A 138,288-nucleotide genomic window follows, 5' to 3' on the forward strand; every position below is an offset into this window, starting at 1 on the left:
GATGACAGGACAGCAAGTCCTGCCCTGTGTTCTCAAGGGCTCCTGCCACAATGACAGGAGACTCCTCGTGAACGATGGAGTTCACCAACTCCCACGGCCTGGCCACAGGGGCACCGGCCGCAGGGATGGGAGATGCCTCGGAAAGACTCCGAGTCAACGAGTCCTTAGGTCTGGCCGTGAGGCCAGCCGCAGGAGTAGCGCGTCGGGAAAGCTCCGGGTGGGCAATGAACGAGCTGGCTGTGCGGGGGATCCACACAGCACCACTCTGTCACGTCCTGTCCCGTCGCGTGCACCGAGCACTCTGGTGTGGCCGTGACGCTGCCAGCACCTATGTCAGCGCGTGTCACAAAGGGCTGCTGCCACACCCTGTTCCACTGCGCCGCACGGTGACCCTGCTGCACCGTGTCACAAGGGGCCCTTGGTGACGCTGCCACGTGCCCCGGGCCACCCCCTCCCCAGGCAAGGCGCCCCTGCTTGGAAGGAATCCATTACCCCGAGTGTCTAACACAGCCCTGGACACACCAAGGCCGGCCAAGTGCTCAGGGAAGGCCTCTCCACGTCTGTGCCAGGCCCGCACAGCCCAACTCGGTGTGGCCCTGGAGCAGAGCGGCTTCCAGCAAGCAAGAAGCAAACGCATCTTGCCAAGAGCTAAAACACACCAGATAGGGAAGATGGCATTAATAAAGGCCTTGGAATTCACAGCTCTCTGAGAGACATTTGGGGTTCTTGCTGGGCAGAGGTGATCCGCCTCTGTCCTGTGCTCAAAGCGGGGGAAGACACCCTACCACAGGTGCTTGGCTTGGTCTCCGCAGGCCCAGGCAGGTGCCAAAGCTGCTCTTGACAGCCTTCTCCCTTCCCACGCCCCACTGCCAAGTGCCAGGGGCCTCAGGGACAGAAAGGAGAGCAGGGAGGCAGAGGCAGACAGCTGCACCTACATCACTGGGGGCTCCTGGGGAAGCACTTTGCTTGAGAAGCAAGCCCCTCTCTTCCAAAGGCATTTCCACAAATGCGCACATTTCCCGGGGAGCACCAACACACACTTCAGAAACTCTGGCAAGGCTGAATTCCTTCTGCTCCTTGCAGCCATGGCACTCCAGCTCGAGCTCCTCTTTCTTCCCCCGAGTCTGTTTCCACGGGTCCTTTCTGGCACGCAGCCCCGGGCCCCCTATAAACAGGAGCTGCCCGCTGCCTCTTCACATGCCTGAACTCCTGCCTGCGCTCAGGGCAGCAAAAGCAGGCTGTTGCCAGCCAGGGAGCGGAGCCCTGTTCCCGCAGGAGGCTCTGGTGAGCCCCTTCCCACTGTGCACGCAGCACTTCTCCTGCCCGCCCAGAACGCTCCTGGCAGAGCAGAGCACAAGCTGGCCGGCTCTGGGCTCAGCACAGCCCAAACACAGGCGCAGGGAGACGCAGCAGCTGTTTTGCATCCATGCCCCAGAGAGATGGGAAGGATCCCCTGCCCCTGGGCTCACTTGCTTGCCTTTCTGACTGGCTCTGAGGCAGGGGCAGCGCTTCCTGGCTTGTGGGGAGAGCAGAGGCGCCGGAAACGCACGCAGCGTGCAGGCACTGCCTGACAGCGCTGCGGCCACTGGGACGCCTCTGAGCCTCTGCCACTCCGCTGCTGCAGGACAGGGAGCTTTGCAGCCTGAGCTGGCCTTGTTCCTCTCTGTCGGTGCAGAGAATGCAGCGCAGAAGAGAAGGGCAGCAGGGTTCCGCGTGTCCCCGGGCTCAGGGTTTGCGCCGCTTCAGCTCCACGGAGACGCGGGTAACGTGCAAAAGCTAAACTGTTTATTAAAGGAAAGCGAAGGGAAGGGGTGAGCTGGTAGGTAAAAAAGGGGATGAGCAGGGCCTGAGGGCTGCAGGGAGGGAGATGCCAGCAGGGAGAGGGATGGCAGGAGCTCCTGGAGCTTCCCACAGGCTCAGCTGTGAGCAGCTAGAGCTGTGCCTGGAGCTCCAGCTGGTCTCTTCTGTTCTGCAGGTGCTCCCATCTCCAGTGGGAGCTGGAAATTGCCAGACTCCGGTCCATCTGATTCAGCTGACAAACGAAGTCGCAGAGATCTGGTTTTGAATGCCAGCTGCATCAGTGTGCTCCTGCAGGATGGGCTCTGATCTTCCCCGAAGGCTTGAAGAGCTGGAAGAGAGAGGAACAGAGCCACGGCCAGAGGCTGGATTGAAGGAATGCAAGGAAAGCCTCCTGCCAGGGCCATCCCAGCCGGCTGTTGCCATGGCCAGGAGGGAGAGGCAGCCACGGGCTTGGGCCGGAGGGTGCTGGCCACGGATCCCCCACGTGCCCCTGAAAGCTCTCCGGGCTCTGCCCCCGCCGCCCCTGGTCCGCACAGGGAGCAGAGCCCTCGGCAGCCCGGGCACGGACTGTAGCTGCGGGGCCGGCATGTGCAGCTGCCCCCGGCGGTCCCCGCTGGCCCGCGGCTGCCCTCACTCACCCTCAGTGAGGACCTGGAGCTCCTCCTTCTGCCCCGTCATGAGCGCTGCGGCCACCCCTGGCAAGACAGAGGCACAGGTGGCGGCCCCAGGCGGCAAAGCTGCCCGACACGGGCGCTGCCAGCCCCGGGGCCGCACGCCCTCCTCCCCGGGCAGGGCTCGGGCCGGGCCCCTGCCGCACGCTGCCGCCCCGGGGAGGGCTCGGCTCCGGCTGCCGGGGCAGCAGCCGGGCCGGGAGGCGGGGAGGGACGCCGGGCTTGTGGCTCACCGATGATGCTGACGGCCGTCTCTCGCAGGGGGCTCTGCGGGCTCTGCAGGCGCGGCAGGGCGCAGCGCAGGTGCTCGGCCGCTGGGCTCAGGTCCTGCAACAGCTGCGGGGAGCGCTGGCAGGGAAGTCCCGGCGCGGGCTCTGCCCCTCGGCCGGGCGCTGCCCGAGCCCGGTACCGGCCGAGCCGGCCCGCACGTCCCAGGGCAGGGAGTGGCGTGCGGGGCGCAGGCTGGCGGCCCCGGGTGCGGCGCTGGGCAGGGGCACAGCTGCCAGCCCCCCACACTGAGCACTGGGGCCAGGGGGCTTCTCCAGCCTGCGGCTGGGGCTGCCGGGCTGTCCTTACCAGGCTCTGGGCGAACTTCATCCGCAGCTCCTCCAGGTCCGTCCTCCTCGGGCAGCGTGCCGCACAAAGCAGGGCTTCGCGAGAGTCCTGGAGAGCAGCAGAGAGCCGCAGGTGGCACTGGAGCCCAGGGCACAGGACCCGTGTCCCTGTGCCAAGGCCAGGGGGAGGCTGGAGCCCGCCAGGCGCCAGGGCAGGAGGGGGCCGAGCCCCCTGCCATGGATGGGGCAGCATCCCACAGAACCTCACCTTGGCCACGTGCCAAGCACAGGAATAGAGGCAGCAGGCACTGGCTCAGGATTCTCGTGAGAGGCTCTTCCCCCTCTTCCACTCCCAGCTCCATCACCTGGCTGAAGAGCTGAATGGAGAGCAGCTGCAGCTGGCTCTTGTCCTGGAAGGAAAGGAAAAGTCCTAAGCACCAAATGCTCCAGGCCCACTGGGGCAACGGCCGAAAACTGCAGAGAGCACAGAGTTTCCAGGCAGGGGCCAGTGCCCTGGGCAGGGGGCACAGAGCCTTACGTTGTCAAAGTGTGGCAGCAGGAGCTCAGCTAGCTTCAGGGCGGTGATGCTGGGTATCTTGAGGTGTTTGTCCTGCAGCACGTGCGTGAGCACGGAGAGGCTGGTCCAGAGCATCTCCGCATTGGGATCACGCAGCTGCTCCAGCAGGTGTTGATAGAGGCCGCGTATTCCTCTGCCCTGTGTGCAAGACGGGGCTGTGCTGTGAAGCCGTGAACGGCTGCAGCACCAGCAGCTGCTGGTGGCACTGGGGCAGCTGAAGCGGGAGGCAGGAGAGCTGGGAGCAGCTGCCTCTGCTGGCAGAGGCCAGCCAAGGCCAAAGGTGTGTGTTCCCCCGCCCCACGCTGCCAGCGCGGCTTCAGCCACTGCCCCCTTCTCACCAGCGAGGGCTCCTTGCTGAGCAGCATGAGGCCTCTGAGCTGCAGGCGCAGCCTGTCCCTGCACTGGCTGGGCAGGTGCCTGGATAGGAGCCAGAGGGCACTGGGACCGTATCGGCTCAAGTCCAGACAGTCCAGGAGCTGAAAGGCACAGGGCAGTGACGGGGGAGCCGGCCGGCAGGAGCCCGGAGCCGCACAGGGCCGGGCCCCTGCAGCAGCGGCAGCGGGCGCGGGCAGCGTCCCAGGCGGCTGCGGCTAGCAGAGGCCCCAGAGCTGGGAGGCAGCTCAGGCAGGCAGCGCTGGCCGTCAGGCTCACCTCCACAAAGAACGCCAGAGCAGGCAGATCCCGGCGTGGCTGCTTGCGGATGAGCAGGCTGAGCAGGTGCGAGGCCATGTGGGGACACAGGGGGCTCAAGCCACGGCGCATCTCCCTGGCAGGGGAAAAAGGCACCAAGGCCCTGAGCCGGCAGGCAAACCTCTCCCAGGAGTGACTGACAGAGGTCTGATCATTCCCCAGCACTCTGCAAGGGGACACGGGCCCCTTGGGAAGCGGCTGCTCCTGGGCATCCTCCTGTGCCAGGCTTGTGCAGTCTGCTCGGCCGTGCCTCGGTGGCAAGGCCCTCTGGCTTACGGCCGCGGGGACTGTGTGGGGCACTCCGCGCACGGGGCACAAATGCTGGCAGTGGCGGAGGGGAGAAGGGGGTCTCACCTGGCCAGCAGGCCCGCTGCCTCGTGCTGGGTGTTGGCACAGAGCAGGGCGTCCCAGACCTGTGTGTGCTCCAGAGCCACCAGCTTCTTGTCGAAGCCCAGTCGGGAGAGCAGAGCCTTCATGGTGTGCGCTGCAAACCTGTGTGCCGAGCAAAGGCCGGGTCACGCTGGGAGCACTGGCCCTGGCCACAGGGGGCATGGGAAGGACAGGGCGACTGGCACCTGTTGGGGTCGCTGGGAAGGCCGTGTTCCTCCCGGCACACTCTCCAGAAGCTCCTGGTCTCAACGTCCTCTGGCATCTGCTCTGTGGTGGAAAACATTTGCAAGAGCAGATCCACGAGCAGCTGGGGAGAATAAATGTGCATCCCGTAGTGCCACTCAGACGTGGGGACAATCCTCCGCAGCACCAGAGTTGCCTGCAAGAGACAAAGCACCCCGAGGCAGAGCTCAGTGCCGAGGTGCCCATGAGGCAGGGCCCGAGGGGAGAGGCAGGGCGGGCACCCGGCCTGCTGTCCCTGAGCCTGCCCTGAGCCCAGCTTTCAGCCCAGGCCGGGAGCTGCAGCGTGGGGAGAGCATGGAGAGCTGCTGGAGAGGGTGACCTGGAGGGCGAGCAAAGGCCAGCTCCAGAAACTCACAGCCAGGGCAAAGGCGGCCTCATTCCCGCTGCAGAAGATCCTGCCGTGCGGTGGCTGCTGCTCTAGCACGGAGAGCAGCGCCGGAAGGACCTCCTCCATGGCGACTTCTGAGGTGGCCATGGCCCTCCACATCAGTGTGGCAGCTCTGTGGGACCAGAGCTGTGTGTCAGCACCCTGCCCCGTGCAGCTGCGTGGGGCCGGGTGACAGAGCCCCGGTGCCCTGAGGGGCCGGGAGGGAGCATGGCAGCAGGCTTGGGAAACAGAGGTGCCCGAGGGGCCCTACGGGCCGGTGAGCACCGAGCTCTTGAGGCAGTGGTGCCCCGTACCTGTCACATAATGGGGCGCAGTGCAGGAGGCTCATGACCACGTGAGCGGGATGTTCTTCGGTCAGGCTCACGATGGCCATTTGCAGCCCGGCGTCCACGGTGTCGCAGGACGCCAGTCTCTCCAGGATGGCCCTGACCGTGGCTAGCACCTGGAGGGAACGGCATGAGGGAGACTTGGTGTGCTATCCAAGGCAGCAACTTGCCCAGCTTCGCCCAGGAAGTGCTTGCCTTCCCACCCCACTGTGATGGCCCCAAAGGCTGAGCTGGACCAGCAGACATGGCTTGAGGGGCCACGTGATCCTGGGAGGCCTTCAGCCCCGGCCCCAGGCTGATTGCCTGCTGTGGTGAAGAAACACCCTTCTGGCAAAACCCCAGACTGGGTGCAGGACTCACAGTCAGGGCAGTCACAGCGTCCGCCTCCGGGATGGCCTGATTGCGGGTGTTTGAGGTGGCCATCCCCTCCGTCAGGGCCATGTCAGCCTCCGCCCGGCCCTCGGCCGCTGCCCGCTCACAGCTTGCAGCGAGCTCAGCGGGCACAGTGCTGGCAGCAGGCTCTGCCCGCAGCTGGCTGGGCACGGAGTCGGGCTGGGCCGTGCCTCTGGTCACGGTGGCCCTGTTCTTTCTGCGCCGAAGGCGCAGGAACCTCCGCAGTGCCTGCAGCAGAAGGAAGGGCGGGAAGAGAGGGACGTTCCATGGTCTGCTGCAAGGACGGGGCTGGGCCGAGCAGGGCCAGCAGGCCCGGCCCAGGTGGGGATGGCCGCAGGTACCTGCGCCGCTCTACGGAAGCAGCCGCGGGTGGTCTCCTGCTCTTGAGTGGCGTCCTTGGCTGCATCTGGCAAAGAGGGAGAGCAGCCAGAGCTGAGGGGCTGTGGGAGAGGCCGGAGAACACAGGCCAGCCCTGCGCTCCCCAGGCAGGGACAGCCCCCTGCGTGCCCGAGGGACGGAGCACGACTGCCATCGGGGGGGCAGTCCCTGCCCCTGTCCCATCCTGTCCGTGGGCATGTCCATAGGGATGGGATGGGATGGGATGGGATGGGATGGGATGGGATGGGATGGGATGGGATGGGATGGGATGGGATGGGATGGGATGGGATGGGGCGGGATGGGGCCTAGGCTGGCTGCAGGCACCAGGCCTGTGGCCCAGCTGCACCACTCACCGTCCTGCAGCGGCTGCAACTGCTCCGGCTCTGCAGGCTGCTGCACTGGGGCAGCTGCAGGGCCGTTCTTTTTCTTCCCCCGAAGGCTCCTGAACAGGCTGAGCACTTTGCTCGCCATCCCGCTGCCCGACCTCGAGGGACAGATGCCTCGGCAGAGGTCCGAGTCAGCGGTGCCGCAGTCGTGCCTTGCAGGCACCTGCGACAGGGAGGCCTCAGGAGGATGACAGGACAGCAAGTCCTGCCCTGTGTTCTCGAGGGCTCCTGCCACAATGACAGGAGACTCCTCGTGAACAATGGAGGTCACCAACTCCCACGGCCTGGCCACAGGGGCACCGGCCACAGGGATGGGAGATGCCTCGGAAAGACTCCGAGTCAACGTGTCCTGAGGTCTGGCCGTGAGGCCAGCCGCAGGAGTAGCGCTTCGGAAAAGCTTCGGGTGGGCAATGAACGAGCTGGCTGTGCGGGGGATCCACACAGCACCACTCTGTCACGTCCTGTCCCGTCGCGTGCACCGAGCACTCTGGCGTGGCCATGACGCTGCCAGCACCTATGTCAGCGCGTGTCACAAAGGGCTGCTGCCACCCCCTGTTCCACTGCGCCGCACGGTGACCCTGCTGCACCGTGTCACAAGGGGCCCTTGGTGACGCTGCCACGTGCCCCGGGCCACCCCCTCCCCAGGTATGGCGCCCCTGCTTGGAAGGAATCCGTTGCCCCGAGTGTCTAACACAGCCCTGGACACACCAAGGCCGGCCAAGTGCTCAGGGAAGGCCACTCCACGTCTGTGCCCGGCCCGCACAGCCCAACTCGGTGTGGCCCTGGAGCAGAGCGGCTTCCAGCAAGCAAGAAGCAAACGCATCTTGCCAAGAGCTAAAACACACCAGCTAGGGAAGATGGCATTAATAAAGGCCTTGGAATTCACAGCTCTCTGAGAGACATTTGGGGTTCTTGCTGGGCAGAGGTGATCCGCCTCTGTCCTGTGCTCAAAGCGGGGAACACACCCTACCACAGGTGCTTGGCTTGCTCTCCGCAGGCCCAGGCAGGTGCCAAAGCTGCTCTTGACAGCCTTCTCCCTTCCCATGCCCCACTGCCAAGTGCAAGGGGCCTCAGGGACAGAAAGGAGAGCATAGAGGCAGAGGCAGACAGCTGCACCTACATCATTGGGGGGGCTCCTGGGGAATCACTTTGCTTGAGAAGCAAGCCCCTCTCTTCCAAAGGCATTTCCACAAATGTGCACATTTCCCGGGGAGCACCAACACACACTTCAGAAACTCTGGCAAGGCTGAATTCCTTCTGCTCCTTGCAGCCATGGCACTCCAGCTCCAGCTCCTCTTTCTTCTCCCGAGTATGTTTCCATGGGTCCTTTCTGGCACGCAGCCCCGGGCCCCCTATAAACAGGAGCTGCCCGCTGCCTCCTCATGTGCCTGAACTCCTGCCTGCGCTCAGGGCAGCAAAAGCAGGCTGTTGCCAGCCAGGGAGCGGAGCCCTGTTCCCGCAGGAGGCTCTGGTGAGCCCCTTCCCACTGTGCACGCAGCACTTCTCCTGCCTGCCCAGAACGCTCCTGGCAGAGCAGAGCACAAGCTGGCCGGCTCTGGGCTCAGCACAGCCCAAACACAGGCGCACCCCAAACACAAAGCAGCAGCTGTTTTGCAGCCATGCCCCAGAGAGATGGCAAGGATCCCCTGCCCCTGGGCTCACTTGCTTGCCTTTCTGACTGGCTCTGAGGCAGGGGCAGCGCTTCCTGGCTTGTGGGGAGAGCAGAGGCGCCGCAACCACACGCAGCCTGCAGGCACTGCCTGACAGCGCTGCGGCCACTGGGACGCCTCTGAGCCTCTGCCACTCCGCTGCTGCTGCCGCTGCTGGTGCAGCTTCATTTGCTTTTTGGCACAGCCAGAGCTCACTGCTAGGCCACGCTGGTCTCTGGTTCTGCCCTCTTCCTGTCCCTGTGTAGGGCTGGAGCATTGCTGTGCTTTCAGGAAGCTTTCTGTGAAGACTTCCAGCATTGCAAGCTCCTTTGCCCTCGCTGGATGCCTGCCATGGAATCCCTGACGGCTGGCTTCAGAGCACACCCCAAGCCAGCTCTTCTAAAACCCAGGGTCACTGTCCCCCTCAGCGTGCTCAGCACCACCTTGAACTCCACGGCGCTGTGCAACTGGAGCAGCAGGATAGGGAGCTTTGCAGCCTGAGCTGCCCTTCTTCCTCTCTGTCCGTGCACAGAAGGCAGCAGGGAAGAGAAGGGCAGCAGGGTTCTGCGTGTCCCCGGGCTCAGGTTTTGGGCTGCTTCAGCTCCATGGAGACGCGGGTAACGTGGAAAAGCCAAAGTCTTTATTAAGCAAAACCGAAGGGAAGGGGTGAGCTGGGAGGTAAAAAACGGGGATGGGCAGGGCCTGAGGGCTGCAGGGAGGGAGATGGCACCAGGGAGAGGGATGGCAGGAGCTACTGGAGCTTTCCCCAGGCTCAGCTGTGAGCAGCTAGAGCTGTGCCTGGAGCTCCAGCTGGTTCCTTCTGCCGTGCAGCTGGTTCCATCTCCAAGGGGAACTGAAAATGGCTGAAGGAAGCCGCTCCATCCGATCCAGCTGACAAAGGAAGTGGCGAAGATCTGCTCTGGAATGTCAGCTGGATCCCTATGCTGGTGCAGGATGGGCTCTCCCCTGAGGGCGTGAAGAGCTGAAAGAGAGAGGAGCAGAGTCACGGCCAGAGGCCAGATTGAGGGAATGCAAGGAAAGCCTCCTGCCAGGGCCATCCCAGCCGGCTGTTGCCATGGCCAGGAGGGAGAGGCAGCCACGGGCTTGGGCCAGAGGGTGCTGGCCACGGATCCCCCACGTGTCCCTGAAAGCTCTCCGGGCTCTGCCCCCGCCGCCCCTGGTCCGCACAGGGAGCAGAGCCCTCGGCAGCCCGGGCACGGACTGTAGCTGCAGGGCCGGCATGTGCAGCTGCCCCCGGCGGTCCCCGCTGGCCCGCGGCTGCCCTCACTCACCCTCAGCGAGGACCTGGAGCTCCTCCTTCTGCCCCGTCATCAGCGCTGCGGCCACCCCTGGCAAGACAGAGGCACAGGTGGCGGCCCCGGGCGGCACAGCTGCCCGACACGGGCGCTGCCAGCCCCGGGGCCGCACGCCCTCCTCCCCGGGCAGGGCTCGGGCCGGGCCCCTGCCGCACGCTGCCGCCCCGGGGAGGGCTCGGCTCCGGCTGCCGGGGCAGCAGCCGGGCCGGGAGGCGGGGAGGGACGCCGGGCTTGTGGCTCACCGATGATGCTGATGGCCGTCTCTCGCAGGGGGCTCTGCGGGCTCTGCAGGCGCGGCAGGGCGCAGCGCAGGTGCTCGGCCGCTGGGCTCAGGTCCTGCAACAGCTGCGGGGAGCGCTGGCAGGGAAGGCCCGGCGCGGGCTCTGCCCCTCGGCCGGGCGCTGCCCGAGCCCGGTACCGGCCGAGCCGGCCCGCACGTCCCAGGGCAGGGAGTGGTGTGCGGGGCGCAGGCTGGCAGCCCCGGGTGCGGCTCGGCAGGGGCACAGCTGCCAGCCCCCCACGCTGAGCACTGGGGCCAGGGGGCTTCTCCAGCCTGCGGCTGGGGCTGCCGGGCTGTCCTTACCAGGCTCTGGGCGAACTTCATCCGCAGCTCCTCCAGGTCTGTCGTCCTCGGGCAGTGTGCCGCACAAAGCAGGGCTTCGCGAGAGTCCTGGAGAGCAGCAGAGAGCCGCAGGTGGCACTGGAGCCCAGGGCACAGGACCCGTGTCCCTGTGCCAAGGCCAGGGGGAGGCTGGAGCCCGCCAGGCGCCAGGGCAGGAGGGGGCCGAGCCCCCTGCCATGGATGGGGCAGCATCCCACAGAACCTCACCTTGGCCACGTGCCAAGCACAGGAATAGAGGCAGCAGGCACTGGCTCAGGATTCTCGTGAGAGGCTCTTCCCCCTCTTCCACTCCCAGCTCCATCACCTGGCTGAAGAGCTGAATGGAGAGCAGCTGCAGCTGGCTGTTGTCCTGGAAGGAAAGGAAAAGTCCTAAGCACCAAATGCTCCAGGCCCACTGGGGCAACGGCCGAAAACTGCAGAGAGCACAGAGTTTCCAGGCAGGGGCCAGTGCCCTGGGCAGGGGGCACAGAGCCTTACGTTGTCAAAGTGTGGCAGCAGGGGCTCAGCTAGCTTCAGGGCGGTGATGCTGGGTATCTTGAGGTGTTTGTCCTGCAGCCCGTGCGTGAGCACGGAGAGGCTCGTCCAGAGCATCTCCGCATTGGGATCACGCAGCTGCTCCAGCAGGTGTTGATAGAGGCCGCGTATTCCTCTGCCCTGTGTGCAAGACGGGGCTGTGCTGTGAAGCCGTGAACGGCTGCAGCACCAGCAGCTGCTCGGGGCACTGGGGCAGCTGAAGCGGGAGGCAGGAGAGCTGGGAGCAGCTGCCTCTGCTGGCAGAGGCCAGCCAAGGCCAAAGGTGTGTGTTCCCCCGCCCCACGCTGCCAGCGCGGCTTCAGCCACTGCCCCCTTCTCACCAGCGAGGGCTCCTTGCTGAGCAGCACCAGGCCTCTGAGCTGCAGGCGCAGCCTGTCCCTGCACTGGCTGGGCAGGTGCCTGGATAGGAGCCAGAGGGCACTGGGACCGTGTCGGCTCAAGTCCAGACAGTCCAGGAGCTGAAAGGCACAGGGCAGTGACGGGGGAGCCGGCCGGCAGGAGCCCGGAGCCGCACAGGGCCGGGCCCCTGCAGCAGCGGCAGCGGGCGCGGGCAGCGTCCCAGGCGGCTGCGGCTAGCAGAGGCCCCAGAGCTGGGAGGCAGCTCAGGCAGGCAGCGCTGGCCGTCAGGCTCACCTCCACAAAGAACGCCAGAGCAGGCAGATCCCGGCGTGGCTGCTTGCGGATGAGCAGGCTGAGCAGGTGCGAGGCCATGTGGGGACACAGGGGGCTCAAGCCACGGCGCATCTCCCTGGCAGGGGAAAAAGGCACCAAGGCCCTGAGCCGGCAGGCAAACCTCTCCCAGGAGTGACTGACAGAGGTCTGATCATTCCCCAGCACTCTGCAAGGGGACACGGGCCCCTTGGGAAGCGGCTGCTCCTGGGCATCCTCCTGTGCCAGGCTTGTGCAGTCTGCTCGGCCGTGCCTCGCTGGCAAGGCCCTCTGGCTTACGGCCGCGGGGACTGTGTGGGGCACTCCGGGCACGGGGCACAAATGCTGGCAGTGGCGGAGGGGAGAAGGGGGTCTCACCTGGCCAGCAGGCCCGCTGCCTCGTGCTGGGTGTTGGCACAGAGCAGGGCGTCCCAGACCTGTGTGTGCTCCAGAGCCACCAGCTTCTTGTCGAAGCCCAGTCGGGAGAGCAGAGCCTTCATGGTGTGCGCTGCAAACCTGTGTGCCGAGCAAAGGCCGGGTCACGCTGGGAGCACTGGCCCTGGCCACAGGGGGCATGGGAAGGACAGGGCGACTGGCACCTGTTGGGGTCGCTGGGAAGGCCGTGTTCCTCCCGGCACACTCTCCAGAAGCTCCTGGTCTCAACGTCCTCTGGCATCTGCTCTGTGGTGGAAAACATTTGCAAGAGCAGATCCACGAGCAGCTGGGGAGAATAAATGTGCATCCCGTAGTGCCACTCAGACGTGGGGACAATCCTCCGCAGCACCAGAGTTGCCTGCAAGAGACAAAGCACCCCGAGGCAGAGCTCAGTGCCGAGGTGCCCATGAGGCAGGGCCCGAGGGGAGAGGCAGGGCGGGCACCCGGCCTGCTGTCCCTGAGCCTGCCCTGAGCCCAGCTTTCAGCCCAGGCCGGGAGCTGCAGCGTGGGGAGAGCATGGAGAGCTGCTGGAGAGGGTGACCTGGAGGGCGAGCAAAGGCCAGCTCCAGAAACTCACAGCCAGGGCAAAGGCGGCCTCATTCCCGCTGCAGAAGATCCTGCCGTGCGGTGGCTGCTGCTCTAGCACGGAGAGCAGCGCCGGAAGGACCTCCTCCATGGCGACTTCTGAGGTGGCCATGGCCCTCCACATCAGTGTGGCAGCTCTGTGGGACCAGAGCTGTGTGTCAGCACCCTGCCCCGTGCAGCTGCGTGGGGCCGGGTGACAGAGCCCCGGTGCCCTGAGGGGCCGGGAGGGAGCATGGCAGCAGGCTTGGGAAACAGAGGTGCCCGAGGGGCCCTACGGGCCGGTGAGCACCGAGCTCTTGAGGCAGTGGTGCCCCGTACCTGTCACATAGTGGGGCGCAGTGCAGGAGGCTCATGACCACGTGAGCGGGATGTTCTTCGGTCAGGCTCACGATGGCCATTTGCAGCCCGGCGTCCACGGTGTCGCAGGACGCCAGTCTCTCCAGGATGGCCCTGACCGTGGCTAGCACCTGGAGGGAACGGCATGAGGGAGACTTGGTGTGCTATCCAAGGCAGCAACTTGCCCAGCTTCGCCCAGGAAGTGCTTGCCTTCCCACCCCACTGTGATGGCCCCAAAGGCTGAGCTGGACCAGCAGACATGGCTTGAGGGGCCACGTGATCCTGGGAGGCCTTCAGCCCCGGCCCCAGGCTGCTTGCCTGCTGCGGTGAAGAAACACCCTTCTGGCAAAACCCCAGACTGGGTGCAGGACTCACAGTCAGGGCAGTCACAGCGTCCGCCTCCGGGATGGCCTGATTGAGGGTGTTTGAGGTGGCCATCCCCTCCGTCAGGGCCATGTCAGCCTCCGCCCTGCCCTCGGCCGCTGCCCGCTCACAGCTTGCAGCGAGCTCAGCGGGCACAGTGCTGGCAGCAGGCTCTGCCCGCAGCTGGCTGGGCACGGAGTCGGGCTGGGCCGTGCCTCTGGTCACGGTGGCCCTGTTCTTTCTGCGCCGAAGGCGCAGGAACCTCCGCAGTGCCTGCAGCAGAAGGAAGGGCGGGAAGAGAGGGACGTTCCATGGTCTGCTGCAAGGACGGGGCTGGGCCGAGCAGGGCCAGCAGGCCCGGCCCAGGTGGGGATGGCTGCAGGTACCTGCGCCGCTCTACGGAAGCAGCCGCGGGTGGTCTCCTGCTCTTGAGTGGCGTCCTTGGCTGCATCTGGCAAAGAGGGAGAGCAGCCAGAGCTGAGGGGCTGTGGGAGAGGCCGGAGAACACAGGCCAGCCCTGCGCTCCCCAGGCAGGGACAGCCCCCTGCGTGCCCGAGGGACGGAGCACGACTGCCATCGGGGGGGCAGTCCCTGCCCCTGTCCCATCCTGTCCGTGGGCATGTCCATAGGGATGGGATGGGATGGGATGGGATGGGATGGGATGGGATGGGATGGGATGGGATGGGATGGGATGGGATGGGATGGGATGGGATGGGATGGGATGGGATGGGGCGGGATGGGGCCTAGGCTGGCTGCAGGCACCAGGCCTGTGGCCCAGCTGCACCACTCACCGTCCTGCAGCGGCTGCAACTGCTCCGGCTCTGCAGGCTGCTGCACTGGGGCAGCTGCAGGGCCGTTCTTTTTCTTCCCCCGAAGGCTCCTGAACAGGCTGAGCACTTTGCTCGCCATCCCGCTGCCCGACCTCGAGGGACAGATGCCTCGGCAGAGGTCCGAGTCAGCGGTGCCGCAGTCGTGCCTTGCAGGCACCTGCGACAGGGAGGCCTCAGGAGGATGACAGGACAGCAAGTCCTGCCCTGTGTTCTCGAGGGCTCCTGCCACAATGACAGGAGACTCCTCGTGAACAATGGAGGTCACCAACTCCCACGGCCTGGCCACAGGGGCACCGGCCACAGGGATGGGAGATGCCTCGGAAAGACTCCGAGTCAACGTGTCCTGAGGTCTGGCCGTGAGGCCAGCCGCAGGAGTAGCGCTTCGGAAAAGCTTCGGGTGAGCAATGAACGAGCTGGCTGTGCGGCGGATCCACACAGCACCACTCTGTCACGTCCTGTCCCGTCGCGTGCACCGAGCACTCTGGCGTGGCCATGACGCTGCCAGCACCTATGTCAGCGCGTGTCACAAAGGGCTGCTGCCACACCCTGTTCCACTGCGCCGCACGGTGACCCTGCTGCACCGTGTCACAAGGGGCCCTTGGTGACGCTGCCACGTGCCCCGGGCCACCCCCTCCCCAGGTATGGCGCCCCTGCTTGGAAGGAATCCGTTGCCCCGAGTGTCTAACACAGCCCTGGACACACCAAGGCCGGCCAAGTGCTCAGGGAAGGCCACTCCACGTCTGTGCCCGGCCCGCACAGCCCAACTCGGTGTGGCCCTGGAGCAGAGCGGCTTCCAGCAAGCAAGAAGCAAACGCATCTTGCCAAGAGCTAAAACACACCAGCTAGGGAAGATGGCATTAATAAAGGCCTTGGAATTCACAGCTCTCTGAGAGACATTTGGGGTTCTTGCTGGGCAGAGGTGATCCGCCTCTGTCCTGTGCTCAAAGCGGGGAACACACCCTACCACAGGTGCTTGGCTTGCTCTCCGCAGGCCCAGGCAGGTGCCAAAGCTGCTCTTGACAGCCTTCTCCCTTCCCATGCCCCACTGCCAAGTGCAAGGGGCCTCAGGGACAGAAAGGAGAGCATAGAGGCAGAGGCAGACAGCTGCACCTACATCATTGGGGGGGCTCCTGGGGAATCACTTTGCTTGAGAAGCAAGCCCCTCTCTTCCAAAGGCATTTCCACAAATGTGCACATTTCCCGGGGAGCACCAACACACACTTCAGAAACTCTGGCAAGGCTGAATTCCTTCTGCTCCTTGCAGCCATGGCACTCCAGCTCCAGCTCCTCTTTCTTCTCCCGAGTATGTTTCCATGGGTCCTTTCTGGCACGCAGCCCCGGGCCCCCTATAAACAGGAGCTGCCCGCTGCCTCCTCATGTGCCTGAACTCCTGCCTGCGCTCAGGGCAGCAAAAGCAGGCTGTTGCCAGCCAGGGAGCGGAGCCCTGTTCCCGCAGGAGGCTCTGGTCAGCCCCTTCCCACTGTGCACGCAGCACTTCTCCTGCCTGCCCAGAACGCTCCTGGCAGAGCAGAGCACAAGCTGGCCGGCTCTGGGCTCAGCACAGCCCAAACACAGGCGCACCCCAAACACAAAGCAGCAGCTGTTTTGCAGCCATGCCCCAGAGAGATGGCAAGGATCCCCTGCCCCTGGGCTCACTTGCTTGCCTTTCTGACTGGCTCTGAGGCAGGGGCAGCGCTTCCTGGCTTGTGGGGAGAGCAGAGGCGCCGGAACCACACGCAGCGTGCAGGCACTGCCTGACAGCGCTGCGGCCACTGGGACGCCTCTGAGCCTCTGCCACTCCGCTGCTGCTGCCGCTGCTGGTGCAGCTTCATTTGCTTTTTGGCACAGCCAGAGCTCACTGCTAGGCCACGGTGGTCTCTGGTTCTGCCCTCTTCCTGTCCCTGTGTAGGGCTGGAGCATTGCTGTGCTTTCAGGAAGCTTTCTGTGAAGACTTCCAGCATTGCAAGCTCCTTTGCCCTCGCTGGATGCCTGCCATGGAATCCCTGACGGCTGGCTTCAGAGCACACCCCAAGCCAGCTCTTCTAAAACCCAGGGTCACTGTCCCCCTCAGCGTGCTCAGCACCACCTTGAACTCCACGGCGCTGTGCAACTGGAGCAGCAGGATAGGGAGCTTTGCAGCCTGAGCTGCCCTTCTTCCTCTCTGTCCGTGCACAGAAGGCAGCAGGGAAGAGAAGGGCAGCAGGGTTCTGCGTGTCCCCGGGCTCAGGTTTTGGGCTGCTTCAGCTCCATGGAGACGCGGGTAACGTGGAAAAGCCAAAGTCTTTATTAAGCAAAACCGAAGGGAAGGGGTGAGCTGGGAGGTAAAAAACGGGGATGGGCAGGGCCTGAGGGCTGCAGGGAGGGAGATGGCACCAGGGAGAGGGATGGCAGGAGCTACTGGAGCTTTCCCCAGGCTCAGCTGTGAGCAGCTAGAGCTGTGCCTGGAGCTCCAGCTGGTTCCTTCTGCCGTGCAGCTGGTTCCATCTCCAAGGGGAACTGAAAATGGCTGAAGGAAGCCGCTCCATCCGATCCAGCTGACAAAGGAAGTGGCGAAGATCTGCTCTGGAATGTCAGCTGGATCCCTATGCTGGTGCAGGATGGGCTCTCCCCTGAGGGCGTGAAGAGCTGAAAGAGAGAGGAGCAGAGTCACGGCCAGAGGCCAGATTGAGGGAATGCAAGGAAAGCCTCCTGCCAGGGCCATCCCAGCCGGCTGTTGCCATGGCCAGGAGGGAGAGGCAGCCACGGGCTTGGGCCAGAGGGTGCTGGCCACGGATCCCCCACGTGTCCCTGAAAGCTCTCCGGGCTCTGCCCCCGCCGCCCCTGGTCCGCACAGGGAGCAGAGCCCTCGGCAGCCCGGGCACGGACTGTAGCTGCAGGGCCGGCATGTGCAGCTGCCCCCGGCGGTCCCCGCTGGCCCGCGGCTGCCCTCACTCACCCTCAGCGAGGACCTGGAGCTCCTCCTTCTGCCCCGTCATCAGCGCTGCGGCCACCCCTGGCAAGACAGAGGCACAGGTGGCGGCCCCGGGCGGCACAGCTGCCCGACACGGGCGCTGCCAGCCCCGGGGCCGCACGCCCTCCTCCCCGGGCAGGGCTCGGGCCGGGCCCCTGCCGCACGCTGCCGCCCCGGGGAGGGCTCGGCTCCGGCTGCCGGGGCAGCAGCCGGGCCGGGAGGCGGGGAGGGACGCCGGGCTTGTGGCTCACCGATGATGCTGATGGCCGTCTCTCGCAGGGGGCTCTGCGGGCTCTGCAGGCGCGGCAGGGCGCAGCGCAGGTGCTCGGCCGCTGGGCTCAGGTCCTGCAACAGCTGCGGGGAGCGCTGGCAGGGAAGGCCCGGCGCGGGCTCTGCCCCTCGGCCGGGCGCTGCCCGAGCCCGGTACCGGCCGAGCCGGCCCGCACGTCCCAGGGCAGGGAGTGGTGTGCGGGGCGCAGGCTGGCAGCCCCGGGTGCGGCTCGGCAGGGGCACAGCTGCCAGCCCCCCACGCTGAGCACTGGGGCCAGGGGGCTTCTCCAGCCTGCGGCTGGGGCTGCCGGGCTGTCCTTACCAGGCTCTGGGCGAACTTCATCCGCAGCTCCTCCAGGTCTGTCGTCCTCGGGCAGTGTGCCGCACAAAGCAGGGCTTCGCGAGAGTCCTGGAGAGCAGCAGAGAGCCGCAGGTGGCACTGGAGCCCAGGGCACAGGACCCGTGTCCCTGTGCCAAGGCCAGGGGGAGGCTGGAGCCCGCCAGGCGCCAGGGCAGGAGGGGGCCGATCCCCCTGCCATGGATGGGGCAGCATCCCACAGAACCTCACCTTGGCCACGTGCCAAGCACAGGAATAGAGGCAGCAGGCACTGGCTCAGGATTCTCGTGAGAGGCTCTTCCCCCTCTTCCACTCCCAGCTCCATCACCTGGCTGAAGAGCTGAATGGAGAGCAGCTGCAGCTGGCTGTTGTCCTGGAAGGAAAGGAAAAGTCCTAAGCACCAAATGCTCCAGGCCCACTGGGGCAACGGCCGAAAACTGCAGAGAGCACAGAGTTTGCAGGCAGGGGCCAGTGCCCTGGGCAGGGGGCACAGAGCCTTACGTTGTCAAAGTGTGGCAGCAGGGGCTCAGCTAGCTTCAGGGCGGTGATGCTGGGTATCTTGAGGTGTTTGTCCTGCAGCACGTGCGTGAGCACGGAGAGGCTGGTCCAGAGCATCTCCGCATTGGGATCACGCAGCTGCTCCAGCAGGTGTTGATAGAGGCCGCGTATTCCTCTGCCCTGTGTGCAAGACGGGGCTGTGCTGTGAAGCCGTGAACGGCTGCAGCAGCAGCAGCTGCTGGTGGCACTGGGGCAGCTGAAGCGGGAGGCAGGAGAGCTGGGAGCAGCTGCCTCTGCTGGCAGAGCCCAGCCAAGGCCAAAGGTGTGTGTTCCCCCGCCCCACGCTGCCAGCGCGGCTTCAGCCACTGCCCCCTTCTCACCAGCGAGGGCTCCTTGCTGAGCAGCATGAGGCCTCTGAGCTGCAGGCGCAGCCTGTCCCTGCACTGGCTCGGCAGGTGCCTGGATAGGAGCCAGAGGGCACTGGGACCGTATCGGCTCAAGTCCAGACAGTCCAGGAGCTGAAAGGCACAGGGCAGTGACGGGGGAGCCGGCCGGCAGGAGCCCGGAGCCGCACAGTGCCGGGCCCCTGCAGCAGCGGCAGCGGGCGCGGGCAGCGTCCCAGGCGGCTGCGGCTAGCAGAGGCCCCAGAGCTGGGAGGCAGCTCAGGCAGGCAGCGCTGGCCGTCAGGCTCACCTCCACAAAGAAGGCCAGAGCAGGCAGATCCCGGCGTGGCTGCTTGCGGATGAGCAGGCTGAGCAGGTGCGAGGCCATGTGGGGACACAGGGGGCTCAAGCCACGGCGCATCTCCCTGGCAGGGGAAAAAGGCACCAAGGCCCTGAGCCGGCGGGCAAACCTCTCCCAGGAGTGACTGACAGAGGTCTGATCATTCCCCAGCACTCTGCAAGGGGACACGGGCCCCTTGGGAAGCGGCTGCTCCTGGGCATCCTCCTCTGCCAGGCTTGTGCAGTCTGCTCGGCCGTGCCTCGCTGGCAAGGCCCTCTGGCTTACGGCCGCGGGGACTGTGTGGGGCACTCCGGGCACGGGGCACAAATGCTGGCAGTGGCGGAGGGGAGAAGGGGGTCTCACCTGGCCAGCAGGCCCGCTGCCTCGTGCTGGGTGTTGGCACAGAGCAGGGCGTCCCAGACCTGTGTGTGCTCCAGAGCCACCAGCTTCTTGTCGAAGCCCAGTCGGGAGAGCAGAGCCTTCATGGTGTGCGCTGCAAACCTGTGTGCCGAGCAAAGGCCGGGTCACGCTGGGAGCACTGGCCCTGGCCACAGGGGGCATGGGAAGGACAGGGCGACTGGCACCTGTTGGGGTCGCTGGGAAGGCCGTGTTCCTCCCGGCACACTCTCCAGAAGCTCCGGGTCTCAACGTCCTCTGGCATCTGCTCTGTGGTGGAAAACATTTGCAAGAGCAGATCCACGAGCAGCTGGGGAGAATAAATGAGCATCCCGTAGTGCCACTCAGACGTGGGGACAATCCTCCGCAGCACCAGAGTTGCCTGCAAGAGACAAAGCACCCCGAGGCAGAGCTCAGTGCCGAGGTGCCCATGAGGCAGGGCCCGAGGGGAGAGGCAGGGCGGGCACCCGGCCTGCTGTCCCTGAGCCTGCCCTGAGCCCAGCTTTCAGCCCAGGCCGGGAGCTGCAGCGTGGGGAGAGCATGGAGAGCTGCTGGAGAGGGTGACCTGGAGGGCGAGCAAAGGCCAGCTCCAGAAACTCACAGCCAGGGCAAAGGCGGCCTCATTCCCGCTGCAGAAGATCGGGCCGTGCGGTGGCTGCTGCTCTAGCACGGAGAGCAGCGCCGGAAGGACCTCCTCCATGGCGACTTCTGAGGTGGCCATGGCCCTCCACATCAGTGTGGCAGCTCTGTGGGACCAGAGCTGTGTGTCAGCTGCGTGGGGCCGGGTGACAGAGCCCCGGTGCCCTGAGGGGCCGGGAGGGAGCATGGCAGCAGGCTTGGGAAACAGAGGTGCCCGAGGGGCCCTACGGGCCGGTGAGCACCGAGCTCTTGAGGCAGTGGTGCCCCGTACCTGTCACATAGTGGGGCGCAGTGCAGGAGGCTCATGACCACGTGAGTGGGATGTTCTTCGGTCAGGCTGACGATGGCCATTTGCAGCCCGGCGTCCACGGTGTCGCAGGACGCCAGTCTCTCCAGGATGGCCCTGACCGTGGCTAGCACCTGGAGGGAACGGCATGAGGGAGACTTGGTGTGCTATCCAAGGCAGCAACTTGCCCAGCTTCCCCCAGGAAGTGCTTGCCTTCCCAGCCCACTGTGATGGCCCCAAAGGCTGAGCTGGACCAGCAGACATGGCTTGAGGGGCCACGTGATCCTGGGAGGCCTTCAGCCCCGGCCCCAGGCTGATTGCCTGCTGCGGTGAAGAAACACCCTTCTGGCAAAACCCCAGACTGGGTGCAGGACTCACAGTCAGGGCAGTCACAGCGTCCGCCTCCGGGATGGCCTGACTGCGGGTGTTTGAGGTGGCCATCCCCTCAGTCAGGGCCATGTCAGCCTCCGCCCGGCCCTCGGCCGCTGCCCGCTCACAGCTTGCAGCGAGCTCAGCGGGCGCAGTGCTGGCAGCAGGCTCTGCCCGCAGCTGGCTGGGCACGGAGTCGGGCTGGGCCGTGCCTCCGGTCACGGTGGCCCTGTTCTTTCTGCGCCGAAGGCGCAGGAACCTCCGCAGTGCCTGCAGCAGAAGGAAGGGCGGGAAGAGAGGGACGTTCCATGGTCTGCTGCAAGGACGGGGCTGGGCCGAGCAGGGCCAGCAGGCCCGGCCCAGGTGGGGATGGCCGCAGGTACCTGCGCCGCTCTACGGAAGCAGCAGCGGGTGGTCTCCTGCTCTTGAGTGGCGTCCTTGGCTGCATCTGGCAAAGAGGGAGAGCAGCCAGAGCTGAGGGGCTGTGGGAGAGGCCGGAGAACACAGGCCAGCCCTGCGCTCCCCAGGCAGGGACAGCCCCCTGCGTGCCCGAGGGACGGAGCACGACTGCCATCGGGGGGGCAGTCCCTGCCCCTGTTCCATCCTGTCCGTGGGCATGTCCATAGGGATGGGATGGGATGGGATGGGATGGGATGGGATGGGGCGGGATGGGGCGGGATGGGGCGGGATGGGGCGGGATGGGGCGGGATGGGGCCTAGGCTGGCTGCAGGCACCAGGCCTGTGGCCCAGCTGCACCACTCACCGTCCTGCAGCGGCTGCAACTGCTCTGGCTCTGCAGGCTGCTGCACTGGGGCAGCTGCAGGGCCGTTCTTTTTCTTCCCCCGAAGGCTCCTGAACAGGCTGAGCACTTTGCTCGCCATCCCGCTGCCCGACCTGGAGGGACAGATGCCTCGGCAGATGTCCGAGTCAGCGGTGCCGCAGTCGTGCCTTGCAGGCACCTGCGACAGGGAGGCCTCAGGAGGATGACAGGACAGCAAGTCCTGCCCTGTGTTCTCGAGGGCTCCTGCCACAATGACAGGAGACTCCTCGTGAAGGATGGAGGTCACCAACTCCCACGGCCTGGCCACAGGGGCACCGGCCGCAGGGATGGGAGATGCCTCGGAAAGACTCCGAGTCAACGTGTCCCGAGGTCTGGCCGTGAGGCCAGCCGCAGGAGTAGAGCTTCGGAAAAGCTTCGGGTGGGCAATGAAGGAGCTGGCTGTGCGGGGGATCCACACAGCACCGCTCTGTCACGTCCTGTCCCGTCGCGTGCACCGAGCACTCTGGCGTGGCCGCGACGCTGCCAGCACCTATGTCAGCGCGTGTCACAAAGGGCTGCTGCCACACCCTGTTCCACTGCGCCGCACGGTGACCCTGCTGCACCGTGTCACAAGGGGCCCTTGGTGACACTGCCACGTGCCCCAGGGCCACCCCCTCCCCAGGCAAGGCGCCCCTGGTTGGAAGGAATCCGTTGCCCCGAGTGTCTAACACAGCCCTGGACACACCAAGGCCGGCCAAGTGCTCTCCAGGTCTGTGCCCGGCCCGCACAGCCCAGCTCGGTGCTGGCCCTGCAGCAGAGCGGCTTCCAGCAAGCAAGAAGCAAACGCATCTTGCCAAGAGCTAAAACACACCAGCTAGGGAAGATGGCATTAATAAAGGCCTTGGAATTCACAGCTCTCTGAGAGACATTTGGGGTTCTCAGCTGGACAGAGATGATCCGGCTCTGTCCTGTACTCAAAGCGGGGAACACACCCTACCACAGGTGCTTGGTTTGGTCTCCGCAGGCCCAGGCAGGTGCCAAAGCTGCTCTTGACAGCCTTCTCCCTTCCCACGCCCCACTGCCAAGTGCAAGGGGCCTCAGGGACAGAAAGGAGCGCAGGGAAGCAAAGGGAGACAGCTGCACCTACCTCACTGGGGGCTCCTGGGGAAGCACTTTGCTTGAGAAGCAAGCCCCTCTCTTCCAAAGGCATTTCCCCAAATGCGCACATTTCCCAGGGAGCACCAACACACACTTAAGAAACTCTGGCAAGGCTGAATTCCTTCTGCTCCTTGCAGCCATGGCACTCCAGCTGGAGCTCCTCTTCCTTCCCCCGAGTCTGTTTCCATGGGTCCTTTCTGGCACGCAGCCCCGGGCCCCCTATAAACAGGAGCTGCCCGCTGCCTCTTCACATGCCTGAACTCCTGCCTGCGCTCAGGGCAGCAAAAGCAGGCTGTTGCCAGCCAGGGAGCGGAGCCCTGTTCCCGCAGGAGGCTCTGGTCAGCCCCTTCCCACTGTGCACGCAGCACTTCTCCTGCCCGCCCAGAACGCTCCTGGCAGAGCAGAGCACAAGCTGGCCGGCTCTGGGCTCAGCACACCCCAAACACAGGTGCAGGGAGACGCAGCAGCTGTTTTGCATCCATGCCCCAGAGAGATGGGAAGGATCCCCTGGCCCTGGTCTCACTTGGTTGGGTTTCTGACTGGCTCTGAGGCAGGGGCAGCGCTTCCTCGCTTGTGGGGAGAGCAGAGGCGCCGGAACCGCACGCAGCGTGCAGGCACTGCCTGACAGCGCTGCGGCCACTGGGACGCCTCTGAGCCTCTGCCACTCCGCTGCTGCAGGACAGGGAGCTTTGCAGCCTGAGCTGGCCTTGTTCCTCTCTGTCCGTGCAGAGAATGCAGCGCAGAAGAGAAGGGCAGCAGGGTTCCGCGTGTCCCCGGGCTCAGGGTTTGCGCCGCTTCAGCTCCACGGAGACGCGGGTAACGTGCAAAAGCTAAACTGTTTATTAAAGGAAAGCGAAGGGAAGGGGTGAGCTGGTAGGTAAAAAAGGGGATGAGCAGGGCCTGAGGGCTGCAGGGAGGGAGATGCCAGCAGGGAGAGGGATGGCAGGAGCTCCTGGAGCTTCCCACAGGCTCAGCTGTGAGCAGCTAGAGCTGTGCCTGGAGCTCCAGCTGGTCTCTTCTGTTCTGCAGGTGCTCCCATCTCCAGTGGGAGCTGGAAATTGCCAGACTCCGGTCCATCTGATTCAGCTGACAAACGAAGTCGCAGAGATCTGGTTTTGAATGCCAGCTGCATCAGTGTGCTCCTGCAGGATGGGCTCTGATCTTCCCCGATGGCTTGAAGAGCTGGAAGAGAGAGGAACAGAGCCACGGCCAGAGGCCGGATTGAGGGAATGCAAGGAAAGCCTCCTGCCAGGGCCATCCCAGCCGGCTGTTGCCATGGCCAGGAGGGAGAGGCAGCCACGGGCTTGGGCCGGAGGGTGCTGGCCACGGATCCCCCACGTGTCCCTGAAAGCTCTCCGGGCTCTGCCCCCGCCGCCCCTGGTCCGCACAGGGAGCAGAGCCCTGGGCAGCCCGGGCACGGAATGTAGCTGCGGGGCCGGCATGTGCAGCTGCCCCCGGCGGTCCCCGCTGGCCCGCGGCTGCCCTCACTCACCCTCAGCGAGGACCTGGAGCTCCTCCTTCTGCCCCGTCATGAGCGCTGCGGCCACCCCTGGCAAGACAGAGGCACAGGTGGCGGCCCCGGGCGGCACAGCTGCCCGACACGGGCGCTGCCAGCCCCGGGGCCGCACGCCCTCCTCCCCGGGCAGGGCTCGGGCCGGGCCCCTGCCGCACGCTGCCGCCCCGGGGAGGGCTGGGCTCCGGCTGCCGGGGCAGCAGCCGGGCCGGGAGGCGGGGAGGGACGCCGGGCTTGTGGCTCACCGATGATGCTGACGGCCGTCTCTCGCAGGGGGCCTCTGCGGGCTCTGCAGGCGCGGCAGGGCGCAGCGCAGGTGCTCGGCCGCTGGGCTCAGGTCCTGCAACAGCTGTGGGGAGCGCTGGCAGGGAAGTCCCGGCGCGGGCTCTGCCCCTCGGCCGGGCGCTGCCCGAGCCCGGTACCGGCCGAGCCGGCCCGCACGTCCCAGGGCAGGGAGTGGCGTGCGGGGCGCAGGCTGGCGGCCCCGGGTGCGGCGCTGGGCAGGGGCACAGCTGCCAGCCCCCCACGCTGAGCACTGGGGCCAGGGGGCTTCTCCAGCCTGCGGCTGGGGCTGCCGGGCTGTCCTTACCAGGCTCTGGGCGAACTTCATCCGCCGCTCCTCCAGGTCCGTCCTCCTCGGGCAGCGTGCCGCACAAAGCAGGGCTTCGCCAGAGTCCTGGAGAGCAGCAGAGAGCCGCAGGTGGCACCGGAGCCCAGGGCACAGGACCCGTGTCCCTGTGCCAAGGCCAGGGGGAGGCTGGAGCCTGCCAGGCGCCAGGGCAGGAGGGGGCCGAGCCCCCTGCCATGGATGGGGCAGCATCCCACAGAACCTCACCTTGGCCACGTGCCAAGCACAGGAATAGAGGCAGCAGGCACTGGCTCAGGATTCTCGTGAGAGGCTCTTCCCCCTCTTCCACTCCCAGCTCCATCACCTGGCTGAAGAGCTGAATGGAGAGCAGCTGCAGCTGGCTCTTGTCCTGGAAGGAAAGGAAAAGTCCTAAGCACCAAATGCTCCAGGCCCACTGGGGCAACGGCCGAAAACTGCAGAGAGCACAGAGTTTCCAGGAAGGGGCCAGTGCCCTGGGCAGGGGGCACAGAGCCTTACGTTGTCAAAGTGTGGCAGCAGGGGCTCAGCTAGCTTCAGGGCGGTGATGCTGGGTATCTTGAGGTGTTTGTCCTGCAGCACGTGCGTGAGCACGGAGAGGCTCGTCCAGAGCATCTCCGCATTGGGATCACGCAGCTGCTCCAGCAGGTGTTGATAGAGGCCGCGTATTCCTCTGCCCTGTGTGCAAGACGGGGCTGTGCTGTGAAGCCGTGAACGGCTGCAGCAGCAGCAGCTGCTCGGGGCACTGGGGCAGCTGAAGCGGGAGGCAGGAGAGCTGGGAGCAGCTGCCTCTGCTGGCAGAGGCCAGCCAAGGCCAAAGGTGTGTGTTCCCCCGCCCCACGCTGCCAGCGCGGCTTCAGCCACTGTCCCCTTCTCACCAGCGAGGGCTCCTTGCTGAGCAGCACCAGGCCTCTGAGCTGCAGGCGCAGCCTGTCCCTGCACTGGCTGGGCAGGTGCCTGGATAGGAGCCAGAGGGCACTGGGACCGTGTCGGCTCAAGTCCAGACAGTCCAGGAGCTGAAAGGCACAGGGCAGTGACGGGGGAGCCGGCCGGCAGGAGCCCGGAGCCGCACAGGGCCGGGCCCCTGCAGCAGCGGCAGCGGGCGCGGGCAGCGTCCCAGGCGGCTGCGGCTAGCAGAGGCCCCAGAGCTGGGAGGCAGCTCAGGCAGGCAGTGCTGGCCGTCAGGCTCACCTCCACAAAGAACGCCAGAGCAGGCAGATCCCGGCGTGGCTGCTTGCGGATGAGCAGGCTGAGCAGGTGCGAGGCCATGTGGGGACACAGGGGGCTCAAGCCACGGCGCATCTCCCTGGCAGGGGAAAAAGGCACCAAGGCCCTGAGCCGGCAGGCAAACCTCTCCCAGGAGTGACTGACAGAGGTCTGATCATTCCCCAGCACTCTGCAAGGGGACACGGGCCCCTTGGGAAGCGGCTGCTCCTGGGCATCCTCCTCTGCCAGGCTTCTGCAGTCTGCTCGGCCGTGCCTCGGTGGCAAGGCCCTCTGGCTTACGGCCGCGGGGACTGTGTGGGGCACTCCGGGCACGGGGCACAAATGCTGGCAGTGGCGGAGAGGAGAAGGGGGTCTCACCTGGCCAGCAGGCCCGCTGCCTCGTGCTGGGTGTTGGCACAGAGCAGGGCGTCCCAGACCTGTGTGTGCTCCAGAGCCACCAGCTTCTTGTCGAAGCCCAGTCGGGAGAGCAGAGCCTTCATGGTGTGCGCTGCAAACCTGTGTGCCGAGCAAAGGCCGGGTCACGCTGGGAGCACTGGCCCTGGCCACAGGGGGCATGGGAAGGACAGGGCGACTGGCACCTGTTGGGGTCGCTGGGAAGGCCGTGTTCCTCCCGGCACACTCTCCAGAAGCTCCTGGTCTCAACGTCCTCTGGCATCTGCTCTGTGGTGGAAAACATTTGCAAGAGCAGATCCACGAGCAGCTGGGGAGAATAAATGTGCATCCCGTAGTGCCACTCAGACGTGGGGACAATCCTGCGCAGCACCAGAGTTGCCTGCAAGAGACAAAGCACCCCGAGGCAGAGCTCAGTGCCGAGGTGCCCATGAGGCAGGGCCCGAGGGGAGAGGCAGGGCGGGCACCCGGCCTGCTGTCCCTGAGCCTGCCCTGAGCCCAGCTTTCAGCCCAGGCCGGGAGCTGCAGCGTGGGGAGAGCATGGAGAGCTGCTGGAGAGGGTGACCTGGAGGGCGAGCAAAGGCCAGCTCCAGAAACTCACAGCCAGGGCAAAGGCGGCCTCATTCCCGCTGCAGAAGATCGGGCCGTGCGGTGGCTGCTGCTCTAGCACGGAGAGCAGCGCCGGAAGGACCTCCTCCATGGCGACTTCTGAGGTGGCCATGGCCCTCCACATCAGTGTGGCAGCTCTGTGGGACCAGAGCTGTGTGTCAGCACCCTGCCCCGTGCAGCTGCGTGGGGCCGGGTGACAGAGCCCCGGTGCCCTGAGGGGCCGGGAGGGAGCATGGCAGCAGGCTTGGGAAACAGAGGTGCCCGAGGGGCCCTACGGGCCGGTGAGCACCGAGCTCTTGAGGCAGTGGTGCCCCGTACCTGTCACATAGTGGGGCGCAGTGCAGGAGGCTCATGACCACGTGAGCGGGATGTTCTTCGGTCAGGCTCACGATGGACATTTGCAGCCCGGCGTCCACGGTGTCGCAGGACGCCAGTCTCTCCAGGATGGCCCTGACCGTGGCTAGCACCTGGAGGGAACGGCATGAGGGAGACTTGGTGTGCTATCCAAGGCAGCAACTTGCCCAGCTTCGCCCAGGAAGTGCTTGCCTTCCCAGCCCACTGTGATGGCCCCAAAGGCTGAGCTGGACCAGCAGACATGGCTTGAGGGGCCACGTGATCCTGGGAGGCCTTCAGCCCCGGCCCCAGGCTGCTTGCCTGCTGCGGTGAAGAAACACCCTTCTGGCAAAACCCCAGACTGGGTGCAGGACTCACAGTCAGGGCAGTCACAGCGTCCGCCTCCGGGATGGCCTGATTGCGGGTGTTTGAGGTGGCCATCCCCTCCGTCAGGGCCATGTCAGCCTCCGCCCGGCCCTCGGCCGCTGCCCGCTCACGGCTTGCAGCGAGCTCAGCGGGCGCAGTGCTGGCAGCAGGCTCTGCCCGCAGCTGGCTGGGCACGGAGTCGGGCTGGGCCGTGCCTCCGGTCACGGTGGCGCTGGTCTTTCTGCGCCGGAGACGCAGGAACCTCCGCAGTGCCTGCAGCAGAAGGAAGGGCGGGAAGAGAGGGACGTTCCATGGTCTGCTGCAAGGACGGGGCTGGGCCGAGCAGGGCCAGCAGGCCCGGCCCAGGTGGGGATGGCCGCAGGTACCTGCGCCGCTCTACGGAAGCAGCCGCGGGTGGTCTCCTGCTCTTGAGTGGCGTCCTTGGCTGCACCTGGCAAAGAGGGAGAGCAGCCAGAGCTGAGGGGCTGTGGGAGAGGCCGGAGAACACAGGCCAGCCCTGCGCTCCCCAGGCAGGGACAGCCCCCTGCGTGCCCGAGGGATGGAGCACGACTGCCATCGGGGGGGCAGTCCCTGCCCCTGTCCCATCCTGTCCGTGGGCATGTCCATAGGGATGGGATGGGATGGGATGGGATGGGATGGGATGGGATGGGATGGGATGGGATGGGATGGGGCGGGATGGGGCCTAGGCTGGCTGCAGGCACCAGGCCTGTGGCCCAGCTGCACCACTCACCGTCCTGCAGCGGCTGCAACTGCTCCGTCTCTGCAGGCTGCTGCACTGGGGCAGCTGCAGGGCCGTTCTTTTTCTTCCCCCGAAGGCTCCTGAACAGGCTGAGCACTTTGCTCGCCATCCCGCTGCCCGACCTGGAGGGACAGATGCCTCGGCAGAGGTCCGAGTCAGCGGTGCCGCAGTCGTGCCTTGCAGGCACCTGCGACAGGGAGGCCTCAGGAGGATGACAGGACAGCAAGTCCTGCCCTGTGTTCTCGAGGGCTCCTGCCACAATGACAGGAGACTCCTCGTGAATGATGGAGTTCACCAACTCCCACGGCCTGGCCACAAGTGCACCGGCCGCAGGGATGGGAGATGCCTCGGAAAGACTCCGAGTCAATGAGTCCTTAGGTCTGGCCGTGAGGCCAGCCGCAGGAGTAGCGCGTCGGAAAAGCTCCGGGTGGGCAATGAACGAGCTGGCTGTGCGAGGGATCCACACAGCACCACTCTGTCACGTCCTGTCCCGTCGCGTGCACCGAGCACTCTGGCGTGGCCGTGACGCTGCCAGCACCTATGTCAGCGCGTGTCACAAAGGGCTGCTGCCACAGCCTGTTCCACTGCACCGCACGGTGACCCTGCTGCACCGTGTCACAAGGGGCCCTTGGTGACACTGCCACGTGCCCCGGGGCCACCCCCTCCCCAGGCAAGGCGCCCCTGGTTGGAAGGAATCCGTTGCCCCGAGTGTCTAACACAGCCCTGGACACACCAAGGCCGGCCAAGTGCTCAGGGAAGGCCTCTCCATGTCTGTGCCCGGCCCGCACAGCCCAACTCGGTGTGGCCCTGCAGCAGAGCGGCTTCCAGCAAGCAAGAAGCAAACGCATCTTGCCAAGAGCTAAAACACACCAGCTAGGGAAGATGGCATTAATAAAGGCCTTGGAATTCACAGCTCTCTGAGAGACATTTGGGGTTCTCAGCTGGACAGAGATGATCCGGCTCTGTCCTGTGCTCAAAGCGGGGAACACACCCTACCACAGGTGCTTGGTTTGGTCTCCGCAGGCCCAGGCAGGTGCCAAAGCTGCTCTTGACAGCCTTCTCCCTTCCCACGCCCCACTGCCAAGTGCAAGGGGCCTCAGGGACAGAAAGGAGCGCAGGGAAGCAAAGGGAGACAGCTGCACCTACATCACTGCGGGGGCTCCTGGGGAAGCACTTTGCTTGAGAAGCAAGCCCCTCTCTTCCAAAGGCATTTCCACAAATGCGCACATTTCCCGGGGAGCACCAACACACACTTCAGAAACTCTGGCAAGGCTGAATTCCTTCTGCTCCTTGCAGCCATGGCACTCCAGCTCCAGCTCCTCTTCCTTCCCCCAAGTCTGTTTCCATGGGTCCTTTCCGGCACGCAGCCCCGGGCCCCCTATAAACAGGAGCTGCCCGCTGCCTCCTCATGTGCCTGAACTCCTGCCTGCGCTCAGGGCAGCAAAAGCAGGCTGTTGCCAGCCAGGGAGCGGAGCCCTGTTCCCGCAGGAGGCTCTGGTCAGCCCCTTCCCCACTGTGCACGCAGCAGTTCTCCTGCCTGCCCAGAACGTTCCTGGCAGAGCAGAGCACAAGCTGGCCGGCTCTGGGCTCAGCACAGCCCAAACACAGGCGCACCCCAAACACAAAGCAGCAGCTGTTTTGCATCCATGCCCCAGAGAGATGGCAAGGATCCCCTGCCCCTGGGCTCACTTGCTTGCCTTTCTGACTGGCTCTGAGGCAGGGGCAGCGCTTCCTCGCTTGTGGGGAGAGCAGAGGCGCCGCAACCACATGCAGCGTGCAGGCACTGCCTGACAGCACTGCCTCCACTGGAATGCTCGCGCCTCTGAGCCTCTGCCACTCTGCTGCTGCTGCCGCTGCTGGTGCAGCTTCATTTGCTTTTTGGCACAGCCAGAGCTCACTGCTAGGCCACGCTGGTCTCTGGTTCTGCCCTCTTCCTGTCCCTGTGTAGGGCTGGAGCATTGCTGTGCTTTCAGGAAGCTTTCTGTGAAGACTTCCAGCATTGCAAGCTCCTTTGCCCTCGCTGGATGCCTGCCATGGAATCCCTGACGGCTGGCTTCAGAGCACACCCCAAGCCGGCTCTTCTAAAACCCAGGGTCACTGTCCCCCTCAGCGTGCTCAGCAACACCTTGAACTCCACGGCGCTGTGCAACTGGAGCAGCAGGATAGGGAGCTTTGCAGCCTGAGCTGCCCTTCTTCCTCTCTGTCCGTGCACAGAAGGCAGCACGGAAGAGAAGGGCAGCAGGGTTCCGCGTGTCCCCGGGCTCAGGTTTTGGGCTGCTTCAGCTCCATGGAGACGCGGGTAACGTGGAAAAGCCAAAGTCTTTATTAAGCAAAAGTGAAGGGAAGGGGTGAGCTGGGAGGTAAAAAACGGGGATGGGCAGGGCCTGAGGGCTGCAGGGAGGGAGATGCCAGCAGGGAGAGGGATGGCAGGAGCTACTGGAGCTTTCCACAGGCTCAGCTGTGAGCAGCTAGAGCTGTGCCTGGAGCTCCAGCTGGTTCCTTCTGCCGTGCAGCTGGTTCCATCTCCAAGGGGAACTGAAAATGGCTGAAGGAGGCCGCTCCATCCGATCCAGCTGACAAAGGAAGTGGCGAAGATCTGCTCTGGAATGTCAGCTGGATCCCTATGCTGGTGCAGGATGGGCTCTCCCCTGAGGGCGTGAAGAGCTGAAAGAGAGAGGAGCAGAGTGACGGCCAGAGGCCAGATTGAGGGAATGCAAGGAAAGCCTCCTGCCAGGGCCATCCCAGCCGGCTGTTGCCATGGCCAGGAGGGAGCGGCAGACACGGCCTTGGGCCAGAAGGTGCTGGCCACGGATCCCCCACGTGCCCCTGAAAGCCCTCCAGGCTCTGCCCCCGCCGCCCCTGGTCCGCACAGGGAGCAGAGCCCTGGGCAGCCCGGGCACGGAATGTAGCTGCGGGGCCGGCATGTGCAGCTGCCCCCGGCGGTCCCCGCTGGCCCGCGGCTGCCCTCACTCACCCTCAGCGAGGACCTGGAGCTCCTCCTTCTGCCCCGTCATGAGCGCTCCGGCCACCCCTGGCAAGACAGAGGCACAGGTGGCGGCCCCAGGCGGCAAAGCTGCCCAACACGGGCGCTGCCAGCCCCGGGGCCGCACGCCCTCCTCCCCGGGCAGGGCTCGGGCCGGGCCCCTGCCGCACGCTGCCGCCCCGGGGAGGGCTCGGCTGCGGGAGGGCTGCGGCAGCGGCCAGGGCTCGGCTCCGGCTGCCGGGGCAGCAGCCGGGCCGGGAGGCGGGGAGGGACGCCGGGCTCGTGGCTCACCCATGATGCTGACGGCCGTCTCTCGCAGGGACCTCTGCGGGCTCTGCAGGCGCGGCAGGGTGCAGCGCAGGTGCTCGGCCGCTGGGCTCTGCTCCTGAAACAGCTGCGGGGAGCGCTGGGAGGGAAGGCCCGGCGCGGGCTCTGCCCCTCGGCCGGGTGCTGCCCGAGCCGGGCACCGGCCCAGCCGGCTCGCACGTCCCAGGGCAGGGAGCGGCGTGCGGGGCGCAGGCTGGCGGCCCCGGGTGCGGCGCTGGGCAGGGGCACAGCTGCCAGCCCCCCACGCTGAGCACTGGGGCCAGGGGGCTTCTCCAGCCTGCTGCTGGCGCTGCCGGTCTCCGTCACATGAGCAATCCATGCAGGGTTCTCCAGCTAGGTCGGGTTTGTTGCAGTGATGGTATGCACTTATCCTCAGTTTCCAAAACAGAAAAGCAAAGGTGAGAAGAATAATAACTGGGATGATTTGATGCCCTGCTGCTATTTCTTCTGCCATATTGCTTTGAAAAGTTGGAGCAGTGAAATGGAGAGTTGGGAAACACTGCATTGGCTCTCAGGGCAGTTGAGAGAATAAAAGAAGGGCGGACTACTCTGTAACTATAATGTCTCAAAGCTTAGTAGGCAGGAATCCTGCATTGGAGTTCTTGTGGGGTTTTTTTGGGGTTTTTTTTTTTTTTGTTGTTTTGGTTTTTGTTTTTTTTCTTTTTTACCCTATGTTTTTATAACTAAAAGGTACAGTGTATTTTTTTTTTTTTTCATTTGTTTGTTTTGGTGTCCTGTTTTTGTGATCTATAGAAATCTAGAATCTCTCCTCTGGTTTTTTTTTGTTTTTTCTTGTGTAATCGACATTATGACTGACTGTGTAACTTCCTTGCCAGGCAACAAAAATTCCTATGCACTTTTTGTTGCAGTGCTGGTACCTGTGCCAGCTGTCTCATGCTTGTTATGTGCCCATAAGATGTTACAGGGAGAAGCTGTAGCCAGTGTCAAGGGATTGCAAGGAGGGGTGGAGGAATCAATCCTTCATTCCTTAGGAAGAAAGGAAACAGAAGTACTGAGATGAGTTGACACTACTTCTGCTGCTATGGGTTTATGGCACATTGTAATACAGTTATTTACAAGCAGGAACTCAGCAGGCTGTTAAAAAATGGCAGCAGAGGGCTGAATAAGTTAGCCCTCTTCATGAAAGACAACGGATTTACTTTGTCCCCAAGTTGGTAGGGATCTCATTCTGTGATAAGGTAAAGAAACAAATTGTGGGTAGAATAATTATACACACATCCACGTTGAGACAGTCTGACTGGCGAGGTATCTGGCTGTTGTGTAAGAATCTCTAACCAAATACTGAATTCTAATTGACTTTCACAAGTCAATTCATACTGGCTTTCACAAAGGCAGTTGTCAATGCTCTGTGGTTGAACAGCTTCTTGAATTAGGTGAAAGTCACTCACCATTCTGAGCAGACTGCATTCTGAAAGTACACATGAAACAGCTAAAAAATCCCATCAAATATAATTTAGCAGGGAAAGGATTTATAAAGATTTCATTGTAAATAAAAGCATGTTGTTCTGATTTTACTTTCATTGTTCTGTAAAATTAGGATGACTTATAAATAATGAATAAATGAATTTTTTTTATTGAACATAAATTATTTTTTTCTTTACAAATGGCTGCATAGATATGAATGACAGACTTCATTGTCAGGAAAACAAGAGGTTGCATAGAGCAAGGAGTTTCCAACAGTGCAAACCAGCACCAATCATTTTGCAAGTCAGGACAGCCTTCAATCACGTTTCTTTCCAAGTTTAATATTGGATGCTCTCATGACTGTTTTCTTTTCACGGGCTCATCTGGAAAATGTGGAGATCCTGAGCTGTTTACACCGACTAATCCCTCAGGCTAGGAAATAGAGCAGAAAACAATGCATGTGACAGACTCCTTAATCCTTCTTTGATCTCCATCTTTAATAGGCATCCTGATGGCACACAAGAAACCTGACTGCAGAGTGGTCATGCATACAGAGCACATGTCACTAGTTGCTCAAAAGTGGGCCTGTGGCTATTTCAGGCTGAGTGGGTGGGTGTTTTCTATATCACATGCATGTGACAGCTCTCTTCATGTAGTAGGTGAATGCAGTAACTGATGTTCCACCACTAACATTTGTTTAATGAAATCAAAGAAAAGGTTTTTTTCTTTACATTATTTGTTTCTATATATCCAACTCTGTATCATAATGGATTCTGAAAGCCATAGTGACTTCTTCATCTGCTGGGTTTTATTTTTTTTTTAAGAGTTCTAATAGCACTGTTAACACAGTTGAATTATTTCTCCATGTAAGAAATTTCACTCCATTTTCTGCTTTCCACATTTATTCAATTTATTTTCATCAGGTGCCAGCTTGCTGTCTGGGAAACCAGTCTCATTCTATATTGGTTTGTGATGAGGCCACAGGGCAAAACAAAGCAAAAAGAATAGGAAAAAAGTAGCCAAGAAAAGAGAAGCCCTTGACCTCCTTCCTTTATGTGGCAGCGTCCTTTGGCTGAAAGATAAGTGTTGTAGTATAGATGAAAGTAATTCCTCTAATACGAGAAGTATAAATTTATTTCTAGCTCCTCTCAGTGTGGAATTTGTGTGCTAGATTTGGATAGTTAACACTTTGTGATGGGAATCATGATTCAGCAGAAAATATTTTCTAGTTGAAAAACGCGCATGACCGATAGCTGGTGAAAACCCAACACAAGCAGAAAGTTTGTTTGGCCACCCTGTCTGAAGAGCCTCACTCCTGAGTGAAATTGGCAAAATGAAGCCAAGATCTTTCCAAAGGCTCGGGCCTGTTTATTGAAAGTCAAGACAAGTGCAGAGGAGAGCCCAGGGTGAGCCTGGGACCTGGGCTGCAAGTCCGAGTTCCAAGCTAACAATGCTGCGTGCTGCACAGGGTGTTTCCTTGGACACGGGCTGGACAGAAGGACCCAGGTGCTCAGCACCCGGGGCTTTTAAAGTCTCTTAAAGCCACAGGAGTGATGCACTCTCAATCCACCTGTTGCTTGCTCCTTGTCTTGGTTGTTGGTTGCTCCATAGAATGGTGCATCTCTGGCCAATCATTCCAGAGTTCCGAGGCTTCATTGGCTGCCTGCTCTTGCAATCATGTTTCATATTAATGTCATCATCTCCTGAGGCAGTTTTCTAGCAAATTCCCTCACCCAGATCTCACCACCCTTCCTCTACTGGGCATGCATTCCTATTTCAGCACATTTAATTCCGTAACTTATTACTCTATAACTTATTACCTAAATTAAGTATAACAATTGATTGCATTAATTAACAATTCATGACCCCGCCTACAAAAGCTAACTTTATTTATAACCCTACTGCCAAGAACTTGGAGCTCTGCTCCTGCGCCTTTCTTGGCAGGGCTCCTGGGGCAGCTGGTTACTGTGACAACACTGCCTGTTCTTCTGTATCAGATACAGGAGTGATGAGAGAAAATAATAAAACACAGTCTAAAGCAGAGCTCCTGAAGAAGGGACAGCCACAGTGTGTCCTTTTGTTGTTCAGAAGCTTCTCACCATCAGGGAAGGGAGCAAAACTGAAAGTTGGCCTGTGATGGAAACCACATCAAAACCTACCACTTTAAACCTGAACTGGAAATCCGATCATCCTCTTGTGGTATTCACATATTCTCTGGACAGAAAGAGACTTCATTCTCTGCCAGGATTTTCCTGAGAAGCTGTGAGAAAGATCAGAGAAAACAATTCTTCTCTTAATCTCTGCACCTGTTGTTGTGCACATGTGGAATGTGTTCTGGAGGTTGTTTACCAAAAGGTAGTTTCCTAATTGGACTCTGGTGCTGGTGTTGGATTCCTTGCCCAATTGGATCCAGTGTGTTCGACTGCCTGGCAATGGAGATGGGTTTTTCCTAGTAGTATAGTGTAGTAGTGTAATATAATATAGCATAGCTCAATAAAGCAATTCTTCAGCCTGTACTATACCATAATATTCTATAGCTCAATAAAGCAATTGCTCAGCCTTCTGCAATCATGGAGTCAAAGCACATTATTTCACCCGTTCGAGGGCCCCCTGCCACACAATAATCCTATAAGGATTGATCAATGGCCTTTAACAGAGAAAAATTAAATATCCTTAAGAGATTGGTAACAGAGCAATTATAGGTCCAAGATCACATCACACCCATGAATAGTCCCTGGAATTCACCAATATTCCTCATCCACAAGAAGACATCGGGCTCCTGGAGGTTGCTTCATGACCTGAGGAAGATGAATGGAATGACTGAAGACATGGGACCTCTTCAGCCTGGACTTCTTTCTTTAAAAATGTCACATTAAAAATGTGACTTTATGGTCTCATTTTTCAATGGGACCCTTCTGAGAGATATTCTTTGTTGAGAATAGAATGGGTTTTTCTTCCCTACAGGTTTCCAAAGACTAGTTTTACACTGTTAGGGATGATAGCACAAATTGTCATTAAGGCCAGAACAAGACTGTTCAGTTTAGCAAGTCAAAATTTGCAGTTATCTATTTACCACTGAAAAAAAGATTCTCTTGATTGGGCAATGCAAAATTCTGATGATTTACAATATGCATTGTTAAATTTTCCAGGAATTTGTTCTGTTCCTTACATGGCTCACAAATTATTGCAAGCAAAATTGAGTTGTAGAGAGGAACCTATGTTAAGTGAGGAACCTTTAAATGCAATAACTCTCTTCCCTGATGGATCTGGGAAAAGTCATAAATCAGTTGTAATTTGGTTGAACCAAACATCTAAAACCTGGGAATCAGATTTTCAAATAACAGAAGGATCTCTTCAGATTGCTGAGCTTGCTGCTGTGATTCAGGCTTTTCAGCTCTTCCCACAACCTTTTAATTTAATCAGAGATTCTGTTGCTAATGTGGTTAAATGATTAGAAGGATCAGTTCTAATGGATGTTAGTAACGACACTTTATATTGTTGGCTTTCCTGTCTTTATACATCGTTGCAATATAGAACTAATCCATATTTTGTTTCTCACATTGGGGCTCATTCTTCACTTCCTGGATTTTTAGTGGAAGAAAATGCGAGAGCAGACAAACTGACAATGGTTATTTCAAACACTTTGCCAAACATTTTTGAACAAGCAAAACTGAGTCATGTCTTTTTTCACTTGTGCAAATGTTTCCAATTTCTAAAAGTCAGTCTAAAGCTATCATCAATACTTGCCCTGACTGCCAGCTTGTGAGCCTTCTGTTTCTACAGGAGCGGTCAACACGCGGCGTTTGCAGAGCCTGCAGTTGTGGCTATCACTAAATACCCTTCCTTTGGTAAATTTAAAAATACTCATGTTTCAGTGGGCACATTCTCTGGTGCAGTTTTTGCTTCTCTTCACACAGGTGAAACAGGTAATCGTGCTTGTCAACATTTTTTGCAAGCTTTTGCTTCATTGGGTGTGCCCCAAAAAGTAAAAGTCAGCAATGGTCCTGCATATATATCTCAAAAATTTGCCACATTTTTAAAGGATTGGACTGTTTGTCACCATTCTCCCATACGTCAAGCAATTGTTGAGAGGACACATCAGACATTAGAACACATTCTTGATCAAGAATGAGGGGGGGAGTAGAGATCACACCACAGATGAGGTTGAACAAAGCTTTATATATTTTTAATTTCTTGAATTGCTCTGTTGCAGAACCTGATCCACCAATTTTTAGGCATTTTTCAAATAACACACAGGCAAAATGAAAAGAAAATCCCCCTGTTTTAATTAGAAACCCTGGGACAGGACAAATTGAAGGTCCTTTCTGATTAACCACTTGGGGCAAAGGGTATGCTTCTGTCTCTACAGGTGCAGGAATTAAGTGGGTCCCAGTGAAAAACATCAAACCATATCACACCCCAGAAGGTGTTGATGAGTCCAAGACTGTAGAAGCAAGTACGCAGACGTGAGCTGAACAGAGGGATCACGGGTCACACCTGACATTTCTTGTTCATTGCTGGGACCTGCAAACTCTGATTTTATGCTATTTATAAATGTGTCAGTTGTTGGTTTTGTAGAGCTTTTTTGGCAAAAGTGTGGTTTTTGTTTTGTGACGTTATAGATCCCCTCTATTGGGTTTTCAAGGGTGAAGTTTTTATTAAAGGTCAAAAGCAAAGTTTTTAAATTGAGGAAGATATGGGAGGATCTTTTGCCAAAAATTAGCTGACGAAAAGAATGGAGCAAAATTGAATGATACACTGATGTTGGTTGTTTTTAATTGTTTAACAATTTAACAAACTAATGCCAATATCACTGCAATAACACAGTGATATTAAACAGATGTTAACATCTGTTTAATATCACTGTTAAACAGATGTTAAGATTGTTGGGCATGCTACCCTTTGAAATAGAACAGCTGTTGATTTTTTCTTTTTCCTGGCACATGGACATGGTTGTGAGGAACTTGTGGATTGTGTTGCGTGAACCTGTCTGATCATTCTGAATCCATCCACAAAAACATACAAAAGCTGAAAGATTTGACAGCTCCAATTAAAGAAGATGCTGGATCCTGGTTAGATGATTTGTTCCAAGGATGGAGCTTTGCACCTTGACAAAGGGAACTTTGGAAGATAGGTCTATATGTGTTGGGTGTTTTGGCAGTGATACTGTAGTAATACCTTGCATACCTCAGTGTGTGCCACAAATGATGGACAAAACTATCAAAGAAGTGTTTAGCATATAAGAGACATAGGTAGGAAATGGATTCACAGAGAGTTCTCAAAATCTCACAGAGGTGGTGGATGAAGGTATTGACATAGAAGAAGGTTTTGAATTAAGACCTTGGAACAGGTGAGACTTCTTCTGACAATGACTTGTAATTGCTATCAGACATGACTTATGCCCTTTGAACTGACTGGACTTTCACAACATTAAAATTGCTGTGTTGTAAAATAGCAAGGCTTAATGTGAGCAAAAAGGATGCTTTAAGCAAGTAAAAAGCAGATATACTATAGTAAAGCTATGAAACGCAAGGCAGTTAATAAATGACACGGTTATGAAGGGTTTTTTTAGTCAGAAGGTTTTGGGAAAGCTGCAAAAGGCAGGGCTTAAAGACATAAGAACTGCGATTAGAGCTAAGCAGCAGCCATGAGATAAGTCAGCAGCAAAATTACATAAGACGTAAAAAAGTAAGGACAAATGGAACAATGGTCTTTGTATTAAAACTTGGCTAGAATAATTCCCTAAGCTACAGAAAAGTATATCTAGTGAGATATTAGGAACTTCTGAGCTTAATAATGGAGCTCTGTGCATTGTGCTTTAAGGCTTACAATGGGTATTTCATTCCAAATAAGCAAGCACTCTTTGAACAAAAGGTACCTGTGCTTCTAGGGGTTGGATAGAACTACTGTCAATATTCTTTTGCTTTGTGGGATTGGTCAAAAAAGTTTACTTTTTTAAGGTAAGGTAACATTAAGTTCTTTGTGTACTGCCAGGGATGTGAGCTGCTGGCATCTTCCCATTGTCATAACCATGTAATGAGAGTGGAAACCAAACAGCTGGAAAACAAACAGCTCGAGGCGTGTTCCTCAGCATTCCCGTCCCGTTCATGGATTGACACAGACCCCTGGCCAGCAATGCTCTCCTCTCAGGAAATGTGGAGGGACATGGAGTTATTCAGCTTTGTGAAGAACAGGCCCCAGGAAGACTTTAGCTCCACTTCCCAAAACTTCAGGGTGGCTTTGAGGAAAGTGGGAGACAGCTTTTTTAACAGGACCAGTTACAATAGGATGTGGTCTAATATTTTAAGGAATAGATTGTAAACAAATCAAGTTCTTATATGAACTGTCCATGAGGTAGGTAGACTTCAGGATGCTTGTCTGTGGTTTCCAGTGTCCACTGAAGTGTATTTTAGGCAGCTGAATATCATAGGTTTATTATACTGTTATATTATTTACTGAAGAGTCAAAGATGCACCTTCACAACAACCCCTTTTTCCCCTTTTTTCTTTGTATAATAAATAAAAATAAGGACAAAACATGGGTTTTGAGCTCTGCCTGAGTCTCTTTTTCACTATGAGAACCTGAGAAAAACCTCTTCTGGATGAGGCTTTTTTCATTTCTCTCAATGGAAAAAGAGAATCTAGGTTTAATAATATCTTTTTCTTTACCAGCCAAGTTCATGGCTTGATCAGGATCATGAGCTTGGTTGGGGGAAGTTTTTTGTATTTATACTTTAAAAACAAACTTTTACTAATATCTAGTGCATGAAAACTTTAGACATGAATAACAATGCAAGCAATCCACCCTTCTCCCCTTGTTAAAAGTTATACATTTTGTTAGTGATTTAATAGATGACTTTTAACTTTTAAAATGTGTCTTGGTTTGAAATGACAGATGTCTGCTGAGGAAGGCAGAAACCTCCACGGAAATGGAAAATGTGAAACCCCTCCTTACAAATTGTTGTAGTTTTGAAATTAAGGGGGCCTCTCAGGCAAAGATGCGGGAGCAGGAACAATAGTTCTTTATTAGAGAAGAAAATAAAAGTCAAATAAACAATGCAGTAATACAAAACAACACTGCCAGAGTCAGAATACAACCTGACACCTGTCAGCGATTGAGAGAGACGGAAGACTGACTCAGTGATAGAATCCAATTTTATTGTGGGATACAAACACTTTTATATTATATACTACTTCAGGGAGACTAGTAATGTGTACTACAATGATTAGGTTAAAACCACATACACAAACTTATGCATATAACAACATCTCCTGCTTGCAGAGTTTAATGGGATTTTCTTTTTCTGGTAAACCTCTTTGATTTAATCTTCTTGCAATCTAAGTCTAACTTTCAAAGTTCCATTTGCTTTTGCCAAGGCATCCTGTTATCAAATCTCTTATGTTAACCCGGTCCAAAGTCCATCCTCTGCCTTGTGTCCTCCAACACTCCAACAGACACCTGTTGGTCAGGGGTTGGTAGCAGTCCAATTGGAATGGTGGCTGCCGTCCTCCTGGAGTGTCAGGTGTGGTTCTGTTGAAGCAGTGATCCTGTAGAAAGGTGTAGTCATCCTCTGAAGATCCAGTGGTGGTGTACATGGGTCTGGTCTTCCTCTGGGAATCCAGTGGAAAAGGCAGCTGCTCCTCTGGGAATCCAGTGGAAAAGGCTGTCCTGGTGTCCAAAATCTCAGATGATATCCAGTTAGGAATGCTTGGCTCCTCCCTCTGGGCAGAGCTTCTCACAATGTGGGATGATGTAGTTTTATCAGTCATGCTGTGGCACTCAATGGCCCATTAACACAGATGTGTCCCCAGAGGGAGGATTGGTCATGGAAGAGATAAAGAAAACTGCCCAATTAAGAGAAGATAACAGAGCCACACCTCTAACAGATGGCAAATAGAATACACACATTACCTTGCAATCTAGGACAAAATGATGACAAGTGGTAGAACTTCAGTGAAAGAACTTTGCAGCAGTAATTTGGTTATGACAAATTGATATTTTTTTTAAATGAGTATTTTAGTGGATATCCCTTGGAGCTTAACTATCCTTCTTGAAACAAGGCAATAATAATTAGTAGGAGTACTAGGAAAACACATATTAATAGACACACTAAGGCTTCCTTGATGAACAGCAGTTATTGCCTGAAGAAGAAATAGCACATTTTCCCAATCATAGGCCTATTGATTTTGGTCCTAACAATCGCAAACAGTCATAATGAGTATTGTACAATGAACTCTAAGGCATATTTTACAAACAGTTGTACATTTTTCTAACTTTTGTGTGATAACCCTTCAGTGTGTTTATTAGAGTTTTTGAAACATGACAGCCTTGATTTGAAAAGCATTGTAGGGCAATGTTGGCTTTCTGTTGGACTTGGTGAGAAAGTGGCCCTCTCTCAGCTGCTGTGAAATGACCGTGGCATGTGGCCAGCAGCATCTTTTCAGGACGGCTTGCTTGCTATTGCTGACACGGCCACACACCCTGGCACGCTTCTTTCCACTGTATTTTGTTGGTTGGGCCCCCGCAGGAGCTTTTCCCACACTCTGCTTCTGGCTTTGGTGTCTGCAGCTCTTCTCAGATCCGACCTTGGAGGCAGGCTCGAGGCAGGGCCACTCCCGATGCAGACACGCTGGGCTCCAGGGAGGGGTGATTTTGGAGCCAGCCCACTCGGTTTCTGTGGTGATGGGAATTGCGGCGGCCCCGGTGCGAATGGTGGGGGGCGATCTCAGCGGCCACGTGGCACGGTGTAATGGCTGTGGAATTCCCCTGTAACCCGGGAGGGCTCAGAGCGGCTGCATGGCATGGTGTCCCCGGGGGGGAACAGAAGCGTTCCCCACATTGTCTGCTCCCCCAGGGCAGGGCGGCGTGGTGTTCCCGCCCAGGTCGGCTGCCGGGGCTGTGGCGGCCGCCGTCTCTCCACGTGTCTGGATTGTGCAATCGGCGCCACCGGCCCTCTGGACGACATCGGTGTCCTTGGCTCGGGCAGCCCCCGGATGGTCTCCGTTTTCCAGGATTCCCCCACTCCCTGGGGCTGTGCTGGTTCCCACACATGCTCCACATTGGTCAGCCACAGTTCCAGTAGCAGAGCACGTTTTCACAGCAGCCGGGGCCTGCCGGCTCCCGCGGCAATGCCAGCTCGCACACAGGGTGGAAGGAAGAGGCGGCTGCGCTGCTGCCCTTCCCCCTTTGCCTTTCATAATCCAGCTCTTTAATAAGTCCAGAACAAGTGTCCATGGTTTTATAATACCGATGGCTGCATCATCGCCAAATGAGACTGCCTCAAATATATTTTGTCCAGCCCTCTCCCAAAAGGGCAAATCTAAAGCATCCCCTTTTGATACGTGCACCTCATGGTTTTCGCACCATGTGAATAAAGCTTGTAGAGCTCGCTCATCGTGGTTTATTTCTCTTCTTTGAAAGAAGAAAATCAGTACCTTCATTACAGAGTTTTCTGATCCTGACATCCAAGCTCCCATGGTCTCCTAAGTGATTCCAGTCCACAAAAACAGGGCTAGAAACCTCGCAGCACTTTATGCTACTTAGCAAAGTCCCAGGTTTTCAGCATATCAGCTCTGTCACCATTCCCAGCTCCCAGGCTGTATTTCTCCAGTTCCAAACACCAATTTGGGCCTGTTGCTCTTGTAATCTGGTTCCCACACCATTTACCAGCTCTTACACTGCTTGTAATCCGGTTGTACACCGATTTCCAGCTCTAACGCCGTGTGTCTCCTTTGCTCTGTGCTTCTGAGTTCTTATCACTCTGGGGTTCACCACGTGTTAGGTCACTTCTGGGGGTTGTGGGTGCAGGAGACAGAGATCACTCAGCCCCGAGGTTTGTGTGGCACAGAGAGGGTTTATTTCCCAGCCTACCCCTCATACAGAGCATTTGAAAGACCTGGTCTGCATATTCTCATTGGTCTGAACTCCACACCCCCTCGGCATCTGGCCGCTGAAATGCTTGCAGCTTCCTAAGAGATCTGACTGGGGGAAGCCCCTGGCAGTCAATCCCGGGGCTTGGCAGCAAGCTCATCTCTGACATTTGGAAGCACCAGCCAATGGGTGCCTTCTTTCTCTTCAGTTCTGTTAGGTCTCGGTTTGGTTTCAGTTATGTCAGGTTGAGACTAAAGGCATAAAAAGGGTGCCATGTTTACAATAAAGGGATCTCCTTTGGATGCATGAGGGGGTCTGTGTCACTTTGTTCCCCACTGCTGCATCCAAATCTGCCTTTTGGGAGTGCTAATTCACTAAACAGTCACTATACACAAACAAGGCATGGGCTATAATTCTCAAAAAACTTAGAATTGTCTCAAGGCGTTTTGTTTTGTTTTGTTTGTTTGACAGAAAACCTACTTTATGTGTGAGGTAGAGAGTTCTATCTTACAGACTGCCTTAAAAGAAGAGATACTGGAACCCCACCAGATCAGATCAATCAAAGCACTCCTAATCTATTAGTAAGAATTAACAAGGTCTGAACTTATATTTTCTGTCTCAAGACTTTGTATGTACATCCATCCACACAATACCACTGTGATTAACCACACTGACACACAGGTTTGCATAAAGATTATTTTCCCAAATACATTGGAGTATGGTAGAGCAAAAGAAAACCTTGATTGCAGTGTCTAAAGACATTGCACGTGGTTAAACATTCCCTTTCTCTTCACAGCTTTAAATTAAAATTTACACCTTTATAAATAAAGGTACTATAAATAAAGGTCCTAGAGGTTCCCATGAACTCCACAGATCTTTGAGAGGTGTTTGAAGGCTAGGTCTGTAGACACAAAAGTGCTTCATTAGCAGGTTTCAGCTGCAGAGTTTTCTGGCTATTTGCCACCTGTCACTTCTGTTTACAGTGTCTATAAAATCATTTTCATGCTGAAAATCACTAACAACTACCTTCCATATTTATTCATGGTTAAGCACTCATGCCAGCTCCTGTTGAAGTCAAGAGCAGGTTTCTGAAAATAGCACGAATAGGATTAAACCTAAAATGTCTGCCACTGCTATCATTGAAATATGAATTTGCATGTTTTCTTAATTTTTAACCAAAATACAACCATGGCTTTCAATGTTGGGTTTTTGCAGATAGTATGCAGATGTAATAATCACAGAACTGAGGTCATTTGACATTACAGAAAGGTTAAAAACTAGGCATGGGAAGGTCATCACGAGAAATTCTAACTGACAAAAAATTGTTTGTCCTGCAACCTTGAACTCATGTCCTTATACCCTTCCCAAAAGAAAACCTATTCATTGAAGATGCATCCCAAAAACATGTTGAAATTAGGCTCGTGATTCCCTCAGGGAGATAGGAGGTAATATTTTGCTGCAGCCAAAAGGTTATTAGAAAAAAGTACGAAAGTTTTTGGTGCTAGGTGGTGTTAGTTCTGGTTTGCATTTGTTCCAGTTAATTTCTTGGGTGTTGCTGAAGCTGGAAAAGGGGCAGGGGTGAACACCAGAACAAAAGAGAAGTAGGAGAAGAGGAGAGGGGACAGAAAAGTAGGCTGTCAGGAGAGAATAGAAGTTGCCTAGCACCCAGCCAGAGGGGAAGGGGACAGGGATCACCCAAGGCTGTGAAAAGCAATCAAAAACAGCATTGTGTTGGTGTGTGTGTATGTTCAGCTCTCAGGAGACAGAGATACACAGCCGGCTCAGTTGAATCCTTACTAAGAAGAAGGTTCTCTTTTACTTTAATGACTTTGTCTCCATTTAATGGTAAATAAGAGTTTGTTTATTTCTAACACCTCTCTCCCAGCAGCTCAGAGCAGCATTGCACAGTGCTTGCTGTGCTCCAGAGAGCACAAAGCAGGCTGGCCTGGTGGCCCTGAATATTTCTGCAGAACACTCTGCATTTCACACCTTTGCTGTGGCTCAGGGCAGAACTGCAGGCCTGCAGGCGCTTCCTGGCAGAGCTGTGGGAGGCACTGGCTCCTGCAGATGTGAGCTGCCAAGCTGTCAGTGCCTCAGGCTGGCCTGGCTTGCCCTGGCAGAAGTGCCGTGCCTGAAGGACGCTGCCCTGTGCTCCAGCCTGCCCAGCAGCCCGGCTCCCTGCGCCGCTGCCCAGAGTGCTGCACACACTGCTGCCCTTTGCCAGGAGTCACAGGGCAGCCGGCACAAGAGTAGGAATCCTCAGCCAGGCCACCGGCCCTGGGCTGCCCCTGGCCTTTCTCTGCTCCTGGGCAGACTCCAGACGGCCAATGCCTCCAGTCTGGGCTGTGCCCAGCACGGCTACGCTTCCCCTCGGGAGCAGCCAGCTGCCAGCTGGGCTCTGAGAGCGGAGGATTCGCCCGCTGCCAGGAAGAGGCACCCAGGGCCCGGCTGCTGCCTCCTGCAGCTCCAAGGGCCTCCTTCCAGCCTGCCTCTGCCCAGGCTCAGGCTGCTCCGGGCTCTGCCAGGCCTCTGCTGGGGCTGCACCCCGGCCAAGGCCGGGCCCGCTCTCACCTCACAGGCGCTGCCAGCTCTGCACCAGAGGAGACCTTTCAGAGCCCCCGCTCTGATCCTTCTGCTTTCTCACTTGAGCAAGGCTCTCCTTCCGCCAAAGAGATTGCACTTGGGGATACAAATCCTAGTGGCAGGAACAAAATGTTCTCAAGTCACAGCTGCAGGCCTGAATATGCACAGGATGTTTTGGCTACCCCACTCCTTTGGTTTTCCTGCAAATGCCATTGCCCTTTCTGCCTGCACTAGAAATACCACAGCTGGGCAAAAACGGGCCAGTGGGTCATATTGCAAAGGCAGTGTGGTCTGGAGAGGATGAATGAAGAAGATTCTTCCCCACTTACAAACCATACAAAAGAAGCCAGAAGCGTGACTCAGCACCAATAAAAAACAAGGAAATGTTGTGTTTTCTGAAGAGATCAGAAGGAGAAGAGTCTTCTAAATGAGTTGATGTTCCAGAAACTTTATTTAAATCCAATCCAATCTACAATCCTATTCTACAAAACTCTTCAACAATCCTACTCTACAATCCTACTCTACATTTCTAATCTAAATTTCTTATGAAGATAACATCTTCAAATTATTGTTAAATTCTTGTCTCCTAATACTTCTTTTTCTTCTTCTTCGATGAAATGGTGAGTGGTGCCAGGATGGGGGCTGGTTTGGAGGATGTTACAAATGGATGCTGTACACAGGAAAAAGAAAAAGAAACAACAAAGAAGAGTGGTGAACCATGACTTTCCAAGCTCAGTGCTTCACTGGCTCCATGAGGATTCCTCTAGTTCCTACAAAGACCCAGAAAGTAGAACAATGGGACCATCTGCACCTCCATCTTTATGTGCAGGACCTTGCCATCACCGGCAAACCTGGCCCAGACTCCCACTCATCTGTTTATTGTCATGTCTTTGTCTTGCTGGGATTTTTGCACTGACAGTGCTCTAGAAATGCTGCTTTCAATCCTTGGAGTTTCTTCTTTTCAGGAAACTCCAAAGCCTCACATTGGTCCTTGTCTTTGAACAACAGGCACTGGGCTGATTCCCACAGGGAGACAGAGCAGTGTCTACCTTTCCATGCCCTGCCCCTCCTGTGCTGGATGGCACCTTCCATCCCATCAGGGACAGCCCAGTGGCACTGGGTGCTGCACTTCCCTCTCTGCCACACAACCTGGCAGTAACCCTGGGGCAGCTTCTATCTGCTTGAGCGTGCCAGGCAGCAGATGGGGCTGGGACAAGTCCCTCTCAGCTCTCCCTGTTTGCGTGCCAGAAACCTCCAAGGGTGGGCTGGGGGCACAAACCAGGGCCCCTCAGAGGCTCACAGTGAGCCCCCCACAGCCCCTCCTGCCCACAGCCAATCTCTGACCACTCAGCCAGCCTGGCTTCCTTGGGTTCCTGCACCACCTTTGCATGTCTCTGTACCCTGCATTGCTCTACTTCAATTCTTTTGCCATTGGATAAAATGGAGCACACCACCAAATTACAAAACAGGGCAGCAGAAGCAGTCAGAGGACAGAGCACCTCTCCTCTCAGGAAATGTGGAGATTGGTGGAGTTATTCAGCTGTGTGAAAAACAGGCCCCAGAGAGCCACTTGTTGCCACCTTTCAAGACTTTGGATTGTTAGAGTAGGTCGAAGGAAGAAATTGTTTACTCATGGCATGGTGCCACCCTGGCACAGGTTGCCCCAAGAGCTTGTAGTTGCCCCATCCCTGGAACCATTCCAGCTCGGGTGGCAAAGGACTCTGAGCAATGTGATCTCTTTAAAGATGTCCCTGCTCATTACAGGACACTTGCACCTGATGACCTTTACAGGGCCCTGCCAGCCCAGCCCAGTCTAGGACTCCTCACCGTTTTCATTTGAAGAGCACCAAGAGTGGAGGTGAGCAGGAAGGGGGCTCATCTGATGCCTTGGACTTCCATGGAGGAGGAGCCCATCCCTCACACCCTGTTTCACCTGCAGCCCCTTTGCATTTTACCTGCAGGAGCTCCTTGGCAGACCAGCGCTGCTCCTCGTCTGTCTGCAGGCAGCAGCTCAGGAAGTCACGCAGCCAAGCTGAGAGGAGCTTGGGATGCAGCAGCTGCGGGGTTCCTGTTGAGGCTATCATGAATTTAGCCTGGAGAAAACGGAAACACGAGGCTCCACCTGCTGCTTTCACATCTGTAACTGCTCTCCCAGGTCCCACTGTTTAACCCCTGTTCTTCAGTGGCAGTTTTTGCCCTGGCAGAGACCCAGAGATGCCTTTCCTTCATCTACAAAAAACCCAAACCCCAACGCAGCCACAGCTTTTCCAACATCCCTCAGATCTTGCCATGGCTGCTGATTTCATTGACCTACTCAGTGGGAAGTACATCAACAAAAGCACATCTGCTTCTCTGAGGATTCACACCTGCTTGACAGGCTTTTTGGAAGAGGGACTTTGCTATACTAATTCCAAGGATTAGTATATGAAAGGCATCACTGCAGTGCTTGTTGGTCCCTTAAGCACAGCTGCCATAGAACAAAACCCATCAAGATTTTTCTCCTGTTCTTGAAACAATGGTAATTGGAAGGAAAGAAAGGAAATTCATCAGTCAATCCCCAGGTAAGGCAACTAACACCTACAATCTCATATTCCACACAGACACATTAAGATGCCTGCAGAAATGTGTTGGGATGAAAATGCCTGCTTGGACGCACAGGAAACACCTGCAGCTCTGTCGCTCAGCAGTCGGAAAATTTCAGCTTCCCTTATGCAGCAAAAGAAAAGCTTTTCATGGTCAGAAGAAGGAGAGGTGCCACCCCTATGGTCACTCTCTGCTCATTTGGATACTCAAGTCAATGCATTAATGGTAGGCCCATCCCAGAAAGTGCCAGGAAACGCTGGGAGGTTTTGGCAGGCTCTCCACATCACCAGCTGCTGGCTTGGTGACATGGAGAATGTGGCTTGAACTGTGAGAGAAACATGGTCACTGAGTGTTTCAGCAGCACTGCAAAGAAGCAGAAGAGACTCTGTGGTCTCTACACCCTCCTGCCCAGGTTTCAGGCAACCTTCCCAGCAAGAAGAAACTGCACAGGGGATGCAGTCCCTCTCTGAAAACAACAGTTTTAGAAACTCTGTTTGGTTTGGGTTTTCTTCCTTCATTTCTGGAAGGATAAGAGTAGTTCTAAGATTCTTGTTTCATGTTATTGGGGCCATCTACACAGACAAAAGAACTGGAACCACTTATTACCCAAAGGCAAGTGTTGCCTGAGAATGGAGTTTGTTTGCATGTGGTAAGGCTTGAATTCCCCCACTCATGCAACCAAAACTACAGCAGATGCTGATGTGTTGCAGGGACATTTTTAAAAGGGCACCGTTGTGGAAGTAATGCCAGCAGATGGCAATGGGATTTTGTCCAATGGCACACAGAACATGGGACAGGTGAGAAAGACAGCGGGATCAGTGAGGATTTGCTCCTTACCGAGGTAGGACTCTGGTTCCAGTAAAAAGGTTCTTGTTCCACCATTTCAATTCCCATAATTCCAAAAGACCATATGTCCACTTTGGGGCCATATGGTTCACGTGTCACCACTTCAGGCGCCATCCACCAAGCAGTCCCTGCTAACAATCTCCGTGTATTCTTCTAAGGGGTGAGCTGAGTAGGGAGGCCAAAATCGGCTGAGGAGAAAGCAAAACAACTGTTGTTATTTTATTCTGTGCAATTAGGAAACTAAGCAATAGAATTCCCCAGTGGAAGTTTGAGAATGTGCTGTTGAATCTCCTGGACAACTGTGCCTACTCTGTTTTCTCAGGTCTTTAGCCAAGGATATATGGCATTGGTGACTTAAAAAATCCTCACATTTTTTTACACTACCTCCAGCAGCGGCTTTTGTTCGTTGGAAGCTTTAGACCTGTAGCTCCCTCCCTCTGGAAGGGACACACACAGAGCAACACCACTCTTGACTGCTTGTTCCTTGTCATGCCTCTGTACACATTGCAGCCATGTCACCAGCTCACAGGGAGTGTCCCTGCACTGCCACCAGCACCATTTCTGGGGAGCTGGCAGTCACTCCAAGCAGCCCCACACCCACATCCCTGGAATGTTGCACCTGACCAAGAATACACTGACCCAGCTTGACAGAGCCGTCGGTTCTGAGAAGGATGTTGCTGCTCTTCACATCTCGGTGGATCACATGGTTGGAGTGAAGAAAATCCAGTCCTTGCAGGCACTGAGAGAGGAAACAGAAACAACATGGCAAAAACTAAGTGATGTGATTTTATTACAAAAGAAAGGACAGAAAGAATCAAAAAAGATTCCCTTTCCCCAGGGGAATGGGGGATAATGGCAGAACACAGCTTCCTTTGAGAGGAAGAGCTTGCTGCTGCAACACTTGCAGAGCAGGACCTTTCTAAGGAAAGGCGTGTCAGCCTTTGAAAGAGCAACAGCACCTGCTGTTGTAGACTGTCCCCTGCACCCCAGCCAGGATGACTGCTGCTGCAGGGGATGTGCTCAGAAGCAAACAGCGCTTTGGCTGCACTCCTATCCTTTTTAGCTGAGGACTGAGAGAAACGAGTCTCTCTCTCTTCCTTTGCTGTTCCTTTCAAATCCTGCCAGCAGCACCTTTGCTCTTACAGACAAGGAATGCAGTGAAGACAGGCAAAAGTTTAGAAAGCAAGATGGAGAAGAGCAAATACATGAGGCAGAGCAAGAACACAACAGCAGGAGATAAGAGTACAAGAACTGAGTTCAGTGAGTGCAGGGGCACTGGCAGCCATTTCACCTGAGATGTTTCTACTTGCCCACAGCATAGCAGCAACACACAAACAAAGCTTGGCACATAAAACCTCTCCTGTTCTGAGCCCCTGTTTCCCAGACAATCCTGCCCAAGCCCTCGGCAGCACAGATGGGATTGCTGACCTCCCGACTGATGGCTGCCATCTCCTCTTCAGACAGGTAGCTCTTGCTGATGACATTGCTCAGGGTGCCTCCATCCATGTACTCCATAACCAGCCAGAATTCCTCACCCAGAAGGTAGCTGAAAGAAGGAAACAAGGGCGTGGAGATAAACATGCATGGCTACGTTGATATTTTCTTTCCAGGTTTCTTGTTTCCAAGTGCCTTTGTGACCAGGACAGAATCAAAGGAATAGACATTCCCTCTAGGCTGTGCATTGTTTGCAGTCTCTGCAGTCTCAAGGAGTAAGGCACAGCTGTGAAAAAGGACATGGCTTAGATGGCCTGCAAGCAAAAAGTGCACTTTAGTAACAGCCCAGATAAAAAACCTGTCAGGCATGGTGCTTCTGGAAATAAGCACCTAGTCTTCCTGGCATACATAGCAATGGCAAAGAGGGGAAAGGATCTAAGGGAAATCCACTTTAGGATGGATCAGCATTGAAGAAACTTTAAAAAATCAATCCTGAAAAACTGTGGAGGCAGTGAACTTCAAGGGTATTGACTTAGTAAGATACAGCCGATCCAGCTGATCCAGATTTTGAATAATTTTTAAACTATGTGTGCCTAGGAAGACTCATGCAAACATGATGCCATCTCTTCTCATCCATTGGAGATGAGTAGAGAAATATTCATAAATAATAATTAACAGCTCTACTTTCTGACACTGACCAAAGTGAGTTTTTAACCTCTCATGTTTGCTCTATGTAAATGCACATTCGTGGAATAAGACCATGACCTGTCACATGTCTAAAGAATTCACAACACCATCCTCACCCTTTCTATCATTTCATCATTTCAGGGCACATGGGATAGAAGAGGAAAAGAAATGAAATGTGACCATGGCAGTGACTTAATGGGGGGAGTTCTGGGGCACTGATGTGCAAGGAACTCCAGATGAAATCAGCACCTTGGGCAGGAGTCCTCCTCAAGCATGAAATGCATCTCCTGGACTATCTGTGGCCTTAGTTTCCCCAGGAAAAGGACAATATCTTGGTACTCTGAAATTCCAGCTGCTGCCTGTATATATTTAGACTGGTACAAGTCCAATTCCAAATAAAATTGAATATAACTGCACAGTTTAAGAGGCACTTCCTCAAGCAAGGAAAAACATCCCTCCCAATAAAAAGAAAAATTCCTGATGAACAAACATCCATCTTTTTCCATGTGGACTGTAAAGCACCAAAGCATGTCAGTGGACACCCTCCATGTGCACAGGTTTGAAGAGAGATCTCTGCCCCCTGAGGCAGAGCCACGTGGTGGTTGCACGCAGCATCCTTGCCTCACACCAGCCAAGCCTCAAACCAGGAGAAATTAGTTCCAAGTGAAGAAAGAACTGCTTGGGCTGATGACTCTCAGGGATGACAACAGCCAGAGGCAAGAGGGGATGATGGCACAGCATGGCCCACGTGGTGATGGGTCCTGGGCTCTCCAGAGTCATGACAGGGCTCCTCTGGCCCTCGTACCCCACTCTGCAGGGACAGCAACTCCAGCTCCTTCCTGAGATCACTGCCACCAGGGGCCAAAGCCACCCCCAGCTGTGCCGGTGTCCCCAGAGCAGGACCAGCCCCAGGAGGAGGCAGGTCCCTCTGTCCAGGGCACCAGCCCCAGACCCTCTGCTCCCACCCACGGCGGGCGCTGCTCACCTGGGCGGCCCCGGCGGGCCCTAAAGAGAAAGGCCCCAGACCCTGAGGAGTCTCCCCACCCCTGCCAGAGGCCCCCCTGCCAGTAGCACCAGCAAGGCTCCTTCAGACCCTTATTTTAGAGAAAAGAAATTGTTGTTGTTTCCCCCACAGAGTCTCTGGGCTCTGCTTCCTCAGCCTTCCCCTTGTGCCCCACCACGGGTGGCACCCATGTCCTGTGGGGCACAGCCTTAGGCCCAGGGCCGTGGGCGCAGCACCTTTTCCCACAGGAAATCCAAGGCTCCAGTCTCTCTGCATCTCTCTGCATCACATCTTGTTGTTGTGGTGTGTTTTCATTTTCTTTATTTGCTATATTTTATTGCTTGATTTGTGTTTTTTTTATTCCGTGTTTTTCTCCCCGCCTTTGGAGTAGCACAGGTTCCCCATTTTGTATCTTATGTTGCTAAATTTAGACTCGCTCCCTCATTGTTATTCAGCTTGGTTAACTGTCTTCTTGTTTGTTGCAGGCCACTCCCTGCCAAATCCTCAATCCCTCTTGTCCCTACTCTTTTTCCCCCAACACCTTCCCTGCTCCTTCCCTCCTCAGATGTCAATCCTTCCCTAAGCCTGCCTTTTTCTCCAGAACCTTCCTTGTCAGTTCTCTATCCTTTGAAACCCCATTGGTTTACTTAAGCCTTTCCCCTCTCTTAAGATCCTCTATTGGTTTACAGATTGTATTTCCCCACCTTGTGTTCCACCCTCAGTTCTCTCCATTGGTTAACAATTGTATTCTCCCCCAAGACCATCCCTGTTTATGTTATTGCCTGCCCTTGGGTCAGGGTCTTGGGACCTTGGACTTGGGGAGTTTACCATCAAATAAAGCTACGCCTGTTCCGACTCCAGGACTCGTGCTGCTGCCTCTTTTTTCATCTGCGCCGAACCTCTGCTGGCAGCTGGAATTCTGCGGGGTCTGCCAGGGGGATCTGTCACACCCCTGTTCTCTCTGTCGCTGGGCTGGGGACACATAGCCTCTACACCGCAACATCTTGTCCCTCAAGAGAGTCAACAGCCCCTCCCAGTTTGAGATCAGCAGCAGCCTTGAATTGGGGCATCCAAATCTTTGAAAAATCCCAACCTTCTCCTCCAGCCGAGCTTCCAGCTGTCCCTCACTTGGTCAGTTCCCATGAGGTGTCCCACAACAGCACAGGGAGGCCCACAAGACCCTGCTGGCAGCCTGGCTGCCCTGATTCAGACACATTTTCCTTTCTTCCCACAGTTCGGCAGCTTGAACAATGGTAAGGGGCCCTTGTTTGGTCAGCAGTGAAGTGTGCGACTGTACCTTGCTGGCACAGTGCCCTTCCCAGGCTTCAGAATTCAGGTGGGGAGGACAACTCAGCACAGGCAGGAGGAGAAAAGTTGAGCTGCACCCCTGGGGCACCATTTGTGTATTTGCAGATTTCCTTTCTTCAGGGGCCTACATGCTGTCCTTGTCACCTCAGGGGTGACAGCTGCCAGCATGGAGGCCTGGCCTTGTCATTGTGCAAATGAAAGAACTGCTGCCAAAACAAAAGGCAGAGAGAATTCCTTCCTGGGTTTGGAGCCCCCTGGACAGGACCCATTCTACTGAGCAAGCAAGGCTGAACAGCCCCACAGCCCTAAACACAGGTGCAAAGTGTCCTTGTGCCCATCACCCTCGATCCAGCAGGGCTGCAGAGAGGACAAACTCTGAGCTTTAAACCAAAACGGATAAAACCTTGTACAGGGCCTGACCTGGAAGGCCTGGATGTGATGGCCTCTCCCAGGGAGAGAGACCAGAGGCCCTGTGAGTAGAGACCAGGACTGTTCCCAGGAAGCCATGGCAAGGTGCCAGGAGCAGGCATTAGAGACAGGGCCAGGGAGATGTGATGCAGGTGGCTGAGGAAGAGCATCATGGAAATGTAGAGATTGAAACTAGGAAACAGGATTTCCTTTGTTCTCTGACAACATGGGCCTGCACGGATGGAAGGCCTGCTGTGTCATCACAGTGTTAGAAATGAACTTTTAGATACACTTAAATGGAGAGACAAAGAAGTGGAGGCAAAAGAAATCTGTTTATTAGTAACAATTCACCTGAGTTGCAGGTATGCCTTCTTTCCCTCAAGAGCCAAACACACACACTCTCCAAAAAAGGACTACATTTTATCCCCTTTCTTGGCCAGGGACAATCCCTGTCCCCTTTCCCATTGCCTGGGTACTTGGGAATTTCTATTCTCTCCTCACCACCTACTTTTCTGTCCCCACTCCTCTGATCCCCCTTCCTTTTTGGTCAGGTCTTTAACCTGGCTGCTTTCCCAGCTGACAGCAACACCCAACAAATTAACTGGAGCAAATCCAACCCAGAAGTAACAACACACAGAACCAAAAACTTTCATTTTTTTACCTAATAACCTTTTGGTTATTAGGTAAAAAAATATTACCTCATCGCTGACAACAGGGTAGAGGACTCTGATGTCACCAAGCTGTAGATGGTGACATCAGGCATTGCTGGATTGTGACCTCACCTTCTCTCCCTGCTTATCTTGGGGTTCCAAGGAGTTTCAATGCCTTTTGTGCTGTCACAGGGGTTGGAGGCTGGTGTCAGAGAGCAGTGGGCTGTGACATCACAGGGGGATGCATTGTGACATTGTGCCCCTCAATTCCAAGGAATACTTTTGAAAACTACCTCCCAAAGTGAATCTTTCTCCAAGCAGATGGACTGGCAAAACCCCTCATGTGATAAGACAGATTTGTACTCTCACAAATTTGTTTTTCCTCCTAAGACCTCTGAAAACCTCTATTTTTTCGGATTTTCTTTCTTCTTTAGAATCTGTGAGCAGAAGACAGGAATATTTTTGCCGGTTGGAAAAATGCCATAGTAATGTGCTGTTGATTAGGCATGCTCTTGTCCTTACCACAAAAAAAAGACACTGAACAAACTGAAGCACCAGGGATTTTGTGAGAGCAGATAGGAGAGACAAAATCTGTTTCATTCTTTAAGTTGTCTGGAATAATTCTGCAAGTTTGCAAAGTGCACAGAGATGCAGTCACTACAATGAGGCCATTACTCTCATCTGGCATCCCTAAGCCTTTGCCTCAGTTTTCAGACAGTTCCTAAGTGAGGGATACATGCAAGATTTGTCTAATTAGTAAAGGTAAAGATTCACTTAGAGTTTGATGTGTGGGGATATCTGCCATTCCAGAAGGCATGCTGAGACCAATTTCTTTGGTTTCATTCCCTCACAGAAAAAAAAAAAAAAAAGAAAAAAGAAAAAAAAAAAAAAAAGAAAAAAAAAAAAAAGATGAGGCTCTTTTCTTTCTGTGCTACGCTGTGGCAACTCTGCCCTCTCAGCCTTTGCCTTGAGCCCTTTGGTTCTTTTCCCTGAGCCTTGATCCCCATCCTCAGCCAAGGGCTCCTGGAGCCCTTTCCAGGGCTGCAGGAAAAGCTCCCTCAGCCATGACCACGGAAGAGCTTCTGGAAGAGTTTATCGTCTCTTGCTGTCTCTTAGTCAGAACTGGTATGGATCAACTTGAAGTTGGAGAGGAACAAATTTTCAGGGACTATTCCTCTTCAAATTTGTTTTGTTCTAACCCAGAAGGAAGACAAAGAGGAGGTTCTCTGCTGGTGCTAAGTTATGCTTGCAATTAGTGTAATAGTAGTCATTAAGTTGGGGGAAGCAACAAGTGCCGTTCAGCGAGCATTTAACAAAATACAAATTAGGACCCAGCCCAAAAGATCCTGGAGTTGATGCAGTTTCACAGGTTGGTTTTGCCCAGGAAGTTTGTCTTGTTTGCTGTTTCTAGGAACACCTCTACTTCCCTGCTGAAGATCAGCAGAACCAGTCTGGGAGCAGGACAGCTGCCTGCAGTTTTAAATTGAGATGTGATGATCGTTTTTCACTTAGGCTCTGTCACCTTTGGCTTAGATACAAGAGGCTTTCCTTCCTTTTCATAATGGGTATGTAGTGGGCCAAATTTTCTCTTTCCTTTTTATAGAAATCCTCCTAGAGTTGAGATGGAGCTGGGCGAGAGCCAATTTTGAATTGCCACCATAGTTGCTTCTATTGACAATTTACTAATGGTTGTGCCTTGTCTGCATTCTCATCACAAGTGACATGTTGAGAGACCAAATATGAGTCAAAGAACTATATTTTATTTTTTTAATGCAAAAAAAAACCCAAACAAGTGGTGTAGGAAAACTCCTATGGATGTCTAATTTTTCTCAACATAAACTTCTACGTATTTGAAATCATGTTAACCTTCCCAGCTTTGCCTTGGGAGGTTCTAGAATTATTATGATCTGCCTACATTTTTCAGATTTCATAATAAGGAACTAAAGAATCCTAAGAGAAAACAAAAAATGTCCCATGAGGAATGGTTCCCTTCACCTTCCCCAACTCCTTTTTGCCTGCAATGCTGTCACCGCAGCAGCAGTGCCATCGCGGCAGTGAGTCTGAGAGGTGGCAGCTCTCTGGCCCACACGGTGCTGCTGGCAGAGCCAGCTGCTGCCTACTCAAGGCTCAGGCGGGCCCCTGAGCTGCCGAGCTGCACGGCCAGAGCCATCTCGATGCTGCAGTGCAGGCCAGCGGCGCCGCTCAGCCGGAAGCTGCAGGACTTGCCGGAGGGCAGCGCCGTGAGCTGGCAGTGGCGCGACTGCGGCAGAAGCGGCCAGGCCACCAGCACCAACATCTGCACCCAGCGGGTGACTTTCTGCAGGTCCAAGTAGGAGCCCGTGCAGAGGGTGTCCAGCAGGTACCACTCCTGATCCGTGGGCAGCTGGCCACCAGCGGCGTGCAGGAAGCACGTGTGCCCCAGCAGCTGCTCCCCGGAGCACAGGCACTCCAGCGCCACACGGATGCGCCTGGCTGGCGGCCACTTGCTGCTCTTCGGGCTGAAGGAGTGGCCGGGGGGTGGCCGCAGGATGACCAGCGTGCGGTAGGTGCTGCTGCTCTCCTGGATGCTGCAGGCTGCAGGGCTGGTGTCCGTCCCGGCAGCTGGGTGCAGCTCCGGCATGAAGCTCCTCTTGGAGAGCACTCGGCACACACCGAGGAGCTCGTCCACCAGCTCCTGCAGCACCTTCGTGCTGGGCAGGCCCTGCTGCAGAATCACAGAATCACAGTACAGCTGGGCTTGGCAGTGACCTTTAGGGACTACCCAGTGTGATCCCACAGCAATGAGCAGGGACATTCCAATGACATCAGGTTGCTCACAGCCCCCTCCAGCCTTATCCCAGATGTGCCCATTGGTGATGGCTTGGGCACAGCCAAAATGCTGCTACCCCTGTCTGCACCCTTGTCCTTCTCACACTCACTCACCTTCTCCTTGCTGCTGAACATCAACCTCACAATATTCGTCTTGCTGCTGGATTCCTCCTGTGTGCTGTGTCTGGCAGAGCCACACTTCCATCTCATGACCAGCCAGAAGGCCAGAGGGAGCAGAGGCAACCACAGCAGCTGTCATAGACAAAGGAAAAAGCTTTCCATGATGGAATTGTTGCCATCAATCTCCTGCAGGAGCCGAGTCATTTCCTGCAGCAGATACTCCTCGCGCTCTTGCATCCTTTGAGCTTCATTCTTTTCAATTGCTGGATTCCCCTTCTGCCCAGCTATGGTCAGCCAAGGCAGCCACAGCAGCTGTCGTACAGAAAGGAGCAGATTTTCCATGATGGAATTGTTGTCATCCACCTCCTGCAGGAGTCGAGTCATCTCCTGATGAAAAAATTCCTCGCGCTCCCGCATCCGCCTGACCGCGTCCTTATCGATTTTCATGTCCGCTTTCAACCCACTGGGGGTGAATAACAGGGCCAGGATGAAGGCCAGTGTTGGAGACATGGCCTGGTGGGAGAAAGGGGGCTCAGCATGTCTGGCTGGGAGGGACCAGCCCCCTGGTGACACCTGCAATGTCCCCAGAGCCTCTCTGGGCACCTGCCACATTGAGAGCCCCAAGCCCCACTTCCCTCAGCCCTGGGGACAGTGCCCTGCCCTGAGGGTCCCAGCTCTCACTCTGGCTTTAAATCCCCAGGGTATCTTTCCCAGCTCCCATCCAGCCCAGCATTTTCCCTGCATGTGCACTCACTGACTGCCAGAATCCAACTGCCCAGAGCTGCTCCTGACACAGAGGTCAGCGTGACCTCTCCTCTCTGATGTCACAGCCAGCAGAACCATGTCACTCAGCTGCCAAGCTGGCCGTGCCCCTGCTCACAGCTCCCACTGTGACCCAAGCCCTGGCATGTCCCAGCCCCCAGAGCCACACCTGGCAGGCCACGAGCCCCAGCCTTTGTCCCCACTGCCAGCCTCAGCGGCTCTTGGCCATCCTCACCCTGAGTGCAAAGCCAGCCCCAGGAGCCCCCCAGGGCACTCTGGATCCAGGCTGAGACACCCTCAAGCCATCACTGAAAGGGACATGGATGGGGACTGCAGCTGGATCTTCCAGTGCTCACCACCCCTGACTGTGCTCCAGGTGAACCCAAACCTCAGCAGCTGCACATTGAGCACATTGACCTTTCTTGCCCATCCTGGAACGTGGTGTTCCCACATCATACACGAGCCCTTTGCAGGGAGTGACCAGCTCCCAGCTGATGTGCTACTCTGGCCTTACTTTCTGTTTCCCAGCAATGAACTTAATGGATCCACTCATGAGAATCCAAGCACATCATTTGCTTCTCAGGAGCTATTAAGGAAAAAACCTCCACTCATTACTAGTTTTTGCACTGAGAAGGAGGTGCTGACAAGCATAAGGCACAGAGAGAGTCCTGATATAAGAATTCCAGAGCCATAGGGTTCCACACGTTGCTGTTCCCAGCTGTTTTGCTCATTTTTTTTAGCCATTTCTGGATGGGGGTTGCTGCTGACAGGGTAGGAAAATTTGGAGAAACGAGGGTGCAGCAGACAACCAAAACCAAGAGGGAAGACACTTAGAAATAGAGAGCACAAGAGAAGAACTTGGAGATGGCTCAATAGAAAATGCCAGCAGCAGTGCCTGGAGCCCAGAGCTGCTCACTGCCACCACAGGGGCTCCTCAGTGCCTTGCTGGTTTGTGTCTGATCCCTGCTGGGCTCCCTCTGCCCCTCCAGCAGACACAGCCCTGCCTGCAAAGGGCTCCGTGCTCTGGTGTTCTCAGCTTGCTGCAGGCTACATTCTTAGCAGCACTGAAAGAAGAGGTGAAACAAAGAGCCCTTTTCTGTGCTGCCTGCAGCTTGGAGTGCCCGGAGCCTGGGCCCGTGAAGAGCTGCTCCTGGCGCTGGCTGTGCTCAGCCCGCTGTGCCAAGTGAAATAAATGGGCAGGAGATCTTTCTCCTTTTTTAATGCCTTTATTAAGAAGAATCAGCTCAGGTGGGGAGAAATCGACAGGTTGCGCCCACACCGCCGTTGCTCCCAGGCGTGGCACGGAGAAGGAGGATGATGCAGCTTTGTCCACTGGTCTGCAGACAGAGCTGGGGACTCTGTCCTCACGGGAGAGTTGTGGAGTCCTTACTTGTTTGTTTAACACTCCAGGATGTCTTCTTAATCAGTATCTTTTCAGGTTAGGGTGAGAAGCAAAAAGGTTCAAGCAGGTATCGGACTATGATCCCATCCTTAGACATTACTTCAGTCACTTTTTGGCTTGTGATTTTAGGGGTTCTTCTTGTAAAAACTGTAAAACTGTAAAAAAGCCAGGGTGCAATGCGTTTCTCATTTGCATGTTGGCTCTGGTGTCACTGGCCATTCTCTTTACCCTGGAGGGTTTCTCTTGGTGTCTTCTTGGCAAGCGGCCAGCATCAGGGAAACAATAGTTAATTACCGGCCATTAACGGGTGATTAAAGACTTTTTCTTTGCCAGCACACCCAAAGAAGTCTGACCTGGTTTGACTTGTTTTTTTTTTTTAACTCTGAAACTTAAAAAGAATACAACTTTCTATTCATAACACCAAGCAGCCGCGGCCATGGAGACACAGGCGGGAGCTCTGCCCGAGGCCGGCAGCGGCCAGGCCCAGCTCGCAGCTGCGAGGACGCTGGCAGCCTGTGCCTGAGCCAAGGCCGTGGCGGGGGGTTTGCGGACAGGGCTTTTGCGAGCCGGCCGGAATGTGCCACCTCCCGTGTGGGCCCGGCTGCGGCAGAGGCAGCGGGAGCGCGGTGGGGCCGGCAGCGGCGGGCAGAGGCCGCGGAGAGCAGCAGCCCGGCCAGGCCCGCTGCGGAGTGACAGGGAGCTCCCGGGCAGCCCTCGGCCGTGTCTGTGCCCGCCGGGCAGGAGCCGCGGCAGGAGCCGGCCATAGCGGCAGCTCGCCGTGCCCGGGGCCGCGGCCGCAGCTCTCCCCGCCCGGCCGCAGCAGCAGCCGCTCGCCTCTGAGGCTCCGGCGCTTCCTGAAGAGGTCGGGCCCGGCCCCCGGGACGCGCTGGAGCCCTGCGGCGAGAGGAGCCGCCGGCGCCGCAAACGGCAGCGCCGATGGCACGGCCTGAGGAGGAGCAGATGAGGCTCTTGCTGGGCCACGCTGTGGCAGCTCTGCCCTCTCGCCTTCGCCTTGAGCCCTTTGCTGCTTTTCCCTGAGCCCTGATCCCCGTCCTTGGCCAAGGCCCCCGGAGCCCTTTCCTGGTCTCCAGGGAAAGCTCCCTCAGTCACAGAATCACAGAATCACTGGGCTGGAAGACACTTGCAAGATCATGGAGTCCAACCCATGCCCTAACAGCTCAACTAAACCATGGCACCTAGTGCCATATCCAGTCTTGTCTTAAACACTTGCAGGGATGGTGACTCCACCAGCTGCCTGGAGGGGTCTGTCCCAGGAAGAACCAAGATAGCACTGGGGCCTTCTACTCCCTGGTGCTTGGAGCTCTGGAAGTTTGTCTTTCTGCTTAGGGAAAGGCCATGGAGAAGTACTGGGAAAACTACTCACTAATAGAATAGGCTATAGAGCTACAAATATATGTGCAAAGAATACAGAAAACATAGAAAAGAAAAATTACAAAACCCAAACAGCATCAGCGAGGTCTTGGGCATGAACACATAGATTCAGATGGTCTTCTCAGCCCTATTTCTGTGTATTTATAAGAACCAAAGGAATCCTGCTGGAGCCTGTGGGGACATGGGTTTGGGAGGTACAAGTTCATTCAATTTTTTCTCCTTGGGGCAGCTCCTGTTGCTAACGTCAGCTGAGCCTGTCTCCAGCCTGATGCCTCTGATGGTTGCAGGCAGAAGACAATGACACTTCCAGGGACATGACTTTCTCCAGTGCTAGCTGTGAGTCAGAATAAAAACTCCAGAAATCACAACACCACTGGAAAATTCCCTATTTTTCATTCTGTAAAAAAGCTCTGTATCCACTTCTGAATTGTCAGTTGTTTGTTAAGGATGGGAAGTTCTCGTTTATTATTTTTTAATGTGGTGTGGAATTGGGTAAGCGTCTCCTTCCTTCACAAACTCCAGCCCAAGTTGCCTTTGAAATATGGCCCACTGTCAGTTTTTGCACAGCCATGGTACTTCTGGATGAGAAAGCAAGGGCAATGGTATTTGCAGCCAAAAGCCAACAAAGCCTGGGACAGCCAAAGCATCCTGTGGAGATCCAGGCCTCCAGCTGTTACTAGAAATCAGCAGAGTTCCAGCCAAATGGTTCTGTGTCACTAAGTGCAATCTCTTTGCCTGGATCAGAGCCTTGCTCAACAGAAAAAGCAGAAAGATCAACAAGGATGCTCCCAAAGGCCCATGACATTGTTTTTACTTTGCTCATCTTGTTTAAGTTTGCAATAAACATTGTGCTGATGACGGGGGAAAAAAAAAGAAAAGAGGTTTATGACAGGTCCATGACATTCCACAAGAGGAATCACTGGTGTGCATTTCATAGACCTGTCTCAATCCTATTAAAGAATTGTAGCCCTGATTTAAAACAGACAGGTATGAAACAACCTTTGAGAGACAGAAGCTAAAATGGCTGCTGGGTTTTTTTTAAGAATGCAGAAAATTACCCAAAGGGTGTTGTTTTGTGACATTTTAAAATACACTACATAAAAATTACCAACTTCAATAAATTAAGAGTTAAAAAAGAAGTACTTTGGTATATGAATAATTAGAAACACAAAATTATGGAGATGAGAATGCATGTTTTCATAAAAACAATGAAATTACAGACAAAAAAACACAGGACTGTTGACTTTTACCTCTCCTCCTGTGGTATTGTTGAGTGCTCTAACCACATCTCCAAAAGACCTAGAAACAAAACAGAGGCAGAGAAAGGAGAAGCTGTTTAGCTCTTGGAGTGAAAGCCAGCCCACACAGCAGATGTCTCCTGTAAATGCCCAAAACCTGCAGGATGCAGGAGGGCTCTGCCAGAAGGCAGATGATGCATTTTCCTCTCAAGTGCACGGGCACTGGGCCTGTTCCTGAAGCACTGGGGTTCACTGCCTCAGCTCCTAAAGGGAGGTTGTTCTTTCATCTTGGGTTTCAGTTCCTAAACTGTGTGGTTCCTCTCCTGACCACAGAGTATTTCCTTCCGCAAACCATCTGGAAGAAATGTTCCTGAGAACTGTTACCTGACAGCTTTCATAGCGAGTAGGTTGCTCTTTCAGGCAAGCGAGATTATTCTTTCTTAATTAGTGTGTCGGTATGATTTTCAGACATACAAAAATGCTAAAGAAATTAATACAGAGCTGTCCCACACTTGAGAGACAAGGAGATCTTCCAGGTTCTGTTCCTTGATGCAGGCAAGACCTCGGCAGCATGGAGATCTCTCTGACAAAGCCTTCTGAGCACACTCCCAAATTCTGAGCAGCACTGAGAGATGGGACAATCTATCCCCAGGGTGTGAACGTATTTCCATCTGGCCTGACTTCATGCTGGATAGACATTCCACCAGAAAAACTCCTGGCCCATGGCTGTGCAGAAGTAACTGCAGTTGGACTCACCCGCTGCCAATGTGTTCCAGTTCTGTGTATTTCATGACGGGATTTTCCACATTCACCATTCTCCCTGAGGGAAACAAAATGCAAGATGCTCACTTTAAAGCAGAGATGCCAGCTTCCAGGAGATACAGAAGGCAGCCCCACTGTCTGGGGCTCTGAGTCCTTTGTGGTCAGCTGGGTAACAATAATAATGACCACAATAGCAAAAAACACCAAACCAAACCAAACTAAAAAAATCACTAAAAATAAGCAAAATAAAACAACAACAAACCTTCCCCCACCCCCCGCCAAAAAAAAGAAATCCTCAACCAAAACAAAAAAACTTCAAAACCAGTGAATTTGTGTGAGGTTTATTTGCTCTGATGGCTAGTTGGAAGTCAGGAGTCTACGGAGAATCTAGGAAGCTAAAGATTCTGTTCAGTTCGGCCACTGGCACACAGGACTTGTCCAGATGATTTGCTAGCTCTCAGCCTTCATCTGGTTCAAGAACAATCGCTGCTTCAGCCTTCAGCAGAGAGGGAAGCTCAGGCAAAGCCAAGTCAGTCCAAGCTGCCCTCAGAGGCAGCAGGAACACCCAGAGTGCTCTCTTAATGCCTCGGAGCACAGCACTTCCTCTGGGGAGTCCTGAATGTCCCCAGTGGGACACCAAAGTCAGGAGGAGCATTTGGTACAGCTCTGCTGACACCTGCACAGAGTGCACTGTCCCTCAGGCAAGAAATACACCAGACATACCCACAATCTCCAGGTACCCCTTCTCAATCTCCGGTTTTGGAGCAGCCATGCTGCTGTCAGAACTGGTGATGAACGAACCGTTGGAATTTGACTTCCAAGATTCAACAGTATATCTTCCTCCAGGTAATGCTGCTGCAGCAGCAGGTTTAATGCCAGAGCCCATGGTGTGCTGAACCTGTCGCACTTCTGGTGGGGACAGTTCCTGTGCCTCACACCAACCTTGGGGCCCTTCATTGCCCATTGTTTGCTGGAAGTCTTTGCAGGCTGCCAGGTGAGATGTCGACACTTGCACCTCAAGTCAAAGAGAACAAAGCAGTCAGAGACTACAGCTTGTCCCTGTCAGCCAGGAGTCATTGACTGTGAAGAAAGGGAAAGAACTGATTTTCAAGGGACACAGACAGGGATTCAGTCCTCCATCTGGGTCACCATGTTCCACTGTAAAGAAACAGGGAGAGCAGCAACAGGCCAGCAGGAATCAATTTGGATGACTGCTGGCCAAAAGGCCAAAGGACAAGTCCCACTGTCCAGGGCAGCAGCTGAGATTCAGCACAGCAGGAAATGTCCTTCAGAGTGACTGTGATCCACACTAGAGCAGGATGGCACTCAGAGGCACGGCCCCACTCCCTGCTGCTCTGCAGTGGCGTCATGGTTTGGCCAGGAAGCGTGTTTCTGGAAAAGTTGTGGTCAAACTAATCAGTGGCCAGATTTGAAATTTGCACCTGTGGTGGCCACTGAGGATTTGGATACGCCTCTGAGAACACACAGGGGTTCAAAGCAGAAGATTCCCAGAGAACTTCCTTATTTGGATCTGGCGGTGAGTGGAGTCTGACCTCTCGCCTGCCCAGCTGCGTCTGGGTGGGGGAGGGGGAGGCCATGTGGCCTGTGGGGAGGGAGGGTGGAGGAGCCCTGCAAGGTGCAGGGGTGGAGGAGATCTGGGATGTTGGGCAGCCCCCTCAGAAGAGAGTGATAGAGACTGTGCTGGCAGCACAGCCGGCCAGAAGTGGGGGATGTGGCGAGACAAGGTGCCCGGGAGCTGTGGGAGTTCTGGGCAGACAGAAGAGAAGATTTTAACCCCTTGGTAGAATAATGGAAACCTTACAAATACTGATCCTCCTGAATCAGAATGAGGAGAGAGAGATGATGGACTGACGAAATGGGCAAGTGTGAGGAAATTTGGAAGAGGTGAGAAGAATCCTAAGTGGGAAGAGATAATGGAGTGGCCTTGAGCTGGACTCTTTCTTGTATGACCATGGACAGACCCATGTTTTTTCCTGTGACCCAGAGACTGTATTTAGGGGGAGGCAATACCTTGGAGTCAAGAGTGAAGCAGTGGCGTGAACAGAGACGGCCGAGGAGGGTGTGGGATGCCCTCTGTCTCCGTGGAGAGGAAGATCTCTGTTCACGAGGCTCCTCGGCCTGGGGGGTGAAATTTGGGGGGATTGGTGTCCTGAAGTTGAGAGACTGCTGCTTTTTTGGAACTGGGTGGGGCATCCTTAAATGGGGAACCCTAAAAGCAGTCCTGGCCCACATGCAGTGGTGAGAGCACTGGACATGGGGGGGGAGAAATCACGAGGGCAGATGTTCTCTGAACAGTGCCACGAGTGACACGGAAACACAAGAGGTTTCAATTGTGTTTCTGGGGGAAGCCTATGGTGCAAGGGGGGACTCCTCTCTCCCTGATGGATTTGAGGGTTGATTATTTGAGGGGTGATGATGGACTGAAAGTTGATTATGTGAGAGATGGTGACAGGGTGGAAATCTGTGGTGTTCTTTCATTCTGTGGAGAAAATGGAGGGGGGAGGATAACAGAGCGACCACTCCCAGGAGAGACTCTGAATTTGTCATCCTTTTCAGATCGGTGAAAGAATGCTGTCATCCGATATTGTTCAATTTGTGTGCTGGGGGTGTTTTGCCTGTTAAATAAACAGGTTCTTTCCACTTCTCTCCAAGGAATCCTTCCTGTACCAGTAGGATCATTGCAGTGAGCTGGGCCCCGGCATATGCTGATCGCACACTGCTAGATGCTCTAGGGCAGCAGACAGAGGAAGGGGAGCAGGGAGATAAATCAGCAGCTATCCCAGTCACTCAGGCTGCAGCCAACACCCCAGGCTCGAAGCCAGCAGTTAAACCACACAATAAGCCTCAACCAATGGCTGCTGCTACTAGCACTAGAACTGGAAAGTGCACAGACAAGGCTGATCGACCAGTGGATGATGATGATGAGGATGGTGATGATGATGATGCAGGAGAAGGACCCTCAACACTTCCTGACATAAAGTCAGGCGCAAGATCAGAAGCCAATATTGAGTCCTTTTCCCTGAAGGACCTTTGTGGCCTAAGGAAGGATTACACCCAACGATCTGATGAATCCATAATTAGCTGGTTAGTCCGTCTTTGAGATGCTGCAGGCGAGGCTACAATTCTGGATGGCACTGAAGCGAGGCATTTGGGATCCCTGTCACAGGATCCTGTCATTAACCAAGGAATGATGAGGGCGGCTAACCCTCACAGCCTCTGGGCACATTTCTTGGACAGTGTAGCACAAAGACACCTGTGTGCAGATGATCTCTGTAAGTAGCAAACCCAGTGGAAGACCATAGAACAAGGGATCCAACACCTGAGAGAAAGACAGTGGCAGAGATTGTCTTCTCAGATGACATATCAACTAGGAATCCAGACCTGGTAGGTACCATGTACATCTGTGATGTGGCGAAAACTTGTACGACTTGGGCCACACAAATATGTTTCTGCTTTAGCAGTAATGAAGTGGGATGACAGGGATGAGACTGTGCTTGATATGGCAAAGAAGCTCTGAGCATATGCAGATGCTGTACAGGGTCCAACACATGCCAGAATGGCAGCAGTGGAAACACATCTGCAGAAATTAGAGGGCAAGATAGAGAAGAATAGTAAGAAACTCAGGGAGGAGATTAAGGAAGACCTTCTCCAAATCTGGGCAGTACAGATCAGAGGTTCTGGTATACAGATGTTCCCTAGATGAGGGAGAGAAGGTACACCCCATGAGCTGAGCTGTGGTTCTTCCTGCGTGATTGTGGAGAAAACATGAGGAGATGGGATGCAAAATCTACTGCTGCTCTGGCCCAACAGGTGTGTGAATTGAAGGAAGGCAAGACTCCAAGAGGAAGTTGCACCAAAAGGAAAGCAGCTCCAGTTGCCCATAGCTGAACTGCCAGGTATGATGATGATGACATGTCCAATCCCCTTGAAGGAACCTCCAAGATATATGCCCAAGGAAAGAAGGATAACCAGGCTTAAAGGGGCCCTCCTCTAGCCAGGTAGGGGCTAGAGAAAAACGTGATTTTTGGACTGTATGGATTCCATTGGCCTGGCACATCTGAACCACAAGAATATAAAGCTTTGGTTGACACTAGTGCGCAGTGCACGTTAATCCCATCAAGACATGTGGGGATAGAATCTGTCTCCATTTCTGGCGTGACAGGGGAATCACAGGATTTTACTTTGGTGGAAGCTGATGTGAGCCTACCTGGAAATGAGTGGAAGAATGTGACTATTATGACTGGCCCAGAGGCCCCATGTATGTTGGGCATAGATTACCTGCAAAGTGGGTATTTCAAAGACCCAAATGGACTCGGGGGCATTCAGGATAGTGGCTGTAGTGACACAGGGCATCCAGCAATTGAACCCCCTGCCTTGACTGTCTGAGAATCCATCTGCAATAGGACTTCTGAAGGGAAAAGAGCAACAGGTACCAAGCGCCACTTCAACAGTGTATCACCGACAGTACAGAACCACTCGAGGTGCTGTGGTTCCCATCCATAAAATGATTCGAGAGCTGGAGAGCCAAGGGGTGGTCAGCAAAACCCACTCGCCCTTCAACAGCCCCATCTGGCCTGTGCGTAAATCTGAAGGAGGATGGAGACTGACGGTGGACTACTGTGCATTGAATGAAGTGACTCCACCACTGAACACTGCCGTGCCAGACATGTTAGAGCTGCAGTACGAGCTTGAGCCCAAGGCAGTGAAGTGGTACGCCACTATCGATATTGCCAATGCATTTTTCTCCATTCCTCTGGCAGCAGAATGCAGGCCTCAGTTTGCCTTCACATGGAGGGGCGTGCAGTACACCTGGAAGCGACTGCCCCAGGGGTGGAAGCACAGTCCTACCATCTGCCATGGACTGATCCAGACTGCACTAAAAAAGAGTGAGGCTCCAGAACACCTACAGTATACTGATGGCATCATTGTGTGAGGGAACACAGCCGCAGAAGTGTTTGAGAAAGGAGAGAAAATCATCCAAATGCTTCTGGAAGCTGGTTTTACCACCAAAAGATCAAATTTAAGGGACCAGCTTGTGAGATTCAGTTCCTAGGCGTAAAATGGCAAGGTGGATGGTGTCAGATTCCTGTGGATGTCATCAACAAGATCACAGCTATGTCTCCACCAACCAAGAAGAGGGAAACACAAGCTTTCCTAGGTGCCATGGGCTTTTGGAGAATGCACATTCCTGAGTACAGTCAGATCGTGAGCCCTCTTTACCTGGTAACCTGCAAGAAGAATGACTTCCACTGGGGCCCTGAGCAGCAACAAGCTTTTGATCAGATTAAGCAGGAGAACGCTCATGTGGTAGCCCTTGGCCCAGTCTTGGCCCAGGACAGGACGGGATGAGAAGAACATATTCTATTCTGCAGCTGGGAACTGTGGCTTGTTCTGGAGCCTTTGGCAGAAGGTGCTTGGGGAGACTCGGGCTTGACCACTAGGATTTTGGAGTTGAAGCAAGGTTTGAAGCAAACTACACCCCAATAGAGAAAGAAATCTTGGCTGCCTATGAAAGAGTCCAGGCCACCTCAGAGGTGATTGGTACCGAAGCACAACTCCTCCTGGCACCCCGACTACCGGTGCTGGGGGGGATGTTCAAAGGCAAGGTTATATCCACCCACCATGCCACCGGTGCTACATGGAGCAAGTGGATTGTTCTTATCACACAGTGCGCCCAAATTGGTAAATTGAATCATGCTGGAAGTAAGTACAAATTGGCCCAAAGGTGAAAATTTTGGTGTCACAGATGAAGAAAAAGAACCAGTGACACGGCCTTAAGAAGCTGCACCATACAACCAACTGCCAGCAGAGGAAACACACTATGCTCTTTTCACTGACGGTTCCTGTTGCGTCGTAGGAATGAATCAGAAGTGGAAAGCAGCTGTATGGAGCCCCACACCACAGGTCGCAGAGGCCACTAAAGGAGAAGGTCGATCAAGCCAACTTGCTGAACTTAAAGCTGTTCAACTGGCCCTGGACATTGCAGAAAGAGAGAAGTGGCCAAAGCTCTATCTCTACAATGATTCATGGATGGTAGCCAATGCTCCATGAGGATGGCTGGAGAGGTGGAAGGAGGCTAACTGGCAGCATAGAGGAAAACCAGTTTGGGCTGCTGAAGAGTGGAAAGACATTGCTACCAGGGTAGGGAGGATACCTGTGAAAGTTCATCAGGTAGATGCCCATTGCTGGGGTCACCTGTCAGTTGTCTCTGCCCCAGCACGGGAAAAGGTGGTTCTGGGCAGGCCGTGCTCTCGAAGAAGGAGTCTGGACTCTTGCTTTTGGTCTTCAGTTGAGTTTATTGTTCCTTATCTACAAAGTTTTTCTGTCTGTCCAGCTGAGGTCTGATCAGCAAGACAGCCAAGGGCACTCTCTCCCGCCCACAGGGGGGTTGTCTCTTTTATAGTAAAAACTTCGTATAAGATATTTACCTTTAATTTCCAATACTTTTCGCCCTTGTTGGCAAGTGCACTTTCCCTATTAAGCAATCCACACATGCCAACATCATCCTGAACATAGATGCCAAGGAGAAGAAAGAAGAAGGACAGGGCACGCCCAAATTCCTCCATCTTGGGACTCCCGACCCATGTACAGAATTCCAAACCCCTCTGTACAACATATAAAACCCCCCTGTACAGTGCATTATAGTTCAAGTTTTATCAAGTGAATATCACCCCTCACCATTCAGGCCTGAAATTCTCTCATTTCCTCACATTCAGGTGTCTTTGGCTTCCTGCCAGGGTCTCCGAGCCCCTGCCAGGGCTTTGAGACATCCAGGGCATCCAGAGAGATGCTCTGGGTTCCGACAGCCCATATCCCCAAGAGTAGAGCTAATGAGGAGCACAAAAACAATGAGCAGGTAGACCAGGCTGCAAAGATAGGGGTGTCCAAGACAGACCTAGATTGGGAACACAAGGGAGAGTTATTCCTAGCTTGATGGGCCCATGATGCCTCAGGCCATCAGGGTAGAGATGTCACCTGTAAGTGGGCACGAGACCGAGGGGTGGATTTAACCATGGACAGTTATGTCTCAGGTTATCCACGACTGTGTGACGTGTGCTGCCATCAAACAGGGCAAGCGAGTGAAGCCCCTGTGGTATGGTGGGCGGTGGTCCAAGTATAAGTATGGGGAGGCCTGGCAGATTGACCACATCACACTGCCCCAGGCACACCAAAGCAAGTGCTGACCATGGTAGAAGCCACCACGGGATGGTTGGAAACCTACCCTGTGTCTCACGCTACTGCCCGTAACACCATCCTGGGCCTTGAAAAGCAGGTCCTGTGGAGGCATGGTACCCCTGAGAGGATTGAGTCAGACAATGGGACTCATTTCAAGAACAGTCTTATTAACACCTGGGCTAGGGAACATGGCACTGAGTGGGTGTACCATATCCTCTACCTTGCACCAGGTAGAGGTAGGCTGCAGGCAAAGTGGAGAGGTACAATGGACTATAAAAACCCAGTGGAAAGCCTTGGGTGGGGGATCTTTCAAAAACTGGGAGCAGCATTTAGCAAAGGTCACCTGGTTAGTTAATATCCGAGGTTCCAACAACTGAGCAGGTCCTGCCCAGTCTGAGTCCCTGGATATAACAGATGAAGTCCCAGTGGTAAATGTCAGAGATTTGTTAGGGAAGACGGTGTGGATCAATTCTGCCTCAAGTAGACAAACCCATTTGCGGGATTGTCTTTGATCAGGGACCAGGTTGCACATGGTGGATAATGCAGAGAGATGGAACAACACAATGTGTACCTCAGGGAGATCTGATTGTGGGGTGAAAATCATATGCAAATATCACTGTTTGCTGGATGTTACTGCCATTGTCTGTACATTAAACCATACAGATGTGAAACAGAAAAAAACGTGTAATTGTCAAGGGTCTGAGGAAGTGAAAGATGGAGTTTTGAGTCAGCAAAATGGAAGTGAGGAATCCTGCAGCTCTGTAGTCTGGGACCTGGATTGAGTGCTCCGGTGTGGTTACATGACAGGGGCACAATGGGGATTGCTTGTAATGTTTTGGGGGAAGCAGATGGAAGTTTTTACTTGAATAAAATGCATGAGGTTTGGTAGTAAGTTGACGATATGGGGATAAGGGGTGGAATGTCCTAGGGTGATGTTATGATGGTCAGAGATCAGAGGAGCTGGGAGGGGGTAGGCAGCATTTCTAATCACAACCACTTTAGCAGTGTCAGTGGGGTTGAGTCCAAGAGAAGAACTTGCTCCAGCAGAGATGCACAAAGAGTGAGGTTTCCAGTGCAATGCTCTGGGCCACATCACTTTCCGTAAGGACCTACACACTCCAGATTCCCCAAGAGTCTGGTTTATTGAAGCAACAAGACAGCAATCTCAGGATTGCTGCTGACTGGGGGCACTGGCTACCAAGTGTTGATGTGTGTAGCAACAGAGAGAACAGTAAAGACAGATTATAGTAGATGTATCTATCTATCTATCTGTCAGTCTGCCTGTCTGCCTTTGTAACATTTACATAATTGAATCTTCCTGGATCTGGTCCAATGATGTTGGAGGTGAAAAGCTCACCTAAAGCATCCCTTTCAGGAGAGGATTAGTGACACGGTCTGTCAACTGATTCTGAGCAGGCAGAGATGTTTCCCCCTTCAGACATGGGTTTTTTTCCCCTCAGAGCTGTTTTTCTCCTCCAGCCTCTTCTGTCCTGAAGTCCACAGTTTAAATTTCTGCCTGTCCTAGGAAAGTGGAACACTTCCATGGTTCGGTGGTGTTTGGTGACTTTGCTCATACAGGCATTACATGACACATTGGTATGAGTTTCATTTTAAAAAAGTTGGGGAAGAATGGGGGGTTTGTTTGTTCTGGGGGAAGGGAAGTGTCCAGGACTTGGTGGGGGCTGGAGGTGGAAAGTGAATGGACCAGGGCACTGACCAATCACTCGACGCCCTTGTGGCAGAGAGAATAGGGACAGGCGGTCGGAAGATTTCGGGCTGTCACGGAAACCTGATAGGGCCTCCCTCACCTGATTCCCCAGAGATAAGAGATAGCCGCAGGACAAAAGGCCAAGAATGTAACCCCCCCACTAACACGGCCTCCACCCAGTCCCCTTACTAACCATATAAGGTAAAAGTCAGACCCCGAAGGTAGGGGAAGGACCAAGGGTATATATACCGAGGAGAAAACCAATAAAGGGCCTTTGGACCGTCTATCACATTGATGTCTGCGTGTCCTTAGCCCGAGCGGCCAAAAGCATTGGGCCGTCGTGCTGCGTTTCCTTGGAACCAGGTCGTTACGCCTTGCCTGCAAGGCAACACGCCCTGGGGAAAGGATTGGTCCAAAATGAACATCAGTAAGGACCAATCAAAGCGCCCAAATTCCACCAATCGGTGCGCGGATCCAAAACCCACCAATCCTGGACCAGGGACTGTTATGAAAAGGGGGGCTGTGAGTTCTTCGGGGTGCTTTCGGGTTTATTCCTGTTCGTGTGTGGTTTGTTTGCGGAAGAACACAATGTGTGCTTAACATGTTGTTCTAGATTTTGAGCTGTTGTGTGTGGATTCTGAGCTTATCTCAGGTCCTCTGTCCTCTCTGGCTTGTTTTAATAAACGAGAGCCTTTTTCAACCACTTTCTGAAAATTGGCTCGTTCGATTTTTAACAACATGGTTTCCTTCACTGGCATCCCCAGGGGTGTGTAAATGCATTCATTAATGGGGTCTTATGAGAGTCTCTGTTACTGCTGGTCACAATTCTCAGCTGACAAAAGACAGGAGAAGAAACACCTTGGTCCTCTTCCTTATACTGAGGTTCAGAGAACCATAAATGTTCTCTGATGTCAGAGGATCTCTGCACATATTCTTATCTCCCGAATTACCAGGATTTCTAACAAGAGTGTAGATGTCAGAAAGGCAGGAATGCTGGTGCAGGCCTGAGGAGAACGTGAACTGCAGAAGTGTCTCTCCCAAGGGCTGAGCTCAGCCAGGAAGCCACCTGCAGAGCCAGGATGGAGCTGTGGGACAGGGCTGGGTGTCAGTCACTACTGAAAGACAAAGAGGACATGGCAGGAGCAGAGGGAGGCCCTCACCAGAGCCTTGAGGAATGCCACAGCTTCCCTGTCAGCTGCCTGACAGGCTGTTGGAGCTTCAGTGCCAGATGGCCCCTGATTGTAGTGCCAGGCTCACTGTGGAATCTGTGCCTCCCCATGGGCAGAGAGTGACCCAGGAGATCAGCACAGAGCTTTGGGAATGTGTGAGCCCATCAGCCTTTGAGTCTTGGCCCTCAAATATCGTATGGCAAGTCAAAACCCATCTTCTCTTGCTTTCTCTGCCGGTTCTTGTAGAGAAAAAGCAGGAGCAGACTGCTTTATCAGAGATGCCATGCCAGGCTCAGGGAGAGCTGTTCCCAGCCCAAGAGCAGGAAGAGCAGCTCAGGCAGCAGGTGGAAGAGCCACAGCAGAATGGCCAGGTAAGCCTGACTGGCCAGGTGCCAGAGGGAAAGGCAGGAAGAGGGGCATAAAACAGAGCTCTTCGGCCTGAGGAGGCCAGGAGTCCCACAGGCACTGAAAGCACAGAACCTTGGAATCTGCAGAGATCAGCACAGGGACAGGAGGGTTACATTGGAAGCAGAGGTGGGTAGGGAAGCAGAAAGAAGTGACTGAATAGATGTGCTTTTGAGGCAGCAAGAGGAAAAAGCTGAGCCTGATGGCAGCTCCCAGTCACTTGCTGTGCATTTGTGTGTATAGAACATCAAGTCAGAGCCCCAAGCAGAGCTGCCCGAAGCTCAGAGTGCCATCATGGCAGTGGAGAGGAGGAAGAAGGAAGACATGAGAAGAATTCAAGAGGAGATTCATCTCCATCAGCACAGGGGCAATCAACAAAAACATGTAAGTGAAAGAGTGGCAGCCACTCCACCCATGAAACAGCGTGTTTATTCTTGGTTACAGACCATCAAGGAAGATGTGCAGGCGGAGCTGCAGGAATCTGAGGATAGGAACAAGGAAAGGGTGAGGAGGCTGGAGGAAGAAATGAAAATCATCAGAGAGAAACTTAACCGCCTCCCTTGGGCTCTACAAAAGCAAGTGAGTGAAAGATGGACATCCACTGCAGACACCTTGCAAGAAATAAACGCTCCGTTTTGCAGAGACAAGGTTGCTTGCTGATAGCAGACAAGAAGGAAAATCAAATTTGTAGCTATATAGTGTTGTGTTGAATTGGCCAATTTTAATGGGGTTGGAGTGACTGAGAATCCCACTGCTAACACAGTTGACGAGTTCTCCTTACAAGATGTAGTTGTAAATGCCAGGAGAAATGAGGTTAGAAATGGTAGATAACAGCCTGTCCCTCATGCTTCTCTCTTGCCACAGGTGACAAAAGTAACAGCCATCTCTCCCATGGCTCCCTCTGCTCCTGGAGAAGACGCCAAAAAGGAGCAAAATGAGCAGGATAACCACATGCGCCCAGCCGTGGTCACAGCCCAGCCTGATCATCCCAAGAGAGTAAGTGCCAGTTGTGGGTGGTGCTGTCTTTAGTGCAAGGCAGAGGTGCAAGCTGCTGAGCAGCCAGCACTTGCTGTTGCTGGCCGAGGAGGCAGAGTGCTGGAGTCCTGCAGGACGCAGCCATTTCCTGCAGGCAGTGCCAGCTGGCAATTGGCCTTTGGCCTGTCATGTTGAGGCACCGAAGAGCTGGGGGCTCTGGGTGAGCTTTTGGCTGCCTGGCTGAGTGCAACTCTATGTCTGGGCTTCTGCAGTGCATTGGCCAAGGGCACAGGTGGTGGTGCTGGCAGTCCCAGGGCTTTGTTCCTTTGATTTTGCCTCGTGGAAAGGTGTGTTTGGCTTGTGGAAGCGTTCTGCAGTTTTCTTGAGCAGTTCTTCATTTGTACAGCCTCTTTTGGCCCAGCTGTCTGTTGGCTTTGGATAAGCTGCAAGGAGATGAGTGTGCTGTGTGTGAAGCTGTGAGGGGCCATTCTTGTCCCCTGTGGCCAAAGAAAGGAAGCGCGTAGTTACGAAGGCTTCTTGTGAGGCAAAAGGCAGAAGCGGGGAGTTTCTGTGGATCCCTTTTGCGGTGAAGTCTGCAGCTTTGGCAAGTGCACTGGAGCCTGGAGTGGGGGTGAAGCTGCAAGTCCTTGAGTGCTGTCTTGCGTTGTAGAGAAGAGGAAGGAGATGATGAAATGGAGGATGCAGTATTTGAAGTCAGATGGGCAAGAGTGTGGCTGGCGAGCTGCGTGGGCCAAAAGGAGGCAGGGCTGCTGGTGGTGAAGAGCAGCTGCACGTGAGGCAGCGTGTGGGCAGGCGGCCAAGAAGGCCAAGGGCATGGTGGGCTGTGTGAGCAGCAGAGGGGCAGCAGGAGCAGGGCAGTGAGCGTCGGGCTGTGCTGGGCAGCGCTGCGGCCGCAGCTGCAGTGAGTGCTGTGTGCAGTTGTGGGCCCTGTGAAGCAGCAAGTCCTTGAGGGGCTGGAGCGTGTGCACAGAAGGAGACGGGAGGTGGGCAAGGGTGTGGAGCATAAGGCCAGGGAGGAGGTGCTGAGGGAGCTTTAGCCTGGACAAGGGGAGTCTGGTGAGGGACCTTCAGGCAGACTTCCATAGATGCTGACGTGACAGCGCTCAGCACAAAAGCTGTTGCCCATTCAAACATGGCCTCAGTGCATGCCAGTGCTTCAGAGACTGGAGTAGCTGCCGCTTGCACCCTGTGGCTTCTGCGTTTTTTGGTATGCTAGGAGGAGAAGTCCTGTTTGTTTTCTCTTTCTGCAGCCAGCAAGGGAGCTTACGCACAACATTTCCTGCCCTTTTCCAGCACAGGATGGGATTGTGATCCAGTTGTAGTTTTCCCTGTCTGCAGCAGCAATAGCTAAGGCCTTGCCGGCTCTTTGCTACTTGTCCATTGCAGAGCTTGCAAGAAATAAAAGCTGTGTTTTGCAGAGACAAGGTTGCTTGCTGATAGCAGGCAAGGAGGAATGTGAAATTCATAGCCATATAGAGTTGTGTTGAAATGGCCCATTTTAATCTGGTTGGAGTGACTGGGAATGCCATTGCTAACAGAGCTGATGCGTTCTTCTTAGAAGATGTGGTTGTAGGTGCCAGGAGAAATTAGTTTAGAAATGCAAGGTAACGGCGTGTCCCTCATGCTTCTCTCTTGCCACAGGTGACGAAAGGAACAGCCGTCTCTCCCATGGCTCCCTCTGCTCCCGGAGAAGAAGGCAAAGAGAAGCAAAGGGAGCGAGAGAAGCAGAAGCAGCCCTCTGTTTTGACAGCCCAGGCTGCTCCTTGCAAGAGAGTAAGTGCCAGTTGTGGGTGGTGCTGTCTTTAGTGCAAGGCAGAGGTGCAAGCTGCTGAGCAGCCAGCACTTGCTGTTGCTGGCCGAGGAGGCGGAGTGCTGGAGTCCTGCAGGATGCAGTCATTTCGTGCAGGCAGTGCCAGCTGGCAATTGGCCTTTGGCCTGTCATGTTGAGGCACCGAAGAGCTGGGGGCTCTGGGTGAGCTTTTGGCTGCCTGGCTGAGTGCAGCTCTGTGTCTGGGCTTCTGCAGTGCATTGGCCAAGGGCACAGGTGGTGGTGCTGTCGGTCGCAGGGTTTGTTTCTTTGTTTTTCCATATTGGAAAGGTGTGTTTGGCTTGTGGAAGTGTTCTGCAGTTTTCTTGAGCAGTTCTTCATTTGTACAGCCTCTTTTAGCCCAGCTGTCTGTTGGCTTTTGCTAAGCTGCAAGGAGATGAGTGTGCTGTGCGTGAAGCTGTGAGGGGCCATTCTTGTGCCGTGTGGCCAAGGAAAGGAAGCGCGTAGTTACGAAGGCTTCTTGTGAGGCAAAAGGCAGAAGCGGGGAGTTTCTGTGGATCCCTTTTGCGGTGAAGTCTGCAGCTTTGGCAAGTGCACTGGAGCCTGGAGTGAGGGTGAAGCTGCAAGTCCTTGAGTGCTGTCTTGCGTTGTAGAGAAGAGGAAGGAGATGTTGAAATGGAGGATGCAGTATTTGAAGTCAGATGGGCAAGAGTGTGTCTGGCGAGCTGCGTGAGCCAAAAGGAGGCAGGGCTGCTGGTGGTGAAGAGCAGCTGCACGTGAGGCAGCGTGTGGGCAGGCGGCCAAGAAGGCCAAGGGCATGGTGGGCTGTGTCAGCAGCAGAGGGGCAGCAGGAGCAGGGCAGTGAGCTTCGGGCTGTGCTGGGCAGCGCTGCGGCCGCAGCTGCAGTGAGTGCTGTGTGCAGTTGTGGGCCCCTGTGAAGCAGCAAGTCCTTGAGGGGCTGGAGCGTGTGCACAGAAGGAGACGGGAGGTGGGCAAGGGTGTGGAGCATAAGGCCAGGGAGGAGGTGCTGAGGGAGCTTTAGCCTGGACAAGGGAAGTCTCATGAGGAACCTTCAGCTTTTCATCAGTGCTTCCAAATGTTTTAGTCACTTTCAGGTGTGACTTTTTGCCTTTTATTTTTTTTTAATTTCTGATTTTTGTTGTGCTTGGATTGCAAGTCCAGTCACACTTTCTTTTCCTCCCTTCTAAGGCACTTTTCCTCATTATTTCTTGGTCTTTTATTGTACTGGGACTGTGTCTGTTAGAATTCTGATTTCCTCGGTGTCACTTTTGGAGAATATAATGTTTTTGCTTGTGACATCATCCTTCGGTGCAGCACCTTGGTGCAGAAGAAGCTGTTGTGGTTCCAGGGTAGACAGTATGGCATTACAGACCAGTTTGAGGTTATCAGTGCCTGTGCCTTTGTTCAGCCTAGTGAATCAGTGTGTGTTGTTTTTGGGAATTTAGCAGGATATCAATCCCTTTGTATTTTGCTGGTCCTGAGAGATCAGAGGAGCTGGAAGGGGCTGGGCTTTATGTCTTATTACAGCCACTTTAGAGTTGTCAGTGTGGTCGAGTCCAAGAGAAGAACTTGCTCCAGCACAGATGCACAGGGAATGCAGCTCCCAGTGCAATGCTCTGGATCAGATCACTTTCCATAAGGACGTACGCACTCCAGATTCCCCAAGAGTGTGGTTTATTGAAGCAACACAACAGCAATCTCAGGATTGCTGCTGAGCAGGGCACTGGCTACCAAGTGTTGATGTGTGCAGCAGCAGAGAGGACAGTAAAGAGAGATTGTATCAGTGAGATCTATATGTCTATGTTTCTGTCTGTCTATCTGTCTATCTATGTAACATTTACATAACTGAATTTTCCCAGCTCTGGCACAAAGGATTTGGAGGTGCAAAGCTCACCTAAAGCATCCCTTTCAGGAGAGGATTAGAGACATGTTCTCTTGACCAGTTCCGAGCAGGCAGAGATGTTTCCCCCTCCGGATACGGTGGTTTTTTTCCCCTCAGAGCTGTTTTCCTCCTCTGGCCTCTTCTGCCCTGAAGTCCCCAGTTAATTCTTTAAATTTCTGCTTGTCCGAGAGAGGTGGAACAATTCCATGGTTCAGGGGTGTTTGGTGACTCTGCTCCTACATGCATTACATGACACACGGTTTCCTTCACTGGCATCCCCAGGGGTGTGTAAGTGCATTCATTATTGGAGCCTTATGAGAGTCTCTGTTACTGCTGGTCAGAATTCTCAGCTGACAAAAGAGGGAGAAGAAACACCTTGGTCCTCTTCCTTATACTGAGGTGCAGAGAACCATAGAAGCTCTCTGATGTCCATCAGAGGATCTTTGCACGCATCCTTACCTCCCGAATGACCAGGATTTCTAACAAGAGTGTAGATGTCAGAAAGGCAGGAATGCTGGTGCAGGCCTGAGGAGAACGTGAACTGCAGAAGTGTCTCTCCCAAGGGCTGAGCTCAGCCAGGAAGCCACCTGCAGAGCCAGGATGGAGCTGTGGGACAGGACTGGGTGTCAGTCACTACTGAAAGACAAAGAGGACATGGCAGGAGCAGAGGGAGGCCCTCACCAGAGCCTTGAGGAATGCCACAGCTTCCCTGTCAGCTGCCTGACAGGCTGTTGGAGCTTCAGTGCCAGGTGGCCCCTGATTGTAGTGCCAGGCTCACTTTGGAATCTGTGCCTCTCCTTGGGCAGGGAATGACCCAGGAGAGCGGCAGCACAGAGCTTTGGGAATGTGTGAGCCCATCAGCCTTTGAGTCTTGGCTCACAAATATCACATGGGAAGTTGAAAGCCATCTTCTCTTGCTTTCTGTGCAGGTCCTTGTAGAGAAAGAGCAGGACGAGGCTTCTTTATCAGAGATGCCATGCCAGGCTCAGGGAGAGCTGTTCCCAGCCCGAGAGCAGGAAGAGCAGCTCAGGCAGCAGGTGGAAGAGCCACAGCAGAATGGCCAGGTAAGCCTGACTGGCCAGGTGCCAGAGGGAAGGGCAGGAAGAGGGGCATAAAACAGAGCTCTTGGGCCTGAGGAGGCCAGGAGTCCCACAGGCACTGAAAGCACAGAGCCTTGGAATCTGCAGAGATCAGCACTGGGACAGGAGGTTTGCAGTGGAAGCAGAGGTGGGTAGGGAAGCAGAAAGAAGTGACTGAATAGATGTGCTTTTGAAGCTGCAAGAGGAAAAAGCTGAGCCTGATGGCAGCTCCCAGTCACTTGCTGTGCATTTGTGTGTATAGAACATGAAGTCAGAGCCCCAAGCAGAGCTGCCCGAAGCTCAGAGTGCCATCATGGTATTGAAGAGGAGGAACAAAGATGAGATCAGAAGAATTCAAGAGGAGATTCATCTCCACCAGCACAGGAGCGATCAACAAAACCAGTAATAGTGGCAGCCACCCACTCATGAGACATCCTCTCTCTTGTTCTCTACAGAACATTTACAAACAGATGCCGGCAGAGCTGCAGGAAACTGAGGCTAGGAACAGGGCAAGGAAGAAGAGGCCAGAAGAAATTCTTGAAATCATCATAAAGAAATTTAAACTCCTCCTTCAGGAGAAAATGGCTCTAGATGCGAACTCTGCAGTCACCAAACTGGTGCTTTCTGCCATTCTTGCCTTTCCTCTGCCCAGCAGGGGAGGGGTGGGGTGATGCCTCTTAAATGCCACCCTGCTGAGGCCTCTATCACAGCTGCTCTGAAGGACACTTCCTGGTCTGCTGAATCTCAGCTGTTGACTTGGACAGTGGGATTAGTCCTTTTTACATCTTGCTCAGAAGTCATCCAAAAAAAGTCCTGGTGACTTCTTCCAGGTCCCCTTGTTTCTTGGGTTTTTGCAGGTGTACATGATCACTCAGATAGATTTGGAATACAAGCCACAGGCTATCTGTATCCCTTGTGAATCTCCTCCTTTCCTGTTCTTTCCCTTTCCTCACAGTGGATGACTCCTGGCTGACAGGGAGAAGCTGTAGTCTCTGACTGCTTTGTTCTCTTTGACTTGAGGTGCATGTGTTGACATCCTACCTGGAAGCCTTTGAAGAGTTCCAGCAAATGACAGGAGACCAAGAGACCCAAGACTGGAGTGAGGCCCAGGAACCAAACCAACCAGAGATGCTGCAGGATAAGCACATCCCCAGGATGGTGCAGGAAAAGACAAATCAAGACCGGGAGGTAAAAACATTAGAACGAGGAGCTGCAATGTGCCTGCAGCCTGAGAGGGGGAAAGGAGTCCTTGGGAGGATGTAGAGCGGTCATTGTTTCAGTCATCCTTCCGAACATGAAACTGGCCATGAACTCGAGGTAAACCAGCCTTTGGTTTTGACCATTTGGTTTCACAAGCGGACAGCCAAACCAATCCAGTTGAAGAGCTCTGCATGTGGCTGACAGCAGCTTTCCTAAGGGCTTGCATTTGAAATGGGATCTCAGGGAAATCTCTGCCAGCCACTTTCCTGACACAAACTCATTTCTTGTCTCAGATCTGCAGTGGCCTTCTCACTGAAGCAGCTGCTTCAGCAGCAGCAGCAGCAGCACCATCCCAAGGAGCCTTTGCTCTCCAGCTGGAGAAGTGGAGCTGGGGCACTTGGTTCACCTCCTGCGCTGACCCAGCTGCCGCTCAGCAACAGCGGATCGAGGATGACTCCCTGCAGCAATGGAGTACGTCTGCTGTCTTTCTTGTCTGAGCAACAGTGTATTGTGTGCACGTGTCAGCATAGCTGTACCAAAGGGTCCTCCTCAGTTTGGTGTCACAAGGACATTTAGGACTGCCCACGGGAAGTGCTGACAGTGCTCTGAGGCAGCGAGAGAGTGCCTGGCTGTTCCTGCTGCCTCTGAGGGCAGCTTAGACTGGGCTTCCCTCTGGACTGAAGGCAGAAGCAGGGATTGTTCCTGCATCAGCAGAAGGCTGTGACTGCTTGAGTGACTAGCCATGGGCAGAAGCCCACCTCACATCAGTCTCTCAGAAAACACATCAAGTCCTTTGTGATTCTGCAGCACAAGGCATTTAATCTGCTTCTTGTCCATAACAGCTGCCAGTGCTGTGCTCTCAGATAAGACCTGGTGGGGCTGAGAGCAGAGCCCAGTGGATTCAGGGTCTACCATCACCTGTTGGGACAAAAAGGCCATTGATCTGCACCTCGCTGTGTCTGATCTCAAAGCCCATCCTGTTGTGTCCTGAATGGGGGCAACAGCTTGTACAGGGCTCAGGCTGCCTGTGGCTTCTTCCCACTGCTTGTCAGTGCTCCTGCTTGGGCTTTGCCAGCCTTCTTGTGGTAGCTGCCCTGTCCCTGAGGGCTGGTGGGACTGCAGAGGCTGGAACCTTCCTCAGCTGGGAGAGTCCTGCTGCTGCCCAGCACTGCAGCACGGAGCTGCCTGGGGCAGCAGCCCCTCGTCTGGGCCGGCTTCTGCATCGCACGGCCTGGCCTCAGGAGAGGGTCAGCATCTCCTCTGGCAGCTGTCTGTGTCACGCTGGCGCCTCAGGAGCACTGCTGTCCTCTCTGCCCGTGCCCGCCGTGCCGAGTTGGGAAGATGGGGATGTGTGCAGTGCCCAGAGGGGGAGTGCAATGGGAGCGACTGATCCGCGCTGTCAGGGTGAAGAGAAGCAGTGTGGTTCTTCACAGGGGCACAGGCCAGGGTGATTTTGAGCTCAGCCTGCTCATAAAGGGTGAGGGTGCTGATGTTGCAAGTCCCATCGGGATTGGTTATAGCATGAGCTGCTCTGGTTTACAAACACAGAGGCATTCTTCTGGTAAACTGCTGCAAGGTGGAAAAGATGAGAACACTTGCAATATTCCTCCTTTTCTGAAATTGGCATCTGTTCAGAGGAATTGATTCTAGATGTCAAGGTGCATTTAATCTTAGCAAGTAGGAAATCTTTTGTTGAACCTCACAGTGCTTTTTCTCAAGCAAACAAAGGCACTATTAGTTCAAAGTCTCCTTAATGTTTGTAGATGACAAACTTTCTTGCCTTGGTATTTGTTTTCTTCTGGTCTCTGTCTCCTCTGAATCTGTCTCCCTGTGCTTCCCTGTGTGTCCACTGTCAAGAGGTCTCTCTCTTCAAAGGATGCTAGAAAATCAGTGTCTGTGCCAGCCACTTGTGCTGCAGAACATCTGCTTTCTTGTTGTTGTTCCTGTTCCTGTTCTTGTTAGCCATCTGTCCAAAAAGGGAGGGCTCAGAGCCCCAGGCAGTGGGACTACATTTTGTATCCCCTAGAAAGCAGGATCTCTGCTTTCAAGTGAGCATTTTGCATTTTGTTTCCCCCAGGGAGAATGGTGAAGATGGAAAATCCCATGATGAAATACACTAATCTGGAATATATTGGCAGTGGGTGAGTCCAAGCAATGTTGATTTTACAAAACTATGCACCAGGTTTTTTGCTGGTGGAATAGCTATCATGTGTGAATTCAGACAAGCTACCAACGTGTTCAGACACTGGGCATAGATTGTCAGTGCTGATCAGAATTTGTAAATGTGGTCAGAAGGCATTGTCAAAGACATCTCCATGTTTCCAGCATCCTGCAGGTCTTAGGCATTTACAGCTGAGATCTCCTGTGTGGGTTGGCTTTCACTGCAAGATCTAAATGACTTCTCCTTTCTTTGCTGCTATTTTGTTTCTAGGACTTTTGGAGATGTTTGTAAAGCACTCGACACTGCCACAGGAGGAGAGGTAAATGTCAACAGCTGCCGCAGACTCTGCTGCACTCGAGGGCTTTCCCCTCTGCTGTGAGCTGGGGCTGGAGCTTTGGATAGAGCTGTGCTGAAAAGGCACAAGAAGCACAGACTGGTGCCAGCCTGCAAAATACATTTGGGGCTTTGTCCTTCTCAGCTGCCAGAAGGAAGGCACGGAGGCCAGCGGTTCCTTTCAGAGAAGGACGCGCTCACTCGCCCTCCATGGCTAAAACAAAGGTGGTGCCTTAGAGCACCTCACTGCCCTTTGGGACTACAGCTTCAGAGTCCTGAATTCTCATTTCTGGCTGCCAGCAAATAGATCTGAAAGTTCCTGGTAGTTCCTTAGCCACCTGCAGTGCTGCACTTGGGAGCTGCACGTAGGGAGAGATCTGCAAGGCGTCCCTAAAAACCTAAGCTCTGCCCATAGCCCAGGATGTATCCACAGAGTATCAAGGCCTGGATTACTTCTTCTGAATCCCATCCAAAGTAGCAGAGAGTGTGGTCAGAGCTTTGTGGGTGATGGTTGAGACATAATTGTTACCAACTGGTCAAGGCAAAACATCAGTGGCCCCACATGTCCTGTAACTGGCCCCCAAGGCAGCAGAGACGTGGGCTGTTGGAATGTCTGTTCCCACTAACATGTCTAATCACAAGGCAGTTTGGTTCAGTTTGGCTGAGTCATCCAAAATCACTTACTCCACGTAGAAGTTGTTCTCATGAAACCAATTTTTACTGTTACTGATTTTCAACATCATTTTAGGTGGCCATAAAGAAAATAAATCTTCAAGAACTGATCAGAAGGGAAGTAACCTTTAAGGAACTCATGGTCATGAAAATTAATAAGCACCTAAACGTTTTGAATTATTTAAAGAGGTGAGTGGTTGTTGTTTTATCCCTGCAACATTTGTTTACAGACTACATTTGTTTACAGTTATAAACCCACTTTGGTCACTGGCAGAAAATAGAGCTGTTAATTATTGGTTAATTATTATTGCTCTACTTATCTCCAGTGGATAGAAAGAGAGTGCTTTTTGTCTGCATTAATCTACCCTGGCAAACACAGTTTGAAAATTTTTCAAAACGTGGGTCAGCCCTACTTTACCAATTCAATACCCTGTACATTCACTGCCTCCACATTCTTTTGAGGCTTAATTTTTTCAAATTTTTTTCAGCACCTTTTAAGTTCTGATAAACCATCTATAGAGGATTTCCCTTGGATTGTTGTCCCTTTTCCATTGCAGTGCATGCCAGGAAGACTAGGTGTTTATTTCCAGAAATAGCATGTGTGACAGGTTTTTTATCTGGGCTTTTACTAAACTGCACTTTTTGCTTGCTGGCCATCTAAGCCATCTCCTTTTTCACAGCTGTGCCTTTCTTCTTGAGACTGAACAGATTGCAAACAATGCAGAGCTGAGAGGGAATGTCCATTCCTTTTATTCTGTCCTCATCACAAAGGCACCTGGAAACAACCCTTGTTGTTTCCAAAGAGCAACGTAGCCATGCATGTTTATATCCATGCCCTTGTTTCCTTCTTTCATCTACCTTCTGGGTGATGAACTCTGGCTGGTTATGGAGTACATGGATGGAGGTGCCCTGAGCGATGTCATCAATGAGACTCACATGTCTGAAAGAGAGATTGCAGCCGTCAGTCGGGAGGTCAGCAATTCCATCTGTGCTTCCGAGGGTTTGGGCAGGATTGTCTGGGAAACAGGGGCTTGGAACTGGGGTGATTTCATGCATAATGCTTTGTGAGCCACTCAGGAGCAGGAGGTGGAGCTTCCTTGCTCCGGAGTGACCCATTATAGGTAATACTGCACAGGTGTGGGGCTTTGCTTTGTGAGCCACTCAGGAGCAGGAGGTGGAGCTTCCTTGCTCCGGAGTGACCCATTATAAGAGACCTCTGGGGAGCGCGGCGACCCGGAGTGCGGCGAACAGGGGCAGGCAAACAGGGTCACAGCAGTTCGCGCAGGCAGGTCAAGCAGATAGGGCTGCAGGTTCCAGCTAGCTTGGTGAAGTATTGTTTTATTGGTTGATTGATCTTGGGCTTTCTCCTAAGCGATGGTTTTAACCCGGTCAAAATCTGTGGTTGGTACAAGTGTACATGACCAAGTAGAGCCCTCCAAAAAGGATGCGTCTATACAGACTCATTCCTGCCCGGAGTGTTTGAGCTTATCAGTGGCTTCAGGGGATGTTATGGAGAAGGCCTGCCTGAGGTGTGAACAAGTGAATGACCTCCTTTTGCTAGTGGCTGAGCTTAGGGAAGAAGTCGAAAGGTTAAGGAGTATCAGGGATAGTGAAAAGGAAATAGACTGGTGGAGTTCAGCCCTTACATCTTTAAAGGAGGCCCACCAGGAGTCAGAGGGCTCATATGTCTTTCACTCTCAGGCAATAGAGGGGCAGCTGGTAGATGAAGGGGAGTGGAAATGGGTCCCTGCTTGGGGTGGTAATAACAAAAATCCCTCCTGCCCCCCATCCCCTAGCCAGGTGCCACTCCAGAATAGGTATGAGGCACTGGATCTAGACAGCCAGAGAGATGATTTAGAGGAAAATCATCCACCCAGTGAGCCTCCCAATTATGACTTGCCTAAAAAAGGGATTACCACCTCTAATGTCAAGAAAAAAAGAAGGGTAATCGTGGTGGGTGATTCCCTTCTGAGGGGGACAGAGGGCCCCATATGTCGACCTGACCCATCCCACAGGGAGGTCTGCTGCCTCCCTGGGGCCCAGGTACGAAACATCACTGAGAAACTTCCTAGGCTGATTCAGTCCTCTGATTATTACCCACTGCTGATACTCCAAGCTGGCAGTGATGAGATTGAAAAGAGGAGTGTCAAGGTGATTAAAAGGGAGTTTAGGGCACTGGGTCAAGTGGTTGATAGGACAGGTGCACAGGTAGTGTTCTGCTCAGTCCCTTTGGTGGCAGAGAAAAACAATGAAAGGAATAGGAAAACTTACATCATTAATAAATGGCTCAAGGGTTGGTGTTATCGGCAAAATTTTGGATTCTTTGACCATGGAGCAACCTTTATGGCACCCGCTCTATTGGAATTAGATGGGGTACATCTCTCTGTTAAGGGTAGGAGGTTTTTAGCTCATGAACTGGCAGACCTTATTGAGAGGGCTTTAAACTAGGTCTGAAGGGGGAAGGGGATGCAGCTGGGCTGTTTGGAAGCAGGCCCAAGGGTGGTAAGACTGTGTTAGGGGAGAAATCAGCAGCCCAGCTGAGATGCATGTATACCAATGCACGCAGCATGGGTAACAAACAAGAAGAGCTGGAGGCCATGGTGCATCAGAAGGACTATGATGTAGTTGCCATCACAGAAACGTGGTGGGATGACTCACATAGTTGGAGCACTGCACTGGATGGCTACAAGCTCTTCAGAAAAGACAGAAAAGGGAGAAGAGGTGGAGGGGTGGCCCTTTATATTAAGGAGGTTTTGGATGTCACAGGTATTGAGACTAATGATGATGAAGTTGAGTCCCTATGGGTAAAAATTAAGGGGAAGGCCAACAAGGCCGACATCCTACTGGGAGTCTGCTATCGTCCACCCAACCAGGATGAAGAGATGGACAACTTATTCTATAAACAACTGAACAAAGTCTCAGGATCATCTGCCCTTGTTCTTGTAGGTGACTTCAACCTACCAGACATCTGCTGGGAACTCAATACAGCAAAAAAACAGCAATCTAGAAGGTTTTTAGAATGTGTAGAGGATAACTTTTTGTCACAACTGGTGGGCAAACCCACCAGGGGAGGGGCTATGTTAGACCTATTGTTTACAAATAGAGATGGACTGGTAGGTGATGTGGAGGTTGTAGGCCGCTTGGGACATAGTGATCATGAAACTATAGAATTCTCAATAATTGGTGAAATAAGGAGGAATATCAATAAGATCTCTACACTGGACTTCCGGAGGGCAGATTTTGGCCTATTTAAAAGACTTATCCAGAGAATTCCTTGGGAAACAGCCTTTAAAAACAAAGGAGTCCAAGAGAGATGGGTGTGCTTCAAAGCAGAGATCTTGAGGGCACAAGAACAGACTGTCCCTGTGTGCCGAAAGATGAGTAGACGAGGCAAACGTCCAGTCTGGATGAGTAATGAGGTTTTGAAGGAACTTAGAAATAAGAAAAAGATGTATCATCTTTTTAAGGAGGGAGTGATTTCTGAGGAATTATTTAAGGGTGCTGCCAGGGCATGTAGAAAAAAAATTAGGGAGGCCAAAGCTCAGTTTGAACTCAACTTGGCAACTTCTGTTAAAAATAATAAAAAAAGTTTTTACAAATATATTAATGGTAAAAGGAAAGGTATAACCAACCTCGGTTCCTTATTGGATGGAGCAGGCAAACTAGTTACTAAAGACGCGGAAAAGGCGGAAGTGTTTAATGTTTTCTTCACCTCAGTTTTTAGTGGTAAGACAGCTTATCCTCATGAAAACTGTCCTCTAGGGTTGGTAGGTGGTGCCAGGGATCAGAATGGTCCTCTTATTATCCAAGAGGAGGCAGTCAGAGAACTGCTGGGACACTTGGATATTTATAAATCAATGGGACCAGATGGGATCCACCCGAGGGTGATGAGGGAGCTGGCAGATGAGGTTGCCAAGCCGCTCTCCATCATTTACCAGGAGTCGTGGCTCACTGGTGAGGTTCCAGATGATTGGAAACTGGCCAATGTGACACCTGTTTACAAAAAAGGTGGGAAGGAGGATCCTCGTAATTACAGGCCAGTTAGCCTGACCTCAGTACCAGGTAAGATAATGGAACGGTTCATACTAAGTGCTATCACACAGCACTTACAAGATGGCCAGGGTATCAGACCGAGTCAGCATGGGTTTATGAAGGGTAGGTCATGTCTGACCAACCTGGTCTCCTTCTATGACCAGGTAACTCGTCTGATGGATGCAGGAAAGGCTGTGGATGTTGTCTATTTAGACTTCAGCAAGGCCTTTGATACTGTCTCCCACAGTACACTCCTGGAAAAGCTGGCAGCCCGTGGCTTGGATAGGAGCACTCTTTGCTGGGTTAGGAACTGGCTGGATGGCCGGGCCCAGAGAGTGGTTGTGAATGGTGCTGCATCCAGCTGGCGGCCAGTCACCAGTGCTGTCCCTCAGGGGTCTGTACTAGGACCAGTTCTATTTAATATTTTTATAGATGACATGGATGAGGGCATCGAGTCCTTCATTAGTAAATTTGCAGACGACACTAAGCTAGGAGCTTGTGTTGATCTATTGGAAGGAAGGAGGGCTCTGCAGAGAGACTTAGATCGGTTGGATGGATGGGTAGAGTCCAACAGTATGAAGTTTAATAAGTCTAAGTGCCGAGTTCTGCATTTTGGCCACAAAAATCCCCTACAGCGTTACAGGCTGGGGACGGTGTGGCTGGATAGTGTTCAGGCAGAAAGGGACCTGGGGGTGCTGGTTGACAGCCGATTGGATATGAGCCAGCAATGTGCCTTGGTGGCCAAGAAGGCCAACGGCATCCTGGCCCGCATTAGGAATTGTGTGACCAGCAGGAGCAGGGAGGTCATTCTCCCCCTGTACTCGGCACTGGTGAGGCCACATCTTGAGTACTGTGTCCAGTTCTGGGCCCCTCAATTTAGGAAGGATATTGAGATACTTGAGCGTGTCCAGAGGAGAGCAACGAGGCTGGTGAGAGGCTTGGAAAACAAGCCCTACGAGGAACGTTTGAGGGAGCTGGGGTTGTTTAGCCTGGAAAGGAGGAGGCTTAGAGGTGACCTTATTGCTCTCTACAACTTCCTGAAGGGAGGTTGTAGACAGGCGGGGGTCGGTCTCTTCCACCGGGCAGCAACTGACAGAACAAGGGGACACAGTCTCAAGCTACGTCAGGGAAGGTATAGGTTGGATATTAGGAAAAAATTTTTCACTGAAAGAATAATAAAGCACTGGAATTGTCTTCCCAGCGAGGTGGTGGAATCACCATCTCTGGATGTGTTTAAAAAAAGATTGGACATGGCACTTGGTGCTATAGTCTAGTTGAGATGTCAGGGCATAGGTTGGACTTGATGATCTTAGAGGTCTCTTACAACCTCATGATTCTGTGATTCTATGATTCTGTGATTCTGTTTGTGTGTTGGTGCTATGCTAGGGGCAAGCAAAAGCATCTCAAGTGAAATGCCTGCCAGTGCCCCTGCACTCACTGTACTGTGTTCCTGTAATCTTATCTCCTGCTGTTGTATGCTGGCTCTGTCTCATATTTGTATTTGCTGTTCCCCACCTTGCCTCTCTAAACCTTTACCTCGAGCCTGTCTGCACTGCATTTCTTGTCTGTAAAAGCAAAGGTGCTGGGGGCAGGATTTGAAACGAATGGCTAAGAAAAACAGACTAATTTCTCACAGTCCTCAACTGAAAAGTATAGTAGTCACACAAATTAGTGTTTGCTGCAGGAAGGTGACTGATGTGATACTTCCAAGTCTGTGCTGAGGCCAGCAATAAAACCTTTGTCATGCAGCCTCCCACCCAAAAGTGATCCACTTCACACCCCAGGGGTTTTTTATTTCTTGGCAAACCCTTGTCTGGAGAGAGCACATCCCCTGCAGCAGCAGTCATCCTGGTTGGTTTGCAGGGGACAGTCTACAACAGCAGGTGCTGTTGCTCTTTCAAAGGCTGACATGCCTTTCTTTAGAAAGGTCCTGCTCTGCAAGTGTTACAGCAGCAAGCTCTTCCTCTCAGTGGCACTGTGTTCTGCCATTACTCCCCATTCCCCTGGGGAAAGGGAATATTTTAGAGCTGTTTCCTTTCTTTTGTGATGAAATCACATCACTTAGTTTTGCTCTCCTGTTTCTGTTTTCTCTCTCAGTGCCTGCGAGGACTGGATTTTCTTCACTCCAACCACATGATCCACCGAGGTCTGAAGAGCTGCAACATCCTTCTCAGAACCGATGGCTCTGTCAAACTGGGTCAGTGTATTATTGGTCAGGTGCAGCATTCCAGGAATGTGGGTGTGAGGCTGCTTGGAGTGACTGCCAGCTCCCCAGAAATGGTTCTGGTGACAGTGCAGGGACCCCTCTGTGAGCTGGTGACATGGTTGCAAAGTGCACAGAGGTATGACAAGGAACCACAAGCAGTCAACAGTGGCATTGGCTTGTGTGTCCTTTCAAGAGGGAGGGAGCTACAAGTCTAAAGCTTCAGATAAAAAGGCCACTGATGGAGGTAGTGTAAAAAAATGATGAGGTTTTTTTGAAATGGACAATTCCTTATTTCCTTGTGTTATAAATGAAAAATGAAAAATGGCCAATTTTGATAAAAAAATTAAAAATAAAATTTATTTCGCGACCGTAATACATTCCTGACAGCCACCAATCAATCGGACAGCGTACCACCTCCGGGAGGTGAGCCGGGTGGACGTGAGATTGGTCTCGCTAGCACCAAATTCTCCTTGTCCACACTGGCTGCTTCGAGATAGCAGTTCTTATACGATTTATTTTGCCCGCGGCAGAGTCTCTTTGTCTCCTTCTAAGTTCTGCATATTCAAGCTGGTTTCATTCTTCGGTTCAGGCTGCACAAAACCTTCATCTGGGAATAGAATAATACGTTTCCTTGATTCCTGGAATCTGGCATTCAGATGGAAGGTGTTGATGGCTTTGGTCATCTCAGATAGGTACCTCGTCCAGGCCATCCACGCTTGGGCGTCACTGGGTGCATGCTTCTGTGAATGCCCATCTCCTGTGCAGCCCAGGTTGTATTTCGCATGTAAATGTGGTGACACCACTCTGCCCATCTGCCGTGGTTTCGCCATCCTGGGGAAGATGTGTACCGGCCGTTTATTTTACACATATATATTTCATATATCTTTTATTTCCACAAATTACTAACCATATTTCTAACACTTGGCTAAAGCCCTGAGGAAATAGAGCAGGGACAGATTTCCAGCAGATGACACAGTGCATTCTTAGACTGAGAGTGGGGAATTTTTTTGCTTAGTTTCCTAAATGGAGCTGGCTTTGATGGTTTTTTGTTTTCTCCACAGCTGACTTTGGCCTCTTTGCTCAGCTCACTCCTGAGCAGAGTAGACAGAGCTCCGTGGCCAGCACTTCTGGGTGGATGGCGCCTGAAGTGGTGACAGGTCAGCCATATGGCCCCAAAGTGGACATATGGTCTTTTGGAATCGTGGGCATTGAAATGGTGGAAGGAGAAGCTCCTTACTGGAAAGAAACTTCTGGCATGGTAAGGAGCAAATACTGACTGATCCCTCTGTCTTTCTCACCTGTCCCGTGTTCTGTGTGCCACTGGACAAAATCCCGTTGCCATCTGCTGGCACCACTTCCACCAGATCCCCTCCTAAAAATGTCCCTGCAGCACATCAGCATCTGCTGTAGCTCTGGTTGCATCAGAAGGGAAGTGGCAGTTCAGAAACCTAAGCAGTTCAGACACCTAACCAGTTCAGAAACCTGCCATTTAGGCCTCCAGCCATGCCTGGAATTTCTCATTTGCTTTTTGAACAGTGTTGGAGCTCTGTCTCTGAAGGACAAAAATTTTTCAGTGGAATGGTTGGATGTGTGGTAAATATCCTTCAAAATGGAGGTTCAATCATCCTAGTTTCAATTGTATGGAAAAAGAAAACTGGAAATTGAAAAGGAAGAGAAAATGGATAAGAAAAAAAGGAAAAGAAAGAGAAAAAGAAAAAGAAAAAGAAAAAGAAAAAGAAAAAGAAAAAGAAAAAGAAAAAGAAAAAGAAAAAGAAAAAGAAAAAGAGAATAAGAAAAAGAAAAAAAGAAAATGATAAATAAAAAGAAAGAGAAAGAGAAAAAGAGAAAGAGAAAATGAAAAAGACAAAGAAAAAGAAAGAGAAGAAGAAAGAGAAAAAGAAAAAGAAAGAGAAAAAGAAAAAGAGAAAGAGAAAAAGAAAAAGAGAAAAAGAAAAAGAAAGATAAAGAGAAAAAGAGAAATAGAAAAAGAAAAAGAAAGAGAAAAAGAAAAAGAAAATTAAAAAGAAAAAGAAAGAGAAAGAGAGAAAAAGAAAAAGAGAAAAAGAAAGAGAAAAAGAGAAAGTGAAAAATAAAAAGAAAGAACAAGAAAGAGAAAGAGAAAATGAAAAAGAAAGAGAAAAATAAAATGAAAGAGAAAAAGAAAGAGAAAATTAAAAAGAAAAAGAAAGAGAAAAAGAAAAAGACAGAGAAAAAGAAAATGAAATAGACAAAGAAAAAGAAAGAGAAAAAGAAAAAGAGAAAGAGAAAAAGAAAATGAAAAAGAAAGAGAAAAAGAAAAATAGAAATAGAAAAAGGAAAAGAAAGAGAAAAAGAAAGAGAAAAAGAAAAAGACAAAGAGAAAAATAAAAAGAAAAAGAAAAAGAAAAAGAAAAAGAAAAAGAAAAAGAAAAAGAAAAAGAAAAAGAAAATGAAAAAGAAAAAGAGAATGAAAAAGAAAAAGAGAATAAGAAAGAGAAAGAAAAAAAATGATAAATAAAAAGAAAGAGAAAGAGAAAGAGAAAAAGAAAAATAGAAAAAGAAAAAGAAAAAGAAAAAGAAAAAGAAAAAGAAAAAGAAAGAAATGAGAAAAAAACACCAAAGCAATGCCCAAGCAGTTCTGCTTGCTTTTCCCTTTATTAACCAAAGCACATCAATTTTCCTCCATTCTGTCGTGTCTTTTCCAAATCCTGCAGGTCTTCAAAACTTTCAGGCTTTCAAATCGTCTGTACATTGTGGGTGGCCTGGAGAAGTTTAGGATGTGTTTTGCTCCGACTGCAGTTGGAATTGTATGCCAACCCTTGGCTGTTTCTTGGTGCTTTAACAAGTTGGTGGCTTGCAGCCAGGTGCCTGGGCTGGGATCCACCGTGGGCAGTCGGCGCCGGTGCTGTGTTTCTGCAGCACAGGAGCAGGGCCATCCCTGGGCTGCACAGTTCTAATGGCAGTGAGGACTCCAGCTCCCCACCGTGTCCAGTGGCTGAGCTCAGCTGCAGAGGGACAGGATAAAACCCTCTTTGTGACCTCTGGTGGCGTGGGAAAAGTGAAGGAAATTTTCCTCTGGGTTGAACAAGAAAGTCACAAAGTCTCTTTGGTCACCATCTGTTTCAGTACCACCAGCACAGAGCTGTTACTATGCTGGCAGGCACTTTCATGGAGACTCCAAGGCCTCTTTCCATTGTTATTGCTGTCTACTTTAGATGGATTCTGCTTCTGCATTTTTTAAAAGAGGAGAAAAAAAAACCTTGATGATTTTTGTTTTATGGCAGCTGTGCTAAGGGACCAACAAGCACTGCAGAGATTATTTTCATGTAATAATCCTTGGAAATAGTATAGATAGAGCAAACTTCCCCTTCCAAATTGCCAGTGCCTGCAGTTCTGCCCTGAGCCACAGCAAAGGTGTGAAATGCAGAGTGCTTTGCAGAAATATTCAGGGCCACCAGGCCAGCCTGCTTTGTGCTCTCTGGAGCACAGCAAGCGCTGTGCAATGCTGCTCTGAGCTGCTGGGAGAGAGGTGTTAGAAATAAACAAACTCTTAGTTACCATTAAGTGGAGACAAAGTCATTAAAGCAAACAAGAACCTTCTTCTTAGTAAGGATTCAACTGAGCCGGCTGTGTATCTCTGTCTCCTGAGAGCTGAACATAGACACACACCAACACAATGCTGTTTTTGATTGCTTTTCACAGCCTTGGGTGATCCCTGTCCCCTTCCCCTTTGGCTAGGTGCTAGGCAACTTCTATTCTCTCCTGACAGCCTACTTTTCTGTCCCCTCTCCTCTTCTCCTACCTGTCTTTTATTCTGGTGTTCAACCCTGCTCCTTTTCCAGCTCACAGCAACACCCAAGAAATTAACTGGAACAAATGCAAACCAGAACTAACACCACCTAGCACCAACAGCTTTCATTCTTTTTTCTAATAACCTTTTGGCTGCAGCAAAATATGACCTCCTAGCTCCCTGAGGGAATCACGAGCCTAATTTCAACATGTTTTTGGGATGATGATGCATCTTCAGTGAATAGGTTTTCTTTTGGGAAGGGTATAAGCACATGAGTTCAAGGCTGCAGGGCAAACCAGTTTTTGTTAGTTAGAAATTTTCGTTATGACCTTCCCATGCATAGTTTTTTAACCTTTCTGTAATATCAAATGACCTCAGTTCTGTGATGATTACATCTGCAAAGGCCAAGAGTGTTGAAACACACAGACCCTGGGGGAGGCATCAGGGTATTTATTGTAGCAGCTTCTCCCTGTAAATAACCCCCTGCCAGGCTCAACTTGAGAGAAATTCTCAAATAATAGCCAACCATCAGCTTCTTTTTGGGTGGGATGAGGAACACCCATTAGCCCACTCCAGCACTGGAAATATTTCAATGCAATGAAGAAGCAGTGCCTACAGGAGAGAGACTCTTTGGCTCTGGGCTCTCTCTGGCACTTCTGCTGCAAGGACATTCCCCTCTGGAGCATTGCCACCCACAGCAGCCCACAGGGGCTGGGGGGCAGAGGCACAGGCTGGGGGTGCTCCCCTCTGGCCAGCCCTGCGGGAAGTAGGCATGGGAAAGGCCCAAACCCAGCCAAGTGCTGGTTCTGGAGGTGCTGGGAGCAGCCAGGGAGGCGGCACCAAACGGACACATCTGAAGGTCTCTTCTGCCCCGGATAAATCCGGGACTCAGCAATTGCTCCGGGCCAGGTGCAGCACCTGGCACTTGGCCTTGTGGGACCTCATGAAGCTGTCAGATGAGGTTGTCTCCCACTTCTCAAGCTTGTCCAGGTTCCTGTGCATGGCCATATCCTGCCATGGTGCCCCTGCCCGTCTCAGCTCCCCCATCCCCTGCAAACGTGCTGAGGGGGAGATTGATCCACTGCCTGTGCCATTGGGGAAGCCACAACAGAAGCCATAATCTTTCAAATATTTGTTGCTTTTGAAATAGAGATTTTTGGAGTTCACTTGAGTTAGCAATATGAATTAAGCATTTAAATTTTAGCTTGTAGAATTAAGTGTTGATTTTTTTCCTTTTACTTAAGAAATCATGGATGTAATTATCATGCCAGGCAAGAACAGGCAGGGCCAGGGGTTGGATATGCATGAAAAGGTTGAGCAATGTCACCTATATGGAGCACCTTTGTGAATAAAAGATTGGGCTCAGAGCAGGGCTCAGGGCACAAGTTTTCAGGAGAGCTATCTCGCTTGTTCCGGGTGCTGACAATACAGACCCACTTCATAACTACATCAGGTTGTGGAGTCTATTTATTCCACCTATGGCTTCACTTTTCTATTGAAAACTGCAGGTGAGAAAGCCCAGGCAGAAAAGGGAAGGAGAAGCCATGTAAACAAACCCATAGCTCTATACAAGGACAGAAGCAGATTTCATCTTCACCAAGCTGAAAAGAGTGGTTTTATTAGAGAAAAAACAAAAGCAAAAATACCCTAACATCATATATATTCTCCCACCACATTCAGACATTACAACAATAAAAATGCACTCTAAAACCACTGCAGTAAATTGGTGAGTTAGGAAAAATAAACAGGGCACAGGTTAATCTATATAGATCTTTGGAAAGATGAGCAATTACAATCTGCACCCCAGCTCATGCTCAGTATTTACTATAATATTAAATAACAATAAAGTCAAACACAATAGAAGACTGATGTTCCTACCTTCTGCTTCCAAACACAGCCAAGGGTGGCAGCAGCTACAGCTCCATTCTCCTGAGCTCACAGCGCAGCGCAGCTGTTCCAGCCGCACCAGCACGGGACTGGCCGCAGGTTGTACAGCCCGTGCCTGAGCCAGGATCAGAGCGCGTTTCCTCTCAGGTAAGGGGAGCCCCGTGCTCTTCCACAGCTTCTCCACCTTCTCCAGGAGCAAAGCAAACCCCACCACAGCTACAAAAGCCGATGCTTATCAAAGTTTTCCCTTAGCAGCTTGGAAGAGCCAACTCCCGCAGACTCCGCAGAGCATCCGTCCCGGAGAGCCAGCCGCAGCTGCCCTGCTCTCCTTTCATCAGATCCGGGTGACACCCACCCACAGCCATTGAAAAGGGTCATTCCCAGCCTGGGAGCCAGGCGGGTCTAAGCAGTGAACAGTGATGATCATTAGAACCCCCTGAGTAACAGCTGAGGTGACTTAGCTCCCTGCTTTGGACAGGCCCCTTTGGTGTCCTTGTGCAGTGGGGCAGTCCCTGCCCCGGCACTGGCAGGGCTGGAGGGCAGCTGGGAGCCTTTCCCAGCGCCTGGCAGCTTCTGCAGCTTTGGCAGCTGGGGCATGTCTTGTGTCTTCTGGAAACCTGGCAGCCCAGGCGGGATTCTCAGGTAGCCTCAGGCTGGCATCTCTGATTTTTTTTGCAGTTCTTTTGTTTGTCTTAGGTCTGAGATCAACAAAAGGGCTTTTCCCACAACTTCCAAGCAGCTAAGTGAAAAAATCTCGTTAATTCACCAAACACAATATTGCTGCCCCAAAGCAAGAACACACAGGCCAGAAATATGTCCATGCATGTGAAAAACACATGTGAAAACTGATAAAGTTTAATAAAGGACAACAGGAGACAAGGACCATAGCGCAAAGGTTATTATGGCTGGATGCATCTGGGCACTCAGCCAAGACCACGCTGTGTGTTGCACAAAGATTGCTGCATATGCATAGAACCTTATTCATAGCAAACTTTAGTTTACATGTTCCAAGAATTGTTTTGCATGGCTCCTCCTGTGTCTTAGAGCATGCATATTCCTTGGCTGTGGTTTTAGTCCATTCTTGCCACCTCCAATTTTTGGACCTTGGTCCGCACCATCTTCAGACAGTGAGTGCTGACAGTGGGCACATCTGTAGCAGGTGTCTTCTTTCTATGTTCATTGGATGTTATCCCATTTAAGTAGGCATTTGAACACAAGCATACTTCTATCAGCTATTTCACTACTATGTCTAAGCCTAATTAAGAACTGAAATAAAAACTATATCTTTATAAGAAAGTTACTTTAACACATATAAAATCCATTTTAATATTTGCAAAAAGCCAATATTAGAATATTATAATATGTATCTATAACAATCTATTGATAATATTGCTGAAAGAAGGAAAACTTTTCTAAATACCTAGTGCCTTTGGTAATCGCTAAAGGTAATGTAGCTTGGGCTCTACTACTGTTTACTCATCTTTCTATTGCACAGAAATCTTGGATACTTTAGTGTGTAGATCTGCATTTATGACATTCTCTGAAATGAAAGTGAGAGGAGAAATGGGCTAAATTCAGATATCTGAAGTTCTGTCTGAACATTTGCTGAGGTAAATCAAAGACTAAAGGACAGCTACTCTTTGTGAAGAATGCCAGAGCAAGTTAAAATATGTATTAACAGGCATAATCAACACACTAGAATTAAAAGAGCATCTCCACCAGAAGAGAGAGTCTATAAAATCACATTCTGCATCAAGAAAACATAATGTCTATCACTACATGGATTTGTCGCTTTGCACGCCCCTCTGCCAAGTGCAAGGGGCCTCAAGGACTGAAAGCACAGGGAGCCAAAGGGAGACAGCTGCACCTACGTCACTGAGGGCTCCTGGGGAAGCAGTTTCCTTGAGAATCAAGGTCCTCTCCTCCAAAGGCACTTCCCCAAATGTCTGCATTTCCCGGGAAACACCAACACACACTTCAGAAACCCTGGCAAGGCCAAATTCCTTGTGCTCCTTGCAGCACAGGCACTCCAACTGGAGCTCATCTTCCTTCCCCCAGGTCTGTGTCACTTCCTTCCCCACGCCCACGTGTCGCTTTGGGCGCGCAGCCCCGGGCCCCTACAAACACGAGCTGCCCGCTGCCTCTGCACGTGCCTGAACTCCTGCCTGCGCTCACGGCAGCAAAAGCAGGCTGTTCCCAGCCAGGGAGCGGAGCCCTGTTCCCGCAGGAGGCTCTGGTCAGCCCCTTGCAGGACGCTCCACTGTGCACGCAGCACTTCTCCTGCCCGCCCAGAACGCTCCTGGCACAGCAGAGCACAAGCTGGCCGGCTCTGGGCTCAGCACTCCCCAAACACAGGCACAGGAAGACGCAGCGGCTGCTTTGCAGCCATGCCCAAGGGAGATGGGAAGGATCCCCTGCCCCTGGTCTCACTTGCTTGCCTTTCTGACTGGGCCTGAGGCACGGGCTACGATTCCTCACTTGTGGGGAGAGCAGAGCTGCCAGAAGCGCACCCAGCCTGCAGGCACTGCCTGACAGCGCTGCGGCCACTGGGACGCTCGCGCCTCTGAGTCACAGCCACTGCCCTGCTGCTGCTGCTGCTTCATTTGCTTTTTGGCACAGCCAGAGAGCCAGAGCTCACTGTTAGGCCACCATGCTCTCTGGTTCTGCCCTCTTCCTCTCCCTGTGTAGGGCTGGAGCATTGCTGTGCTTTCAGCAAGCTCTTGGTGAGAACTTCCAGCACCGCAAGCTCCTCTGCCCTCGGTGGATGCTCGACATGGAAGAGCATACTCAAGCTGGCTCTTCTAAATCCCAGGGTCCTTGTTCCCTTCAGCGTGCTCAGCACGACCTTCAACTCCACGGTGCTGTGCAACTGGAGCAGCAGGACAGGGACCTCTGCAGCCTGAGCTGCCCTTGTTCCTCTCTGCCCGTGCACAGACGACAGCGTGGAAGAGAACGGCAGCAGGGCCCTGCGTGTCCCCGGGCTCAGGATTTGTGCTGCTTCAGCTCCACAGACAGAGCCATGGCTTAAGTGAAAACGCCAAAATGTTTATTAAGGGAAGGCAAAGTGAAGGGGTGAACTGGGAGGGAAAACAGGGGATTGGCAGGGCCAGGGGGCGGGAGGGAGGGAGCTGCAAACAGGGAGCAAGAAGGCAGGAGCTCCTGGAGCTTGCCAGAGGCTCAGCTGTGAGCAGCAAGAGCTGGGCCTGGAGCTGCAGCTGGTCCCCTCTGCTCTGCAGGTGCTCCCATCTTCAGTGGGAACTGGGGGTGGCCAAAGGACGCTGGTTCTTCCCATCCTGCAGGCGCAGTTCGGCAGATCTTGCGTCGAAGGTCAGATTGACAGGGGGAGGCTGGAGCCCGCCAGGCGCCAGGGCAGGAGGGGGCCGAGCCCTCTCCCATGGATACAGCAGCATCCCACAAAACCTCACCTTGGCCACGTGCCAAGCACAGGAATAGAGGGAGCAGGCTCTGGCTCAGGATTCTCGTGAGAGCCTCTTCCCCCTCTTCCACTCCCAGCTCCATCACCTGGCTGAAGAGCTGAATGGAGAGCAGCTGCAGCTGGCTCTTGTCCTGCAAGGAAAGGAAAAGTCCTAAGCACCAAATGCTCCCGACCCATTGAAGCAAAGGCCCAAACCTGCAGAGAGCACAGAGTTTGCAGGCAGGGGCCAGTGCTCTTGGCTGGGGGCACAGAGCCTTACGTTGTCAAAGTGTGGCATCTGGGGCTCAGCCAGCTTCAGGGTGCTGATGCTGGGTATCTTAAAATCTTTGTCCTGCAGCACGTGCGTGAGCACGGAGAGGCTGGTCCAGAGCATCTCTGCATTGGGATCACGCAGCTGCTGCAGCAGGTGTTGATAGAGGCCGTGTATTCCTGCGCCCTGTGTGCAAGACGAGGCTGTGCTGTGAAGCCGTGAACGGCTGCAGCAGCAGCAGCTGCTGGTGGCACTGGGGCAGCTGAAGCGGGAGGCAGGAGAGCTGGGAGCAGCTGCCTCTGCTGGCAGAGCCCAGCCAAGGCCAAAGGTGTGTGTTCCCCCGCCCCACGCTGCCAGCGCGGCTTCAGCCACTGCCCCCTTCTCACCAGCGAGGGCTCCTTGCTGAGCAGCACGAGGCCTCTGAGCTGCAGGCGCAGCCTGTCCCTGCACTGGCTGGGCAGGTGCCTGGATAGGAGCCAGAGGGCACTGGGACCGTGTCGGCTCAAGTCCAGACAGTCCAGGAGCTGAAAGGCACAGGGCAGTGACGGGGGAGCCGGCCGGCAGGAGCCCGGAGCCGCACAGGGCCGGGCCCCTGCAGCAGCGGCAGCGGGCGCGGGCAGCGTCCCAGGCGGCTGCGGCTAGCAGAGGCCCCAGAGCTGGGAGGCAGCTCAGGCAGGCAGCGCTGGCCGTCGGGCTCACCTCCACAAAGAACGCCAGAGCAGGCAGATCCCGGCGTGGCTGCTTGCGGATAAGCAGGCTGAGCAGGTGCGAGGCCATGTGGGGACACAGGGGGCTCAAGCCACGGCGCATCTCCCTGGCAGGGGAAAAAGGCACCAAGGCCCTGAGCCGGCGGGCAAACCTCTCCCAGGAGTGACTGACAGAGGTCTGATCTTTCCCCAGCACTCTGCAAGGGGACACGGGCCCCTTGGGAAGCGGCTGCTCCTGGGCATCCTCCTCTGCCAGGCTTGTGCAGTCTGCTCGGCCGTGCCTCGGTGGCAAGGCCCTCTGGCTTACGGCCGCAGGGACTGTGTGGGGCACTCCGGGCACGGGGCACAAATGCTGGCGGTGGCGGAGGGGAGAAGGGGGTCTCACCTGGCCAGCAGGCCCGCTGCCTCGTGCTGGGTGTTGGCACAGAGCAGGGCGTCCCAGACCTGTGTGTGCTCCAGAGCCACCAGCTTCTTGTGGAAGCCCAGTCGGGAGAGCAGAGCCTTCATGGTCTGCGCTGCAAACCTGTGTGCCCAGCAAGGGCCAGGTCACGCTGGGAGCACTGGCCCTGGCCACAGGGGGCATGGGAAGGACAGGGCGACTGGCACCTGTTGGGGTCGCTGGGAAGGCCGTGTTCCTCCCGGCACACTCTCCAGAAGCTGCGGGTCTCAACGTCCTCTGGCATCTGCTCTGTGGCAGAGAAAATTTCCAAGAGCAGATCCACCAGCAGCTGGGGAGAAGAAATGAGCATCCCGTAGTGCCACTGGGACGTGGGGACAATCCTCTGCAGCACCAGAGTTGCCTGCAAGAGACAAAGCACCCCGAGGCAGCGCTCAGTGCCGAGGTGCCCATGAGGCAGGGCCCGAGGGGAGAGGCAGGGCGGGCACCCGGCCTGCTGCCCCTGAGCCTGCCCTGAGCCCAGCTTTCAGCCCAGGCCGGGAGCTGCAGCGTGGGGAGAGCATGGAGAGCTGCTGGAGAGGGTGACCTGGAGGGCGAGCAAAGGCCAGCTCCAGAAACTCACAGCAAGGGCAAAGGCGGCCTCATTCCCGCTGCAGAAGATCCTGCCGTGCGGTGGCTGCTTCTCTACTACGGAGAGCAGCGCCGGAAGGACCTCCTCCACGGCGACTTCTGAGGTGCCCATGGCCCTCCACATCAGTGTGGCAGCTCTGTGGGACCAGAGCTGTGTGTCAGCTCCCTGCCCCGTGCAGCTGCCTCGGGCCAGGTGACAGAGCCCTGGTGCCCTGAGGGGCCGGGAGGGAGCATGGCAGCAGGCTTGGGAAACAGAGGTGCCCGAGGGGCCCTACGGGCCGGTGAGCACCGAGCTCTGGAGGCGCTTGTGCCCCGTACCTGTCACATAATGGGGCACAGTGCAGGAGGCTCATGACCACGTGAGCGGGATGTTCTTCGGTCAGGCTCACGATGGCCATTTGCAGCCCGGCGTCCACGGTGTCGCAGGACGCCAGTCTCTGCAGGATGGCCCTGACCGTGGCTAGCACCTGGAGGGAACGGCATGGGGGAGACTTGGTGTGCTGTCCTAGGCAGCAACTTGCCCAGCTTCCTTCCCCCAGGAAGTGCTTGCCTTCCCACCCCACTGTGATGGCCCCAAAGGCTGAGCGGGACCAGCGGACATGGCTTGAGGGGCCACGTGATCCTGGGAGGCCTTCAGCCCCGGCCCCAGGCTGCTTGCCTGCTGCAGAGAAGAAACACCCTTCTGGCAAAACTCCAGACTGGGTGCAGGACTCACAGTCAGGGCAGTCACGGCGTCCGTCTCTTGGATGGCCTGATTGAGGGTGTTTGTGGTGGCCATCCCCTCAGTCAGGGCCATGTCAGCCTCCGCCCTGCCCTCGGCCGCTGCCCGCTCACAGCTTGCAGCCAGCTCAGCAGGCGCAGTGCTGGCAGCAGGCTCTGCCCGCAGCTGGCTGGGCATGGAGTCGGGCTGGGCCGTGCCCCCGGTCACGGTGGCCCTGTTCTTTCTGCGCCGGAGACGCAGGAACCTCCGCAGTGCCTGCAGCAAAAGGAAGGGCGGGAAGAGAGGGACGTTCCATGGTCTGCTCCTAGCGTGGGGCTGGGCTGAGCAGGGCCAGCAGGCCCGGCCCAGGTGGGGATGGCCGCAGGTACCTGCGCCGCTCTACGGAAGCGGCCGCGGGTGGGCTCCTGCTCTTGAGACCGGTCCTTGGCTGCATCTGGCAAAGAGGGAGAGCAGCCGGAGCTGAGGGGCTGTGGGAGAGGCCGGAGAACACAGGCCAGCCCTGCACTCCCCAGGCAGGGAAAGGCCCCTGCCCGTCTGGGAGATGGGGCATAGCTGCCATCGGGGGGGCAGTCCCTGCCCCTGTCCCATCCTGTCCGTGGGCATGTCCATAGGGATGGGATGAGATGGGATGGGATGGGATGGGATGGGATGGGATGGGATGGGATGGGATGGGATGGGATGGGATGGGATGGGATGGGATGGGATGGGATGGGGCGGGATGGGGCCTAGGCTGGCTGCAGGCACCAGTGCTGCGGCCCAGCTGCGCCACTCACCGTCCTGCAGTGTCTGCAACTGCTCCAGCTCTGCAGGCTGCTGCACTGGGGCAGCTGCAGGGCCGTTCTTTTTCTTCCCCTGAAGCCTCCGGAATAGGCTGAGCACTTTGCTCGCCATCCCGCTGCCCGACCTGGAGGGACAGATGCCTCGGCAAAGGTCGGAGTCAGCGGTGCCGCAGTTGTGCCTTGCAGGCACCTGCGACAGGGAGGCCTCAGGAGGATGAGAGGACAGCAAGTCCTGCCCTGTGTTCTCGAGGGCTCCTGCCACAATGACAGGAGACTCCTCGTGAAGGATGGAGTTCACCAACTCCCACGGCCTGGCCACAGGGGCACCGGCCGCAGGGATGGGAGATGCCTCGGAAAGACTCCGAGTCAACGTGTCCCGAGGTCTGGCCGCGAGGCCAGCCGCAGGAGTAGCGCGTCGGGAAAGCTCCGGGTGGGCAATGAACGAGCTGGCTGTGCGGCGGATCCACACAGCACCACTCTGTCACGTCCTGTCCCGTCGCGTGCACCGAGCACTCTGGCGTGGCCGTGACGCTGCCAGCACCTATGTCAGCGCGTGTCACAAAGGGCTGCTGCCACACCCTGTTCCACTGCGCCGCACGGTGACCCTGCTGCACCGTGTCACAAGGGGCCCTTGGTGACGCTGCCACGTGCCCCAGGGCCACCCCCTCCCCAGGCAAGGCGCCCCTGCTTGGAAGGAATCCGTTGCCCCGAGTGTCTAACACAGCCCTGGACACACCAAGGCCGGCCAAGTGCTCAGGGAAGGCCTCTCCACGTCTGTGCCCGGCCCGCACAGCCCAACTCGGTGTGGCCCTGGAGCAGAGCGGCTTCCAGCAAGCAAGAAGCAAATGCATCTTGCCAAGAACTAAAACACACCAGCTAGGGAAGATGGCATTAATAAAGGCCTTGGAATTCACAGCTCTCTGAGAGGCATCTTGCTGGGCAGAGGTGATCCGCCTCTGTGCTGTGCTCAAAGGGGGGAACACACCCTACCACAGGTGCTTGGCTTGGTCTCCGCAAGCCCAGGCTGGTGCCAAAGCTGCTCTTGACAGCCTTCTCCCTTCCCACGCCCCACTGCCAAGTGCAAGGGGCCTCAGGGACAGAAAGGAGAGCAGGGAGGCAGAGGCAGACAGCTGCACCTACATCACTGGGGGGGCTCCTGGGGAAGCACTTTGCTTGAGAAGCAAGCCCCTCTCTTCCAAAGGCATTTCCACAAATGCGCACATTTCCCGGGGAGCACCAACACACACTTCAGAAACTCTGGCAAGGCTGAATTCCTTCTGCTCCTTGCAGCCATGGCACTCCAGCTCGAGCTTCTCTTTCTTCCCCCGAGTATGTTTCCACGGGTCCTTTCTGGCACGCAGCCCTGGGCCCCCTATAAACAGGAGCTGCCCGCAGCCTCCTCATGTGCCTGAACTCCTGCCTGCGCTCAGGGCAGCAAAAGCAGGCTGTTGCCAGCCAGGGAGCGGAGCCCTGTTCCCGCAGGAGGCTCTGGTCAGCCCCTTCCCCACTGTGCACGCAGCACTTCTCCTGCCTGCCCAGAACGCTCCTGGCAGAGCAGAGCACAAGCTGGCCGGCTCTGGGCTCAGCACAGCCCAAACACAGGCGCACCTCAAACACAAAGCAGCAGCTGTTTTGCAGCCATGCCCCAGAGAGATGGCAAGGATCCCCTGCCCCTGGGCTCACTTGCTTGCCTTTCTGACTGGCTCTGAGGCAGGGGCAGCGCTTCCTGGCTTGTGGGGAGAGCAGAGGCGCCGCAACCACACGCAGCGTGCAGGCACTGCCTGACAGCACTGCCTCCACTGGGACGCTCGCGCCTCTGAGCCTCTGCCACTCCGCTGCTGCTGCTGCTGCTGCTGGTGCAGCTTCATTTGCTTTTTGGCACAGCCAGAGCTCACTGCTAGGCCACGCTGGTCTCTGGTTCTGCCCTCTTCCTGTCCCTGTGTAGGGCTGGAGCATTGCTGTGCTTTCAGGAAGCTTTCTGTGAAGACTTCCAGCATTGCAAGCTCCTTTGCCCTCGCTGGATGCCTGCCATGGAATCCCTCACGGCTGGCTTCAGAGCACACCCCAAGCCGGCTCTTCTAAAACCCAGGGTCACTGTCCCCCTCAGCGTGCTCAGCACGACCTTCAACTCCACGGTGCTGTGCAACTGGAGCAGCAGGACAGGGACCTTTGCAGCCTGAGCTGCCCTTGTTCCTCTCTGCCCGTGCACAGACGACAGCATGGAAGAGAACGGCAGCAGGGCCCTGCGTGTCCCCGGGCTCAGGATTTGTGCTGCTTCAGCTCCACAGACAGAGCCATGGCTTAAGTGAAAACGCCAAAATGTTTATTAAGGGAAGGCAAAGTGAAGGGGTGAACTGGGAGGGAAAACAGGGGATTGGCAGGGCCAGGGGGCTGGAGGGAGGGAGCTGCAAACAGGGAGCAAGAAGGCAGGAGCTCCTGGAGCTTGCCACAGGCTCAGCTGTGAGCAGCAAGAGCTGGGCCTGGAGCTGCAGCTGGTCCCCTCTGCTCTGCAGGTGCTCCCATCTTCAGTGGGAACTGGGGGTGGCCAAAGGACGCTGGTTCTTCCCATCCTGCAGGCGCAGTTCGGCAGATCTTGCGTCGAAGGTCAGATTGACAGGGGGAGGCTGGAGCCCGCCAGGCGCCAGGGCAGGAGGGGGCCGAGCCCTCTCCCATGGATACAGCAGCATCCCACAAAACCTCACCTTGGCCACGTGCCAAGCACAGGAATAGAGGGAGCAGGCTCTGGCTCAGGATTCTCGTGAGAGCCTCTTCCCCCTCTTCCACTCCCAGCTCCATCACCTGGCTGAAGAGCTGAATGGAGAGCAGCTGCAGCTGGCTCTTGTCCTGCAAGGAAAGGAAAAGTCCTAAGCACCAAATGCTCCCGACCCATTGAAGCAAAGGCCCAAAAATGCAGAGAGCACAGAGTTTGCAGGCAGGGGCCAGTGCTCTTGGCTGGGGGCACAGAGCCTTACGTTGTCAAAGTGTGGCATCTGGGGCTCAGCCAGCTTCAGGCTGGTGATGCTGGGTATCTTGAAATCTTTGTCCTGCAGCACGTGCGTGAGCACGGAGAGGCTGGTCCAGAGCATCTCTGCATTGGGATCACGCAGCTGCTGCAGCAGGTGTTGATAGAGGCCGTGTATTCCTCCGCCCTGTGTGCAAGACGAGGCTGTGCTGTGAAGCCGTGAACGGCTGCAGCAGCAGCAGCTGCTGGTGGCACTGGGGCAGCTGAAGCAGGAGGCAGGAGAGCTGGGAGCAGCTGCCTCTGCTGGCAGAGGCCAGCCAAGGCCAAAGGTGTGTGTTCCCCCGCCCCACGCTGCCAGCGCGGCTTCAGCCACTGCCCCCTTCTCACCAGCGAGGGCTCCTTGCTGAGCAGCACGAGGCCTCTGAGCTGCAGGCGCAGCCTGTCCCTGCACTGGCTGGGCAGGTGCCTGGATAGGAGCCAGAGGGCACTGGGACCATGTCGGCTCAAGTCCAGACAGTCCAGGAGCTGAAAGGCACAGGGCAGTGACGGGGGAGCCGGCCGGCAGGAGCCCGGAGCCGCACAGGGCCGGGCCCCTGCAGCAGCGGCAGCGGGCGCGGGCAGCGTCCCAGGCGGCTGCGGCTAGCAGAGGCCCCAGAGCTGGGAGGCAGCTCAGGCAGGCAGCGCTGGCCGTCAGGCTCACCTCCACAAAGAAGGCCAGGGCAGGCAGATCCCGGCGTGGCTGCTTGCGGATGAGCAGGCTGAGCAGGTGCGAGGCCATGTGGGGACACAGGGGGCTCAAGCCACGGCGCATCTCCCTGGCAGGGGAAAAAGGCACCAAGGCCCTGAGGCGGCGGGCAAACCTCTCCCAGGAGTGAGTGACAGAGGTCTGATCTTTCCCCAGCACTCTGCAAGGGGACACGGGCCCCTTGGCAGGCGGCTGCTCCTGGGCATCCTCCTCTGCCAGGCTTGTGCAGTCTGCTTGGCCGTGCCTCGGTGGCAAGGCCCTCTGGCTTACGGCCGCAGGGACTGCATGGGGCACTCCGGGCACGGGGCACAAATGCTGGCAGTGGCGGAGGGGAGAAGGGGGTCTCACCTGGCCAGCAGGCCCGCTGCCTCGTGCTGGGTGTTGGCACAGAGCAGGGCGTCCCAGACCTGTGTGTGCTCCAGAGCCACCAGCTTCTTGTGGAAGCCCAGTCGGGAGAGCAGAGCCTTCATGGTGTGCACTGCAAACCTGTGTGCCGAGCAAAGGCCGGGTCACGCTGGGAGCACTGGCCCTGGCCACAGGGGGCATGGGAAGGACAGGGCGACTGGCACCTGTTGGGGTCGCTGGGAAGGCCGTGTTCCTCCCGGCACACTCTCCAGAAGCTGCGGGTCTCAACGTCCTCTGGCATCTGCTCTGTGGCAGAGAAAATTTCCAAGAGCAGATCCACCAGCAGCTGGGGAGAATAAATGAGCATCCCGTAGCGCCACTGGGATGTGGGGACAATCCTCCGCAGCACCAGAGTTGCCTGCAAGAGACAAAGCACCCCGAGGCAGCGCTCAGTGCCCAGGTGCCCATGAGGCAGGGCCCGAGGGGAGAGGCAGGGCGGGCAGCCAGCCTGCTGCCCCTGAGCCTGCCCTGAGCCCAGCTTTCAGCCCAGGCCGGGAGCTGCAGCGTGGGGAGAGCATGGAGAGCTGCTGGAGAGGTGACCTGGAGGGCCAGCAAAGGCCAGCTCCAGAAACTCACAGCAAGGGCAAAGGCGGCCTCATTCCCGCTGCAGAAGATCGGGCCGTGCGGTGGCTGCTTCTCTACTACGGAGAGCAGCGCCGGAAGGACCTCGTCCACGGCGACTTCTGAGGTGGCCATGGCCCTCCACATCAGTGTGGCAGCTCTGTGGGACCAGAGCTGTGTGTCAGCACCCTGCCCCGTGCAGCTGCGTGGGGCCAGGTGACAGAGCCCCGGTACCCTGAGGGGCCGGGAGGGAGCATGGCAGCAGGCTTGGGAAACAGAGGTGCCCGAGGGGCCCTACGGGCCGGTGAGCACCGAGCTCCCGAGTCACCTGTGCCCCGTACCTGTCACACAATGGGGCACAGTGCAGGAGGCTCATGACCACGTGAGCGGGATGATCTTCTGTCAGGCTCACGATGGCCATTTGCAGCCCGGCGTCCACGGTGTCCCAGGACGCCAGTCTCTCCAGGATGGCCCTGACCGTGGCTAGCACCTGGAGGGAACGGCATGGGGGAGACTTGGTGTGCTGTCCTAGGCAGCAGCTTGCCCAGCTTCCTTCCCCCAGGAAGTGCTTGCCTTCCCACCCCACTGTGATGGCCCCAAAGGCTGAGCTGGACCAGCGGACATGGCTTGAGGGGCCACGTGATCCTGGGAGGCCTTCAGCCCCGGCCCCAGGCTGCTTGCCTGCTGCAGAGAAGAAACACCCTTCTGGCAAAACTCCAGACTGGGTGCAGGACTCACAGTCAGGGCAGTCACGGCGTCCGTCTCTTGGATGGCCTGATTGAGGGTGTTTGTGGTGGCCATCCCCTCAGTCAGGGCCATGTCAGCCTCCGCCCGGCCCTCGGCCGCTGCCCGCTCACAGCTTGCAGCCAGCTCAGCGGGCACAGTGCTGGCAGCAGGCTCTGCCCGCAACTGGCTGGGCATGGAGTCGGGCTGGGCCGTGCCCCCGGTCACGGTGGCGCTGGTCTTTCTGCGCCGGAGACGCAGGAACCTCCGCAGTGCCTGCAGCAGAAGGAAGGGCGGGAAGAGAGGGACGTTCCATGGTCTGCTCCAAGCGCGGGGCTGGGCCGAGCAGGGCCAGCAGGCCCGGCCCAGGTGGGGATGGCCGCAGGTACCTGCGCCGCTCTACGGAAGCGGCCGCGGGTGGGCTCCTGCTCTTGAGACCGGTCCTTGGCTGCATCTGGCAAAGAGGGAGAGCAGCCGGAGCTGAGGGGCTGTGGGAGAGGCCGGAGAACACAGGCCAGCCCTGCACTCCCCAGGCAGGCAAAGGCCCCTGCGTGCCCGGGGGACGGACCACGACTGCCATCGGGGGGGCAGTCCCTGCCCCTGTCCCATCCTGTCCGTGGGCATGTCCATAGGGATGGGATGGGATGGGATGGGATGGGATGGGACGGGACGGGACGGGACGGGACGGGAGGGGACGGGACGGGACGGGACGGGACGGGACGGGACGGGATGGGATGGGATGGGATGGGATGGGATGGGATGGGATGGGATGGGATGGGATGGGGCCTAGGCTGGCTGCAGGCTCCAGTGCTGCGGCCCAGCTGCGCCACTCACCGTCCTGCAGCGGCTGCAACTGCTCCGGCTCTGCAGGCTGGTGCACTGGGGCAGCTGCAGGGCCGTTCTTTTTCTTCCCCCGAAGCCTCCGGAATAGGCTGAGCACTTTGCTCGCCATCCCGCTGCCCGACCTGGAGGGACAGATGCCTCGGCAAAGGTCGGAGTCAGCGGTGCCGCAGTCATGCCTTGCAGGCACCTGCGACAGGGAGGCCTCAGGAGGATGACAGGACAGCAAGTCCTGCCCTGTGTTCTCGAGGGCTCCTGCCACAATGACAGGAGACTCCTCGTGAATGATGGAGTTCACCAACTCCCACGGCCTGGCCACAGGGGCACCGGCCGCAGGGATGGGAGATTCCTCGGAAAGACTCCGAGTAAACGACTCCTTAGGCCTGGCCGTGAGGCCAGCCGCAGGAGTAGCGCGTCGGGAAAGCTCCGGGTGGGCAATGAACGAGCTGGCTGTGCGGGGGATCCACACAGCACCACTCTGTCACGTCCTGTCCCGTCGCGTGCACCGAGCACTCTGGTGTGGCCGTGACGCTGCCAGCACCTATGTCAGCACGTGTCACAAAGGGCTGCTGCCACAGCCTGTTCCACTGCGCCGCACGGTGACCCTGCTGCACCGTGTCACAAGGGGCCCTTGGTGACGCTGCCACGTGCCCCGGGGCCACCCCCTCCCCAGGCAAGGCGCCCCTGCTTGGAAGGAATCCGTTGCCCCGAGTGTCTAACACAGCCCTGGACACACCAATGCTGGCCAAGTGCTCAGGGAAGGCCTCTCCACGTCTGTGCCCGGCCCGCACAGCCCAACTCGGTGTGGCCCTGGAGCAGAGCGGCTTCCAGCAGGCAAGAAGCAAATGCATCTTGCCAAGAGCTAAAACACACCAGCTAGGGAAGATGGCATTAATAAAGGCCTTGGAATTCACAGCTCTCTGAGAGACATTTGGGGTTCTTGCTGGGCAGAGGTGATCCGCCTCTGTGCTGTGCTCAAAGGGGGGAACACACCCTACCACAGGTGCTTGGCTTGGTCTCCGCAAGCCCAGGCAGGTGCCAAAGCTGCTCTTGACAGCCTTCTCCCTTCCCACGCCCCACTGCCAAGTGCAAGGGGCCTCAGGGACAGAAAGGAGAGCAGGGAAGCAGAGGCAGACAGCTGCACCTACATCACTGGGGGGACTCCTGGGGAATCACTTTGCTTGAGAAGCAAGCCCCTCTCTTCCAAAGGCATTTCCACAAATGCGCACATTTCCCGGGGAGCACCAACACACACTTCAGAAACTCTGGCAAGGCTGAATTCCTTCTGCTCCTTGCAGCCATGGCACTCCAGCTGGAGCTCCTCTTTCTTCCCCCGAGTATGTTTCCATGGGTCCTTTCTGGCACGCAGCCCCGGGCCCCCTATAAACAGGAGCTGCCCGCTGCCTCCTCATGTGCCTGAACTCCTGCCTGCGCTCAGGGCAGCAAAAGCAGGCTGTTGCCAGCCAGGGAGCGGAGCCCTGTTCCCGCAGGAGGCTCTGGTCAGCCCCTTCCCCACTGTGCACGCAGCACTTCTCCTGCCTGCCCAGAACGCTCCTGGCAGAGCAGAGCACAAGCTGGCCGGCTCTGGGCTCAGCACAGCCCAAACACAAAGCAGCAGCTGTTTTGCAGCCATGCCCCAGAGAGATGGCAAGGATCCCCTGCCCCTGGGCTCACTTGCTTGCCTTTCTGACTGCCTCTGAGGCAGGGGCAGCGCTTCCTGGCTTGTGGGGAGAGCAGAGGCGCCGGAACCACACGCAGCCTGCAGGCACTGCCTGACAGCGCTGCGGCCACTGGGACGCTCGCGCCTCTGAGCCTCTGCCACTCCGCTGCTGCTGCTGCTGCTGCTGGTGCAGCTTCATTTGCTTTTTGGCACAGCCAGAGCTCACTGCTAGGCCACGCTGGTCTCTGGTTCTGCCCTCTTCCTGTCCCTGTGTAGGGCTGGAGCATTGCTGTGCTTTCAGGAAGCTTTCTGTGAAGACTTCCAGCATTGCAAGCTCCTTTGCCCTCGCTGGATGCCTGCCATGGAATCCCTGACGGCTGGCTTCAGAGCACACCCCAAGCCGGCTCTTCTAAAACCCAGGGTCACTGTCCCCCTCAGCGTGCTCAGCACGACCTTCAACTCCACGGTGCTGTGCAACTGGAGCAGCAGGACAGGGACCTCTGCAGCCTGAGCTGCCCTTGTTCCTCTCTGCCCGTGCACAGACGACAGCGTGGAAGAGAATGGCAGCAGGGCCCTGCGTGTCCCCGGGCTCAGGATTTGTGCTGCTTCAGCTCCACAGACAGAGCCATGGCTTAAGTGAAAACGCCAAAATGTTTATTAAGGGAAGGCAAAGTGAAGGGGTGAACTGGGAGGGAAAACAGGGGATTGGCAGGGCCAGGGGGCTGGAGGGAGGGAGCTGCAAAGAGGGAGCAAGAAGGCAGGAGCTCCTGGAGCTTGCCACAGGCTCAGCTGTGAGCAGCAAGAGCTGGGCCTGGAGCTGCAGCTGGTCCCCTCTGCTCTGCAGGTGCTCCCATCTTCAGTGGGAACTGGGGGTGGCCAAAGGACGCTGGTTCTTCCCATCCTGCAGGCGCAGTTCGGCAGATCTTGCGTCGAAGGTCAGATTGACAGGGGGAGGCTGGAGCCCGCCAGGCGCCAGGGCAGGAGGGGGCCGAGCCCTCTCCCATGGATACAGCAGCATCCCACAAAACCTCACCTTGGCCACGTGCCAAGCACAGGAATAGAGGGAGCAGGCTCTGGCTCAGGATTCTCGTGAGAGCCTCTTCCCCCTCTTCCACTCCCAGCTCCATCACCTGGCTGAAGAGCTGAATGGAGAGCAGCTGCAGCTGGCTCTTGTCCTGCAAGGAAAGGAAAAGTCCTAAGCACCAAATCCTCCCGACCCATTGAAGCAAAGGCCCAAAACTGCAGAGAGCACAGAGTTTGCAGGCAGGGGCCAGTGCTCTTGGCTGGGGGCACAGAGCCTTACGTTGTCAAAGTGTGGCATCTGGGGCTCAGCCAGCTTCAGGCTGGTGATGCTGGGTATCTTGAAATCTTTGTCCTGCAGCAGACGCGTGAGCACGGAGAGGCTGGTCCAGAGCATCTCTACATTGGGATCACGCAGCTGCTGCAGCAGGTGTTGATAGAGGCCGTGTATTCCTCCGCCCTGTGTGCAAGACGAGGCTGTGCTGTGAAGCGGTGAACGGCTGCAGCAGCAGCAGCTGCTGGTGGCACTGGGGCAGCTGAAGCGGGAGGCAGGAGAGCTGGGAGCAGCTGCCTCTGCTGGCAGAGGCCAGCCAAAGCCAAAGGTGTGCGTTCCCCCGCCCCACGCTGCCAGCGCGGCTTCAGCCACTGCCCCCTTCTCACCAGCGAGGGCTCCTTGCTGAGCAGCACGAGGCCTCTGAGCTGCAGGCGCAGCCTGTCCCTGCACTGGCTGGGCAGGTGCCTGGATAGGAGCCAGAGGGCACTGGGACCGTGTCGGCTCAAGTCCAGACAGTCCAGGAGCTGAAAGGCACAGGGCAGTGACGGGGGAGCCGGCCGGCAGGAGCCTGGAGCCGCACAGGGCCGGGCCCCTGCAGCAGCGGCAGCGGGCGCGGGCAGCGTCCCAGGCGGCTGCGGCTAGCAGAGGCCCCAGAGCTGGGAGGCAGCTCAGGCAGGCAGCGCTGGCCATCAGGCTCACCTCCACAAAGAACGCCAGGGCAGGCAGATCCCGGCGTGGCTGCTTGCGGATGAGCAGGCTGAGCAGGTGCCAGGCCATGTGGGGACACAGGGGGCTCAAGCCACGGCGCATCTCCCTGGCAGGGGAAAAAGGCACCAAGGCCCTGAGGCGGCGGGCAAACCTCTCCCAGGAGTGAGTGACAGAGGTCTGATCTTTCCCCAGCACTCTGCAAGGGGACACGGGCCCCTTGGCAGGCGGCTGCTCCTGGGCATCCTCCTGTGCCAGGCTTGTGCAGTCTGCTCGGCCGTGCCTCGCTGGCAAGGCCCTCTGGCTTACGGCCGCAGGGACTGTGTGGGGCACTCCGGGCACGGGGCACAAATGCTGGCGGTGGCGGAGGGGAGAAGGGGGTCTCACCTGGCCAGCAGGCCCGCTGCCTCGTGCTGGGTGTTGGCACAGAGCAGGGCGTCCCAGACCTGTGTGTGCTCCAGAGCCACCAGCTTCTTGTGGAAGCCCAGTCGGGAGAGCAGAGCCTTCATGGTGTGCGCTGCAAACCTGTGTGCCCAGCAAGGGCCAGGTCACGCTGGGAGCACTGGCCCTGGCCACAGGGGGCATGGGAAGGACAGGGCGACTGGGACCTGTTGGGGTCGCTGGGAAGGCCGTGTTCCTCCCGGCACACTCTCCAGAAGCTGCGGGTCTCAACGTCCTCTGGCATCTGCTCTGTGGCAGAGAAAATTTCCAAGAGCAGTTCCACCAGCAGCTGGGGAGAAGAAATGAGCATCCCGTAGTGCCACTCGGACGTGGGGACAATCCTCTGCAGCACCAGAGTTGCCTGCAAGAGACAAAGCACCCCGAGGCAGCGCTCAGTGCGGAGGTGTCCATGAGGCAGGGCCCGAGGGGGGGAGGCAGGGCGGGCAGCCGGCCTGCTGTCCCTGAGCCTGCCCTGAGCCCAGCTTTCAGCCCAGGCCGGGAGCTGCAGCGTGGGGAGAGCATGGAGAGCTGCTGGAGAGGTGACCTGGAGGGCCAGCAAAGGCCAGCTCCAGAAACTCACAGCAAGGGCAAAGGCGGCCTCATTCCCGCTGCAGAAGATCCTGCCGTGCGGTGGCTGCTTCTCTACTACGGAGAGCAGCGCCGGAAGGACCTCCTCCACAGCGACTACTGAGGTGCCCATGGCCCTCCACATCAGTGTGGCAGCTCTGTGGGACCAGAGCTGTGTGTCAGCACCCTGCCCCGTGCAGCTGCGTGGTGCCGGGTGACAGAGCCCCGGTGCCCTGAGGGGCCGGGAGGGAGCATGGCAGCAGGCTTGGGAAACAGAGAGGCCCGAGGGGCCCTACGGGCGGTGAGCACCGAGCTCTGGAGGCACTTGTGCCCCGTACCTGTCACATAATGGGGCACAGTGCAGGAGGCTCATGACCACGTGAGCGGGATGATCTTCTGTTAGGCTCACGATGGCCATTTGCAACCCAGCGTCCACGGTGTCGCAGGACGCCAGTCTCTGCAGGATGGCCCTGACCGTGGCTAGCACCTGGAGGGAACGGCATGGGGGAGACTTGGTGTGCTGTCCTAGGCAGCAACTTGCCCAGCTTCCTTCCCCCAGGAAGTGCTTGCCTTCCCACCCCACTGTGATGGCCCCAAAGGCTGAGCGGGACCAGCGGACATGGCTTGAGGGGCCACGTGATCCTGGGAGGCCTTCAGCCCCGGCCCCAGGCTGCTTGCCTGCTGCAGAGAAGAAACACCCTTCTGGCAAAACTCCAGACTGGGTGCAGGACTCACAGTCAGGGCAGTCACGGCGTCCGTCTCTTGGATGGCCTGATTGCGGGTGTTTGAGGTGGCCATCCCCTCAGTCAGGGCCATGTCAGCCTCCGCCCGGCCCTCGGCCGCTGCCCGCTCACAGCTTGCAGCCAGCTCAGCGGGCGCAGTGCTGGCAGCAGGCTCTGCCCGCAGCTGGCTGGGCATGGAGTCGGGCTGGGCCGTGCCCCCGGTCACGGTGGCGCTGGTCTTTCTGCGCCGAAGGCGCAGGAACCTCCGCAGTGCCTGCAGCAGAAGGAAGGGCGGGAAGAGAGGGACGTTCCATGGTCTGCTCCAAGCGCAGGGCTGGGCTGAGCAGGGCCAGCAGGCCCGGCCCAGGTGGGGATGGCCGCAGGTACCTGCGCCGCTCTACGGAAGCGGCCGCGGGTGGGCTCCTGCTCTTGAGACCGCTCCTTGGCTGCATCTGGCAAAGAGGGAGAGCAGCCGGAGCTGAGGGGCTGTGGGAGAGGCCGGAGAACACAGGCCAGCCCTGCACTCCCCAGGCAGGGAAAGGCCCCTGCCCGTCTGGGAGATGGGGCATAGCTGCCATCGGGGGGGCAGTCCCTGCCCCTGTCCCATCCTGTCCGTGGGCATGTCCATAGGGATGGGATGGGATGGGATGGGATGGGATGGGATGGGATGGGATGGGATGGGATGGGATGGGATGGGATGGGATGGGATGGGATGGGATGGGATGGCCAGGATGGGGCCTAGGCTGGCTGCAGGCACCAGTGCTGCGGCCCAGCTGCGCCACTCACCGTCCTGCAGTGGCTGCAACTGCTCCGGCTCTGCAGGCTGGTGCACTGGGGCAGCTGCAGGGCCGTTCTTTTTCTTCCCCCGAAGGCTCCGGAATAGGCTGAGCACTTTGCTCGCCATCCCGCTGCCCGACCTCGAGGGACAGATGCCTCGGCAGAGGTCCGAGTCAGCGGTGCCGTAGTCGTGCCTTGCAGGCACCTGCGACAGGGAGGCCTCAGGAGGATGACAGGACAGCAAGTCCTGCCCTGTGTTCTCGAGGGCTCCTGCCACAATGACAGGAGACTCCTCGTGAAGGATGGCGTTCACCAACTCCCACGGCCTGGCCACAGGGGCACCGGCCGCAGGGATGGGAGATGCCTCGGAAAGACTCCGAGTCAACGTGTCCCGAGGTCTGGCCGTGAGGCCAGCCGCAGGAGTAGCGCTTCGGAAAAGCTTCGGGTGGGCAATGAACGAGCTGGCTGTGCGGGGGATCCACACAGCACCACTCTGTCACGTCCTGTCCCGTCGCGTGCACCGAGCACTCTGGCGTGGCCGTGACGCTGCCAGCACCTATGTCAGCGCGTGTCACAAAGGGCTGCTGCCACAGCCTGTTCCACTGCGCCGCACGGTGACCCTGCTGCACCGTGTCACAAGGGGCCCTTGCTGACGCTGCCACGTGCCCCGGGGCCACCCCCTCCCCAGGCAAGGCGCCCCTGCTTGGAAGGAATCCGTTGCCCCGAGTGTCTAACACAGCCCTGGACACACCAAGGCCGGCCAAGTGCTCAGGGAAGGCCTCTCCATGTCTGTGCCCGGCCCGCACAGCCCAACTCGGTGTGGCCCTGCAGCAGAGCGGCTTCCAGCAAGCAAGAAGCAAACGCATCTTGCCAAGAGCTAAAACACACCAGATAGGGAAGATGGCATTAATAAAGGCCTTGGAATTCACAGCTCTCTGAGAGACATTTGGGGTTCTTGCTGGGCAGAGGTGATCCGCCTCTGTCCTGTGCTCAAAGGGGGGAACACACCCTACCAGAGGTGCTTGGCTTGGTCTCCGCAGGCCCAGGCAGGTGCCAAAGCTGCTCTTGACAGCCTTCTCCCTTCCCACGCCCCACTGCCAAGTGCAAGGGGCCTCAGGGACAGAAAGGAGAGCAGGGAGGCAGAGGCAGACAGCTGCACCTACATCACTGGGGGGGCTCCTGGGGAAGCACTTTGCTTGAGAAGCAAGCCCCTCTCTTCCAAAGGCATTTCCATAAATGCGCACATTTCCCGGGGAGCACCAACACACACTTCAGAAACTCTGGCAAGGCTGAATTCCTTCTGCTCCTTGCAACCATGGCACTCCAGCTCCAGCTCCTCTTTCTTCCCCCGAGTATGTTTCCATGGGTCCTTTCTGGCACGCAGCCCCGGGCCCCCTATAAACAGGAGCTGCCCGCTGCCTCTTCACGTGCCTGAACTCCTGCCTGCGCTCAGGGCAGCAAAAGCAGGCTGTTGCCAGCCAGGGAGCGGAGCCCTGTTCCCGCAGGAGGCTCTGGTCAGCCCCTTGCCCACTGTGCACTCAGCACTTCTCCTGCCTGCCCAGAACGCTCCTGGCAGAGCAGAGCACAAGCTGGCCGGCTCTGGGCTCAGCACAGCCCAAACACAGGCGCACCCCAAACACAAAGCAGCAGCTGTTTTGCAGCCATGCCCCAGAGAGATGGCAAGGATCCCCTGCCCCTGGGCTCACTTGCTTGCCTTTCTGACTGGCTCTGAGGCAGGGGCAGCGCTTCCTGGCTTGTGGGGAGAGCAGAGGCGCCGGAACCACACGCAGCCTGCAGGCACTGCCTGACAGCGCTGCGGCCACTGGGACGCTCGCGCCTCTGAGCCTCTGCCACTCCGCTGCTGCTGCTGCTGCTGGTGCAGCTTCATTTGCTTTTTGGCACAGCCAGAGCTCACTGCTAGGCCACGCTGGTCTCTGGTTCTGCCCTCTTCCTGTCCCTGTGTAGGGCTGGAGCATTGCTGTGCTTTCAGAAGCTTTCTGTGAAGACTTCCAGCATTGCAAGCTCCTTTGCCCTGGCTGGATGCCTGCCATGGAATCCCTCATGGCTGGCTTCAGAGCACACCCCAAGCCGGCTCTTCTAAAACCCAGGGTCACTGTCCCCCTCAGCGTGCTCAGCACCACCGTTAACTCCACGGCGCTGTGCAACTGGAGCAGCAGGATAGGGAGCTTTGCAGCCTGAGCTGCCCTTCTTCCTCTCTGTCCGTGCACAGAAGGCAGCAGGGAAGAGAAGGGCAGCAGGGTTCCGCGTGTCCCCGGGCTCAGGTTTTGGGCTGCTTCAGCTCCATGGAGATGCGGGTAATGTGGAAAAGCCAAACTCTTTATTAAGCAAAAGCCAAGGGAAGGGGTGAGCTGGGAGGTAAAAAACGGGGATGGGCAGGGCCTGAGGGCTGCAGGGAGGGAGATGCCAGCAGGGAGAGGGATGGCAGGAGCTACTGGAGCTTTCCACAGGCTCAGCTGTGAGCAGCTAGAGCTGTGCCTGGAGCTCCAGCTGGTTCCTTCTGCCGTGCAGCTGGTTCCATCTCCAAGGGGAACTGAAAATGGCTGAAGGAGGCCGCTCCATCCGATCCAGCTGACAAAGGAAGTGGCGAAGATCTGCTCTGGAATGTCAGCTGGATCCCTATGCTGGTGCAGGATGGGCTCTCCCCTGAGGGCGTGAAGAGCTGAAAGAGAGAGGAGCAGAGTCATGGCCAGAGGCCAGATTGAGGGAATGCAAGGAAAGCCTCCTGCCAGGGCCATCCCAGCGGGCTGTTGCCATGGCCAGGAGGGAGCGGCAGACACGGGCTTGGGCCGGAAGGTGCTGGCCACGGATCCCCCACGTGCCCCTGAAAGCTCTCCGGGCTCTGCCCCCTGCCGCCCCTGGTCCGCACAGGGAGCAGAGCCCTGGGCAGCCCGGGCACGGACTGTAGCTGCGGGGCCGGCATGTGCAGCTGCCCCCGGCGGTCCCCGCTGGCCCGCGGCTGCCCTCACTCACCCTCAGCGAGGACCTGGAGCTCCTCCTTCTGCCCCGTCATGAGCGCTGCGGCCACCCCTGGCAAGACAGAGGCACAGGTGGCGGCCCCAGGCGGCAAAGCTGCCCGACACGGGCGCTGCCAGCCCCGAGGCCGCACGCCCTCCTCCCCGGGCAGGGCTCGGGCCGGGCCCCTGCCGCACGCTGCCGCCCCGGGGAGGGCTCGGCTCCGGCTGCCGGGGCAGCAGCCGGGCCAGGAGGCGGGGAGGGACGCCGGGCTCGTGGCTCACCGATGATGCTGACGGCCGTCTCTCACAGGGGGCTCTGCGGGCTCTGCAGGCGCGGCAGGGCGCAGCGCAGGTGCTCGGCCGCTGGGCTCAGGTCCTGCAACAGCTGCGGGGAGCGCTGGCAGGGAAGGCCCGGCGCGGGCTCTGCCCCTTGGCCGGGCGCTGCCTGAGCCCGGTACCGGCCGAGCCGGCCCGCACGTCCCAGGGCAGGGAGTGGTGTGCGGGGCGCAGGCTGGTGGCCCCGGGTGCGGCTTGGCAGGGGCACAGCTGCCAGCCCCCCACGCAGAGCACTGGGGCCAGGGGGCTTCTCCAGCCTGCGGCTGGGGCTGCCGGGCTGTCCTTACCAGGCTCTGGGCGAACTTCATCCGCAGCTCCTCCAGGTCCGTCCTCCTTGGGCAGCGTGCCGCACAAAGCAGGGCTTCGTGAGAGTCCTGGAGAGCAGCAGAGAGCCGCAGGTGGCACCGGAGCCCAGGGCACAGGACCCGTGTCTCTGTGCCAAGGCCAGGGGGAGGCTGGAGCCTGCCAGGCGCCAGGGCAGGAGGGGGCCGAGCCCCCTGCCATGAATGGGGCAGCATCCCACAGAACCTCACCTTGGCCACGTGCCAAGCACAGGAATAGAGGCAGCAGGCACTGGCTCAGGATTCTCGTGAGAGGCTCTTCCCCCTCTTCCACTCCCAGCTCCATCACCTGGCTGAAGAGCTGAATGGAGAGCAGCTGCAGCTGGCTTTTGTCCTGGAAGGAAAGGAAAAGTCCTAAGCACCAAATGCTCCAGGCCCACTGGGGCAACGGCCGAAAACTGCAGAGAGCACAGAGTTTGCAGGCAGGGGCCAGTGCCCTGGGCAGGGGGCACAGAGCCTTACGTTGTCAAAGTGTGGCAGCAGGGGCTCAGCTAGCTTCAGGGCGGTGATGCTGGGTATCTTGAGGTGTTTGTCCTGCAGCACGTGCGTGAGCACGGAGAGGCTCGTCCAGAGCATCTCCGCATTGGGATCACGCAGCTGCTCCAGCAGGTGTTGATAGAGGCCGCATATTCCTCTGCCCTGTGTGCAAGACGGGGCTGTGCTGTGAAGCCGTGAACGGCTGCAGCAGCAGCAGCTGCTCGGGGCACTGGGGCAGCTGAAGCGGGAGGCAGGAGAGCTGGGAGCAGCTGCCTCTGCTGGCAGAGGCCAGCCAAGGCCAAAGGTGTGTGTTCCCCCGCCCCACGCTGCCAGCGCGGCTTCAGCCACTGCCCCCTTCTCACCAGCGAGGGCTCCTTGCTGAGCAGCACCAGGCCTCTGAGCTGCAGGCGCAGCCTGTCCCTGCACTGGCTGGGCAGGTGCCTGGATAGGAGCCAGAGGGCACTGGGACCGTGTCGGCTCAAGTCCAGACAGTCCAGGAGCTGAAAGGCACAGGGCAGTGACGGGGGAGCCGGCCGGCAGGAGCCCGGAGCCGCACAGGGCCGGGCCCCTGCAGCAGCGGCAGCGGGCGCGGGCAGCGTCCCAGGCGGCTGCGGCTAGCAGAGGCCCGAGAGCTGGGAGGCAGCTCAGGCAGGCAGCGCTGGCCGTCAGGCTCACCTCCACAAAGAACGCCAGAGCAGGCAGATCCCGGCGTGGCTTCTTGCGGATGAGCAGGCTGAGCAGGTGCGAGGCCATGTGGGGACACAGGGGGCTCAAGCCACGGCGCATCTCCCTGGCAGGGGAAAAAGGCACCAAGGCCCTGAGGCGGCGGGCAAACCTCTCCCAGGAGTGACTGACAGAGGTCTGATCATTCCCCAGCACTCTGCAAGGGGACACGGGCCCCTTGGGAAGCGGCTGCTCCTGGGCATCCTCCTCTGCCAGGCTTGTGCAGTCTGCTCGGCCGTGCCTCGGTGGCAAGGCCCTCTGGCTTACGGCCGTGGGGACTGTGTGGGGCACTCCGGGCACGGGGCACAAATGCTGGCAGTGGCGGAGGGGAGAAGGGGGTCTCACCTGGCCAGCAGGCCCGCTGCCTCGTGCTGGGTGTCGGCACAGAGCAGGGCGTCCCAGACCTGTGTGTGCTCCAGAGCCACCAGCTTCTTGTGGAAGCCCAGTCGGGAGAGCAGAGCCTTCATGGTGTGCGCCGCAAACCTGTGTGCCGAGCAAAGGCCGGGTCACGCTGGGAGCACTGGCCCTCGCCACAGGGGGCATGGGAAGGACAGGGCGACTGGGACCTGTTGGGGTCGCTGGGAAGGCCGTGTTCCTCCCGGCACACTCTCCAGAAGCTGCGGGTCTCAACGTCCTCTGGCATCTGCTCTGTGGTAGAAAACATTTGCAAGAGCAGATCCACGAGCAGCTGGGGAGAATAAATGTGCATCCCGTAGTGCCACTCAGACGTGGGGACAATCCTCCGCAGCACCAGAGTTGCCTGCAAGAGACAAAGCACCCCGAGGCAGCGCTCAGTGCCGAGGTGCCCATGAGGCCGGGCCCGAGGGAAGACGCAGGGCGGGCACCCGGCCTGCTGTCCCTGAGCCTGCCCTGAGCCCAGCTTTCAGCCCAGGCCGGGAGCTGCAGCGTGGGGAGAGCATGGAGAGCTGCTGGAGAGGTGACCTGGAGGGCGAGCAAAGGCCAGCTCCAGAAACTCACAGCCAGGGCAAAGGCGGCCTCATTCCCGCTGCAGAAGATCCTGCCGTGCGGTGGCTGCTGCTCTAGCACGGAGAGCAGCGCCGGAAGGACCTCCTCCATGGCGACTTCTGAGGTGGCCATGGCCCTCCACATCAGTGTGGCAGCTCTGTGGGACCAGAGCTGTGTGTCAGCACCCTGCCCCGTGCAGCTGCGTGGGGCCGGGTGACAGAGCCCCGGTGCCCTGAGGGGCCGGGAGGGAGCATGGCAGCAGGCTTGGGAAACAGAGGTGCCCGAGGGGCCCTACGGGCCGGTGAGCACCGAGCTCTTGAGGCAGTGGTGCCCCGTACCTGTCACACAGTGGGGCGCAGTGCAGGAGGCTCATGACCACGTGAGCGGGATGTTCTTCGGTCAGGCTCACGATGGCCATTTGCAGCCCGGCGTCCACTGAGTCGCAGGACGCCAGTCTCTCCAGGATGGCCCTGACCGTGGCTAGCACCTGGAGGGAACGGCATGAGGGAGACTTGGTGTGCTATCCAAGGCAGCAACTTGCCCAGCTTCGCCCAGGAAGTGCTTGCCTTCCCACCCCACTGTGATGGCCCCAAAGGCTGAGCTGGACCAGCAGACATGGCTTGAGGGGCCACGTGATCCTGGGAGGCCTTCAGCCCCGGCCCCAGGCTGATTGCCTGCTGCGGTGAAGAAACACCCTTCTGGCAAAACCCCAGACTGGGTGCAGGACTCACAGTCAGGGCAGTCACAGCGTCTGCCTCCGGGATGGCCTGATTGCGGGTGTTTGAGGTGGCCATCCCCTCCGTCAGGGCCATGTCAGCCTCCGCCCGGCCCTCGGCCGCTGCCCGCTCACAGCTTGCAGCGAGCTCAGCGGGCGCAGTGCTGGCAGCAGGCTCTGCCCGCAGCTGGCTGGGCACGGAGTCGGGCTGGGCCGTGCCTCCGGTCACGGTGGCCCTGTTCTTTCTACGCCGAAGGCGCAGGAACCTCCGCAGTGCCTGCAGCAGAAGGAAGGGCGGGAAGAGAGGGACGTTCCATGGTCTGCTGCAAGGACGGGGCTGGGCCGAGCAGGGCCAGCAGGCCCGGCCCAGGTGGGGATGGCCGCAGGTACCTGCGCCGCTCTACGGAAGCAGCCGCGGGTGGTCTCCTGCTCTTGAGTGGCGTCCTTGGCTGCATCTGGCAAAGAGGGAGAGCAGCCAGAGCTGAGGGGCTGTGGGAGAGGCCGGAGAACACAGGCCAGCCCTGCGCTCCCCAGGCAGGGACAGCCCCCTGCGTGCCCGAGGGATGGAGCACGACTGCCATCGGGGGGGCAGTCCCTGCCCCTGTCCCATCCTGTCCGTGGGCATGTCCATAGGGATGGGATGGGATGGGATGGGATGGGATGGGATGGGATGGGATGGGATGGGATGGGATGGGATGGGATGGGATGGGATGGGGCGGGATGGGGCCTAGGCTGGCTGCAGGCACCAGGCCTGTGGCCCAGCTGCACCACTCACCGTCCTGCAGCGGCTGCAACTGCTCCGGCTCTGCAGGCTGCTGCACTGGGGCAGCTGCAGGGCCGTTCTTTTTCTTCCCCCGAAGGCTCCGGAATAGGCTGAGCACTTTGCTCGCCATCCCGCTGCCCGACCTGGAGGGACAGATGCCTCGGCAAAGGTCGGAGTCAGCGGTGCCGCAGTCGTGCCTTGCAGGCACCTGCGACAGGGAGGCCTCAGGAGGATGACAGGACAGCAAGTCCTGCCCTGTGTTCTCGAGGGCTCCTGCCACACTGACAGGAGACTCCTCGTGAAGGATGGAGTTCACCAACTCCCACGGCCTGGCCACAGGGGCACTGGCCGCAGGGATGGGAGATGCCTCGGAAAGACTCCGAGTCAACGTGTCCCGAGGTCTGGCCGTGAGGCCAGCCGCAGGAGTAGCGCTTCGGAAAAGCTTCGGGTGGGCAATGAACGAGCTGGCTGTGCGGGGGATCCACACAGCACCACTCTGTCACGTCCTGTCCCGTCGCGTGCACCGAGCACTCTGGCGTGGCCGTGACGCTGCCAGCACCTATGTCAGCGCGTGTCACAAAGGGCTGCTGCCACAGCCTGTTCCACTGCGCCGCACGGTGACCCTGCTGCACCGTGTCACAAGGGGCCCTTGCTGACGCTGCCACGTGCCCCGGGGCCACCCCCTCCCCAGGCAAGGCGCCCCTGCTTGGAAGGAATCCCTTGCCCCGAGTGTCTAACACAGCCCTGGACACACCAAGGCCGGCCAAGTGCTCAGGGAAGGCCTCTCCATGTCTGTGCCCGGCCCGCACAGCCCAACTCGGTGTGGCCCTGCAGCAGAGCGGCTTCCAGCAAGCAAGAAGCAAACTCATCTTGCCAAGAGCTAAAACACACCAGATAGGGAAGATGGCATTAATAAAGGCCTTGGAATTCACAGCTCTCTGAGAGACATTTGGGGTTCTTGCTGGGCAGAGGTGATCCGCCTCTGTGCTGTGCTCAAAGGGGGGAACACACCCTACCAGAGGTGCTTGGCTTGGTCTCCGCAGGCCCAGGCAGGTGCCAAAGCTGCTCTTGACCGCCTTCTCCCTTCCCACGCCCCACTGCCAAGTGCAAGGGGCCTCAGGGACAGAAAGGAGAGCAGGGAGGCAGAGGCAGACAGCTGCACCTACATCACTGGGGGGGCTCCTGGGGAATCACTTTGCTTGAGAAGCAAGCCCCTCTCTTCCAAAGGCATTTCCACAAATGCGCACATTTCCCGGGAAGCACCAACACACACTTCAGAAACTCTGGCAAGGCTGAATTCCTTCTGCTCCTTGCAACCATGGCACTCCAGCTCCAGCTCCTCTTTCTTCCCCCGAGTATGTTTCCATGGGTCCTTTCTGGCACGCAGCCCCGGGCCCCCTATAAACAGGAGCTGCCCGCTGCCTCCTCATGTGCCTGAACTCCTGCCTGCGCTCAGGGCAGCAAAAGCAGGCTGTTGCCAACCAGGGAGCGGAGCCCTGTTCCCGCAGGAGGCTCTGGTCAGCCCCTTGCCCACTGTGCACTCAGCAGTTCTCCTGCCTGCCCAGAACGCTCCTGGCAGAGCAGAGCACAAGCTGGCCGGCTCTGGGCTCAGCACAGCCCAAACACAGGCGCACCCCAAACACAAAGCAGCAGCTGTTTTGCAGCCATGCCCCAGAGAGATGGCAAGGATCCCCTGCCCCTGGGCTCACTTGCTTGCCTTTCTGACTGGCTCTGAGGCAGGGGCAGCGCTTCCTGGCTTGTGGGGAGAGCAGAGGCGCCGGAACCACACGCAGCCTGCAGGCACTGCCTGACAGCGCTGCGGCCACTGGGACGCTCGCGCCTCTGAGCCTCTGCCACTCCGCTGCTGCTGCTGCTGCTGGTGCAGCTTCATTTGCTTTTTGGCACAGCCAGAGCTCACTGCTAGGCCACGCTGGTCTCTGGTTCTGCCCTCTTCCTGTCCCTGTGTAGGGCTGGAGCATTGCTGTGCTTTCAGAAGCTTTCTGTGAAGACTTCCAGCATTGCAAGCTCCTTTGCCCTGGCTGGATGCCTGCCATGGAATCCCTCATGGCTGGCTTCAGAGCACACCCCAAGCCGGCTCTTCTAAAACCCAGGGTCACTGTCCCCCTCAGCGTGCTCAGCACCACCGTTAACTCCACGGCGCTGTGCAACTGGAGCAGCAGGATAGGGAGCTTTGCAGCCTGAGCTGCCCTTCTTCCTCTCTGTCCGTGCACAGAAGGCAGCAGGGAAGAGAAGGGCAGCAGGGTTCCGCGTGTCCCCGGGCTCAGGTTTTGGGCTGCTTCAGCTCCATGGAGATGCGGGTAATGTGGAAAAGCCAAACTCTTTATTAAGCAAAAGCCAAGGGAAGGGGTGAGCTGGGAGGTAAAAAACGGGGATGGGCAGGGCCTGAGGGCTGCAGGGAGGGAGATGCCAGCAGGGAGAGGGATGGCAGGAGCTACTGGAGCTTTCCACAGGCTCAGCTGTGAGCAGCTAGAGCTGTGCCTGGAGCTCCAGCTGGTTCCTTCTGCCGTGCAGCTGGTTCCATCTCCAAGGGGAACTGAAAATGGCTGAAGGAGGCCGCTCCATCCGATCCAGCTGACAAAGGAAGTGGCGAAGATCTGCTCTGGAATGTCAGCTGGATCCCTATGCTGGTGCAGGATGGGCTCTCCCCTGAGGGCGTGAAGAGCTGAAAGAGAGAGGAGCAGAGTCATGGCCAGAGGCCAGATTGAGGGAATGCAAGGAAAGCCTCCTGCCAGGGCCATCCCAGCGGGCTGTTGCCATGGCCAGGAGGGAGCGGCAGACACGGGCTTGGGCCGGAAGGTGCTGGCCACGGATCCCCCACGTGCCCCTGAAAGCTCTCCGGGCTCTGCCCCCTGCCGCCCCTGGTCCGCACAGGGAGCAGAGCCCTGGGCAGCCCGGGCACGGACTGTAGCTGCGGGGCCGGCATGTGCAGCTGCCCCCGGCGGTCCCCGCTGGCCCGCGGCTGCCCTCACTCACCCTCAGCGAGGACCTGGAGCTCCTCCTTCTGCCCCGTCATGAGCGCTCCGGCCACCCGTGGCAAGACAGAGGCACAGGTGGCGGCCCCAGGCGGCACAGCTGCCCGACACGGGCGCTGCCAGCCCCGGGGCCGCACGCCCTCCTCCCCGGGCAGGGCTCAGGCCGGGCCCCTGCCGCACGCTGCCGCCCCGGGGAGGGCTCGGCTCCGGCTGCCGGGGCAGCAGCCGGGCCAGGAGGCGGGGAGGGACGCCGGGCTCGTGGCTCACCGATGATGCTGACGGCCATCTCTCGCAGGGGGCTCTGCGGGCTCTGCAGGCGCGGCAGGGCGCAACGCAGGTGCTCGGCCGCTGGGCTCAGGTCCTGCAACAGCTGCGGGGAGTGCTGGCAGGGAAGGCCCGGCGCGGGCTCTGCCCCTTGGCCGGGCGCTGCCCGAGCCCGGTACCGGCCGAGCCGGCCCGCACGTCCCAGGGCAGGGAGTGGTGTGCGGGGCGCAGGCTGGTGGCCCCGGGTGCGGATTGGCAGGGGCACAGCTGCCAGCCCCCCACGCTGAGCACTGGGGCCAGGGGGCTTCTCCAGCCTGCGGCTGGGGCTGCCGGGCTGTCCTTACCAGGCTCTGGGCGAACTTCATCCGCAGCTCCTCCAGGTCCGTCCTCCTCGGGCAGCGTGCCGCACAAAGCAGGGCTTCGTGAGAGTCCTGGAGAGCAGCAGAGAGCCGCAGGTGGCACTGGAGCCCAGGGCACAGGACCCGTGTCCCTGTGCCAAGGCCAGGGGGAGGCTGGAGCCCGCCAGGCGCCAGGGCAGGAGGGGGCCGAGCCCCCTGCCATGAATGGGGCAGCATCCCACAGAACCTCACCTTGGCCACGTGCCAAGCACAGGAATAGAGGCAGCAGGCACTGGCTCAGGATTCTCGTGAGAGGCTCTTCCCCCTCTTCCACTCCCAGCTCCATCACCTGGCTGAAGAGCTGAATGGAGAGCAGCTGCAGCTGGCTTTTGTCCTGGAAGGAAAGGAAAAGTCCTAAGCACCAAATGCTCCAGGCCCACTGGGGCAACGGCCGAAAACTGCAGAGAGCACAGAGTTTCCAGGCAGGGGCCAGTGCCCTGGGCAGGGGGCACAGAGCCTTACGTTGTCAAAGTGTGGCATCTGGGGCTCAGCCAGCTTCAGGGCGGTGATGCTGGGTATCTTGAGGTGTTTGTCCTGCAGCACGTGCGTGAGCACGGAGAGGCTCGTCCAGAGCATCTCCGCATTGGGATCACGCAGCTGCTCCAGCAGGTGTTGATAGAGGCCGCATATTCCTCTGCCCTGTGTGCAAGACGGGGCTGTGCTGTGAAGCCGTGAACGGCTGCAGCAGCAGCAGCTGCTCGGGGCACTGGGGCAGCTGAAGCGGGAGGCAGGAGAGCTGGGAGCAGCTGCCTCTGCTGGCAGAGGCCAGCCAAGGCCAAAGGTGTGTGTTCCCCCGCCCCACGCTGCCAGCGCGGCTTCAGCCACTGCCCCCTTCTCACCAGCGAGGGCTCCTTGCTGAGCAGCACCAGGCCTCTGAGCTGCAGGCGCAGCCTGTCCCTGCACTGGCTGGGCAGGTGCCTGGATAGGAGCCAGAGGGCACTGGGACCGTGTCGGCTCAAGTCCAGACAGTCCAGGAGCTGAAAGGCACAGGGCAGTGACGGGGGAGCCGGCCGGCAGGAGCCCGGAGCCGCACAGGGCCGGGCCCCTGCAGCAGCGGCAGCGGGCGCGGGCAGCGTCCCAGGCGGCTGCGGCTAGCAGAGGCCCGAGAGCTGGGAGGCAGCTCAGGCAGGCAGCGCTGGCCGTCAGGCTCACCTCCACAAAGAACGCCAGAGCAGGCAGATCCCGGCGTGGCTTCTTGCGGATGAGCAGGCTGAGCAGGTGCGAGGCCATGTGGGGACACAGGGGGCTCAAGCCACGGCGCATCTCCCTGGCAGGGGAAAAAGGCACCAAGGCCCTGAGGCGGCGGGCAAACCTCTCCCAGGAGTGACTGACAGAGGTCTGATCATTCCCCAGCACTCTGCAAGGGGACACGGGCCCCTTGGGAAGCGGCTGCTCCTGGGCATCCTCCTCTGCCAGGCTTGTGCAGTCTGCTCGGCCGTGCCTCGGTGGCAAGGCCCTCTGGCTTACGGCCGTGGGGACTGTGTGGGGCACTCCGGGCACGGGGCACAAATGCTGGCGGTGGTGGAGGGGAGAAGGGGGTCTCACCTGGCCAGCAGGCCCGCTGCCTCGTGCTGGGTGTTGGCACAGAGCAGGGCGTCCCAGACCTGTGTGTGCTCCAGAGCCACCAGCTTCTTGTGGAAGCCCAGTCGGGAGAGCAGAGCCTTCATGGTGTGCGCTGCAAACCTGTGTGCCGAGCAAAGGCCGGGTCACGCTGGGAGCACTGGCCCTCGCCACAGGGGGCATGGGAAGGACAGGGCGACTGGGACCTGTTGGGGTCGCTGGGAAGGCCGTGTTCCTCCCGGCACACTCTCCAGAAGCTGCGGGTCTCAACGTCCTCTGGCATCTGCTCTGTGGTAGAAAACATTTGCAAGAGCAGATCCACGAGCAGCTGGGGAGAATAAATGTGCATCCCGTAGTGCCACTCAGACGTGGGGACAATCCTCCGCAGCACCAGAGTTGCCTGCAAGAGACAAAGCACCCCGAGGCAGCGCTCGGTGCCGAGGTGCCCATGAGGCCGGGCCCGAGGGAAGACGCAGGGCGGGCACCCGGCCTGCTGCCCCTGAGCCTGCCCTGAGCCCAGCTTTCAGCCCAGGCCGGGAGCTGCAGCGTGGGGAGAGCATGGAGAACTGCTGGAGAGGTGACCTGGAGGGCGAGCAAAGGCCAGCTCCAGAAACTCACAGCCAGGGCAAAGGCGGCCTCATTCCCGCTGCAGAAGATCCTGCCGTGCGGTGGCTGCTGCTCTAGCACGGAGAGCAGCGCCGGAAGGACCTCCTCCATGGCGACTTCTGAGGTGGCCATGGCCCTCCACATCAGTGTGGCAGCTCTGTGGGACCAGAGCTGTGTGTCAGCACCCTGCCCCGTGCAGCTGCGTGGGGCCGGGTGACAGAGCCCCGGTGCCCTGAGGGGCCGGGAGGGAGCATGGCAGCAGGCTTGGGAAACAGAGGTGCCCGAGGGGCCCTACGGGCCGGTGAGCACCGAGCTCTTGAGGCAGTGGTGCCCCGTACCTGTCACACAGTGGGGCGCAGTGCAGGAGGCTCATGACCACGTGAGCGGGATGTTCTTCGGTCAGGCTCACGATGGCCATTTGCAGCCCGGCGTCCACTGAGTCGCAGGACGCCAGTCTCTCCAGGATGGCCCTGACCGTGGCTAGCACCTGGAGGGAACGGCATGAGGGAGACTTGGTGTGCTATCCAAGGCAGCAACTTGCCCAGCTTCGCCCAGGAAGTGCTTGCCTTCCCACCCAACTGTGATGGCCCCAAAGGCTGAGCTGGACCAGCAGACATGGCTTGAGGGGCCACGTGATCCTGGGAGGCCTTCAGCCCCGGCCCCAGGCTGATTGCCTGCTGCGGTGAAGAAACACCCTTCTGGCAAAACCCCAGACTGGGTGCAGGACTCACAGTCAGGGCAGTCACAGCGTCCGCCTCCGGGATGGCCTGATTGTGGGTGTTTGAGGTGGCCATCCCCTCCGTCAGGGCCATGTCAGCCTCCGCCCGGCCCTCGGCCGCTGCCCGCTCACAGCTTGCAGCCAGCTCAGCGGGCGCAGTGCTGGCAGCAGGCTCTGCCCGCAGCTGGCTGGGCACGGAGTCGGGCTGGGCCGGGCCTCCGGTCACGGTGGCCCTGTTCTTTCTACGCCGAAGGCGCAGGAACCTCCGCAGTGCCTGCAGCAGAAGGAAGGGCGGGAAGAGAGGGACGTTCCATGGTCTGCTGCAAGGACGGGGCTGGGCCGAGCAGGGCCAGCAGGCCCGGCCCAGGTGGGGATGGCCGCAGGTACCTGCGCGGATCTACGGAAGCAGCCGCGGGTGGTCTCCTGCTCTTGAGTGGCGTCCTTGGCTGCATCTGGCAAAGAGGGAGAGCAGCCAGAGCTGAGGGGCTGTGGGAGAGGCCGGAGAACACAGGCCAGCCCTGCGCTCCCCAGGCAGGGACAGCCCCCTGCGTGCCCGAGGGATGGAGCACGACTGCCATCGGGGGGGCAGTCCCTGCCCCTGTCCCATCCTGTCCGTGGGCATGTCCATAGGGATGGGATGGGATGGGATGGGATGGGATGGGATGGGATGGGATGGGATGGGATGGGATGGGATGGGATGGGATGGGATGGGATGGGATGGGATGGGGCGGGATGGGGCCTAGGCTGGCTGCAGGCACCAGGCCTGTGGCCCAGCTGCACCACTCACCGTCCTGCAGCGGCTGCAACTGCTCCGGCTCTGCAGGCTGCTGCACTGGGGCAGCTGCAGGGCCGTTCTTTTTCTTCCCCCGAAGGCTCCGGAATAGGCTGAGCACTTTGCTCGCCATCCCGCTGCCCGACCTGGAGGGACAGATGCCTCGGCAAAGGTCGGAGTCAGCGGTGCCGCAGTCGTGCCTTGCAGGCACCTGCGACAGGGAGGCCTCAGGAGGATGACAGGACAGCAAGTCCTGCCCTGTGTTCTCGAGGGCTCCTGCCACACTGACAGGAGACTCCTCGTGAAGGATGGAGTTCACCAACTCCCACGGCCTGGCCACAGGGGCACCGGCCGCAGGGATGGGAGATGCCTCGGAAAGACTCCGAGTCAACGTGTCCCGAGGTCTGGCCGTGAGGCCAGCCGCAGGAGTAGCGCTTCGGAAAAGCTTCGGGTGGGCAATGAACGAGCTGGCTGTGCGGGGGATCCACACAGCACCACTCTGTCACGTCCTGTCCCATCGCGTGCACCGAGCACTCTGGCGTGGCCGTGACGCTGCCAGCACCTATGTCAGCGCGTGTCACAAAGGGCTGCTGCCACAGCCTGTTCCACTGCGCCGCACGGTGACCCTGCTGCACCGTGTCACAAGGGGCCCTTGCTGACGCTGCCACGTGCCCCGGGGCCACCCCCTCCCCAGGCAAGGCGCCCCTGCTTGGAAGGAATCCCTTGCCCCGAGTGTCTAACACAGCCCTGGACACACCAAGGCCGGCCAAGTGCTCAGGGAAGGCCTCTCCATGTCTGTGCCCGGCCCGCACAGCCCAACTCGGTGTGGCCCTGCAGCAGAGCGGCTTCCAGCAAGCAAGAAGCAAACGCATCTTGCCAAGAGCTAAAACACACCAGATAGGGAAGATGGCATTAATAAAGGCCTTGGAATTCACAGCTCTCTGAGAGACATTTGGGGTTCTTGCTGGGCAGAGGTGATCCGCCTCTGTGCTGTGCTCAAAGGGGGGAACACACCCTACCAGAGGTGCTTGGCTTGGTCTCCGCAGGCCCAGGCAGGTGCCAAAGCTGCTCTTGACCGCCTTCTCCCTTCCCACGCCCCACTGCCAAGTGCAAGGGGCCTCAGGGACAGAAAGGAGAGCAGGGAGGCAGAGGCAGACAGCTGCACCTACATCACTGGGGGGGCTCCTGGGGAATCACTTTGCTTGAGAAGCAAGCCCCTCTCTTCCAAAGGCTTTTCCACAAATGCGCACATTTCCCGGGGAGCACCAACACACACTTCAGAAACTCTGGCAAGGCTGAATTCCTTCTGCTCCTTGCAACCATGGCACTCCAGCTCCAGCTCCTCTTTCTTCCCCCGAGTATGTTTCCATGGGTCCTTTCTGGCACGCAGCCCCGGGCCCCCTATAAACAGGAGCTGCCCGCTGCCTCTTCACGTGCCTGAACTCCTGCCTGCGCTCAGGGCAGCAAAAGCAGGCTGTTGCCAGCCAGGGAGCGGAGCCCTGTTCCTGCAGGAGGCTCTGGTCAGCCCCTTCCCCACTGTACACGCAGCACTTCTCCTGCCTGCCCAGAACGCTCCTGGCAGAGCAGAGCACAAGCTGGCCGGCTCTGGGCTCAGCACAGCCCAAACACAGGTGCACCCCAAACACAAAGCAGCAGCTGTTTTGCAGCCATGCCCCAGAGAGATGGCAAGGATCCCCTGCCCCTGGGCTCACTTGCTTGCCTTTCTGACTGCCTCTGAGGCAGGGGCAGCGCTTCCTGGCTTGTGGGGAGAGCAGAGGCGCCGGAACCGCACGCAGCCTGCAGGCACTGCCTGACAGCGCTGCGGCCACTGGGACGCTCGCGCCTCTGAGCCTCTGCCACTCCGCTGCTGCTGCTGCTGCTGGTGCAGCTTCATTTGCTTTTTGGCACAGCCAGAGCTCACTGCTAGGCCACGCTGGTCTCTGGTTCTGCCCTCTTCCTGTCCCTGTGTAGGGCTGGAGCATTGCTGTGCTTTCAGAAGCTTTCTGTGAAGACTTCCAGCATTGCAAGCTCCTTTGCCCTGGCTGGATGCCTGCCATGGAATCCCTCATGGCTGGCTTCAGAGCACACCCCAAGCCGGCTCTTCTAAAACCCAGGGTCACTGTCCCCCTCAGCGTGCTCAGCACCACCTTGAACTCCACGGCGCTGTGCAACTGGAGCAGCAGGATAGGGAGCTTTGCAGCCTGAGCTGCCCTTCTTCCTCTCTGTCCGTGCACAGAAGGCAGCAGGGAAGAGAAGGGCAGCAGGGTTCCGCGTGTCCCCGGGCTCAGGTTTTGGGCTGCTTCAGCTCCATGGAGATGCGGGTAATGTGGAAAAGCCAAACTCTTTATTAAGCAAAAGCCAAGGGAAGGGGTGAGCTGGGAGGTAAAAAACGGGGATGGGCAGGGCCTGAGGGCTGCAGGGAGGGAGATGCCAGCAGGGAGAGGGATGGCAGGAGCTACTGGAGCTTTCCACAGGCTCAGCTGTGAGCAGCTAGAGCTGTGCCTGGAGCTCCAGCTGGTTCCTTCTGCCGTGCAGCTGGTTCCATCTCCAAGGGGAACTGAAAATGGCTGAAGGAGGCCGCTCCATCCGATCCAGCTGACAAAGGAAGTGGCGAAGATCTGCTCTGGAATGTCAGCTGGATCCCTATGCTGGTGCAGGATGGGCTCTCCCCTGAGGGCGTGAAGAGCTGAAAGAGAGAGGAGCAGAGTCATGGCCAGAGGCCAGATTGAGGGAATGCAAGGAAAGCCTCCTGCCAGGGCCATCCCAGCGGGCTGTTGCCATGGCCAGGAGGGAGCGGCAGACACGGGCTTGGGCCGGAAGGTGCTGGCCACGGATCCCCCACGTGCCCCTGAAAGCTCTCCGGGCTCTGCCCCCTGCCGCCCCTGGTCCGCACAGGGAGCAGAGCCCTGGGCAGCCCGGGCACGGACTGTAGCTGCGGGGCCGGCATGTGCAGCTGCCCCCGGCGGTCCCCGCTGGCCCGCGGCTGCCCTCACTCACCCTCAGCGAGGACCTGGAGCTCCTCCTTCTGCCCCGTCATGAGCGCTCCGGCCACCCCTGGCAAGACAGAGGCACAGGTGGCGGCCCCAGGCGGCACAGCTGCCCGACACGGGCGCTGCCAGCCCCGGGGCCGCACGCCCTCCTCCCCGGGCAGGGCTCAGGCCGGGCCCCTGCCGCACGCTGCCGCCCCGGGGAGGGCTCGGCTCCTGCTGCCGGGGCAGCAGCCGGGCCAGGAGGCGGGGAGGGACGCCGGGCTCGTGGCTCACCGATGATGCTGACGGCCGTCTCTCACAGGGGGCTCTGCGGGCTCTGCAGGCGCGGCAGGGCGCAACGCAGGTGCTCGGCCGCTGGGCTCAGGTCCTGCAACAGCTGCGGGGAGCGCTGGGAGGGAAGGCCCGGCGCGGGCTCTGCCCCTCGGCCGGGCGCTGCCCGAGCCCGCTACCGGCCGAGCCGGCCCGCACGTCCCAGGGCAGGGAGTGGTGTGCGGGGCGCAGGCTGGTGGCCCCGGGTGCGGCTTGGCAGGGGCACAGCTGCCAGCCCCCCACGCTGAGCACTGGGGCCAGGGGGCTTCTCCAGCCTGCGGCTGGGGCTGCCGGGCTGTCCTTACCAGGCTCTGGGCGAACTTCATCCGCAGCTCCTCCAGGTCCGTCCTCCTCGGGCAGCGTGCCGCACAAAGCAGGGCTTCGTGAGAGTCCTGGAGAGCAGCAGAGAGCCGCAGGTGGCACCGGAGCCCAGGGCACAGGACCCGTGTCTCTGTGCCAAGGCCAGGGGGAGGCTGGAGCCTGCCAGGCGCCAGGGCAGGAGGGGGCCGAGCCCCCTGCCATGGATGGGGCAGCATCCCACAGAACCTCACCTTGGCCACGTGCCAAGCACAGGAATAGAGGCAGCAGGCACTGGCTCAGGATTCTCGTGAGAGGCTCTTCCCCCTCTTCCACTCCCAGCTCCATCACCTGGCTGAAGAGCTGAATGGAGAGCAGCTGCAGCTGGCTTTTGTCCTGGAAGGAAAGGAAAAGTCCTAAGCACCAAATGCTCCAGGCCCACTGGGGCAACGGCCGAAAACTGCAGAGAGCACAGAGTTTCCAGGCAGGGGCCAGTGCCCTGGGCAGGGGGCACAGAGCCTTACGTTGTCAAAGTGTGGCAGCAGGGGCTCAGCTAGCTTCAGGGCGGTGATGCTGGGTATCTTGAGGTGTTTGTCCTGCAGCACGTGCGTGAGCACGGAGAGGCTCGTCCAGAGCATCTCCGCATTGGGATCACGCAGCTGCTCCAGCAGGTGTTGATAGAGGCCGCATATTCCTCTGCCCTGTGTGCAAGACGGGGCTGTGCTGTGAAGCCGTGAACGGCTGCAGCAGCAGCAGCTGCTCGGGGCACTGGGGCAGCTGAAGCGGGAGGCAGGAGAGCTGGGAGCAGCTGCCTCTGCTGGCAGAGGCCAGCCAAGGCCAAAGGTGTGTGTTCCCCCGCCCCACGCTGCCAGCGCGGCTTCAGCCACTGCCCCCTTCTCACCAGCGAGGGCTCCTTGCTGAGCAGCACCAGGCCTCTGAGCTGCAGGCGCAGCCTGTCCCTGCACTGGCTGGGCAGGTGCCTGGATAGGAGCCAGAGGGCACTGGGACCGTGTCGGCTCAAGTCCAGACAGTCCAGGAGCTGAAAGGCACAGGGCAGTGACGGGGGAGCCGGCCGGCAGGAGCCCGGAGCCGCACAGGGCCGGGCCCCTGCAGCAGCGGCAGCGGGCGCGGGCAGCGTCCCAGGCGGCTGCGGCTAGCAGAGGCCCGAGAGCTGGGAGGCAGCTCAGGCAGGCAGCGCTGGCCGTCAGGCTCACCTCCACAAAGAACGCCAGAGCAGGCAGATCCCGGCGTGGCTTCTTGCGGATGAGCAGGCTGAGCAGGTGCGAGGCCATGTGGGGACACAGGGGGCTCAAGCCACGGCGCATCTCCCTGGCAGGGGAAAAAGGCACCAAGGCCCTGAGCCGGCGGGCAAACCTCTCCCAGGAATGACTGACAGAGGTCTGATCATTCCCCAGCACTCTGCAAGGGGACACGGGCCCCTTGGGAAGCGGCTGCTCCTGGGCATCCTCCTCTGCCAGGCTTGTGCAGTCTGCTCGGCCGTGCCTCGGTGGCAAGGCCCTCTCGCTTACGGCCGCGGGGACTGTGTGGGGCACTCCGGGCACGGGGCACAAATGCTGGCAGTGGTGGAGGGGAGAAGGGGGTCTCACCTGGCCAGCAGGCCCGCTGCCTCGTGCTGGGTGTCGGCACAGAGCAGGGCGTCCCAGACCTGTGTGTGCTCCAGAGCCACCAGCTTCTTGTGGAAGCCCAGTCGGGAGAGCAGAGCCTTCATGGTGTGCGCTGCAAACCTGTGTGCCGAGCAAAGGCCGGGTCACGCTGGGAGCACTGGCCCTCGCCACAGGGGGCATGGGAAGGACAGGGCGACTGGGACCTGTTGGGGTCGCTGGGAAGGCCGTGTTCCTCCCGGCACACTCTCCAGAAGCTGCGGGTCTCAACGTCCTCTGGCATCTGCTCTGTGGTAGAAAACATTTGCAAGAGCAGATCCACGAGCAGCTGGGGAGAATAAATGTGCATCCCGTAGTGCCACTCAGACGTGGGGACAATCCTCCGCAGCACCAGAGTTGCCTGCAAGAGACAAAGCACCCCGAGGCAGCGCTCAGTGCCGAGGTGCCCATGAGGCCGGGCCCGAGGGGAGAGGCAGGGCGGGCACCCGGCCTGCTGTCCCTGAGCCTGCCCTGAGCCCAGCTTTCAGCCCAGGCCGGGAGCTGCAGCGTGGGGAGAGCATGGAGAGCTGCTGGAGAGGTGACCTGGAGGGCGAGCAAAGGCCAGCTCCAGAAACTCACAGCCAGGGCAAAGGCGGCCTCATTCCCGCTGCAGAAGATCCTGCCGTGCGGTGGCTGCTGCTCTAGCACGGAGAGCAGCGCCGGAAGGACCTCCTCCATGGCGACTTCTGAGGTGGCCATGGCCCTCCACATCAGTGTGGCAGCTCTGTGGGACCAGAGCTGTGTGTCAGCACCCTGCCCCGTGCAGCTGCGTGGGGCCGGGTGACAGAGCCCCGGTGCCCTGAGGGGCCGGGATGGAGCATGGCAGCAGGCTTGGGAAACAGAGGTGCCCGAGGGGCCCTACGGGCCGGTGAGCACCGAGCTCTTGAGGCAGTGGTGCCCCGTACCTGTCACACAGTGGGGCGCAGTGCAGGAGGCTCATGACCACGTGAGCGGGATGTTCTTCGGTCAGGCTCACGATGGCCATTTGCAGCCCGGCGTCCACTGAGTCGCAGGACGCCAGTCTCTCCAGGATGGCCCTGACCGTGGCTAGCACCTGGAGGGAACGGCATGAGGGAGACTTGGTGTGCTATCCAAGGCAGCAACTTGCCCAGCTTCGCCCAGGAAGTGCTTGCCTTCCCACCCCACTGTGATGGCCCCAAAGGCTGAGCTGGACCAGCAGACATGGCTTGAGGGGCCACGTGATCCTGGGAGGCCTTCAGCCCCGGCCCCAGGCTGATTGCCTGCTGCGGTGAAGAAACACCCTTCTGGCAAAACCCCAGACTGGGTGCAGGACTCACAGTCAGGGCAGTCACAGCGTCCGCCTCCGGGATGGCCTGATTGTGGGTGTTTGAGGTGGCCATCCCCTCCGTCAGGGCCATGTCAGCCTCCGCCCTGCCCTCGGCCGCTGCCCGCTCACAGCTTGCAGCCAGCTCAGCGGGCGCAGTGCTGGCAGCAGGCTCTGCCCGCAGCTGGCTGGGCACGGAGTCGGGCTGGGCCGTGCCTCCGGTCACGGTGGCCCTGTTCTTTCTACGCCGAAGGCGCAGGAACCTCCGCAGTGCCTGCAGCAGAAGGAAGGGCGGGAAGAGAGGGACGTTCCATGGTCTGCTGCAAGGACGGGGCTGGGCCGAGCAGGGCCAGCAGGCCCGGCCCAGGTGGGGATGGCCGCAGGTACCTGCGCCGCTCTACGGAAGCAGCCGCGGGTGGTCTCCTGCTCTTGAGTGGCGTCCTTGGCTGCATCTGGCAAAGAGGGAGAGCAGCCAGAGCTGAGGGGCTGTGGGAGAGGCCGGAGAACACAGGCCAGCCCTGCGCTCCCCAGGCAGGGACAGCCCCCTGCGTGCCCGAGGGATGGAGCACGACTGCCATCGGGGGGGCAGTCCCTGCCCCTGTCCCATCCTGTCCGTGGGCATGTCCATAGGGATGGGATGGGATGGGATGGGATGGGATGGGATGGGATGGGATGGGATGGGATGGGATGGGATGGGATGGGATGGGATGGGATGGGATGGGATGGGATGGGGCGGGATGGGGCCTAGGCTGGCTGCAGGCACCAGGCCTGTGGCCCAGCTGCACCACTCACCGTCCTGCAGCGGCTGCAACTGCTCCGGCTCTGCAGGCTGCTGCACTGGGGCAGCTGCAGGGCCGTTCTTTTTCTTCCCCCGAAGGCTCCGGAATAGGCTGAGCACTTTGCTCGCCATCCCGCTGCCCGACCTCGAGGGACAGATGCCTCGGCAAAGGTCGGAGTCAGCGGTGCCGCAGTCGTGCCTTGCAGGCACCTGCGACAGGGAGGCCTCAGGAGGATGACAGGACAGCAAGTCCTGCCCTGTGTTCTCGAGGGCTCCTGCCACAATGACAGGAGACTCCTCGTGAAGGATGGAGGTCACCAACTCCCACGGCCTGGCCACAGGGGCACCGGCCGCAGGGATGGGAGATGCCTCGGAAAGACTCCGAGTCAACGAGTCCCGAGGTCTGGCCGTGAGGCCAGCCGCAGGAGTAGCGCTTCGGAAAAGCTTCGGGTGGGCAATGAACGAGCTGGCTGTGCGGGGGATCCACACAGCACCACTCTGTCACGTCCTGTCCCGTCGCGTGCACCGAGCACTCTGGCGTGGCCGTGACGCTGCCAGCACCTATGTCAGCGCGTGTCACAAAGGGCTGCTGCCACACCCTGTTCCACTGCGCCGCACGGTGACCCTGCTGCACTGTGTCACAAGGGGCCCTTGCTGACGCTGCCACGTGCCCCGGGGCCACCCCCTCCCCAGGCAAGGCGCCCCTGCTTGGAAGGAATCCCTTGCCCCGAGTGTCTAACACAGCCCTGGACACACCAAGGCCGGCCAAGTGCTCAGGGAAGGCCTCTCCATGTCTGTGCCCGGCCCGCACAGCCCAACTCGGTGTGGCCCTGCAGCAGAGCGGCTTCCAGCAAGCAAGAAGCAAACGCATCTTGCCAAGAGCTAAAACACACCAGATAGGGAAGATGGCATTAGTAAAGGCCTTGGAATTCACAGCTCTCTGAGAGACATTTGGGGTTCTTGCTGGGCAGAGGTGATCCGCCTCTGTCCTGTGCTCAAAGGGGGGAACACACCCTACCAGAGGTGCTTGGCTTGGTCTCCGCAGGCCCAGGCAGGTGCCAAAGCTGCTCTTGACCGCCTTCTCCCTTCCCACGCCCCACTGCCAAGTGCAAGGGGCCTCAGGGACAGAAAGGAGAGCAGGGAGGCAGAGGCAGACAGCTGCACCTACATCACTGGGGGGGCTCCTGGGGAATCACTTTGCTTGAGAAGCAAGCCCCTCTCTTCCAAAGGCATTTCCACAAATGCGCACATTTCCCGGGAAGCACCAACACACACTTCAGAAACTCTGGCAAGGCTGAATTCCTTCTGCTCCTTGCAACCATGGCACTCCAGCTCCAGCTCCTCTTTCTTCCCCCGAGTATGTTTCCATGGGTCCTTTCTGGCACGCAGCCCCGGGCCCCCTATAAACAGGAGCTGCCCGCTGCCTCTTCACGTGCCTGAACTCCTGCCTGCGCTCAGGGCAGCAAAAGCAGGCTGTTGCCAGCCAGGGAGCGGAGCCCTGTTCCCGCAGGAGGCTCTGGTCAGCCCCTTCCCCACTGTACACGCAGCACTTCTCCTGCCTGCCCAGAACGCTCCTGGCAGAGCAGAGCACAAGCTGGCCGGCTCTGGGCTCAGCACAGCCCAAACACAGGCGCACCCCAAACACAAAGCAGCAGCTGTTT

General features: G+C 56.8%; 2 protein-coding genes and 2 long non-coding RNA genes across 5 annotated transcripts; 3 read left to right on the plus strand and 1 right to left on the minus strand.

Annotated features, from left to right (window-relative positions):
* Positions 1-45,918: 45,918 nt before the first annotated feature.
* On the minus strand, positions 45,919-49,811 carry LOC135290475 (uncharacterized). 2 transcript variants are annotated; one of them, XR_010353253.1, is made up of 3 exons: positions 49,559-49,811; positions 47,446-49,107; positions 45,919-46,160 (listed from the first exon to the last, which is right to left on the minus strand). It is a non-coding gene; the product is annotated as an uncharacterized LOC135290475 (long non-coding RNA). The 2 variants fall into 2 exon arrangements; XR_010353252.1 differs by lacking the exon at positions 49,559-49,811 and having other exon boundaries at positions 47,446-49,548.
* Positions 49,812-67,418: 17,607 nt separating this feature from the next.
* LOC135291275 (involucrin-like) lies at positions 67,419-79,524 on the plus strand. Its single transcript, XM_064405309.1, has 8 exons — positions 67,419-67,624; positions 68,113-68,221; positions 73,616-73,756; positions 73,817-73,951; positions 74,237-74,368; positions 76,010-76,141; positions 78,969-79,103; positions 79,381-79,524. The coding sequence occupies exons 1-8, from the start codon at positions 67,419-67,421 to the stop codon at positions 79,522-79,524; spliced, it is 1,134 nt and encodes a 377-aa protein (XP_064261379.1).
* Positions 79,525-80,659: 1,135 nt separating this feature from the next.
* On the plus strand, positions 80,660-83,653 carry LOC135289213 (uncharacterized). Its single transcript, XR_010351988.1, has 4 exons — positions 80,660-80,789; positions 82,396-82,459; positions 82,750-82,798; positions 83,561-83,653. It is a non-coding gene; the product is annotated as an uncharacterized LOC135289213 (long non-coding RNA).
* Positions 83,654-84,344: 691 nt separating this feature from the next.
* On the plus strand, positions 84,345-99,286 carry LOC135291276 (serine/threonine-protein kinase PAK 3-like). Its single transcript, XM_064405310.1, has 5 exons — positions 84,345-84,456; positions 89,614-89,713; positions 90,784-90,980; positions 91,259-91,315; positions 99,209-99,286. The coding sequence occupies exons 1-5, from the start codon at positions 84,370-84,372 to the stop codon at positions 99,284-99,286; spliced, it is 519 nt and encodes a 172-aa protein (XP_064261380.1). The 5' UTR covers positions 84,345-84,369.
* The last annotated feature ends 39,002 nt before the right edge of the window (positions 99,287-138,288 follow it).

This window comes from Passer domesticus, chromosome Z (assembly GCF_036417665.1).
Source record: "Passer domesticus isolate bPasDom1 chromosome Z, bPasDom1.hap1, whole genome shotgun sequence".
Taxonomy (NCBI): domain Eukaryota; kingdom Metazoa; phylum Chordata; class Aves; order Passeriformes; family Passeridae; genus Passer; species Passer domesticus.

What these genes read in the sequence shown, in the direction of transcription:
- LOC135291275 (XM_064405309.1), top strand. Translation starts at nt 67,419, where the DNA reads ATGATTCGAGAGCTGGAGAGCCAAGGGGTGGTCAGCAAAACCCACTCG. An exon ending in GAGCCCAAGGCAGTGAAGTG is followed by an intron (nt 67,625 to 68,112) that starts GTACGCCACTAT and finishes TCCTGAGTACAG; the next exon opens with TCAGATCGTGAGCCCTCTTT. An exon ending in AGCCTGATCATCCCAAGAGA is followed by an intron (nt 74,369 to 76,009) that starts GTAAGTGCCAGT and finishes CTCTTGCCACAG; the next exon opens with GTGACGAAAGGAACAGCCGT.
- LOC135291276 (XM_064405310.1), top strand. Translation starts at nt 84,370, where the DNA reads ATGGAGTACATGGATGGAGGTGCCCTGAGCGATGTCATCAATGAGACT. An exon ending in TTGCAGCCGTCAGTCGGGAG is followed by an intron (nt 84,457 to 89,613) that starts GTCAGCAATTCC and finishes TTTCTCTCTCAG; the next exon opens with TGCCTGCGAGGACTGGATTT. An exon ending in GTGGAATGGTTGGATGTGTG is followed by an intron (nt 91,316 to 99,208) that starts GTAAATATCCTT and finishes GGGATCACGCAG; the next exon opens with CTGCTGCAGCAGGTGTTGAT.